Source organism: Coffea eugenioides, chromosome 4 (genome assembly GCF_003713205.1).
Source record: "Coffea eugenioides isolate CCC68of chromosome 4, Ceug_1.0, whole genome shotgun sequence".
In the NCBI taxonomy this organism is placed as follows: domain Eukaryota; kingdom Viridiplantae; phylum Streptophyta; class Magnoliopsida; order Gentianales; family Rubiaceae; genus Coffea; species Coffea eugenioides.
Window position 1 is genome coordinate 10243402 of NC_040038.1, and position 122536 is coordinate 10365937.

At 34.7% G+C, this 122536-nt stretch overlaps 11 protein-coding genes and 2 pseudogenes across 11 annotated transcripts; 4 read left to right on the forward strand and 9 right to left on the reverse strand.

Moving 5' to 3' along the window:
* Nucleotides 1–4727: 4727 nt before the first annotated feature.
* LOC113767684 lies at nucleotides 4728–7887 on the reverse strand. Its single transcript, XM_027311859.1, has 4 exons — nucleotides 7780–7887; nucleotides 7327–7449; nucleotides 5936–6150; nucleotides 4728–5187 (listed from the first exon to the last, which is right to left on the reverse strand). The coding sequence occupies exons 2-4, from the start codon at nucleotides 7414–7416 to the stop codon at nucleotides 4893–4895; spliced, it is 600 nt and encodes a 199-aa protein (XP_027167660.1). The 5' UTR covers nucleotides 7417–7449; nucleotides 7780–7887; the 3' UTR covers nucleotides 4728–4892.
* A 5219-nt stretch (nucleotides 7888–13106) lies between these two features.
* Nucleotides 13107–14628, reverse strand: LOC113768779 (HVA22-like protein e). Its single transcript, XM_027313256.1, has 5 exons — nucleotides 14374–14628; nucleotides 14230–14256; nucleotides 13954–14076; nucleotides 13580–13802; nucleotides 13107–13275 (listed from the first exon to the last, which is right to left on the reverse strand). The coding sequence occupies exons 1-5, from the start codon at nucleotides 14418–14420 to the stop codon at nucleotides 13255–13257; spliced, it is 441 nt and encodes a 146-aa protein (XP_027169057.1). The 5' UTR covers nucleotides 14421–14628; the 3' UTR covers nucleotides 13107–13254.
* A 4678-nt stretch (nucleotides 14629–19306) lies between these two features.
* LOC113768989 (palmitoyl-acyl carrier protein thioesterase, chloroplastic-like) lies at nucleotides 19307–21982 on the forward strand. The gene is made up of 6 exons (XM_027313484.1): nucleotides 19307–19720; nucleotides 20350–20483; nucleotides 20670–20783; nucleotides 20897–21074; nucleotides 21185–21253; nucleotides 21567–21982. The coding sequence occupies exons 1-6, from the start codon at nucleotides 19307–19309 to the stop codon at nucleotides 21834–21836; spliced, it is 1179 nt and encodes a 392-aa protein (XP_027169285.1). The 3' UTR covers nucleotides 21837–21982.
* A 15389-nt stretch (nucleotides 21983–37371) lies between these two features.
* On the forward strand, nucleotides 37372–39817 carry LOC113767547 (heavy metal-associated isoprenylated plant protein 7). Its single transcript, XM_027311678.1, has 5 exons — nucleotides 37372–37474; nucleotides 37634–37874; nucleotides 38000–38208; nucleotides 38403–38490; nucleotides 39038–39817. The coding sequence occupies exons 1-5, from the start codon at nucleotides 37466–37468 to the stop codon at nucleotides 39559–39561; spliced, it is 1071 nt and encodes a 356-aa protein (XP_027167479.1). The 5' UTR covers nucleotides 37372–37465; the 3' UTR covers nucleotides 39562–39817.
* An 11725-nt stretch (nucleotides 39818–51542) lies between these two features.
* On the reverse strand, nucleotides 51543–53845 carry LOC113768990 (UDP-arabinopyranose mutase 1-like). The gene is made up of 4 exons (XM_027313485.1): nucleotides 53516–53845; nucleotides 52869–53119; nucleotides 52465–52633; nucleotides 51543–51908 (listed from the first exon to the last, which is right to left on the reverse strand). Exons 1-4 carry the CDS (start codon nucleotides 53843–53845, stop codon nucleotides 51543–51545), a joined length of 1116 nt encoding a protein of 371 aa, XP_027169286.1.
* Nucleotides 53846–61483: 7638 nt separating this feature from the next.
* Nucleotides 61484–63782, forward strand: LOC113768992 (annotated as a pseudogene).
* A 130-nt stretch (nucleotides 63783–63912) lies between these two features.
* Nucleotides 63913–67875, reverse strand: LOC113768293 (gamma carbonic anhydrase-like 2, mitochondrial). The gene is made up of 2 exons (XM_027312579.1): nucleotides 67456–67875; nucleotides 63913–64474 (listed from the first exon to the last, which is right to left on the reverse strand). The coding sequence occupies exons 1-2, from the start codon at nucleotides 67856–67858 to the stop codon at nucleotides 64098–64100; spliced, it is 780 nt and encodes a 259-aa protein (XP_027168380.1). The 5' UTR covers nucleotides 67859–67875; the 3' UTR covers nucleotides 63913–64097.
* A 1143-nt stretch (nucleotides 67876–69018) lies between these two features.
* On the reverse strand, nucleotides 69019–71401 carry LOC113768993 (annotated as a pseudogene).
* Nucleotides 71402–76296: 4895 nt separating this feature from the next.
* On the forward strand, nucleotides 76297–77255 carry LOC113768734 (zinc finger protein SHOOT GRAVITROPISM 5). Its single transcript, XM_027313195.1, has one exon. It carries the CDS (start codon nucleotides 76395–76397, stop codon nucleotides 76908–76910), a length of 516 nt encoding a protein of 171 aa, XP_027168996.1. The 5' UTR covers nucleotides 76297–76394; the 3' UTR covers nucleotides 76911–77255.
* Nucleotides 77256–81580: 4325 nt separating this feature from the next.
* Nucleotides 81581–84181, reverse strand: LOC113768994. The gene has a single exon (XM_027313486.1). It carries the CDS (start codon nucleotides 84179–84181, stop codon nucleotides 81581–81583), a length of 2601 nt encoding a protein of 866 aa, XP_027169287.1.
* Nucleotides 84182–86932: 2751 nt separating this feature from the next.
* LOC113769465 (protein NUCLEAR FUSION DEFECTIVE 4-like) lies at nucleotides 86933–92508 on the reverse strand. Its single transcript, XM_027313916.1, has 3 exons — nucleotides 91997–92508; nucleotides 87959–88890; nucleotides 86933–87875 (listed from the first exon to the last, which is right to left on the reverse strand). The coding sequence occupies exons 1-3, from the start codon at nucleotides 92333–92335 to the stop codon at nucleotides 87395–87397; spliced, it is 1752 nt and encodes a 583-aa protein (XP_027169717.1). The 5' UTR covers nucleotides 92336–92508; the 3' UTR covers nucleotides 86933–87394.
* A 7565-nt stretch (nucleotides 92509–100073) lies between these two features.
* On the reverse strand, nucleotides 100074–104077 carry LOC113768995 (protein ROOT INITIATION DEFECTIVE 3-like). The gene is made up of 8 exons (XM_027313488.1): nucleotides 103856–104077; nucleotides 103602–103715; nucleotides 103197–103330; nucleotides 101978–102122; nucleotides 101435–101637; nucleotides 101219–101340; nucleotides 100719–100945; nucleotides 100074–100397 (listed from the first exon to the last, which is right to left on the reverse strand). The coding sequence occupies exons 1-8, from the start codon at nucleotides 104075–104077 to the stop codon at nucleotides 100215–100217; spliced, it is 1350 nt and encodes a 449-aa protein (XP_027169289.1). The 3' UTR covers nucleotides 100074–100214.
* Nucleotides 104078–108609: 4532 nt separating this feature from the next.
* Nucleotides 108610–114747, reverse strand: LOC113767784 (4-coumarate--CoA ligase-like 9). Its single transcript, XM_027311976.1, has 6 exons — nucleotides 113614–114747; nucleotides 111337–111526; nucleotides 110229–110374; nucleotides 110055–110122; nucleotides 109292–109394; nucleotides 108610–108940 (listed from the first exon to the last, which is right to left on the reverse strand). The coding sequence occupies exons 1-6, from the start codon at nucleotides 114676–114678 to the stop codon at nucleotides 108815–108817; spliced, it is 1698 nt and encodes a 565-aa protein (XP_027167777.1). The 5' UTR covers nucleotides 114679–114747; the 3' UTR covers nucleotides 108610–108814.
* Nucleotides 114748–122536: the final 7789 nt, after the last annotated feature.

Consider the following 122536-nt stretch of genomic DNA (forward strand, 5'->3'; position numbering starts at 1 on the left):
ACTTCTACTGTAGGAAATACTCTAATTCATAAATACTCTAATCATGTTCACTGCCCCAAAGTCCACTGTAGGAAATTTGAGTTATACAACAGATTCTCAAGTCACCTATGCAAGTAAGTTCTAACTGTTTCTTGCAATAAATAAACCACATACATAAATTTTCGTTTAAAACGAATTTGCTAATGTTATTCTCAATAAACCAAAAATTGACTTATTCTCGATAAAAAAAAATGAAAAAAAATCATAGTTTTGCATAAAATAAGACAAAAAAAGTCCTTTTTGGTCCCTTTACAAGATAAGGCAAAGAAAGTCTTACAACTCTAGCTATTGTATCTGACAATAATTTCACCTTGTTCTACAGCCGTTGTTTAAAAAAATGATACAAGTTTAACACTCGTAAAATCTCAAGTGGATACTACCAGAATAAGATATATTCAAAATCACCTTTTGAATACTCGATTAACAATTGAGTAAGCAAAATTGTGGCTCTCAAAGATAGACTGCTCCTTTCATTTAAATTTTGGAAGAATTATTATGAAGCTGTTAGGTTGGATAGCCAAGAACCACCACATAACGATAGAACAATAGCAGAATATGTGCTATTCTTCCTTCAGGTAATTATTTATGGTATTTTTCATCCTTTTGTAGTGATGAAGTAAATGTTAAGGGTTATTTTGTATGGTCATCCACGGAATAATTCAACTGGAAGTAAATACATTTCAAAATGTTTCATTATTGCATAAGATTGATTATGTCATTTTTTTTATTTGTTTGTTCTTCTATACTAAAGATGAAATAAATGAAAATACAAGTAGGCACATTGATTGCGTATTTGTTTAGCAAGATGTACTTTGTACCATGCGTATTTGTTTAGCAACATATACTGCTATTTATTTATTTATTTTGGGGCTAAATTCCGGCATGTATACCTTGATTCAAACAACTAAAGAATCCCACTTGACTTGGTGGCTCTTGAGAGTTGAGCCCATGAGATTCTGAAATAGTATTGCAAATTATTCATTTCAAAGCAGCCCGAGAAAGCAAATATTGGCATTTTCTCCAACCTTCTTCCATGTAATGATACGTGCATGGATGTTCTTATGGCCTTTTATGTTCTCATTATTGCTCTTTTATGAATGTTCTTACAGATATCGAATCATTTGACTGCTTCTGAAAGTTGACCCTAAAAGACTATACATTATGATTATGTATATATGCCAGGAACGTGCTTACGAAATTATTAGAGACAAAGTCAATGGTAGTTATCAAAAAGCTTATTATCATCAAAAATATTAAAATGTTTAAGAATCAATTGTATTTTGTCCCCCAAACTGAAAATCAAAACCCAGTTTTCTACGAAATTATTTCTCTTTGACATTTCACCGAACATCTTATATGCATTCCCAAATTAATCACATTTAACTTAAACACCTAGTCTCAAGTCCTTTCCTAGATGTTTCATATGGCTATTAAGCATATTTTACCCGTAGACAATCAAAACTACAACCATTTCCTAGATGTTTCAACGGACAATTTCAGCCCCAAAATTGCAATAAATTCTTCAAATTCTCAGCCCTAATTTCACAAGAAAATCTTGACAAACAAAACAAATGAAATATAAATAAATTACAGCAATATAATCAAACGATTTCAAGAGAACATGATGGTCTAACCTCGTAACCGCTATTTTTCATATGCTCTTTGGTTGGCTACGTACCACCGTTGCTAACCTTTTGTTGTGTCTGACAGGGGGGAAACCCTTTCTCCTGAACCTGGGCTATCTATAAAGCATATTTAGCTTTTCCTCCGCGCCTAGGCAGGCCAATTGATTGACCGAAATGAGAATCAATGTAGTAGAAGGCAGAAACAGAGACTGAGGCATGAAACCTACCAGAAGAGTTCAGCCTGAAGATATGATAGAATTGCTTAGCCCGCTTGATCAATTTTCTAAATTTTAGCAAAAGCTAATCCTGTTCCATAAGATGATGATTGTACTCCTTCCTTTTCCAGGAAAAAATTTCTACAATCTTCCGTGAGGTGAGAAGATAATAAAAAGAAGGGAAGCAACTTTAGAGAGATGTGGAAACCCAAACCGTTTTCAGAAACCGATTATTTTCTTACTTTAATATGTAAATTTTTTACTTTTAGTATTAATAAGTTTAAATTAAACAAAAGTAACATTTGTCAAATAATAAGTAAATTAAATTACTAAAAGGGTAAATTTCTATTTTTGACTAAAACTTATCTTTCAGGCATATACTTACTAGTTTTAATTAAAAACTTACTAAAGTTAATATTAATTATTTTAATATAATATTTAAAAAGTCGCTAAAAAATTCGATTTGTCACTAAAGGTAATAGAAACCTGTAATAGTAGGTTTTCCTAACATCGTTACCATAACTATAGGCACTGTAGCACTGTCCTATATATATATATATATATATATATATGTTTGTTATATATAATTGGATAGTTAGGATAAAATTTAGTTTTTGTGAGAATAAAAATGAAAGTTTAAAAAGTGATAAAAGATATTTAATGGACAATAGAGATAAGGGTTAGAAATAATAGTTAATTTAAAAACACACAAAGTTAACACCATGCATGTTAACTACCTGCAGAGACGCAAAGATATTAGCATGTTAACAGATTCAAATTCTACGTATCCGTCTATGTTAGAATTTATTTCGATATCGAATTTTGCTCTGTGTATCATTATTCTACATATATACTGCTACTTCATTGGTTGATTTATGTCTACGAAAAGTCCATGAAAATTTTTAGTGGAAGCAGAAAGGATTCTTCATTCTTGACTGTTGGTTGTCATATAAACTTATACGGAAGTGAACATTCATCAAACTTTTCGTCACCTATTAACTTCACCTCCTAATCTGATATGCATAGAGTAATTAACGAACTACTTCATGATGCATGAATCTGATAGATTCTAGGCCTGTGGCGACAGAATTTTTTTTGGGCTAAATGCAAAAACCCCCCATGAACTATATACCTTATTGCAATTTACCCCATAAACTATTTTTATAGGCATTTTGTCCTCTTTCATGATATAGTTGGACAAATCTACCACTCTTATCTTAAGCATTGTTATTTTTCTTTATTCCCTATCATTTTCTTTTTAGATTCTTCCTCTTTATTTTCTTTAAGCATTGTTTAAATCAATATACTAGATTACTCAAAACTTGTTTATTTCTTAATTTCTCATGTCAAGACTTTATAAAAGAATTCTATGGTATAGAAGACTTTTTTTTCCAAATGTTGAAGTCAATATCATTTAAGAAATTGAACTATTCAAATATATAAGAACAAAATAGAGATATTGATTAATCAATTATTAATAGTATTAATAACAAATAAAAAATGAATTACTATTTTGTTTATTCTTATCTTTTTATTTCACTTCAAATAACAATTGTTAACTTTTCTTTCTTACGTGATATATAATAAGTTACTTTTGTTATAAATAGTTGAGTAATTGTAAACTCTAATTGGTTTATAGTTACTTAAATTGTTGAATTACTGGATTAATGCACTTTACGATATAAGCTACATATATTTTTTTAATAACAAAGAGTTTATGATGAATTATTAAGAATGAATTTAACAAATAAATGAATTAAAAAAGCAGTTCAAAAAATATTAAAAATTTTGATGTAAGTCTTTTAGCGTTGAAGGGAAACATTGGCTAGTTCCATGAGAGAAGTGGGGAAAAAGAAAATAAAAGGAAAAAGAAATGGGAGAAAAGGGAAAAAAAAGAATAAGAGAAAAAAGAAAAAATTTAAGATAATAAAGGTAGCGTTGTCCAAACATGTAATTCAAGGGAGCAAAATGCCTCTTATTATAGTGGAGTGGGTAAATTGCAACTAGGTATATAATTTGTGAGGGTTTTTTTTTTTTACATTTAACCCTTTTTTTTTGGGACCAAGTCTTTGATCTTTCTCCCACCCCAGTTTCCCCAAACAAAGAGAATTGGAAAAAATTATAATTGGACTAAACTCAAAAACTCATGGAACTTGAACCCTCTTGTGACACATCAACTTGAGCTTTTATCTAGCTATTGGTATGACGAAAATCTGGACTAGGATGTTTGATCAATAAGATGTTTCATGTTTGTTCTCCCGACTAATTAGGCCAAAAATGTTACTGGCAAATTCTAAAGATTGGAAGATATATGGTTAATGCACCATGATTTCTATGTACATGTTCCATTAGTTCATCCATTACTTAGTTGGAAATTAAGGTAATTCGGGTAATCTTGCTCGGTACCACCTCAAAACAGGCACCATGAATGAATTCCTCCAAAAAGGTACAGTGCAGATGTCTTCTTTCTGCATGTGCGAATCCAGTGTAAGATGTAAAATTTTAGACATAAAGGGGGAATTTTATAGGTTTTTTGGATTGGGAATGTGGCAAATTCACCTGGTAGTTCAAAATTTTGCAACCAAGTTTAAAATTTTCGCTTGTTTAGGTTCAAAAGTACTAAGTACTTTTTATCAACATTGTTTGAAATTATAAATAAATTTTCATGTTTTGTTATCCTGGTCAACTATGACCCCTACTGACTTCTGTTTGAATCTTTTCCCTGATCCTATATAAGCAAAGACGTTATCGAAAAGTCTCAATAAATTTCAAACAGAAACGTCTGAATAAATATGAAAGTCCTGAACACGGATAGTAAACAAAACAACAGAGCACAAACACAGCAGCAGAAGGGGAAAAAAATGATAGAAGATAACAAATGTTAACAGTCAGCAAATTCATAGAATAAAATTTAATTTTCTCCAACCTTGCATAATGTTTGCACATATCCACATTAACAAATAGAAGAAACAGAAGAATGCTGAAGACAGAGTCTTTGATGACAGAATCAATGCTAAACACTGCCCTTGACCAGGTTATCTGGCTCATAATCATCGCCTTGACTGGTGACGCGCTCACCCTTAACATCTGTCTCATCAAAGTAGTCCTCCCGAGCATTGTCCGCTAGCATCAGGGAGACCAACCAGAAAAGAGCTGAATCAAGAGACAGAAAGGCTCCTCCACCAAGAAGACCAGTCTTGGCAGTGGGACAATCTGTTTGCAGATTGTGATGAACCTTATGGGTCAGGTGCAGTTGTTCTGTGATAGTTGGCCACAACAGCATTGCTAGAGCTAATCCAGTCAAGCCCCTTCATTCAACAATGCCAGTTCAAAAGACAAAAAGAATTACAATTATAAAGTGAAAGGGTAACTGATATGACAAGAAGAGTTGGGGAGAAAAATTAAGCAAATGGGAGATAGAAACCTCTGCCGTTGTTCAAGTGACCGATATCAGCAAGTCCAGTTGTCGATTCAATCTAAGATACTAAATTCATAAGTTTTCTTGTCCAACCTACCATGGCTTCATCAAGTATTTTTATCCCAGCTTTCACCAAGGGCTCTCACATATCAGTCCACAACCACCCCTGACCTGCCGTGGTCTCTCAGAATTTAAACTCTTTGTCAAGTTTTCTACATTTTGAGCCATTATCCTAATAATGTTTTCTTCCCACATCAATCTTCAATTAATTATTCATTGAATAATGTCTCCTGGTGCTTTCCCTCTTTTTTTTTTTTAATAAAAGTACGCTTTTTACTTCCTTGGTCACAGGAACAATGTTAGAATGCAAATTAAACATTTTAAGTCATACATCAGTCACTGGTTTGATAAGCTACTTCATCAGTAAACAACTAATATTGCAGTAATAGTAACAGCATAAAATTTGTATCCACAGCATAAAATCAGCCAGGCAAGAGGCAGAGGAGCATGCGGCACCACTAGTTTAGAAGGGAGAAAAGTGTTGTTGAAGCAAAACTAAGAGAAAACAGCTTAGCAGTCTTTCAACATAAATCTAGAAAGAAATTCCACAGATGATAGAAGCAGAGAGAAATACTTACAAAGCAATATTGAAAAAGACAGAGAAGCCAGTATTCCGGAACAAAGCAGCCTGGGGAACAGACTTGCCTCGGTAAGGATAAAACAAGGACAGGTATCCAGCCACACTAGCAGCGACCAGAAACACAATTGAACAAATGCCAAGGGCTACGGTCGGATCTTTTGGATAATTGCAAATGACAATATCTTTCATCGTCACTGCAGTACCAGATGCTGGCTGCAATTTCCAACATGCCAAAAAAGTATATAATCAGTAAAAGAGATCAGACATTACGATGGAAATAAAAGGTTCAATTAAAAAGTATTAGGAGGATAGACACACAAGTAACAATATCAGTATATATGAATAACAATGTCATTAGTGTGATTTCCATATCATAAAAAAGTAAAGGATAATAAGAAATTCACAACCTTTTACTACTTGCAATCTAATTTGCACATTGTCACATCACACATTGTACAATGGACCACGTGTCAGCAGAAAGTCAGACAGTTAAAGGGATGAATCAGAAGAGCTAATCATGCATGTGCATGTATGTTTCAAAGATGCTCAAGACAACACTGGACATTAACTCATATAATAGCCTAATACCTAATGCTTACTTTTATATCAGTAATTATCTAAACATATTTTCTCAAAATAACTGTTTGATCTTTTCCAATATTTCCCCAGTAACTTACAAATCACTTTCTGACTATTTGATCTTCTAGTCTTTCTTAACCACTCATCTCTCCCCTTTTTACAGCCATCACATTCCTCTCCCAATGCCGCTACTCTTCATGTTTCCACTTCTTTCATTAATTTCTTTCTTCTACCATTGTCCTTCTCTCCCACACACCTCAAAAATTCCACTTACTCTTCAATCAACGTCAATGCCCAACACCTAACTATGTCCCTTGTTAATCCTCAACCGAAATGCTAGTGTCACAAAGACCAAGCATAGACAGAACACTCAAGAATGGCAAAGAATAAATCAAAGTGAAGTTTTTTTTTTTTTTATTCTTCTCTATAGTTGGCAAAACAAATGAAGTTCAGGACATAGAAGGCAGAACTCTTTATCAGTTTTCTAATTCACTGACTAGAAAGTGAGCCACTATAACTCTATAACCAATGAAAGAATCGTTGTCCCAAAGGCCACTTATGGCCATGAAGCAAGTCACCCCACTCAACCGCACCCAATGCCCAGAAAACAGAAAGGATCAAAATTCCAAAAAAAAAAAAAAAAGGGTATACAATCCATTCTCGTTTGCGACAGACACCAATTACTCCAGTAAGACACTATAACCTTAAAACATAGGATCTTTATTACCTTAAAACATAATGCTATGCAAAACAGAATGCCAACAAAGAATCGATTGAAGGGATCAACAACAAGCTTCAATTTTTACAAACCTTCTTGTTTTCAGCAACCACCCCGAATATGAAGGACAACGCTCCCAGTGTTGCTATTATCAGTGACATCTGTTTCATGGTCACTGCCATCTTTTCTCAAATTTTCCAGGTTCCCTTCCCTGCCTGCAATAGTTTCAATACCATAGACAAACATAAACATCGTCAACCGAATTCTGGGGGAAAAAATCACAACCAAAATTCTACAAGAATTCTTCATATTCCAGTTTTCCCTTTAAAACCCAAAATTCTGCAAGAAATTAAACTTTATCTCCAGTTAAAACCCATAAATGGACATTACCCTTTTTCCAAACCAACTACTATTCGCACAAAACAATTAAAGGGAGCAAAAAAGAAAGCCCCGAAAGAAGATACCATGATTAGTTAATTTACAAAATAAAATTCGGGGGTACAAAACTTACAGACACAAAAAAGATTGAGAGAAAAGATGGATACCTTTCTGCTTTCTGGGAGAAATCTTCAAGGACTGGAAAGTGGGGAGTATCGGTTCCGTGAACTGGATACAGAGTTATAGCAAGACTAGGCAATGGTTGACCAAGAATCGGAATCTTAGTGTGATTCTTAATTTCTGTAAAATCCAACGGATATTAGTCGAATACCCAAATCCAACGGTTGGAAGACAAGATCCCTGGTAAAACACTAAGAGTTAATATAAGTGTTTTCTTTTTTTTAACCATATTTTACAGCAGTTACTTTTACAGTGTTGTTAATTTTGTATTCAAAACTGTCCAGGTACAATCATAATTGAGGAATAAAAGAAGTGCACTTGCAAATAAAAATGGCAAGACGAAATTAAGAATCTTGAATGTGTAACAAATTTATCGACCCTGTAGCTGAGAAGTAAGATTAAAAATAAAATACAACAGGAGTACATCAGACGGAAAATTTTCAACTCGCTACCCACAGCATAACATGTACTAGTGTTTAAGGGACGCCCTAACGTGTGTGCAATTAACAAAAATATATATTTATCACAATTATCTCTTTGAAATTTTTTTTTTTTATGGATTTTGTGGATCCAATTCCATTATAATGTAGATAATCATACATGAAACGAAGATGATGGAAGTAGAGAAGAATATGTGGGGATTGGAAGTTAGTATGAGAAGGTTGTAGTTAGTTGATAACTATCTTTTGATTCCAATAACTATATGCAATTGAAACAAATTTGTCCTTATAATTAAGAGTATATTAGAAATTTTAAAGAATGATACTGTACGTTTACATTATACAGTGACACTCTCCCTTTATATATTGTATAGATAAAGATTAATAGATAATAGAGATAAGGATAAATTTGAAAACACACAAAATTAACATCAAATTAACTATCTACACAGGCTTTGTTATTGTAAAGATAATATGGTACTCCTAATCTAAATTTCCAAATTGGTTTGTCTATTCCAAAAAGTAGTTCAAGTGCTTAATTTTTTGAAATGTAAAAGAATTTAATAGGGAAGTATTTAAATCAAGTATGAAATAATAAACATGAGCATGTTCGTAAGGTAATTTTACTACAAACTGAATGCACCTACGAGTGCCTACTGAGCATCCATTTTAAAAGGCTTTCACGAATTAGTTGTGTTTTGCTCTACTTTTCCAGTACTGCTGTTAGCATTCCAGCTACTCCTTCTGAATATGGTGGCGACTTCTGTTTTGCTGAATTTGATCCCAACTTCCAGTTCAATTTCACCATTCTTCCAATACCCTAATCAAGTTGCCATTTTAATGGTTCCTTTTTCCTTTTCTGTCATTACTTTCTTGTCCCATGAATCTTTCGAGGTTCCTCATAATGTCAAATACTCAAAGGAACACCTAAACAGATTTGATAACAGTGGCTTCTACGTATGAAAGAAGTTTCGAACTTGGCAAATCTACGAGGGGAAAAAAAAAAAAAAACCTTATCTTATCCTTCGCTAAGAATTCGCCCCGCTGAGAAGCCTGCTTGGATGGGATGTATCTTGCAACTTGCAGTCCTACCAAATGAGTCAGCGCCAACCATATAGCTCCATTTGGGTTCAAGCATTCAAACCTGTAAATAATCGCGGAGCAGGTCATGGTCTAGTGATTAATGTTTAAGATTTTTGACTTCAAATTTTTCTTTTTTTCGCATGATTTTTTAAATTTCATTTCTTTCCTATTTCTAAAAATACTTGTACCTAAGCAACTTTCCACGGGCCAAGCTGGACTATTTTTTTTTATTAGAAAGGAGATTATAATTTAAAAAGTGGATACTACACTAATCCATCCCCTATAATATAGCAATATTTTCAATTGAAGTGTAACTGGGTCTGACATCCCAATTTGTGGATAATTTGATCTTATGTACCTCACATGATTCTCCACAATGATTAGTAATTGACATGGATGTAAAAGTATGACTGAGATTATCCCTTGTTTACAGGGGATGTTTTAGCTAATTTGTCAAGTGGTATTCCCTACATAGTAGGAAGGTATAAACTATAAACTATAAACTCATTAAGCCACATTCCTGTTTTGACCTTTTATCCCCAAAAAAAAAAAAAAAAAAAAAATTCAACGAATTCTCATGGGTAAAATAAAGGATTTTGTACTTTAAAGCATCGAGGAATTCTTGCTTCTTGATTCATTTGAAAACATCAACCTAGTGGAGGTTTTAGTTTCATTTGTAAGATGGGAGAATTGCGTTCTTGTTTGGGTTTGGTGGCTTGTAATTAGGCTTTTGGTAGATGAAAATCGAGAAGGGGGAGAAAGAGTGTTTAGATTTGGTGGCCATTTTTTTTTAAAACAAAGGGAATGAAGTGTGTCCATTTTTGCCTTAAAAATTATGGGCACGTGACAGGACGTGTGGTTTTTGGCCGAATAAGTGAGTGGAGATGAGATTTAGGACTAATCGGGCAGATAATTTATATGTTAAGGACTAATGTGGCTGATTTTTTAATGTAAGGGGCCAAAATTCTTTTTTTTTTTTTTTTTGAAAATGCGAGGAACCAATTTGACAATTTTCCCAAGTATGTAAATGAAGAAGCCAACTTGTCATCTTCTAGTTGGAGAATAACCCGCCAACAATTGAAACCACCTAATTGCTTGTTTGACAACCAAAAAAATTGATTCAGATGTTTTCTTATCACTTCTAGCATTGGGACAATGAGTTTGTCGCTCAAATCTTTGACAAATTCATTTATGAAAAATCATGTCACGTCTAGATTACTTTGCTTCTTTTTTTTTTTTTTGAACCCTTTCGTCCCTCCTTACACCCTTCTCACTTCTAATTGTCAAGTATAGATTCGAATCAAGAATCCTTCTTCAAATCAAGAAAAATTCTAAAAACCCTCCTCTGACCATTGGGCTGATCCCAATGGTTAGATTACTTCATATATTTATTTCTTTGGATATATCAATTACTAATTTTTTTTAATATTCGGTCACTTCATAAAGTCACGTGAGGTGCATATGACCGAATCAGTCACAAATTAGGTTTTCCGAACCAATTACATCTAATTGAAATTATTGTGATGTCATAGAAGGTGCGTATTGTGATGTCATAGAAGCTGCATTAGTTTTTAGAATTTTGCTCATGACAGTGTATACACTATCACCGTTTGATTCATGACATGTGTGTAAAAGTTGAATTTCAAGTTCAAATTTTGTATAATTATCATTTGTCCAACACTGATAGTATATACACTGTCAGTGTAGGAAAGATTAATTTAAGTTTAAAAATACTTGTGTTAAAAGTATTTCTTTATAAGTTATCGTAACCTCAAACTGGATCATTGCCATGCAACTTAACTGATATAAACATTAATCAGCTGAATGTGAAATTTTTTATTTAACTCATAAATTTTTCCCTTTTCCACTTCTCATCTTATACGATTTAGAGTTTCACTTGAACTAAAAAAAGATGATGGAAGTGTTCGCGAAAAATAGTTGTTTGCATCTGTAATGGGAACAGAGCCATGAGCATATCTTAAGTTTGGAATATCCATTAAAGATGGGGCTTCTCATCAACAAAAGACAACTGTGGCAAGTCTACCCCACTTTTTTTTTTTTTTTGGTTGGGTCGGTCTGTTGTACATTATTCTAGTATCTTAGTCAGTGTGGATATCCTTTTAACTCAAACAAAGATAGATATATATATATATAGGAAATTTGCCAAATTGGTCCCTAACATTTACCAAAAACACTTTTTTAGTCCTTTACATATAAAATCAGCCAAAATGGTCCTTCACATTTAAATTGTGAGCCAATGTGGTCCTATTGCTCGTTTTTGCTCATTTCTCCGACTAAAAATAACACGCCTCTCTCACGTGATCATATTTTTAGGGGCAAAACCGGAAACACATTTCATTATCTGTTAAAAGTAAAAGGTGTGGACAACCACCAAAATACACATTTCACCTTTGGCCCTCAAAGTTTCAAGAAACCCTAAATTGCATCCCACCGCCACGCCCTCAACTGACTCAGCCACCTCCTCCTTCGCTATCCCTTCTCCTCTCTCCACTGTCCGTCCTCCCCTTCCCCCTCCTCATCGCCAGCATTTCTCCAACCTCCGGCGAGTTATCTTCTTCGACGATGATATTGATGCGAGGGACTCGCAAGACGAGGGAAAGGATGAGGAAGAGCACCAGGAGGACGAGAAGGAGCTTCTCGAGCTGGAGCCCCGAATCGGATCTTGCCAGGTCCAGGAAGCTGCCGATGAGTTGTCTGTGGGAGGTGTTGAGGAGGCTCCCGCCTCCAACACTGTTGTCGGTGGCCAGGGTTTGCAAAGGATGGAGGGACACTAGTAAGCGGCTTTGGCGGGCGGCGGAGGAGCTGAGGCTTAGGGTTCCAGCTAAGGCCCAAATTGGATTCGTGGGATCGATGTTGCACAAATGTCCTGGACTTGTTAGACTCTCACTCAGAATGGAAAGGTTAGGACTTTCGGATATAAGTAAACAAGAACCAGATCTATGGATTCATCAAGCACATAACTTATACAGGAGAATTACAAAATAATTTTGGCCACCATTCGGGGATGCAATTCAGGTTTCTTGAAACTTTGAGGGCCAAAGGTGAAATGTGTATTTTGGTGGTTGTCCACACCTTTTACTTTTAACAGGTAATGAAATGTGTTTCCGGTTTTGCCCCTAAAAATATGATCACGTGAGAGAGGCGTGCTATTTTTAGTCGGAGAAATGAGCAAAAACGAGCAATAGGACCACATTGGCTCACAATTTAAATGTGAAGGACCATTTTGGCTGATTTTATATGTAAATGACTAAAAAAGTGTTTTTGGTAAATGTTAGGGACCAATTTGGCAAATTTTTCTATATATATATATATGTGTGTGTGTGTGTATATATCCTTATAAAATCTGCTTAATTCGATTAAAACCATTACATGACCAAGGTTGGCTCACGCGCTTAAAAAAGATTGGGCTTTAGACTGAAGATCATGATGGTTGCTTTTGCATTATCCCACTTTCCACAATAGGGAGATGATGATGTACTAAAAAGATCAAAATTGCAATTCCACTTGTAACTGAGGATAATAGTCTCTTCAGGACAAGAATATCAATAGATCAATTGGTAGGTAAAACAGGGAAATCAATAGCAAACATGTTGGATAAAAAATGCCAATTCTGTACCGGATAGTGTAGCTAATAATAAGTAAAAAAAAAGAGAGTAAAATCCTTTAATAATTATATTGTTGGATAAAAGAGGAGCCCATTCCTTGAAAAAGTCTGTGTACAAGTTATTCATACTAATGGTAATTAAGTTGCCTTTTTCGGGTACAACAAAAGTTACAATGTAGACAGGGTTTTTTATACAGGGAAGAAGAAGATCTTGAAACACAGACAAAAGAAGATAATAAAGAAACCGAAAGTGTTACAGTGGGAAAAAAAAAAGAAAGAAAGAAAACAAGGCCGGCAGGAAATTCTTCTGTCCTTCAATAAGCTTCATGTTCACTCTGTCAAAAGCCCATATAAGTCAATTAGCAACTTTGGATTCAACAAAAGTTTGTTTACTATAGTGCTAAACCAAAATTATCCCCAAAAAAAAAAGACTTTTTTTACATGCTATTTCAAAAATTTGATATGGTCTAGGACCACTAGATCAAAAAAAATTCGAAAAAAAAAGAGGTGAAACTTATAAATCTAAGCCCTTTTTAGTTTTTTTTTTTTTTGGAGGGTACTAGGTGGATCATGCTGCCTAGCTGCATAAATATGCCATTACCAATTTTTTAAAAAAAATGAAGAGTTAAAAATTCTCACCTTTTTAGGAGTAATGAAATCCACAAACTTCTTTTTGCCTTTGCTTTTGCCATTGCTTTTGCCATTTGGAGACTTGTCCTTGTGGACATGGTTGCTAATTGCCCCGTATTTCTTGATCACTCTCTCCCTCACAAGCTTCTCATATATGAAAGCAGCCCCTCTGAACTGAGGTAGCACCAACCATGCTACAATTGCAAGCTTCACGCTGTACCAAATTGGTATCCTAACATAAAATCGTCAAACAATTAAAATAAAGCCCCCCCAAAAAAAACATGCTAATAGTTTTATTTTCTTGTATCCGAAAAAATGATTACCAAAAAAAAAAAAAACAATTCAGTCACAAAAAAATATTTTTTTTTTTGGTGGATACGTACCATTCTAGGATGGGTTGAAGAAGTATCTCAACCAATGTGATAAACGAATATAGGATCCAATATGCAAGCCATTGCTCGTCATCTAGTTTTGAAGGGCTTTCTATTGCCATTACAGAAGCATATCTGACATAATAAATCCACCATAAAATTCCGAGTTAGAAATAAATTAAGAAAATAATAACAATAAAAAAAAAAACCCGTATAGAAATTGGAGACTAGTTAAAGAACTTGAAATAGAATCCACAAAAAAAGTAAGGAACATGAAAGTTCACTTACAGAGGATAGAGCAACATCACTGTTGGCCTGCAAATTTAAAACCAGAAACCAGAAAAAATGAGAAAGACACGCAGATACAGGAAATATAGGCAAGAAGCAGAGGAAAGACGGAAGAGAAGAAGAAAATGGTTAATAAAAATCTACCCAGCTGCTGAATGAACATAGGTAAGGAAGGTCCAGAAACGACCCATATCTGCAACTTCTTCTTCTTCTTCAACAAGGACGCGATTTTAGAACAAGAAAATCAAACGGGCTCTGAATCTGATGAAATTTGCAAAGCGGCAAATGAGAAAACGGTTTTGGTTGGCAGAGGATGAGAAGCAGGGGTCTGAGTATTTAACGTTAGATTTGATTCCTCAAACTGATGTGACTTGAAAGAGAAGTTCTAAGACACGTGGCCGAAATTAAATGCGCAATCGGCATCTGATTCTGCCTTAGTGCTGTGTAATTAAGCTTAGCACCGGCCAGATCAGGGCTGTCATATGAAGGATTATACTTCTTCTTTTTTTTTGGTTGCCTGTCACGGTATCCAGAGCTTTGCCCTGACTAATCCGTTGGTCGACCCGGGTCGCACACCTGGCTGTGGTGGGTGAGTCTCCCAACAAGGGTAGCTGCATACGCCAGGTTTCGAAGGATTATACTTCTTTATTGAGGTAATAGACAATTGGTGGGGCCTTTTATTTCCTTTATGAGCTTGACTATTTCAGTATTTTGGGCAATTTTAATGATTGTGTTCATAAGATCTTAGGTAGGAGGATCAAGGGTGATTTTTCACTTGTTCGACTCGAACTCATAATTTGTGCATTATGGATAAAGTATTTTATCAATTAAGTTGCGCATTCATTTTATTACGTTCATAGTTTACGTTAATGTGAAAAAAAAAATTAATTTTGTACATATCAAAAGATATTTAATGCCTTCAAATCGAGTTTAACTGATAAAAAAAAAGCAGATATTGGACTCTCAAATCTTTTGCCCTTTTCTTTGTAAGAATTGAAATTCGCTCAAATCAAAAAGTTAAGGAAGAAAAGATATTTAATGCTTTCTTTTATTACCCAAAAAAAAAAAAAAACTGAGATTTCATTTCGTTGAATGAGAGAATCTTTACAGAGTAATGCTTGTACAAAGAGGTTGAAGCCTCTTTCATCTGTTCTACATAATCAGGTATTCGTTTCCTACCGCACCAAGTAATGAGTTATGTATGTGTTATTTGATAATTCAATTTAATACTTTAAATTAATGTATTCATATTTTAATATAATTAAATGTGTTTGATAATGAAAAATAGAACATTTGAATTAATTAAGTAATACTAAATTTTTTTAAGCAAAAGCTTGCTCCTAGAAATAAATAATATGTTATTTACTTATTACTTAATGTGATATACACTTAAATGAATCAGATTTAAAGTTACAAAATTTTCTGATAAAGTTACAAAATGAGATTACAGAGGCAAACTAGCAAGCCCTAAACAACACACTAAATTCTCTGATCTGAAGGGAGGACCGCCTCCTCCCCTCGGATGCCAACTTCTTTCAAGAATTTTCCAGGTTTTGTAAACTCATTAGTGACATGAATGATTCTTTATCATACTGTTTATCTTTCACTTATCTGTTTCTTTCTTTCACATCTTGTAATAAGCACTTTTGCTGCCACGCTTTCTGCTTGTCCCCAGGTAGAAGCCACGTGTTCATGATTTTTGATGAATAGGGTCGGTTACACGTGGAATCATGTTGCGAACCCAGATAAACAGATCTTGGGCCGGTGGCTTTATTTTTTTTTTTTAAAATTTCTATTATTTGTTTGCATTTTTTGTTGTACGAGTAGAAGTTTCTTTCATTGCAGTAGTTAATTTTCCCATCAATCACTTTATGCTTTTATTTGTTCTTTCTTTGTTTAGGCGTCTCGAGGCCAATCTAGTTGTAAATCAAGTTGAATAAAAGTTAGAGTATTATTTGAAATAATTACTATATTATTTTTATGATATGATGTATGTGAAATAAAAAAAGTAATTGATAATATAAAAAGATTGATTGAAAAATGTATTTGCAGATGCAAGTAAAATATTATTTGTTTCTGGTTAAATGTGAATTAGACCCTACCTCGATGTAATTGCAAATCAAATTTTTTAATTTTGTTTTAAGTCTAAAGTGGTATGATCTGTCTGATCTACTCACATTTTTAAATTTTGATCAGTTGACTAGCTTCAATGGGGTTTATTAGTTGTCAATTTTAGCGATAGAGAGAGAGCCTGACATGGACAAACAATTCTACTTAGCTTTTGTTGGAGAGTGGAACCATCTCTTCACTTTACTTGGTCATAGATCTAATCCGACCCATTTATTTCTGGTTTTGTTGTCTTCATCAAAATTTTCCAACAAATGCTGAGTGGTGAGTAAGTACAGGCTAAAAATTGAATTAAAAGTTCTTTAGGTTTAGGCTAAACAAATATGAGTCCGAAAACTCCTGAATATTAGTATATTTAATCTCTAGTTCGAAGATATTTACTCAATTTCAAATTTAAACTCAAATTTCGACTCGAGATCGGCTTGACTAAGCATCAAGTACCCTAGTGGCAATCAACATAGCTGCAAACTAGCAACTGAATAAATGCTTAATTTAGAACTTGAGTTTGGCTGAACTTCTAACCGTCCAACCGATCTCAAATGCTAAACTACTCAAATTTCATACTTAAGTTGTGCTTCAATTCTTGAACAACATTTGATCCTAAAACAAACGGAATCTAATTGTTGCTGTTTCTATAATGGTGATATTACCTGAATTTCCGTTAGTTTTCGGATCAAATGTTGTTCAAGAAATGAAGCACAAACTCGAGTACGAGTTCGACTCAACTCAAGCTTGGCTTGCTTTCTCCTTCTCAACAAAATAGGGTAGTCGGAAGACGATGTCTGAATCCTCTATGTTTTGCTTCTTTCATCCTAAAAATTCGCGACATAGGCCTGAGATAATCTTGTGCTTAAGATTTAGGTCCAAGAGAAATTGGACTGACCTTAGGCTAAGACAATGTCAGCCGAAATGGAAAAAACTAGCCCTTTCTTGTTTTGCAAGGTGTAATGCTTCCTTTACTTTTCCCCTCAATAAGGGAGAGGTAAAATTTAAAAAGCGAAGATGTAATACTTGTTTAAATGTATTGTGCATGAAATACAGTTCTTTTTGGATTGTTATTTTTTAAAATTTTTATAAAAAAATATATTGTAGTGATTTGATATATATATTACGTAAAAAAATGAGTGAAAAATATATTTAAGAAAAACATAAAAATTTTTAGTAGAAAATTACAATACAAACACTTTCATCACGAACTTGAGACGAAACTTTATTTTGACATTACTTTATTTTAACATAGACTGAGCCAATTTGCTACAAAATTGCTTTATATATTTGTGATACCTTTTTTTTAATATAAAATTTGTGGTGCTTTTCGAATAGTGGAGAAAAGACCAAAGAAAAAAAAAACTCGAGTACCGCACAGCGTGATATCAGCATTCAGGCCCAGACTAGGCATAAACAATTTGGTATTAATTGATCCGAGCTTGAGTGATGTTGGCCTCTTTCTTTGGGCTGATATTGATCTAAAGAAAGCCTTGCTCCAAAAGCTAAATTAACGAGGAAATGCAGAACGTTGGTCCAAGAATAAAATCTTGAGTATGATCTGGTGTAAAATTCGTACTGTGTAATTTTTTTTTTAAAATCTACATTTATCCAATATGGTTTCTGTGTGCGATTCATTCAGAATTAATAAATGGTCATTTAAGTGCGTTTCATGTTAAGCTTTTGTTTTCTAACAAAAAATAATGCCATCTATAATCATAAAGGTTAATCTGTGAGAATCATGGAAGAAATAATACTTACTGCTATCTCCCAAAAAGCAGGAAAAAAAAAGTAGTAAAACTTAGATCCTATTTGGGTTGGAGATTCTGGAAGTTATATATTGTACCAATGTGTTTTATATGAGGTAAATAGATAACTGGGAGTTGTATCAAGGGAATATTCCAAAAATTTCCTAGAAAGAAATTATGAGTTAACGACTTGTATGATAATTCACCCTATAATCATGCTAGACAACTTTGAAATTTATTGTATTTTTAGATTTATTTACAATTTTTTGAACCTATTGAATATGTTAAATTGCAGTTATGTAATTTCTAGTGCATGTTTAACCTGCCATTAGAGCAGTAATATAGATCAAATCACCGGATGATTTTTATTTTAGTAGTCAATTGTTTTGCTCTTTCTCGAGTAGTAATGGTTTCTTTCGATTCCCTTAATTAGGATAATTCCATACCAGGATTATCGAATGCAAATAAAGAATTATCCTAGTGAAACATCATATCTTCAGGTAAAAAAAAAAAAAAAAATTGAAGCCAACTATTGGTTCAGTTTGAGAGGCTGTTGTAATCCTCTTTTATGTTCTTCATTTGAAGAGAGTATTTACTTTTTCAGTTTTTCAATGAGAAAGTGTTTTTTTTTTCCCAGCTTTTAGGCCATTTCCAAATTTCTTCTGTGACACACACATTTCCTTCTTGTTACACATTTACTCTCAGACACAAACATGAGAAACAATGCCGAGGCTGTCCATGTTTCCAGCACAAAAAACCACACAAGAAATAAACTGAGATGGTAAATATATCCTCTATCCACTTATCTAAAATTCACCAAATCTGGTCGTATAATGCAATTAGAAATAGACTATTCACCACGCAATATTGTAAACTAACTAAACCACACGTCTCATTCTATTTTTGCGTGCAAGTTGATGATGAAGAAGAAGTAGTTACTTTCTTCCCCACCCAACAATAAAAGTAGTTGAGCTACAAAATCCAGACCAATGCTCCATTAATTCAATTTGGTCAATCCCCTTTTAGTTTCAAGAAAGTTTTGATTCTTTCTACAAGTAGATATACCTAACAAATCTTAAAATATGTTGTCATTTCCAAGATACATAATTCGCCAGAAGCTGCATTAGCATTTGATAAACATTCTTTGGATTTTGTTCATTGCAAGTACAATATATTATTTCTCTAAACTTGGAATTAATGACAGCAAATTAGCTATCATGGCCTTGATAAAACATGCTTTTCTGAATTATCCTTGCCTGATCAAGCCAGAGGTGATCAAGAATCATGACAGTGTGGGCATCCCAGTAGCAAAATTCGTGGGCAATTCGAGGTCCGATGGTCGAAATCTTAGGCGCTTTTTGAGGGTGAATGCAACAACAGGCCCTCCAAGAAATGTTCAAACAATTAATGGAAACAAAGTAAATGGGATTTATGTTGATGGGATACCATCTTTTGCACAAGAACAGTGTCCATCGGTGAAAGAAAATAGCAATGAGGAGCCAAATCATGAGTATCTTCTTGGAAGATTCGTTGAAGACAGGTTTGTGTATAGACAGTCGTTTATTATCAGGTCCTACGAAATTGGACCAGAGAAGACTGCGACCATGGAAACCATTATGAATCTTCTTCAGGTTGGTTCTTTATCTTTTCGACGTTTTCTTTAAACAATTTCAAGAAGATCGAATAAAAGATAATCTTCTTTGGTAAATCAAGTTTCTCCGAATCATCTGTACATCACAAATTTTGATGAAAAAAAGAAAGTTTCCTCCATATGTAACAACATATTTGCTGATCCTTCCAAATAGAAGCTTGTTATATATTCTTGTGTTATAACACGTAACTTGCATATCACCACCTCATTTTAGTTCCTAGCTTTCTTTATTTTTCGTTCGACCTTAATCCAATTTGTTTGGCATATATAGGTGCTAATTTCATGTCAAGGTCTTTAAAGGCATTTTCTGAAGTTGATTTTATAATTAATAGACTCGTGAGACACTAGTGCTTGTGAGTTAGAAACTAATCATGGATGGCAAATATGCAGGATTAGAAAACAAAGAAGTATTAGAATTTTCAAGAGGGTATGATCAACAAACTTTAAATTTCAGAGCGGATAATTTGTTTTCAACAATTTGCTATTCGTTAGCCAAGATAAAATGGCAGTGCAAAATGAACGCATTAGTCTCTTCCAAGTTCCAACAACAAATTTGGAGTACTTGAAAAGTTATCTTAATTATATGGCTGTGTTGAAAAATGAATGTAGGAGACAGCTCTGAATCATGTAACAAGCTCTGGTGTGTCTGGAAATGGTTTTGGTGCAACTCGTGAGATGAGCCTCCGGAAACTCATATGGGTGGTCACTCGCATTCATATCCAAGTCGAGAAATATAGCTCCTGGTAATTTTTTCACCATCCATCCACTGAAATCACTTTGCAATATGTGTGTGTGTGTGTGAAACCTTGTAATTAAGTCATTACCTCCCTTAGTGTTTGATTGTCATCTCAATTCCATACTAATCAAAATATTAATTGGGACAAGCAATAAAGTGATAAAACTGATTGAGAAGCCTAATGTTGTTGCAGGGGCGATGTTGTTGAGATTGATACTTGGGTAGCTGCAGCAGGTAAGAATGGAATGCGTCGAGACTGGGTAATTCGAGACTACAACACCCAAAAGATTATAACAAGGGCAACAAGGTGATCAATCTTCAAGATTAATAATTGGTTCACCATTTTTCCAATTATGTACTCTCTTTTTTCTTCTGGCACCTATAAATTGTCTGAATATTCGATTCATATCAATACTGCAGCACATGGGTGATAATGAACAGAGAAACAAGAAGGTTATGTAAAATCCCAGATGAAGTAAGAGAAGAAGTCCAGCCCTTTTACTTGAACAGAGTTTCAATATCCACAGAAGATACCGATAGCGAAAAGATCGAAAAATTGACTGATGAAACAGCAGAAAGAATCCGATCAGGTCTAGCTGTAAGTGTTGTTTAGGTACTCTGAGATGAGGATTGTCTTGCTCTTTTACTGTATCTTACTGCTAAATTTTTGCCATGTTTTAATAAGTTTTCCTAATTTTCATGATCCAGCCTCGATGGAATGACATGGATGCTAACCAGCACGTCAATAATGTCAAATACATAGGATGGATTTTGGAGGTATGGTCAATCCTTAAAATTTCCCCACTTCATGTTCACTCAAGTTGCTCTTCAAATGTAAATATTCTTAAAAACTTTAGCCCCTTCGGATTGCACTTTTTATGGACAAACAATATTGTAATATTTTTCTTTCTTGAAATGTGATTGGAAAAAATTTCCCGCGAAAATTACAATCCAAACAAGGCATTAGCCATTCATTTTCCACTTGGACATAGAATTTTGGAAGAGCTAAACCAGAAAGCTCAAACATGTATATATAACCAACCAAGGTGATCGATTTTTAATGTTTCTTTCTTCCATTTTTTTGCTGCAGAGCGTGCCCATCAATATCTTAGAGGACTATAATCTCACAAGCATGACATTAGAATATAGACGTGAATGCACTCAATCCAATGTTCTCGAGTCCCTAACAAGTATGAAACCAGACGGAAAAGATGACCAAGAAGGCAGCTCAAAATTGGTAGTAAAGAATGATAAGAAAGGTTGGGAATGCACGCATTTGCTTCGCATGGAAGCTGATCAGGCAGAGATAGTCCGAGCAAGATCAGTATGGCAGTACAAACAACATCGCCTTATCATTTGATTTTCAAGCCAAATCCATAGTATGGATCTACAACGATTGCTTTTGCTTTTCTTTATACCGTCTTAGGTTCCTTTTTTGTTTCTTCATTTTTCCCTTTTTGGTAGTGTCTTCCACTATTGGAACCCATACACAGGTCCTTTCTTGAAACGTATGTAAATTGTTGGATACATTATTTGTTTGTACTTTTTGAGAATAATTGAGAGTTCTATGAAAAGGTATGAGGTGCTTTGAAAGTGTTCAAATGTACCAAACATAAGAAATTTACTTGCATTTATTCAATTTCGTGCAACATATCCTTGAACAGGAAAGAAAAACTGATCCATATAATAATACGGAGAATAAATTTGATCTTGACACTAGAGTCTTAAGATTTATAACTAAAAATTTTAGTTTCATTTTTTCTTTTGGTTTACTGATATATTTTTTTTTTAAAAAAATATTAGGTAAGAATAAATTAAGAGGAGCAAAATTTCCACTGCAATATGAAGGGGATTAAACGAATTCGTAATAATCTCCCAAAAAAAAAAAAGTAGATTACAACGCAAGAAAAGGAACCAAAGACCCATATGCTCCAAATTGCATGTCTTCAACTGTTACTCTTAGAACTTGAGTGAAGGGACAGATCGAAACAAGCTGCAAATGGAAGATATCTCATGAAAAAGTCGATAGAATTGTTTTCAGAAGGCAACGCAGTTGTATTTACTGTTTTTGTGCTTCTATCATTCATGGTACATTCAATTTTGGTCAAAAGAATAGAAATTGTTCCTATATACAAAAGTAAATGCAATTACCTGTTTGATGAAGATTATTCTTGCCAAACAAACAAACTTACCGGGGTCATATTATAACTTAGGCAAAATTTAGGAGAGTTAAATGTAATTTATGCAGAGACCATTTTTATCATTTCACTATTTTCCCAAAAATGACTAGTTGGGCACTTGAACTTAGATGTCATTACCTCTCCAGACCAATCTACGGTCCCGTTTGGAAGGTGAGTTTTTTGGGTGTTTGTCTAAAACTTTACTGTAGATTACTGTAGAAGTTGTAAGAAAAATTTTTAGGATGAAAAACTTTTTTTCTTTCTTTCTCTTTTTCTTTTTTCTTTTCTTTCCTCTCTTCTTCTTCTCCCTTCCCCCTCCCCCTGCACCTCTGCCTCTGATGTAGAAGATCCAGCAACCATGTTTCCAATTTTTTTGTCCCTTTTTTGCCCTCTTCTCCCCCTCCCTGTCACCCTCCGATGCCAGAGAATTGCGGCCATGGATTTTTTTTTTTTTTTCCTTTTCTCTCCCCCTCTCCTCTCCCTTTCCCGTCACCCTCCCCTCCCCCTAGTTGCGATCTGGTCGCCCAGCAGCCATCTTGCAATTTTTTTTCCTTTCTTTGCCCCTCTTCTCCCTCTCCTCTCCCCTCCCCCTCGCCCTCCGAGGCTAGAGCTTGCAACCATGGATTTTCTTTTTTTTTAGCTTTTTCTCTCCCCCTCTCCTCCCCTCCCCCTCCTCCCTCCCCCTTTGTGATCTGGTCGCGCAACCAAATCGTAGCTAGCGGGAGGGGGAGGGTGGCGAGGGAGGGAGAGAGGCAGAGGGGAGGGGAGGAGAGGAGGAGAGGGGGTGAGGGAGAGGGAGAGAAAAAAAAAAAAAAAAGGAAGGCCGGCATAGGTGACCAGCTCCAAGAGTGGTGGTGGAGGTGGTGGTTGGCGACAGAGGACGTGGTGGGTTGGGTGAGGGAGGAAAAAGAAGAAAAGTTGAAGGGAAATTTTTTGTGTATTACAAAAGTTGAAGAAAAGTTGAAGGGAAAATTTTTTAAGTGTGTAGGTTAAAAACTTTGATAAGTTTTTTGGAGTTCCTGTAGTAAAAGTTGTTAAAAAACTAGAAGCATACAAATTTATAAAAAACTTGGGGTTTCAAACAGGCCCTACAATTTAGACAAAACTTAGGGGATTGTAAAGAAATTATAGCGACTGAGTGGAGGAAACACCTGTTGGATGCTTGGATTGGCCCATACTTAGCCCAGCATGCATACAAAGTTTTTGAATCCAAAGTGTCCCCCACTTTTGTTGCCAACTTCATGGTCCAAAATTCTGTAATGGACATCCTACTTTCTTCATTTTTTTTTATCGAGCAGTAATAATCTACACTACTTCTACGCTATATATACATACATATATATATATATACACACACACATTGAACTGGACTTGTATGAGATTGGGGTGAGCCTCCAAACCAAACAAGTGCACGAGAGAGATTTAAAAGACTTTTCCTGATCATCGGACTAAAGTCCAATGTTTCTATTTTCTTCTTGATCGTGGTAAACATCTACCACTTCCCCTCAAATCCTTGTAAGGGAATGAAGCTCGTGAGAAATAAAAAAATTCACGGTTATTTAATTAATGTCCTTATCAACCAAAGCCACTTCCCCTCAAATCCTTGCAAGGGAATGAAGCTCGTGAAAAATAAAAAAAAATTCACGGTTATTTAATTAATGTCCTTATCAACCAAACCCTTCTTTATGTTGGATGTTAACTTATGCTATTAAATCGAAGACCAATTTCTTTGTTTTGGAGATTCAACTCAATTGATAAAAACACTAACAACATACTCAAGAGATCCATGTTTTGATTTTTAGGGCCTCCTCTTTCTCTATCCCTGTTGATAAGGTGTAGAATCTCCATAGAATTGAAAAAAAGGTGACCAATTACTTCCAAAATTATCAAAACTTGCCCAACATTTGTTTAGCATGCACTCAAACCTTACCCATTTAATTTACGAATTCTTATGAACAGTTGCCTAAATTACTTAACAAGCAATCACCTTATATGCCTTCCCCAGAGTATGCCCGACGATGACACTAAAAGTCGAATATGAGTATGTCCAGATACAACTTTTGATCCTTTGAACCACCTTTTATTTCTTGATACTAGTGGTTTTTTGGAGGCCTATAATTCACAGGTGCCCACAAAGCATTTCCCACCATACCACATCGTACCTAACTGTTGGTTGCTTTATGGACACCCTAATATCATGCATGTATGTCACGTCCCTCTAAGTCCTCCTTGTGATCGAGTACTTTACATACAATAAACAAAACCTCCTTGGTACAACTATTGTAAAGATGATGAATAGTTAATTAGTTAAATTTTTGTCATCATGCACTGGCCTCGTCGAGATCTTGATGACTTTTTGGTGAATTAGTGCCTCCTAGTGCAACTTTTGATCAATTGGCTCCACTAGCATGTATCATCATCACATGCTTGTCTACGCATATAATTTTACCATGATATGTCTAGCTTTTTTATAACAAAAATTGATGTTTATACCTCCTCCTCTTCTAGGTTATCTTTTCTGTTTTCTACTTTTTTTTTTCTGGGTTAACTCTGAATCTAAAATTGAGAAATTATCCTTCCAAAGAAAGAAAAGGAAAGAAAAAATTAATTTGCCCGTCAATGGAAATTCAAATATGAGTTTTTGACATTTTATGGACTGACTGATCGATGATGAATGCCTAAACTGGATAAGAATATGAGAAAGAAAGCATATTAAAAATCCATAATGGTTTTTGGGGGCTTTGGGCAATTCTGGTGATTTTAATCGAAATTTGGAATCTATCATAAGTCTTATCTTGGAAAAGATTCTCCCACAATATCTACAAGTTTTCAGGTTCCTTAATAAGCTTATGGACTCTAATGACATCTCATTTTATTTGGTGACATTTCAGTCGCGGCTTCAAACTTAAATATTTCATATGGCATATCATTTTGTTCTATACGATGTCATTAGAAAAATGAAGAGGAAACAAATCTTAAAGATTTTCCACATGACTTAGAAGAAATTATTGGTATGACATAGGAGGTTATAGTCATCCAGCTAAAAATGTTAAGTGCTGATAATGGCATGAAAATAAATCCCTTTGAAGTGGCCAAGAAGGGATTTTCAATTTCCAAGAAAAAAAAAATTGACCGTTAAAGAGGAATATCATTTATTCCAAAAGAATTCAATGGGACAAAATTTATTTTCCAGTAGAACCTTTATTTTGTTATTGTAGAAAGGTGTTGTCCGCTCCTCAGAAATTCCCCTTGCTTCAAATTCCTTATGGATGTTTATGCTAATAATATCAATGTAAACATAATACCAAATATTATGAGAAAGAATGGTACAAAATACGTAGATACAAAGGTAGCAAAAGCAGAAGAACTAAAGTCAGTTCTATTTTTGTTTTTCTGTTGAACAAGGTATGGTGTACATAAATGAAATTAGTTGTGTATTTTAGTCTCTGTTGACATTTTGTTGTTCAAGAATGTGATGTGTTCAATGTTTATAGCTGCATCGATCGTTTGACATGATACTGACAAATGTCACTACTTGACTACTACCTAAACTACCATGAGGGATGTGCCGGACCATATGGAGTGAACATGTGCAAGGATTCGATAAATGATTAAAGGTGAATAGAAAACGTGTTTATGAAAAATGTAAAAATTTTTTTAAAAAAATATTAATCCAAATGATTATAGTTAGGGGTTAATCTTCTAGATAGCGAGAATACATAAACTAGCAGAGTTAGATGTACGGCATAAATGTAAGATTTTAGTTTCAAATTTAAATTATGACCAATTGTCATGCATTTAAACAAAAAAGTATATATATTATTAGTGTATAGAAGATTAGCCCTATATTTAATCCATTAAAGAATATATTATTGAAAATAATTTAATTTGTAGTCAAGGGTATAGAAATTTTTTTGAATTTTTGATAAGTTATTAACCAAGAAATAACTCTATAACTGCACACTACAAAAAAAATAAATAAATAAAAATGGTATGCATATTGTAAACTTACCAATCTACTAGAAGAGTACAACTTTAAATCCTTTTTTTTTTGGGATAAGGTTTTGAACCAAGACTTCCTACTCACAATCCCTCTCACCTTACTATTCAACCCAAACCTCCTCCAACTTTAAATCCATGTATATTATCTAAAATTTCCAAATCTGCTAGAAACACCTCTATAACTGCACGCTATAAAAAAAGGTTGGTATGCATATTCTAAAATTTCCAAATCTGCTAAAAGGGTAAATCTTTAAATCCATGTACATTATCTAGCTTTTTGAACTTTATTAGACCTTTTGTTCTTAGACATTATAATGGGGAATAGTATCACAAATTCCCCTTGAGATATCTGAGAATTTGGCAAGAAAGAATTTCGTATTTAACTCATTATATTAACTACTAAAAAAGACTCTTCTAGCATAAAGATTCTTTCGCTTGCAAAACTTGATGTGTCTGATATATCCACTAAATAATTGCTGGTCTTTGTTTCCCAAATATGAGCAAAGACACCCACCACAAATGCAATTCACTACCCTCTTTCACTTCTTTTTCTCCCCCTCTTTTTCTCTTTTCATTTTCTTCAAAAAGTTGTAGGACCTCAAATATGCATCGAGTTCATCTCCCACTGGTGAACAATTGCTAACCTTAACGAATTAAGCCACATAAATACATTGGTTGGTAGCGGTGCTTAAACAGAACCATATGCTTTTAGCCGCGTGTGTGATGATTCCATGTGGTGTTTTCAAGTGATTTTAGAACATTACAATCTTAAAAGTTTGGAACATGTTACCTTGTTATGCAGTTGTAGTTCAAGAGCGAGCATCAAACAAATGTCGAGCCAAGTTTTTGCATGGAATGTTGCATGGGACAAGATATTGGTTAGTGGGTTCCATTGTATCTGTATACCACATGTCATTCCACTGAAGCAGAAATCCAATGGCATGTAGCAGATGTGGCATCTTCACACGAGAGAATTATTGAATTAAGCAAATTTGTTTAGATGTGATTGGCGGTTTATTGGATCAGAATTCTCGAGAATGTAATGGAGGCTGCTGATCATCATGATTAAGGACCAAGAACAAAAGTTAGCCTCCAAAACTCTACAATTTATGAAGCATCGATTAGGCAAACCACATGGAGAGTAAAGGGAATCGATCAAGGGACATTGTTTACAACTTCATCGAGTGAGGTAGAAAGAATAGTGAAATGGTCAAGAGAATCGCTAACTTAAATACATAAGGTTGAAGAGCAGTTCGTACCTGTGCAATATCACATTCAATGGATTTGTCGAAAGAGTGTAAATTGTGAAATAGGTTTATGGTGCAAAATATCAAGATTTTCATACTTCAGGAGTACAATCGACTATTTGTCCTTAAATCAGTTTTATAGAATCCAAGAAAAGTTACAAGCTCAGACTTTATTAATAGAGGTAGCAAACAGTTATGTGCCCAAATGTTGTCGAACAAAATTATCAGCTCAGACGCAAAATCTTAATGAACTGTTTGGTTTTCTTAGCAGTCGCATTCCTAAGAAGTTGACATAATCTTTTTGTCAGGTGACAAAGTTGGCATTTGTAACCTAATCTTTATCTTGTTGAATAATGGTTCACCGTGGACCATAGTTAGATCATTTCGATGAATTTGTCTGACTGTTGCCTCGAGCACTCGTTTATTCGGACACACATATAATTTCGTTAAAAACGTGAAATTTGATCTAAAATTTAAGAACATTCAAAGGTTGGTGTATATGTGATTATCTTGTTTATATGTTGAGTTATGTGCATTAATTAGTGCTATTTCTAAGATATTCATAAAGTGCTTGAGTACATGATGGACTTAAGTTGGCCAATTTATAGCTTGGTTTTTCTTTAGAAATAATAAGATGCCTTATCCTCCAATTATGATGCTTGATTGGATTGAATTTATGCACGAATATCATATCAAAAAGGACATCTTACGTAGTACATCTTTATCTTTTACTGGCTTGATGTAAGAGATTAAAAGATTCCTAGTTGATTCAAAACTATTCCAAAATCGTTTGATGAATCTTTTGCCTTTTAGTAATCCAGTCACATTACATCGCATTTGGCTTCCTCAATTATTCATATATTATAATAGTATAACATGGTCCCAACATTAGATCTTCACTATAATATGATCGAAAGAGATCATGCAATTCTAAAAAGAAAAGAAAAAAGAAGATTGTCTCGTTCTTGATGAAAAGTTTTATTCCTATAGGTGGTAAGCATATTTTTCAATTTTCAAGAAGTGAGAAAGGGCACATCAAATTTTGTGCTCATTTTGTTGCCTTCTAAAGGGCATTATAGTCATTAAATGGTCATTATCTTACATCAAAAGTATTATTTTATAAGAAATAAAAGACAAATCAATCTTTTCCTTCCTTAAAATCAAATTTGCAATCAGTATAAAAAAAATGATAAATTACATTTTATCCTCCCATAGTTTAACGCTTCTCCATATAACTCTTACACAATTTCAAAACGTATACTTTACCCCTCAAGATTTAAATTAAAGTATCAAAGTGATGAAACTTATCTTTTGTAACGAAGGTTACTAAAATGTCACATGTACCGTCAAAATGAAAATTATTTGGTTACTACAAGGTGGTAATGTACAGTTTTTAAAAATCATAGAAGGGCTATCTAAAATATGCTAAATTATAAGAGATTAAACTGTAATCTGTATCACATTTGTATCTATTGGCAACTTCAGTCATTTTAGTTTCTAAACAAAGATAAACTTGATATTTCAATTGAATCTATAAAGAGGATAGTTTTCTTCACCTTGATACTTCATTCTAGACCATGATATGTCAGTATATAACTTTTGAAATTATAGGAGAATTATGTGAAAAGCGCTAAATCATAATAGGATTAAATGTAATTTACCCTATAAAAAAATTTGGCCGCGTGAGAATTAACATGTCAGTTAGAGAGTTAATACAGCGCAATCAGGGTCACACTAAGCAGTGAGATTTAAAGGAAGGATATGGATATGGAAAGGCATACAATAAAATAATTAATCAACTTACGTGAAATGCTTTAGCAAGTCATTTCGCCAAAGCACCCTCTTTTATCTTCACTTATCGCTTACGACCCATCAACGTCTCATCTATGAGACTCGGCGAACCCACATCCACAATAGCTTATTGGTAGGCAATCAACTCTTTCTTGAAACCTTCACCTCCAATCAATTTTTCAGAGGTTTTTTCTTTTGTCAAGTTGATGAAGAAGAGCCTTAATGGGTTTTTATTTTATGTTGAAAGCTCTCTAAGCCTTTTCAATAATGCGGCATCCATGAGTTGAGAGAATAGTGGAGAAATTGTAGATGACAAGATGTTATTTCAAAACATACATGTTTTCTGACGTCCAAGTGCAAAACTACAACATCTTTTGTCCAAAATAAGTTATGGGAAGTACCAATAATTCAGAGAACAATAATGTAGTTGTGGTTCTGAGTTTCTGACTTCTATCTTTCCTTCACAATTATTTTGAAATAAAGGAGTACTATTTCAATCAAAAAGAAATATATTAGTAGCATAAAAGTATGCAATCTTATGCTATTATTTTTGGGTCATAAACGAGGCATAAGGCCACTGTATCGTCATATTCCAACAACAGTTCCAATGAAAACAAAGAAAATAAACAACTTTTTCCTCAAGAATTTAAAATGTACATTCAAGTTTCGCTAAGTATAAATTCAATCAAACTATTTGTCAAGTTGTTTCTTTTAAAGGGTATTAAGCTATTAGCTGTCTCGTAAACAATCTGTACAGACACTAGTAAGATATGGACATAGGAACCCCAGTCGACTGCTATATCCCAATTCTTTTTTTACCTTTCAACTCCCTTCCACGACGGAGTTACCTATTGCGCTTCCTGAATCACTGACTCCACCATATACAGAGGGAACATGAAGCAAAATATCTTGGTAAATAACTTTCATTTCTGCATCTCCATATCTTATACACAGTCACTGCTGCAGTTAATTGCAATGGCGATCAGTTTGTATTGATCCCACAATCATTCTGGATTAAATGTAACGAACTAGTCCAGAAATTACACTCAAATTACAATCCAAAATTAAAGTTTAAGTCGCGTTAGCGATGCATCCATTGTTGTTAAAATTCAAAATATATATATATATATATATATCAAACAATTTCTGTGTAGATGAATTAATACTTATGACATGCTTAAAACTTGGAGGAACCCGACGGTGAGTAACAAAAACAAATTTTTTTGCAACCGATTCTTGGCAATGCCTTGAAAGTTCGATTTCGTAAGTAAATTGAGTTTTTCATTTCAAATATTTACAACTATTTCCTTTTTGGTAATCCTAAAGTTTATAACTATTTCTTTTTGGGTATAGACCGTAAAATTGGGGTGAAAGTTAAGCAGCCTGGCCATACTTGTTCTTGGCGTGAATAGGACCACAGTAGAGAAGGTTAATTGCCCAACTATTTTGTGGCACGGAAACAGAAACACTGGTGAACGGAGGATGAGTAGTTGCTTTCTGCTGAGTTATGCATGGCCCAAGCTTTGATTCCCTCCATTCATGGCAATTTGCTTTTGTCATATGCACAAGCAACGTTAAATTTTGAGCACATTGAGTATAGAATCTTTCTTGTTACCAATGGTTATTGAAATCATTTTTTAGCCACGACTTAGGAAGGATCAACGTCTTGCATTTTTGCGGGCAAAAACACTAGAAACGAGTAATTCAAGTACAACGCACCGTGGTAACCAACTCAGCCAGCTGAGTTGAATTGGCTACTAGGGAGGGACTTTGGATGGAAGTTGAGGAATTAAATTTTTTAACTTGTCTTTTTATTCAAGTTTTTTTAAAAAAAAATTTTGTCAAAGGGTATACAAGACATCCATCTGATCTGGTGGAAGTTAAATTCCTTCTGAGTTCATGTTGATCTTTTTGGGTCCATCTCTTTTCTTTAACATAGAGTAAAAATCGGGATAGAATAAAAATTATCGTATCCGAGAAAGAAGTACAATGAACAGTGGCAACTGCACCAGAAGTGGATCAGTATTTGCCGACCAAAACAAAAAGAAGTACGATGGACTGTGGCAACTGCACGAGAAGTTGATCAATATTTGTCGTGCTACTATTTGAGAATAGACAATGTATGAACGTACAATCAAGAACGTAAGCCAAGAGGAAATATAATCAAGGCGTTTTGAGAATATGAAACAAGATATAACTATGGAAGCAAATACGAACACTTGGAAAAAGCAAATTAGGAAGTCACCAACATGATTAGAAAATACCTATAGAATACCTAGAGTTTAGATCAATTGAAGTGTTTAAAATGGAGTTATTCAAATTACTTTAGAGCGATGGTTTCTAATTCCTGTCATTTTTTGTCATGAGATTCTATTAGCTATATATTCTTTCATAAGCGAAGTTATGAAAATGTCATCTCACCAATGAATACTGAGGATATAGATTAATTTGCGGAGCTAAATACATACCTCATGAAGTCTAAACCCTGTACAGGTCGCTATGTTTATAGACAAGTACAGAAGATATGTTAACTCATTCCTATCACTGAAAAATTATTTTCCGGAATTTGTTCTCGAAAGGGCTCCAAATATTCTGCCATCGACTAAAATTTCCTATAAGATTGTTATTGCACTTGATCTTAGCTTTGCATACCACTATGGTTAAATTTCTTCTATTTCCACTGAAAACCCTCGTTAAATAAGTTCTAGAAAACGAAAATTTATTTGGTAAATGCACTAGAATTGAGGGTGAGATTCACAATTGAGTTCGCATTCAGTCTCTATGATGCGTTTCGTTTATGTAACATCATCATCTCCGCTCGCATCATATCTTCGCTGTTTTAACAACAACGTATGGCTTTTTGCTTTCTATATTCGGATGATGATATCTGCGGAACCACCGATTTCATGCTTTGCAAGTTCAATCTAGACTAGAGACTAGATGCTCATCTCTTGCTTGTTTGTGTCCTTCAATTTACCGTTTTTAGAGTAGACACAAGAAATTCGTATCATCAAATTATGGGTATTGATGTCATACGTGAAGTAGTTAACCTTGATAATCTTAGCTAATCAAGACGAGCACATCTCCAACCACTGCAACTATTGCTTTTGCCATATTGAAACGCAAAAAACTTCAAAATTTTTGGCCTTCCTATCATGCACAAGTATATGGTCTTTCTTCGATAAGTTAATAAGCTCCGAAAATTAATTTTTGGCGTTTTGAACTCTAGAGATAAAGGTCATGTATTCAAATCTCATTTTTCCTCCCCGTTTCTTAAATTTTATAATTCTCTCGCTAATTTTTTTTTATAGAAAAACTTATTATTTTTTTGGATAAAGTTGGGCACAATGCCGAAATAAATCACCTTCGTTATAACGTTCCAAAACTTACACATGATAGGGACAATGGTGGACAATCCCAGAACAGATGAAACTGAAGGTTGAAAATTGAGAATGAAACGGACGTACAATATTAATGATAAGCTTCAAACTCACGAGCCATTGACTAAGATATATTCATGCGAAAGGAAGCAGTTGCGTCTCCATAAATGATACGAAACTGCAGGAAAATTTTAATTCAACTTTCGTCCAATATCATATCAGCCTGGTGGTCCATGCCTCCATGCATCAGCTAGCCTGATTGAAATCCTCCAATTTGAGCTTTAATATGCCAAACATGTCGAGGATAAATGTGTGTATGACGGACCACCTCAGAGTACAAGCAATAATGTTCTTCTAATGGACCACCTCAAAACCTCTTATGCCCTGCATTTACTTCTATAACATGTAGAACGGCCTAACTAATTGATTGCACGTATTAATGTTGTACCACCTCCTCACAGAAATTTCGTAACAAAAATGTAATGGGATTTTTTATTCGAATTTTCTATTTGGATAAATTAAACCGGTTAGTATTATTAAAAAAAATTGTACACTAACAGTGTATACAAACTTATTTTTTCTAAAATCCGATGTATTATAAGTAGCTTTTTCCAAAGGGAGTCGATAATGACTTCCAAAAAAAAAAGAAAAAGAAAGAAAGGCATCATCAAGTTTAAACACAAAATCAGCTTACACTAATCTCTAATTTTTCTCTTGTTTTAGTTGGCGAAATCCCATAAAATCTAATAGCAGGCAACCAACGCTTTCATACAGACATGTGTAATTAACATGCAGCCCTATACGTTTCTTTCTGGTCCATGAATGATGGATTTTTTTCCCTAAAAGGAAATAGAATAATGGATTTTCGATTGAGATTTCCATTAAATTGGAGTATGGAATTTTGGACGTATCATGTTTATGGGCAGATTGAGCTACCATATATAGTTCCCAAGTAGAAGTTGCCAAATGCTTGGCTATGCAGGCATTAGGAGAGCCATAGAACTGCCAATATTTATGACCAAGCAGGAAATGTTTGCAAATTAGGTGAAAAATCTCAGAAAGTTTTCCTTATTTTATTACTAATTATACAAATATTTGTCACATTATTCAGGTGAAATGCAACTTCCTCATAGTTCACGACTTCACGCTTTCCACATTTCTAACAAATCTGAAATGTTGTTTTCGTGCTTTGGTTTATAAACTTCTCACATATTAGGAAAAATGGTTGACAACGGGTGAAATTCCATTATATTGAGGGTCTTCCTTTTTTTTTTTTTTTTTTGGCAGTTTCTAATCTTTTGTCTAAAGCTTTCGTGTTTACATTTTATACTCACTTTTCTAAGAGAAAAAAAAAAAGAAAACAAAATGGAGAATGTTACAATATTATTCTAAAAAATTTTGCTAAATAATCTTCTCTAATGACGCTCATTGATGTTATACATTGAGTTGCACAATTTTTCTCCATCACAAACTGCTTTTGTTTGTGGAGTTTACTAAAACAAACTCAAAACACACATAAATTCAACTACACCTAAAAATAACACAAAAAATTAAATTGAAAAAAAGACTTCCACTTTCCTTATTCCACACACTATCCACCACCACCTACTACCCCTCCTCCCTCGCCCTCATCTCTCTCCTTCCTCCTTTCTCTTCCCATTCCCTTCCCTTTCTCCCTCTTCCCTTATGACCCCTCCCTTCCCTCCAGAGCTTCGGTCACGACCTTTAGTCATGACAGGAGGGAACCTTCTGGTCGCAACCTCTTGCAACTGGATCTCAAATATGGTCGCGATCGGAGGGAGCTCTGAAGGGAGGGGGAGGAGGCCGGCAGGGGGAAGGGAAGAGGAGGAAGGAGGGAGAGAGAGAGAGAGGGGAGAAGGGTGGTAATAGTGGTAGGTGGTGGTGGTGGTTGTATTTTTAATTTTTAAATAACACTCTAATAAAATTTTAAATTTTAAAAGTACCCCAATAAATAATTACAGTGACAAGTTTATATATATATATATAAGATTATAGTGTAATATTTATAAAAAAAAAAAATCCCAAAAAACGCTATTCATACGGAGCCAGCATTTTACCGTGTCATTTTGGAGAAGGATTAGAGACGAGCTGACAGAAAACGTAAAAACCCGCTTTCTTCTATATTGACTAATCCAATCTTCCTCCCATTGAATTAGCATTTGCCTTGAAATATCAGAGAACATATTAGACGATTCTGCCTTGGTCGGCCACTTGATTTGCGTTCTAATTAATACATTCGTCAGATTGAAAACGTAAAATCAAGTTTGGTACTGACTTGTGTTTATATGTTTAAGGGCAGTGAAAGAAGGACAGATGACACTGAAATTTCCAGAGCTTTCGCCTTTAGGTGCAATAGTTTTGCGTGGCAAAATTTTCCAGAAAAATGAGACGAAAGATATAAATGAGAAAAAACAAAAGAGTACCTTTGTTTTTAATTATTTAGCAGGGAAGGAGTGCAATTTAAAGAGTAAGAAAAGTGGAGATTTAAATAAAAAATTTTTAATTCCTCACATCTCAACTTATCTGAGGAGAATTAAAAGAGCAATAAAGTAATAATCTCTTTGTTTGGTTGGACAAATTTTTTGTTTTATAATCATATTACTTATATTTGAAATTTTCAAATATAATTTTTTTAATAAGTGAGAGATTTTGAATTCAAAATCTCCTACTTTTAATTTCTTTTACACTACCATCCAGTCCAGACATGCCCTTCAAATACTGTTTTAAGTTACTTTTCTATAGCATGGACACATTTACCAAAAAAAAAATGGTACAGTCAAATTCTTCCAAAAATATCTCATGAAACAACCATCCAAACTGATAATTCAATTCTTTTCCATTCCTATATACACTGCTCATGATCACAACCTATATGTAAAAAATTTTTAAAAAAAAGTGCTGTTTCTTAATTAGTGGAAGTGAAAGGGGCAGAGTATGAAAGTGTAATGCTCAATTTATCCGAATTATGAAATAGACAAAAAACTAAGACTGACGAACTTAACCCTCTGCATAAATTGTCAAGTGCATGTACGCTTTCTTTTTAGCCTTCACAAATTCTGATAAACTCCAAAACTAAAAACCAAATCTGATGACGTCAATAAAAATTGTTGATACGTATGAGCGGACGGCTGGCAATTGTTGTGAAAGTCCGAATAATGCAGCGTAAAGTAACACCTGAATATCTCCAAAAGAGTGAGTGCACACTGCAGACCCGACCACAGTGCACCGAAGTTCCCAAGTCGCAAGCGTCGTGGCGCGTGCACGTGCCATCTCTCTGATTGCCACGTCAGTTATGATGACGATAATCAGCGCTCTCTAGATCTGATGGCCAAGAATGGCAACGACCTCCCCATGTTCTCCTTTTCCAGTTCAGAAAATCGTGCCTTTTACTTTATTTTTTTTCCATTTTTTCATTTTTTTTCTGAAATTTAAAATTTTAACAAACTACTTATGGAGTCCTGAACTATTTCAAAGGTCAATCGTTTTGCCACTCATCTATTCCGAGTTATAAATTTATTCCTCAATAGTATAGCTGTCAATGTTGATGCACGCACCCAAATTCGCCCATTAATAAATAGATTTAGATATAAATTTTTGCTGAATCTAAATGAGTGACCATATTAAATCCATTTAATCGCGGAGTATTAAGTAGATGGATTTGGTTCACTCATTTAGACTCATTTAAGATTAAATATAGATTCAAACTCAACTACTAAGGAGTGCTGAGTTGGTAAATTTAAATGACTCGCCAATTTAATAATTAAATTCCAAATTTACGAGAAATATTTATTGTTCTTCTCCTTTTATGCGTCATTCCTCCCTTCTTTTTCAAAGAGTCTTGCGAACTCTTCAAATGCTGCGTTAATCAACTTATCATATTAATAAATAAACTATTTTAAAATTATCGTAAAAGTGACATTATTTGAAACTTGTCATGGTCACCATTTTGGTTACTATGAGCAAATTTTGTTGTATTTCCTTTTTTATTTAGGTAAAAATATTTATTCACTAACTTGGTATGCTCTTAATTTTCTTTGTTACAACGAATTACTTTTCTTGCCAAACAAAATGTAAGAGAAAAAAGGCAAGTAAAATTTTAAATTGACCATAAATGATTAATTTTCCATAAAATTTATTATTGAGGGATCAATTTAAGATTTAAAATAGATGTGGGGTCAAAATTGATAATTAAAATAAGTAAAGTACTCCTCAAGTAATTTATCCGCCCAACAAAACCCCTAGAAAATGCTTAAAAAGTTAGTGGAAGAGAGAAGAGTATAGAGTTCGTGAAGTTTGTGTCTCTTGTGAGGTGTGACTCCCCAAGCTTATCATAATCAGCTCATTCCATTCCCCCCACCGGAAAACCCCATGGGAGAGGTATGCGTGTTTCAGCTCTCTTTCCTCTCCATCCAAATTTGATAGAAAGTATTGGAAAAAACCCATCATGATTTTGGATATTTTATGGTTGCCTGTAGGCCATTTCATTTCGTCATTGGAAAAGAGATATGCATGATTTTGGTTCTTTCTTGATTGTAGGAAGAGAAGAAGCCCGAGGAAAAGAAGCCAGAGGAAGCTAAGGTGGTAGAGGGAGACAAGAAGGATGAAGCACCAAAAGGTGATGAAAAGAAAGCTGCCGCCGAGGAATCCAAAGACAAAGACAGCCCGCCAGCTGCTGCTGCCCCTGTTCCTCCGCCGCCGCAAGAAATCATTTTACAAGTCTACATGCATTGTGAAGGATGTGCTCGAAAAGTTCGCAGATGCCTCAAAGGCTTTGATGGTGAAAGATCTTTCGGTTTATTCATATAAATTTTTTAATTCTAATGCTTTGAATTTTTTTAAATTTTTTTTGGTTATAAATTTTTTGGTTTTTATATTTTATAAATGTTTTGTAATGTTTATCAGGAGTGGAAGAAGTTGTGACTGATTGCAAGGCAAGTAAGGTGGTGGTGAAAGGTGATAAGGCAGATCCACTCAAGGTTTTGGAGAGGGTTCAGAGGAAGAGCCACCGCCAAGTGCAGCTTCTTTCTCCGATTCCGAAGCCGCGGCCACTGGAGGAAGCCAAGAAGGTTGAAGAGAAAGAAGTTCCTAAACCTGAAGAGAAAAAAGAAGAGGTTTTATAATTTCTTTCAACATCTTACCCCATTTTTTTGCTTTAAATATTTCACATCAATACTTTCCGCATTTTATCATTTTGATTTTATTTTTGAGGGTAGGTAAACTCATGTTTTTTTTTTCTTGTCAAACGATAACAGAGGTAAACTCATGTTTTTGGTGCTTCACCTTTTCCTTTTTTTTTTTTTTTTAGCTTCCTGTGATTACTGTAGTCTTGAAAGTTCACATGCATTGTGAGGCTTGTGCTCAAAAAATGAAGAGGCGTATACAGAAAATGCAAGGTAATTTTCATTTTCTTTTATATTTAAATTTGCATTTGCATTTTGTAATTTTTTAGATTGCCCTGTATATCTGGTCTTTTTGTTTATGAAAATGCATTTCAATTATGCTTTTCTCTTACACTTTTCAGCTTTATTCAGAAAGTAGACACGTATAATAGTAGGAGTAGACACGTATTATCTAATCATGCTCTTTTCCCTTTTCAGCTGTATTTGCAAAGTAGAGAATAATTTTCATTTCTTTTTGAATCTCCAAATTTAGAAATGTGTGTCAATATTTTTTATGGTATAATATTTTTTTTTAAACAACCTTGAGTGGATTAAAATATTCAAATGCTCCGGATTTTGTTGAATTCCTTAGAATTGAAGTCAATCCGTAGTCTCTCTTACCTTTTCTTTTCTAGTTTGTTGACAGTTTTTTTGGTTCAATGCTCTTAACAACGAGTCGAATCTTGTACTTTCTTGGATTCCATCCGTATCAATAATGAAAAGATCAATTATAATAATGAATTTAATTTAATTTGATCCCATTAAAATTCTCCAATTATAGGAGTTGAAAGTGTACAGCCAGATCTAAACAGCTCCGAAGTGACTGTGAAAGGGGCATTCGAGCCACCTAAGCTGGTTGATCTTATTTACAAGGGGACAGATAAACATGCTGAAATTGTTAAGGTAGAACCTGAGAAAAAGGAGGAAGAGAAACCTAAGGAAGGAAAAGAAGAGGCAAAAGCCGATGGTGGCGGCGAAAAGGGGAGCAAGAAAGGTGAAGATGATGGCAAAAAACCCGAAAAGGAAGACGGTGCACCGCCTCTGGCTGGCGGCAGCGTCGGTGAAGATCAGCCGCCGAAACAAGAAGCTGGACAAGAAGGAGGTGATCCTAAATTGGAAATGAAGAAGAATGATTTCTACTATTATCATCCACAAAACCATCATCAGAATGATTTCTACTATTATCATCCACAGAACAATCAGCAGCTTCATCATCCAGCCTATGTTCAAGAATCTTATGGATATCCAGCGTATCCTCCACAGATGTTCAGTGATGAGAACCCTCATGCATGCTCTGTAATGTAAATGATGAGAAAGACGAGGGTTAAAATTGGGAGGGACGTTGCACATGGGGTTGGAATGTCCATGGCCCCCCTTCATCCTTGACACCTTGATGTGCTCCACATGTGGCCCTGTCTGGGGTCCTTTAGCATAAACCTAATCTGCAGGGAAGCTGTAGAATTTTGTGAGGGCTTTGTACCATCTTGTTTTCTTTATTAGCAGCACTATATATATATATATAAACTCTCTGTTACATACTTGAAATAAATAATTAACATAAGACAATGGTATATAATTAATATATAGTAAATGGTTTAATTCTTGTACTTGAATTTCATATTGTTCTTTCTTAGCTGGTACTATTAATGAAGTGGTTTTGTTAGAATTGTTTTTTGCTTTCTTGATTCTCTTGATGATGGTAGGTGGAAACTGCATTGTCTTCTATTGCACTGTATGGGTAAGTGGGGACTTTCAGTAAGGTATGGGCCATGTGTTAAATAAGTGACTGAGATGCTGCACCTTTCATTGCAATCATCAACACCTCAAATCAGAAGGGTGGGTGGCAAATGGCTATGGCTTTAATTCCTTGAAAGCTACACTATGAATGGTCCTAATGTTGTGCTATGAGATTTTTGTCTCGCACATATGGATTTGGGATCAAAGTTTAGATTGCTTTTCAAAGTGTAAACGAGTCAGAATTCTGGCTTTTAACAGTTTTAAGGTGTTTCAAATGATAATGCATCTTCAACATATTAGCAAATATACGAGCGAAATTCCAATACCTAGGAGAAGGTTCGAGGATCGAACTAGGAAAAAGAAATGTATAAGTGCAGAGAGAGAGAGGGTTCGAGAGTTGAATTAGGAGGAAGAAATGCAAAAAATGCATAATATGGGTTCGAGAATCGAATCAGATATCAGCTTGACCTTCTTTGAATCGAATCAGATATCAGCTTGACCTTCTTTGAATCGAATCAGATATCAGCTTGACCTTCAAAGAATAAAAAAGATCGCATGTGAAATTATCTGAGACTGGTCATATGTTATTGGCTAGTTCCAGTAAGTACTCTGTCTAGTGTCATCCCAAGCTGTCTTTTTTAGATCACTTACTTCAAGCTTTTGGAGAAATTGATAAAAAGCGAAAACCAAGGTTTTCATGGTTCACACAAATGGAGAAGATTTATGACAAATGAAGGTAAACTGGATAAGAAGCGCAACCAGAAGATGTGGTGGCTAAACTAGGTGGTAGGTGAGATTTAACAAACTGTAGCGGCCAAGGTGAAACTTCTTCATCTGGGATATATTCCCTGTTTGACTGTCACATCGATATTGTTGGTGGCTACCTTTTTTATATCCGTGTCAAATTCTTTTGTTCCAACTGAATACTAACGGCTGTAGGGCTGGCTAATGTAGGTAGTGTGGAGGCAGCTAAATTCACCAGTAGCTTAACATTCTCTTGTTGATTTTTTTAATGATGCCATGCAAGGGGATTTTATATCTTGACATATTCAAACGATCAACGATTTTGTGGCACTAAGTTTAATTTTAATTTTAAGGGATAATTTTAAAAACCTCTCCTGAGGTTTCTGACACTTTCAATGACCTCTTCTGAGATTTTAAAAATTATACTAAACTCCCTTATCAGAAATTTGGACCCATTATTTACATAAGATATAGTGAAAGTACTATTTTGCCCTAAAACATTATACTTTAGTACAAATAAATATTTGACAAAAAAAAAGGTTAGGGCACTAAATAAATAAGATTAACTAATTAAACCAAAAAATGATTATTTCATATCAGATTGGCAACCATAATTACAATTAAAAAATGGCATCACTTGCTATCCTAATTAAAATGGCGCTATTTTTGTGATTGATATCACTTGACAATTGTCAGGACAGACAGCCTTATATAGTCTGCATAGATAGATCTTATGAGCCAGAGAAATAGAAAAATTTTCTGATTGACTTATTTTGTCGAATCTTGTGTTTAGACAAAACTAGTCATGCCTTTAATTGTTGATTTGTTGACTAAGAATTGTATGTTTTCTGCACCAATACTCTTACTTTCACTTCGTCAACTAAAATAAAGGATTAATTTTTTTACCCAAATTTAGATGCTTATACTAATAATTTAATAGCATTATGGAGTTAGTTGTGTCTTTTATATATAGTTGCAAATGACAAAAATTATGGCCATTACAATTTGCACTAGCTATGTACAGAGACCATTTTTGCTTCAAGTTATAGTTGCTACATCTTTTCAAATTTTACTTATATCCCTTGACTTTTATTAATTATTTTATTCTTTAGTAATACACCTTGAGGACAATTAGAAAAGGGCATATATGGAAGAAAATTATCATCTCACTCCTCAAAATACTTTTTAATAGTACTTTTTCTGAATTGGACTGATTTGTTACCAAAACTTTAAGTTCAAGGGAGATTAGTGTAATTTTTGAAATCTCAAGGGAGGTCAGTGAAACTATCAAAAATCTCAGGGGAGGTTTTTTAAATTATCCCTAATTTCAATTTCATATGTTATGTTTTCATACTTCTTTGATGCTCTATATGGTTATCTTTGGTGAATTATTTTTTGTTTCTTGCAAATTTAGAAAGGGTGCAATCACAAGGGAAACAGTGAAGTATTATAATCATGCCAGTACGTCCAAAATGAGTACTTGATGTCTTTAGCATTAAATTGGATTCCCCTTTGGCATTTTTTAGTCAGCGGCCGTAATCTGTGTCCTGAGTCGGTCACATGGTAATTTTGGCCCTTTGTACTTTTTTTTTCCCTCAACAGTAGCTATACCTAATTCTTGATTCATATGCCACAACTATTGTAAATCTCCTAACATGGCAGCCACGGCTTCTAGAAAAAAGATTGTTCTATTATTCGATATCAATCAAGATTTTTGAATCTGGAAACAGAGGTTCGAAGTTATGGTTTAGGGATAATTCGAAAATCTTTCTTGAAGTTTTTGACAAATTTACCTAGTTCTCTTGAAGTTTCAAAAATTACGCTTATTTCCCTTTAAGTTACTATTTTGATAACAAAAATTGTTTAATGGGCAAAATTTTAAATGAATAACTCAAAATACCCTCAAAAAATTGTGAAGTTCATTTTACTTTCTCATAAAATTATTAAAAAATTGGAACATATACAACATCATAAACTCGCATTAACGCTCATCTCCACTGTTCTAAACCTTCCATATTTTCACATCCCAAATTTGTACCACTATCTTCGTGACCACCATCACCATTAGTTCCTAAACTCTAAAACCTCAATCTAATCAAAAGAAAAAACAACACTATTAAGTTAAAAAAAATTCACTAACTGCATTAATATAACACCCTATCCCTTAAACGTTGAAGTACTAACACCAACCTCGTCTTCTTAAACCTTCAACTAACATCTTTTTCTATTCATCTCTAGATCCTCCAAGCAATACTAAAATTAATTTGTAACATGTTTAAAATTATGTTTATGACATAATTGATTATTCTATGAATGAACCTTTTTTTTTTGTTTAATGTCTAATTGTGTGAAATGCATTCATATACACAAGATTAGGAGCCGATTATTTAATTGCATGAAAAATATTGATATGTTAAGGTTATTATGGTCATTTATAAGACCAAGAAAGGTAAGTGTAATATTGAAAATCTTAAGAGTACTAGGTGAAATTGTCAGAAACTAGGTTTTCGACATTATAACGAAAGTATTTTAACATTTGTAAGCCCTAGTAGCTACTTGTAGACTTACATATTAAAAACTATCCAAATTCACTTGTTCCAATCTCCACAACGTTCAACCTTTGGCTGTTTCTCCATAAACACAAGAAAGAAAAGTATAGTGATGTTAACTTTTGGTGTTACTTATTAGTGGAAAAAAGTATTAATCTTCTATCTACTGATAGTATATACACTTTCACCGTTGGATGCATGACACATAATCTGAATTTAAATTTGAATTTCAAATTTTACATATGTATCGTACATCCCACCGTGTTAGTATATACACTGTCAGCGTATATAAAATTAACTCTTAAAATATATTTGTAGAGAGTTAGACTGCTTTTTCTTTTATGTATTTTCTGAAGGTTCCAACAATATTGTACTACTTTGTGCCCTAATTTAATAGCATGTCTTTACATCTATGTTATTCCTCTACGCTTTCGTTTTTCCTTTATGTTTTGTCCTTTGCCTTTTTAGATGCTGGTGCTTGGAAGAAGATATATACCAAGTTAAATTGAGACAGAAAGAGTAGGAAGGAGCCTTTTCTTCTATTATAAGTTATTCTTGTGCAGAAAACCTAAAAGTATATAAATACAAAAAGCGAGTTGAGCATCTGCTTGGCTAAAAAATGCCCGTAACATAAAGTTTCCATTCCCGCATATCCTTTAAATCAATGTGTGCAATGAATTCGTTGCTTCGTGACACAATCAGAGTTTTGTCTGATCCAATTACATATGCATTCTTCGTTCGCGTAATTCATCCTATTAATTCCCGGAGAGATTCTACTATTTGGCTAGTTAGGACGAATGAGTAGCCGTGAAGCATGCTCCGGAGTGAGTATTAACGAGTGGTTACACGCTAGAGAGTTGAATTAAGGACTCCCCGGAGCATATGAGAACAACAAGAAAAAGAAAGAAAGAATCAAGTGATGCATCTTCAGTGCATGTCCGGGATGGTCAATGCGTTGTGCATTACCCCTTGCTTTAAGCATAATACCTAACTCTTCGACAAAAAAAGCTTTTGAACAAGTTTGGAATGCCATAAAAGAAGAAAACTCGGATCACTTCTCTATCCCATTGGGGGTATACCGTATATGTGTGACGACTAGACAGGTTTGATCTCGATTGATTATTTTACCTGATTGTAGATTTTGATTATGATTAATCATATTTTGGGATTTTCTCATTTGTTTTTGTACTTAGATTTTAGATTTTTTTTAATCTATAATCAACAAAATAGTAGCTTTTGCTGAATCTGATTATTCTCTATAATCACTTTCTATAATCAGATTTTACAAAATCTAAATCGAACGAGAACAAGGCCGTCATCTTCTTGTTGATCATTAGGGATGTTCTTAGTTTGGTTTTTTTGAGTATTGCCACAAAGTGCGAAGGCTTTCATATGACATGTCATCACGACACAACATGGCAGACAAAGCAAGGGAGGAAGTTACAAAATCAAGTTGGCCTGCTCATATGCCGTTGCTTATTACAAGTATCATTCATTACGTGTCATGGTTGTTCGAGTGTCTTGAAGATCGTAGATGGTTGATTGAAATTACTAGAAAAGAAGTTAAAGAAAAGTACAAGTAAATTCTAAAATTTCACATAAAAAGAATTCCAATTCAAAAAATTTACACCAATTATTGATCTCATTGAAGCTGTTAATGTCTTCCCTTTGAGCTTTATTTAAGTCGATTTGGTTCCGTTTCCGTTGTGGACCAAACATTTCTTTTGAACAACCCTACTTATTATTTACCATGTCGGTGCCTGAAAGTCACAAGTCGGCATCAATGAATGGAGAAGTGCATATTTTAACAAATGTAGTTTTTACGATACCTTTTGGTGATGAAGTAAATTTCACTTTGCTTGCTATTCTTGTGGAGTATTATTATTAATTGTAAGTATCTATTTGGTTGATTTTTTTTTTTTTTGTGTGTGTGGTGGCCTTATACTTTCTTGGTGGTGAATGAAACAGATGATGCATTAGGTGCTTTGTCATAGTCCTTAGACATTGTTTTGGGTCGTGACTGGTGAGGAAATTTTTTTTAATGCATGTTTGACAAGTGATTTTGAAGTATTATTTACGAAACTTTACCTCTCCCATCACACAAATATTTGAGGAATATATTTTGATTTCATCATCCTTCTCCCATCAGTCCATCTTTATTTACCTCTTCTAATTTGAGGTAACTTTTTAAAAATAATTGTTTTGACACTGCTCTGCCATGGAACCCCTTTTATCGGGGAAAAAAAAAGAAGCAAACACACAACCACCTAATATACCACTGTAAGTTCAGCTTTCATATGTAGTTTATTTTCCTTTTCGGTCAGTAAAATTAACTTAATTTATAAATTGGATGAAAGATTGGTTGGACGGTACAGAGGAGGAAAGGGAGTGCAAACGAGAATTCGATTCGAGACATTCGACTTATCCGTTAAATAAAAAAAAATAACTTTGTTTATACATAGAATGGAAACATCTTTTTCATTTTCAAGGAACAATATCTTTTAGGCCCAAATTGAGATTCGAAAACGAAAACAAATTCATGTGACCGGCAGCCAATCGAGGGATGCACATGCGGTCAACAGACCTGGCCCAATTCTGATAGTTCGAGCTTAATATTTGGGTCCCATAGCTTAATCCGTTTTGGACCTATTTGGAAAAGTTTACACTAGAGCACATGGGTTATATTTTAGGTTTAGAAATACTAAACAAGGTAGCAATTAGCACGTGGAGGTTTAACCTTAAGTATATTCTTAGAAGACTAAACAATTGAGTTGAGACACATTCTAGCTAAACTAAACTTTTATTATTATCTCTCTCTCTCTTAACCCTAGAGTTAATTTAGACCCTCCAAGCATTTGAAAGCTACTTAATTTTCTATACCTTTATTCACCTGCTCCCAACTTTAAATTTTATACACATTCATCCACTGTTTATAATCCAAATGTATCAAGTGCTAGCTGTTATATATGCGTTTTTGTTATCAAGTGCTAGGGTTTCCTGACCATAGGCTTCCGGACTATGTGTGGGAGATTATTATAGCCAAAAGTGAATGATCCATTTATCCTTGCACCTGAGGAACTTCAGTCTATTCCTCAATAGATTCATACCTGGTTGAAAGGCAAATATATATTGCCAAATATTCTGTCAGAAAGTGGAGGTGCAAAATAAAGCAGGGTTTTTTGTTAGGAGAGAAGTTACATTAACCATCCATTTATCCTTACCGTGAGGAACTTCAGTCTGCTCCTCCACGGATTCGTGCCCAGTTAAAGGGCAAACCTAAATTGCCAAACAACCTGAAGTATTCTGTCGGGAAGTGGAGGCGCAAAATTGTGCAAATTTGTAAGACGGTTCTAATCTACCCAGCAGATCAGCAACAAAAGACACTAGCTACAGCAGCTAATAAATCTATTGATAGGAAAAATACCACCAGCAGTCATATGTCTCCTTGACTATGAAGATACACCTGAGTCCATCTCCATGACAAATCTAATTTACGCACATTACACAAACCGGATAAGAACAAATTTTGTTAGTTTTCAATGGAAAGTGCTTATCAATTTTTGTTGGGTGTTACCGTTGTAGTGGATGAGACATTGTTGGGTGTTACCAGCCTAGGTATGGCAGGAGGGAGTGGTTTGCTTAGAGATGATGGTTAAGGCAAGTGGAGTTTTGGCTTTGTAATTAATATTGAATTGTCATCCAATCTTTGATGGAATTAAACTAAGCTATTCTATTTATTTATTTCCCAATTCTTTGAGTTTCTTGTTTTGGTGTCTTGTTTATTTAATTTTCATATTAGTTTAGTAAATCTCAAATCACTTCTAAATAAATTTTGGTTTACAATCGTATTTGTTTAGGAAGTTTTACAATTGTATTTGAAGACATTTTTTCAAACTATTAGAGTTTAGGATATTGTCCAAATGGGGTTCATGGAATCGAGAGTAGGTACGGAATCATCAACCAATGCAGTTAAAGAGTTAGAGAGAAATAGACAGTTGAATCACAAGACATTTCACTATCTCAGTATGAAAGTCTAGTTGCATGTATTCAAAAAATTCATAAATGAAAAGATGGCAAGGGAGGCTTAGAAAATTGTGATAAATTCTTGTTATGATCATGGTGGAGAAGAAATTTGTGATGAAAATTAAGAAAAAGAATTTTTGAATGAGACCAAGAGAGAAGAAATTGTATGTGCACTTGAAGATGAAAATTTGTGATTCAAAATGAAATTTCATGAGTGATTGAGAAAGGAAGTGAATTTACTGGTGAAATTGAAATTGTGATTGAAGATCGTGGCGAGGTAAAAAATATTGACTTTATTAGAATTGATATTTGTTTGAAAAAACAAATCAAGTGATGGAGTTAGTTGATAATAATTGTAGAATGAACGGTTTAGTTGAAATTTGTGGTACTACTAAAGTTAATGAATTTGTTAGTGTGAAAAAATTAAAGGAAAAATATGGTGATGTTAAAAATTTTGTTGGTGAAAATTATGATTTTGTGGTGTTGGGAGATTTTCTTGATTATGTAAATGAATTAAATAATGGATTAATCAAGAATGAATGAACATGTTTGAGTTTTTTGACAGAAGTGATTAAGCCATGAAATTATTTGAAAAGTACATGTTTCATCCATTACCACGAGTGAAAAATCTTTTAAGTTAAGAGTTGTGAGTTGTTGTAAGCAAAAGATTATAACCTGATATTGTTCTTGTTGAGTTTTGAATTAATAAAATTATTGAGTAATTTATTTGTGTGTTCATTCTTCTTCTCCTTTTCCCATATATTTTATATGTTTGCAAATTGCTTCTACTGTGCTCTTTTTCTTTTTTTTTTTTTTGGCGCCAACAGTCTAGCTGCTGAACTTTGGGCAATTTAGTAAGGTTTGCATCAGGAGCTATTATTCATTGCAGTATGAAAGTAGGTAATTTGTATGCACATGCCTTGGCAAAGTTAAGCTTAGACATGCAAGAGGGGATTATTCTAAAGTGGGTAATTTGTGCAAATGGCTTAGCAAAGTTAAGTTTAGGCAATCTTCTTCGCTCTCATATTTATGCTTCAAATCTTGAACTTAAAAGTTAGGGGTAAAAGAGGTGTGGAGGGTGGTGGGAGGATAAAAAAAAAATCAAAATAGTGTCAAAGAAAAAGAGGTAAACTTAGGCATGCAAGATGGAATTAGCTTAGCAAAGTCCGTCATATATTGCGACTCATTGTCGGTCTATCCATATCTTCAATGTATTTAGGCCTTAGGCCTCCTTTACAGAAAAAAAAAAGAAAAACACTTAAGAAGCTGGTCCTGCCCCTAATCTATATTTTAGGACCACAGCAACGAAAGCCCAAAACGAAGACGATTTTGATCTCAGCTTCTTCAGCTCTAAATCGAATTCAAAATCCGGGCGATCAGGACGTGGGTGGCTAACTCCCGCTCTTATCGCGTCCATGATTACACTTTCGTATCAAAAACTGAAGTCTAACTCAAACCCCACCATGCATGAAAAGCCACAGACAGCAATCAATTGTTATGGTACCACAAAAGAAAAAGAAAAATCCCATTATCATGGAAAACCCAAAAGGCCCACCTGAAAGATCCCAAAAGGATTCAATTTTCCAAAAATTTGTAGACCTTGAACAAGAATGGTTCACCTATAAACACACAAAACCACGACCCCATTTGCGTAGATGTTCTACAGGAGGCTTTTCTGATTCCTTTATTCCTAAAACTTCTCTTAACAGTGATAAACTCCTTGGAAATTCTCCAAGGAGTTTGATGTCTTCTTTACAAGGAGACAGAAGGAGGTCGTCTCCTATAATATTAGATGATGAGAGGTTTTGGAAGGTGAGAACTAACGATCTTGCGATGCAAGAAATTTTGAAGGAGAGAAGGGCTGCTTTAGTTACTGGAAAGCTTAAAGGAAGAAGGCTTTTTGGAGGGCCAGAAGAAGGTGATCAGGAAATATGCAGTGATTGTTTTGATTTTCTTGAAGAAAGTGAAGTTTGGTCTGTGGAGTCCTATGTTACTTCTGATGATAACAATGATCATGATCATGATGAAGATAAGAAAAACTTTGAGGATTGTGGAAGCCGTGATGAAAAAGATAAAGCCAGTTTTGGATCGTTAGATGGTTCTTGTTTGTGTAATGAGGAAATGGTGGAAGAAGAAAAGATGGAGATGAAGATGAATGAGAAGGCAAGAGTTGGTGGTGGGAAATTGAAGCGTGTAAATGGAGGAAGATGGATGCTGGCTCTGGCTTGGTTTGCAATGGTGACAATGGTTTTCACACTTCGGCTGATCTCAATACGTTGCAATGGGGGAAATCTGCATGAAAAGAAGGTGATTTTGATCCCAACATAAATATGTAGTGTAATCGTCTGTTTCATTGATATGTCGATTTTCAAGTCCAAATAGCATTGAATTTTGTTTTTTATTTGCTACTTATTCATCATCTCTGAAATCTTGTTTTATTATCTCGTTTGGTTTTATCTTGATTTAGTTGATAGTGAAACCTGTTTATGTTTGGTGATTTACAGTTATTCTGTAATGCAGTCGATTAAGAATAATGACTTGACAAGGAGATTACCGATGTTAACATATTGATACAAGAATAAGATAATGGTCAAGTCTTTCTGATAATTCACGAACACATAATTTTCTTTAGGATATCGTGATTTGGTAAATACAAGAAGTCAGATAGATAATCACAATTCTGATCTCGCTGTTTAAAAAGGAATCCTAGACCTAGAATAATGCATGGCAAGGTTATCTGCAAGCAATATCTACTTCTAGCTGAATTTTGAGTGTCACGTTAGGATATATATATATGAAAACTACTTTTATCTCTTTTGTGCAATTTGATCTTTCATACATTAAAAAAATGAGGAGAGAGGAGAGAAATATTTTGCCTTATCAACCTGGACTAAAACATGTCAAGAAAGAGTGGAAAACCACATTGCACTTCTATTCTTTATTTCTTAGGACAAACAAGGACTTGGACTCAAATTGAAAATCAAAGTATTTGATTTTGTTGTTCATAAACAAAAATTAAAGGATTTCATTAAGCAAATGCTGAAATTTATACAGCAAGAATTGCGTGATTAAGGTGGAGAGTTCCACAGTGATTCCAAAAAGCAATTGCAAATCAATGAGGCTCTACGTGAGGGAGGGAAAGATAGCATTTTATAATGTGCTCTTTACCCCAGTTTAGAAACACTTTTGCCCTTTCAAACTTCTCATGTTAGAGTTGGACGTCCTTGGGTAAATTTCTTTGTCTGTCTTTTACAAAGTGTCACCAATTTTACATTTTCTCCACCTTTGCTCTGATATGATTCTTATGTTCTTCATGATACAATTCAACTTTCACGCATAAACGTATACTCTCTCCCAATATTTCTTTTATAAAAAAGCTTTCTTGCAATATGCTTTTGCCTTTTAGAGGAAATAACCCTTTTACCTTTTCATGATTGAAACTTTGCTGCACTAGCGCTCCAGTTACAGCTGGAATTGGGTAATGATTGGGAATGACTTCTTAGACCATAAAGCCAATTTTTCAAAAATTATGATCCGAATTCATTTCATTTTGGGTTTTTTTTCAATATGGTCGTAGTTTCTTCTAGCTCCTGGCCTTGTTTGGATTGCATTTTACTGGATTTATTGTAAAAAAATTATTGTAGCGATTTGATATATGTGAAATAAAAAAATGATTAGAAAATGTGTTCACAAAAAACGTAACAATTTTCTTCCAAACAAGGCCGTATGATCATCCATTTCACTAATCGAACATGTTAGAATCATTAAGGTAAATGGACAAAAATGCAAAAACAAGAATCAAGCAAAACTAGAAATTACTATATAGTCTGATATTTATTTTGAAGTGTTGTTATTTACACTCCTATTATGTTATTTTCACTCTCACTACTTCATTTTTATTTTGATGAGACCATATTACCTTTACCCTAATTTCTTTTCCTTGCCTATGAGCTAACTTCACCAGATTTAATCAAGAAATAAGGGTAAGGATAATATGGTCTCATCAAAATAAAAATGGGATAGTGCCATAGTGGAGTGCAAATAACATAGTTGGAGTGTAAATAACATCACTCTTTATTCTAATACAACTAAAACTTATTTTCATCGATGACAATGGAGGATACAAAGGAATTGACGAAGACAACTAACCTTCAGAATTCAGAAAGTAAATAAACACTCGTAAATGGAACACAACTCGAAAGCAAACAAACACTGGAAATGGAAAAACAACTCCTACTTAGATTTCTTGGGTGGAACTGCATCCTTCTTAGCATTGGCCACAGCTGGAACAGCCTCAGCTGGTGGGTTGAAATCTTCCCAAGCATCAATCCAGGTGATCATAGCATCAGCAAGCCTAAAAATATAGGGGTCAATGTGGTTCAGCTTTTCCTTGATAAGTTTGGCTAGTTCAACATAGCATTTTGCTGCAGTGTCACATTCTTTTGGCAGAGTCAGAGTTTGGAAGAATGGGATGATTTCCTCTTGCCAGAATAGACCTTTGTATTCCTTCCTCAAATTCACAAACGGGTTGCTTGCTTTGCTGTGCCAAAGGTATGGTAGCCCTGTCTTCACTCCAAGATTCAGATGGTCGCAGATCAACTGCAAAATGCATAAACAATTGAGCATCTTCTCAGTAAATTAACGGCATTACAATGATCTAGATGGGCTTATGCAAAGAAAAAAAATCATATATATATCCAATTGCACAATTTTAAAACCAAACGAATCAACAACTTGGGAGAAAGTAATTAATCGCTTTATCATAGTAATATTGTAGCACATATACATATTTAATCAGTCATTTGTCACTAAATTTGAAAAAGCGAACGTTGTTAAATAAATAGCTTTTTTTTGAAAAATATGTAATGCATGCAGCATATACTTTAGGGAGATCGTACCATCTCTTTTGCGTATCATACCCTAAAATTAAATTAAATTGTTGAATGGCAAAGTAAATATTTTTGGCTTTTGGATTATAACAACCATAATCATATTAAATACTATCACATCATTGTCGGAGGATACAATTTAGGGAATAACCACAGATTTTCCTATAGTTTTTTAGCCCTAACCTAGCATTTCATTTTATTTAAGTTCAAGCATTGCCTGGTTTACTACAAGAAGGTGACTAAACAAAATTTCAAAAGACAGGCACCTTGGAACACCAGCCAGCCAACATGTCGTCATATCTGCTAATAGGCTGTCCATCACCCATGAGCCCAAAGTACATAGCAGGGCCGATGAGTTCCCTATCGAATGCAAGGTTCATTGCACACATGGGATAGAATGCCCCTTTTGGGATGGTCATAACAGCGTCAACATACCTGGTCGAGCCAATACTTGTGGAAAGGATTGGTTGTTAGTAAATCTTCAAGACATGTATGATAACAATAACATAAGCACATTGGTGCATGTCTGTCTACCTTGATTCATTTTAGGCTAGGCTGTGACTAATGAAGTAACGAAAAGAGTACTAACCTATTGTTAATCTTCCCTAAGGAACATGAATTTAGGCATGTTAAAATGTTAGTACACAAAGAAGATTATGAACCAATTAACCTGGTATTTCTCTCAAGGGGTTTAACAAGTTGAGTTGGGGCATCATAGTCAGGTATATTGAGCCAGAGCCCGTGAGAGACGGCGGTAGGCACACCTTCCCTTAAGCTAAAGGGATAGCCACGGACAAAGTCAGCACCTTCCCTGTAGGGGTCGTAGAGAGTATTGAAGAAGAAGGGTGTTGAAGGTGTCTTCAGATTCAGTAGGTGTTGTTCCACTGTGTTTATATCTTTCCCATTTGGATCCTTGGCCACCTATATATATATCATTTGGCAATGCAAGGCAAAGATAATGGAAGATATTAGTCAAAAAGTAGAATTAACTAATTTCATTACTGCTGACTTGATGATTGAGTAGGGTGTCACAATCATTTATTCCAAATTCCAAGTTTGGGCATATACCCCAATTGATATAGTAAATTAAAGCAAATGGCGCTCTATGAATGAACATTTTCCTTGTGGTTTCATTTCAAAATTGTGGTTCACAAAAGCAAAACATGAACTTCATAAAGTTACCCCACCCTTCCATTTTCTTCCCTTCTAAAACACCAATCTCTCGTGTACTGATAAATGACTAAGATTTGCTTGCCCTTCAATTTCTTTGAAACTGATGCTATATCACATATCCAGGTTGAAAGAAAGATTACTTACAAAACAATCATCATCAACAGTGTAAATGTACTTCTTCTTGGAGACCAAGAAACCAAAGCACCTGCAGCCCCCATCCTTAAAGGAGATGCAACTGGCTTTTGGACCCAAAATTCTATTGATATCGTTCCGATTGTAGAGGTCATAGTCAAAGCCATCTGGGACTTTAATAACCTTAGTAGGATCACCATCTTGAACTATGATCAAATGGTATGGCTCAAAAAATGGCCTCCACACCTCCAGAAAATCCAAACTCCTAATTGTTGGGATCACAATATCCAACTCATCCTTCAATGGCACTGATGGGAAAGATTTCACTTGCTTGGGGGCCATCCTTTCTCTCTTTCCTAATTTAGTAATAGTTGGGGGAGAGTTGGATGTATGGGGTTATGGGATGCCTTGGAATTTAAAGAATGTCTTCTTCACGTACAGCCACCCTATATAGCCAGCGTAGCTGTCCTACAAAGCCAAATCTCTAATTGCCTAACAAATTTATCTAATTAGTCTGCGGGGAGAAATGTGGTGAATGGATTATGGATGCGTAATATAAATGCTAAGGGTAGAATTAGCTGTTACATGAGTTAATGAAATCTATCTAGGCAACTATTTATCACATATTCTTTTTTAGAAAAACCATAACATCCACATATTCCCTGTTAAAGGTAATAAATGTGATTATTCTTTTACCATATATTTGGAAAATCTCTTGGTATATCTTCCCTTTTCAATTCTAAAATTAATTATGTTCAACTTTCTTGATACGCAAATTTTATAGAGAGGAAGAAACCCATAAATGGCAGAATGGATGAAACACTTTGCAAGAATCCGCATCCCAAAGTTAATTACCAACCTTCCTCAGTCATCCTGACCTTCTACCAACACCAACTGGGCGGCAGCTTGAACCATTAACTACGGTTTTATGTGCTAAATAAACGATTTATAATTGCCAAGTTAAACAAAACAACTATTCTACGTATCGTCATTTATAACTCTTTGAAAGGAACCGCTTTAATGCCACTGCAATGTATACTCATACATTTCATTTTTTCTAATAGGATAATTATCATGAATTAATACTTTCCACTGTCATTAATTTTTTTTTTCACATGAATGGTCTAATTTCATTATAAGCCATTTTTATTTACACTTGAGATAATCTCTTTTCTGAACTTAATCATGAATTCAAACCCACTCGTGCGAAGAATTATTTGTTGCCAGGAAACGTTAATCCTGTAACTATATAGACACGTTCAGTTTTAATTTGCTGATTATTTCTTTTAATTAGGTTTTGAAGTTTCATTTTTCTCTTTCCTTTTGCAATCAGAGTTTACAATTTTTATAATCTTACTGTGGTTTTGTATAATAGGTCATGGACCTTTGATTAATATAGGCCATTTACCTCAAATATACGAACATTCACATTCATTGTTTTTCCTTGCATTTACTAACTTTTCTAAGATATCATTATTCTTTCAAAAATTTAATACTTGTAGACTAATGAATAAGTGTCACAAGACACCTATTAGACAAACTCTTTTATTATTAATTCGATTGAGGTAGCACATTACGCTGAATCCTTTGTGCAAAATTTATTTACCCTGTCAGTGCATAAAACATTTATCTAAGATGAAAATATTTAATATCAAATCATTTTCAAGAAATAGCAAAATTACTAGGTTCGTAGGTTCAAGTAAAAAGGCAAAGAAGAAAAAAACTAAAAGTACATGAATTCAAGAAACATTGCAACAAAAACTTAAAAGAGAATGATGCTGAAATTTTTATTTCAGTATGATAGATAATTCTGAACAACCTCAATTTAAAAGGTTTAGCCCATCACCCTCTTTAATTATCTTATTTTTATATCGAGAATGTAATTTTGTACCTTAGTTTTAATTCTGGCTAAACATGTAGAACATATCCGACGTAATATTTAAGCGTACGCTTGTGCGTCTGCAGCTATCTTTCACTGTGGTAAACTGGTCTTTTTTCGATATTGTAGATATTTTTTCAAAAGAAAAAGATATAAAATACGCTTATAACTAAGTAAAATTAAGTGATGAAAATAAAGAGAAAGATTTCTCAAATTGTATACCTTATTGATTATTTATTCCATAACCTTTTGAAATTCTACTTACCAATTAGTCACCGTGGATACTGGATAGGTATGATTTCACTCTTTTTCATTTTTCAAGTCAGCAACATAATTGACCAATGGGGTCTTTTTTTGTGAGAAAATTTTAGGTTAGTTTATTATACACTTATTTACTCATAATCTAATTGAATGTTTATAAAGATGGATATAGGATCCAATAAAAAGGAATTCATCTTTTTTGTTTTGGGATTGTAAGAAACTGATCCCCTTTGTAGTTTACTCCCAAAAAGTATCCTTATTGTTTTACCCCCAAAAAGTATTCCTAGGTAGTAAAGTGTTTCCAATCGAAAGAGAGAAAAGACATGAATCATTTGACTTGCCTCAAACTTTGGAAGCTTAATTATATGATTATCCACAAGCCATTTCTAGCGGATTAATCGTTTTTAAGTGCCAATGACGCACCACTGTTAAAGGTCCTTTTTTCTAATACAACTATCCCTAGAAACTAGAACTTAGGGGGAAAAAAAACTAAATTTCCCAATAATCTCCATCCCTATCCAGTTATCATCATTTCATAACTGCACAATCCCATTAATTTTAATGGTCCAAACCTTTTTGCCAAAATTGACAGCATTTCATTTGAGCTACTAATGACAAATGGTCCTAGCACTAGAATCGAGGCTCAGGCACTGGCTATTCTTATTGTGTATGCATTTCATTTACAATTTGTTCAATGGAAAGATTTGGAGAGTTTGGTTTTCCATTCAAGTAAAACCCTTCGAGCATAAATGATGGATCGAAAAGAAAAAGGGGAAAGAACTATAAGTCACATATGGTGCAAAAAGGAAATCCAATCTCAAAAAACTTGATTTGACTCGTAATTTATATTCAAGTTTGTTAGATTCATGAGTAAAAAATTATATCTCACATTGATTCGAAAGATGAAAAAAAAACTTAATATATAAGTAAGAGTCAGAGACCTAATAATTTAAGTTTTTGGGTCATAATTGGATTCCTAACTTACATATTGGGCTCTCTTGAGGTGTTTCTCCCTAACAAGTGATACCAGAGCTTGTGGTTATAAGACTGGGTTACTCATAATTAAGTAAATTTTTTTCGAAATTGGATTGGTGAAAATTCTCTTTTTGGTGGTGGATCGAAGTGCTAAGGAGTTTGATTGATATTGGATTGGATGCATTATGTATTTGGCAGGAGGTCTAATAGATATTAGATAAATGTTTGAAATCCAATTTGGATATTAAAGAATAGTGGATACATGATTGGAAGAAAATATGAACTTAGTGATTGGAAGAAAAAGTAACGTTAAGTGTTAAGGTGATCTCGCGTTGAATATTAAAATGGGTTTGAAAATGAGATTATATATTTGGGTAAGTATTAAAGTGGGCTTGAAAAAGAGATTGTAAACTTAGATTTAATGTGAGGGGTTAACTGGATGTTGAAGAGGAATGGATCCATGATTGGAAAAAAAGATAGCCTTAATGATTGAAAGAAAAGATGATTAAGGTGTTAAGATGATCTTGCATTAAAATAGGTTCAAAGAAGAACTTGTAAACTTGGATTTAATGTGAAGAGTTACTCATGAAAAGGGGAGATTTGTTAGATTCATGAATAAAGGGTTATATCTCATATTGGTTTGAGAGATAGAGAAAGAACACTTAATATGTAAGTATGAACTCGAAATCTAATAGTTTAACATTTTGGGTCAGAGTTAGGTTCTTAATTTAAATATTAGATTTTTTGATGAACTCTTTCGATATGTTTCTCCCTAACAAGATATTTGTTAGATCTGGTCCTAAAAAATTGACCAGCGAGAACAATATGGTTCTTGGCAACCCAATAAAAACAATAACAAATCAAATAAATCAAAACTCTAGTCCCAAAAAATTGAACAGCGAAAATAATATCGTTCTTGCTAACCCAATAAAAATAACAACAAATCAAATAAATCAAACAAAGAAATTTAGAATTTTACTTGGTTCGATCGAATTGATCTACGTATACGAATGAAAGGATAGCAGATTTACTATATCAAAAATAGAGTACAAAAGAGAAAGTATAAACCTTAGAAAATAATTTCAAGATCCAAAAGACACCTAAAACTTTTGAAGGAAGGTACCTAAAATTGAAAATACAAAAAGGTTTAAATAACATAAAATACTTAACGGTCCAAAGACCCATAACTTGATCTTTTGGTTTGATACCTAACCCAAATCTCTCTTAGATTGGGGTGTGAATCCCCTAAAACTCTTCTAGACTAGTACATATGATACTTGAATTGGTGCCCTTAATACACATAAAGTCATTTAAACCACTATATTTATAACTATCAGAAGGAGATATTTCTTTGTAAAATTGTCGATGTGGGATACAAAGATAAACTCAATAAATCTCCATCTTATCGTGTATCCAACAATGACAAATAATAGACAAATAGCAAACAATCTCTACTTTCTTCATAAAAGTTCCAACGGATTTCAATGAACTATCAAACTTCCAACAAACCCTAACGAGCCACCAATGAATCAGAATGCAAAAGGCTCAATAGGTCCCAATTGATCAAAACTCACAAAAAGTTCAACAGATCCCAACGGGTTAAAATTCACGAATACAGTAATCTTGCTCCACCTTCTCAAATTCTCAACGAGTTCCAACGGACCAAATACCTTTCTTCAAAATCCAACTGAATTCCAATGAAAATTTTTTCTTTACTCTCTGATAAGAGTTTATTTTACGTATTTTTTAGTGTGTTTTATTAGTTAATTTTGGTTTGATTATTTAGTTTTATAACTAGAATAACTAAGGTTTTGGTAAAAAACTACATTTTATGTTAAAGTGGCTAAACATTGCATTTTATGGATTTTTATGGTAAAAACTTCATATTTTGTAGGTTTAATGATTCAATCATCAAATGAAGTGCATTGAGAATATATTTGGATTATTGATGATGGATTAAAGTTGTGAAAATAAAATATGAAGTGTAAAAGGAAGAAATGCAATTTGAGGACAAAAATCAAGAAAAGTCAGCTTTCACAACTCAGACACATTTTCGTATTTTGACTATATCAGGAGCTACAATGATCGGATCAAGGTGATCTTGGTACCATTTTGAAGCTAAGAGATATAATCTACATTTGGTATGAAGACATCAAAGTCCAATTTCAGCCGTTTTCTTGGTCAAGGTCGAAACACAGAAACTTATCTGGATGGTCGAAAGCTGAGCCCAGAATTGACCAGTCTATGGTATTTTGACCATATCTCAGTCCACGATCTCCAAATTAGATGATTCTTGAAGCATTGGAAACTCTAATTCAAAGGGCTACAACTTTTGTGTTTTGCAACAAAAGCCAGTTCGGCCTTCATCATGGAGAAAAATGCAGTTGAAGTGAGGTCAAAAGTAAAAACGTGTATGGCAGCCGAATTTCTGTAATTTTGCTCAGCCATTTTTCTCCATCTTCACACTACTTTCCAGCTAGAGTTGGAGAGAAAACGTAGCTGCACATGCTTCAGAAGACATAAGGAAGAGATATAGCCAAGGTTCCAAGTCAAAAGCCATTATTTTTGACTCCCTTAACAAATCCAGATTTGGAGAATCAAGTGGAGAGTCATAGCAGAAATTTATGACTGGTAAGGGAAGGACTTTTCATCAGCTTTATATGTAGAGACATTTGAGGTCTATGATAGGGAGGAATCATACGGAAAAAGCTTGGAGTCTGCAAAAATGTAGCTTTTCCATTCTCTTATTGTTAGATTAGTTTAGTTGTATAGAGTAGTAGTTCATTCCTTCTTGTTTATTAGCTAGGCAAAGATGAAGAAGGAGATGAAGAAGGCAAGGAAAGAGCTCATGTGACCAAGGGTTATTTTCCTTTCCAACTCTTTATTCTTTTTGTATTTGATTCAAGTTTAGCTAATATACAAGTTCTGGATTTTAATTTAATATGTGTTTTTAAAGTTTATACCTTGGGTTTGGTTGAACTTCCTATGATTGTTAGTGTTTATTATTTGGCTATTTGATTGCTAGTATTTGAGCAAGTTATTTAGCACTTTGGCTCTTGAAATCATGATTAATCTGGTACCATTAATTCTGATTATCTAAGGTGTTATTTCTGCAATGAAAATTGAGATTTAACATTAGTTCAAGAAGTGCTAAACATAGGAGTACACTCACGAAAGTAGAGGTGCACCTATGTGGTTTTTAGTGATTCATTTCATGTAATTTCACTGAAGAAATGAACTTGTAGCTAATTTCATAACCATGAGAATAGGTATGGATTAGTTATAAGTATAATTGATTCACTGCGAAAGTAGGATTCAAATGCATAAGGAAATTACACCATAATTAGCCTAGATGTAGTATTCAATGATCCAAATATAATACTTGCATGAGTAGTTAGGGATACCACCACCTAAGGAGCTTTTACTTGTTAATTTCTTGTATAAGTGCAGTAGGTTAAATTTCTTATTATTCATTGATAGTCTAAATAATAAAGAAACTTTAGTAATACCGGTAATTGTTCACTCTTCCTTGTGGGATCGACCCGATATATACCCTAAACTACTAGTTGATCTGTATACTTGCAGTGAACGGGTGTAATTCGGTATTTTTTAGCTTGCACGTATGTAAAATACCCGTCACTCTCTATAGCACAAAATCAATATTCCGAAATTGATATTGATAGTTTGTTATTGTTATCAAAAATTCAAAATCTGACCAAAACATGAACCTCTTATACCAATTTGTTAGGTCTGGTCCCAAAAAATTGACCGGTGATAACAATATAGTTCTTAATAACCCAATAAAAACAATAATAAATCAAACAGAGAAACTTAGAATTTTACATGGTTCGGTCGAATTGACCTATGTTCACAGACGAAGGGGTAGCAAATTTATTATACCAGAAACAAAATATAAAAAAAGAGTATAAACCCTAGAAAATAATTTCAAGATTCAAAAGGCACCTAAACTTGAAAATATAAAAGATTCTAAATAATACAAAATATTTAACGACCTAAAGACCCATAATTTGCTCTTTTGGTGAAAACACAAAAGAGACTAAATAACACAAAATACTTAACAGTCCAAAGACCCATAACTTATTCTTTTGGTTTGATGTCTAACGAAAACCTTTTTTAGACTGGGACATGGACCTTTTAAAACTCTTTTAAACTAATGCATACAACGCTTGGGTTGGTACCCTTAGCACATGTAAACTCATTTAAATCCACTATATTTATAACTATCAAGAAAAGATATTACTTTATAAAACTTTCGATGTGAGATACAAAAACAAATTTAACAATGTTGATTCAAACGTGGAACATGTTAAAATCATTTAAAAGTTTATAAAATTTTTATTTTGCTAAAATTAGAGGTATATCCTCTCTATCACGTACTCGTCGGAAATTTTTAATTAATAGGTCAGAATCTATGCCTGACCCCACTATTTTTAAGGTGGTTTTTTGTTAAAACAAAATGAGCTTTCTGGGTTATTAAAATGAATGAAAAAAATCTCTTTCTTATAAATTGGATTTGTCTCGATAATCAATCTATCTGAACCGCTAGTGATTCCTAACAAGTTGTTCATTAAAATTATACCGTCTCAGAGGAAATATCAATATGAAACTGCCTATATACCAAACAAATGGAGGCTTCCCTTACCTCAGCTCAGCACAAGTAGATAAGCAAAATGTCATGGTTTCTAGCCCACGTGTCGAAGGAACTTCATGCAAATTGTGACCTGAATTTGCCAATTCATCATTTGGTCGTATTGATCTTCCACCAGAGATGCAAGACAGCGGTCCTTTTTCTTCTTAAATTTGTTCAAAACCTCTATCAATTACGCAAAGAAAAAAAATCTAATATGGGCTTGTTGAGTATTCCTGGTTTTGATGCCATTGATTTGATTAAGAATATTTGGAGTTCTGGTTTTGATGTCATTACTTTAGTTCTCAGATTCCGTAACACTTTTGTAGCTCGATTTAGTGTAAATGCACCTTTTTCCTTCTTGCCACCATATCTAGTATTCAAGTATCTTGACTACATCAGAAGATCCATTTTCAGCGAAGATTTAGCAGGAAAAGTTGTGCTCATCACTGGGGCATCTTCAGGCATCGGAGAGGCTTGTTACAAGTTACAACCAACCAATTCGATTTAATTCATCCATTAGTTTCACTTTCTCTGTCCCTTTATTTATTTATTTAAATATTTTTCCACTTTCTTTGTCTCATTTCACGAAGTTCTTAAGGTAATAATTGTCAAGGTACTGACCAAAACTTGAGAATTTGTTGTGTAAAAATTGTAGAATGAAAAAACAAACATTGGTTTGTCTTTAAAAGAAATGAAAGAAAGTTTTTTACGTTTATATGTTACGCCTAGCATTATCTGATTATGAAATATTGTTATACCTGTGGTATTGTTCCTTGGGGAATTTACTTGCTTAAAGATAAGATTTATGTAGAATTTCAGATCACAAAGTTGAAATTCTTGAATCCTGATAAGATGTTTTGTGTGTGATGAAGCATGTGGCCTACGAATATGCAAGGAGAGGTGCTTGCTTGGTTCTTGCAGCAAGAAGAGTGAATATATAGCCTTCGAGAAGTTGCCGACTTAGCCAAAATACCTGGTTCCCCGTATGCAATTCCTGTGCCTGCAGATGTTTCCAAAGTCGAAGACTGCAAACGATTGATTCAAACTACCATTGAACATTTTGGGCAATGCAAGTTTATTCAAGTACAACAACACTTGCACAGCTGCACCTCTAATGTTTTCCATGTGTTACACTTTCTTGCGTTTTGTTTTGTACAAAATTTCTTAGGCTTGTCGATGCATTTGACTTCACTCGTGCTTAAATGAGAAGTTCAACTACAATATGAGATGAAATGGGGATATCATATAGTTGAAAAGGATAATTACGCTCACCTTCCTTGAGGTTTACAGTAACTTATAGCATATACTCTGTAGCCTTTCTGGAATTACAACTGACCTTCTAGTTATGTTTTGGATTACGATTGAGAACCGATATCTGGGGTTAGTGCGGTTGGCAAGCAGTGCCAGAGTTATTTTCGATGTTAGAACGATTGTCTTCTTAACCCCAATTGTAGCAAAGCCTGAAAAGCAAAATGAAAAAGATTTGTAGTAACACTTTCGTTATGACATAAAATGGATACAAGTCTAATCAGATTCGTCCAACACCCTAAAACTGCGGCTTCAGGACGGGGAGCGGGATGATAGGGGAGAAAGGGCTTGTTAATTCCCTCATATGAAACTATGAATTGATGCTTAATTGGTCTTTATAGATGCAAATTTCATCTAGTAGTCAACATGAAGTTCTGTTGTATGTTTCTCGATGTACATGTATTTTTTATCCTGAAATTTGAGGAGGTGTATTTATTAACTCAGTGGATCATCTCGTCAACTGTGCTGGCGTCGCGACCCTCGCCTTATTTGAAGACTTGGTTGATGTCGACAATTTTGCCCCGGGAATGGTAATGAAAAAACTAATTCCAGTATCTGTAGTAACAATGTTAGTTATTCATTCATCTGAAGCTAGAACTCTAGAAAATGACCAATCTATTCTGGAGTCAGTCAGTTGATACAAGTATCTATCTCATTGTTTGATTAAGGAAACTTTGGTTAATATGATCTTCCTTCTGTATTTGTAGGACATAAACTTTTGGGGTTCGGTTTAGACAACCTACTATGCAATTCCACATTTGAAGAGAAGCAGGGGAAAGATCATTCAAATTACTTCATCTGCTAGCTGGTTACACGCCCCAAGATTAAGCTTCTATGCTGTACAGTTTTTTTTAAGTCTATTTTTACGATTAATCTTTTATACAATGCAGTCTGTATGTCTTTTGCATGCAACATGGATCTGGGCTGTTTTGTCTTAATAGAACACTAGTTTCTACATGCTAAAAGCTTAAATCCATATTCCTAGAGTTTTGATCAATATTTGCATTTCGAACAATTCTTATTGATAAGAAGTTGATCTAGCCTTGCAACTCGGGCAAGCAAAGCTGCTATCATGAGTTTCTTTGAGACGCTGAGAGTTGAATTTGGATCGGAGAAAGGTATTACAATTGTCACACCAGGTGTGTTTGAGAGTTGCAATTTTATTCTAGTTTCCTGAAAGGACCATTCAATTCCAAGGGCGATCAGTAGCAAACTTATTTCTCTCCTGTTCCAGCAGTTCTGAGACTAATTCATCTGAAACTTATGATTATACCTCATCAAACACGACAGTCAGTTAAAAAAAAGCCCATGAAACTACCCAAAAACCCAAGAAAAGATCCCCAATGATCTCAACCATTTTACATCACTCACAGTACCTGAAAATAACAACACAAAAATGGGGAACTCAAAGGCTTGCACGTCTCTGAAGGTTGCCTTACAGTGTCTAATAGTTTCTTATTTTTCAAGTATAAACGTGCGGTGCAAATCAACACTTAGTAGTACATGGAGAATGAAAGACTTCAAATTGAAATGCCCAATGACTTCTTCATCTTCTCAACTTCCAAATACACTGTTGAATAAGGTAGGAACTCTGAAAAGTGACTTTTGCTAAGATCATTTATTGCAACAGCAAGTTTAGGAATCTCCAGTGTCTCCTCATGTGTCAATTTCCTGACAAACCTTGCAGGATTCCCAGACCAAAGCTCACCGGTTGGTATCCTCCTCCCAGGAGGAACAACAGATCCAGCTTCGAGAATGGAGTGGCTCTCAACCAAAGAACCTTCCATCAAGATGGAATGCTGCCCAATAATGCATTCAGGTTCAATTGTGCAGGATCGCAACAGACTGTATGCACCAACAGTAACAAACCTTTCAATTGATGTCTCTGCTGGCAGTCCTGCAGAAACACAACAGGAAACAAAATCATGTCTCTCTCCTAACAACTGCACTCGAAATCATTGTGCACCATTAATTCAAACAAAGGTGTGTTAAAGGTGCCCAAACCAAAATGGATCACTCTATTCATTATGATTGAGAGTTTCTGTTCCTTTGTCACAGTCAGGAAATGGAGTCATGACACATTGAAATTGCACTACTGGGATTTTTCCTCATAGTTTCTAAGTACCAGTTTCATCATTTTGAAAGATTTCGTCAGAAGATGGGGTTCACTATAGTACTAAATGCAGGCATCTGCTTCATGAGGAATGGAAGGAGCTTGAGGATATATATAAACAAAGAAAGCAGAGAAAAGCCAGATACATGTAATTGATCAATGTTTATATGCCTACATGTAAAGCTGACACCATGTGCAGTTCAAACTAACCACTTGTAAGTTCGTCAATGCCAAAACATAAAAGGGAAATGGCTGTGCTGTAATTCAGTTGCAGTGAAAGTCAATTCATCATCTGTCAAACAGAAACAAGGGTCTCTAAATCTTGTTTAACTTGATGACCTAGATCTCTGATTCTCTACAACACTCGCATAACCACACATAATAGATCACTGAGGAAAATCAGCGGGCTGTTACATAGTATCATGAGCAGGAAGCAGCTAGCAGCTTATTGTGGTAGCATCTATAAGAGGACATCAGGCGAAATAGCAACTGACTAGAAATTAGATTCCATACAATGTGGTTCCGACATCGGTACAACTCCTTCAGCCTCATGAATATAATGCGCACAAAATTAATCCAAATGAATCAATGCAAAGAATATCATTATCCATGCTACTAAAGTAGATAGATAATACAAAAAGATGAGATGTGTCCTAATACAACTTAATTCAAAGAGGAGAAGAAACTGTATCAACTTTATTCTTCTTATGAGTTCTCTCTATGGAAGTTACCAACATAACCAGCAATCTTTTGTCAGACTATAACATGTAAAAGCAGACCTTGTTCTGATGTTTCCTTTAATGCCAACAGCAGCAGTAAGCAAGTTAAAAACAATGAAAGTGTAAAGACGTCAATTAGAAAAGCAGAAATAATATTCCAATGCGTGAGATCTATATGATATTCACTCTTTTTTTATTTACTTGTTAAGACAATACGGAAGTCAATTAACGAACCATTTTTTTCTTGACACTCTAGACAGGTTGTAAGGTTCATCAACACTGTTAATGCCCAATGGCTCACATGTAAATTTACTACAAATAGCAACAAGCATATTTAAGTATATTTAACTTCAAAAATGCCATATCAGAACAATTACAAAATTGAGGTAATTAATGATCAAAGTGGTTTTTGTGATTTTTAGAACAACCTCATTGACAAGAAAAGGATGTGCAGAAGAATAGAGAAAATGAAGAAACATAGGTGGGCATAAGAAAGAATAAGCTGGATAATAATAATGGAGCTAGAGAAAGGTGGTGAAATTTAAAAGAATGCAACGGAACCTAGGTGTAAACTTTCCTGAATAAGAACGTCATATACTGAATTATAGATGCAAAGGCAACTTTGGTTAACAAAAGAAAACATAACTCCAGGAACAAAAAATTTCTATTACATCATAAGAAACAGAAATAGTTATATACCGAAAAACATGAAAGGAAGAAGAAAAACCCAAAAACAAAAAGAGGCCAAGAAAGTAAATAAGTACAAGAGAAACATGCTCAAAAACAGAGAAAATTCCCAGCAGCATGTATCCCATTGTTCTGTAACTCCAGAACTCAGTGAAGGTTTCAGAACAAATCAGTTTCCAACTAGGAGTTCAAAGATCCTAGCTCTATGGTTTTCCTCTTGACGTCAATCTATTCAATCTAACAATTATTATGTCATGTATATTTATTGACTATGTGGGCAACCACCAAATGTTTCACAATTAACGAAATTAACTTTAAGATCAGGCTACATTATCTGCAAGGAATATAGCCTCCTATTAAGAAAAAGAAAGTATCTAATAAGAGGAAGACAATTTCTAGCAGTATCAAATTTCACCATACAATTTTGTCAAAAAACTTCTATCATTGAATATCAAGTCATACGAGGAAGGTTTTTTTGCAACAGGAGAGATGTTTGCACTGAAAGTAGCCCCAAAACATAATGGCATAATGAAAGCGGCTTGCGTAGAAAATCAGTAAAGATTGATTACCACATGCTAACCAAAGAATTTTTTTTTTTTTTGGATGACCAAAGAGGCTAAGAACAAATACATTCATTCACGTTGTCCAAAAGTTGGTCAAGGACATCAAAGGTTTTAAAATTACCAAAATATGGTAAACTGAACTATACAATGGGGAACATATGCAACTACTTGAGGAAAAACAAAATACAGATTGAGAAACCTAAAGATATAGTATTGGATTTCTCTACACTAAAACTGTTGTTATAGACATATAATGTGGTACTATCATATCAAGCAGCCAGGAAGCAGTCCTCAAACCATTACTAAGCAGAAGTTATTCGTCAATTAGGACAAGTATTCAGTCATAATACCTCCTAAGAAGAATAGACAGGTCTTATCATGTACCAAACACATTATCTCAGAAACAACAACTTTGGCATAAAAAACAATTGTCTTGAACAAGCACCAATACACTTTTTGATGATAACTACATAATCTTCCTCCTGAATTACATTGAACCCGCTAATCCTTTTTCACCTTTTCATTCTTTTTCCAGCAAACAGAAAGTAGATAGCCACAACAGTGGTAATACATCAAGCCCGAATCAATAAACTTCACAACATCAACACAACCCAACATTTCTAGCCAATGACTCTTTAAATGCTTTTCAGCAAGAAATAAAAAGGCATCATAGTACTAAAGTCTAAATTTTGTACAACATCCCCTGCTGATTGTACTACATTTAAGTATTACAAATCGGGCATTGAAGTTTGTACATAGGAAAAAAAGATTAACTAATTAGGGAATTTTCACTAACCTGTAGGAGAATTCCAGGCGGCGTGAATAACACACCGCTCTTGCACATTGGAGCAAAACCCTACAGTAATCTTATTAAGATCACCGCGCAAGACCGCGCTACTCCAGACGGAAGCTCCGTCGTAAACAGTGACCTGGCCAGCGAGGACGACATTGGGTGCCACGTAAGCATCGACGGCGATCTTGGGGAGCCACTGACCTAAGGGGATGATTCTTCTCTGGCCTCTGTAGTCCCATTTCACCCGATCCGGGGATTCTACAATTGGGATTGATTTTGTCGCGGGTGATGCTGAGGTAGCTGCTGCCACTGAATCGGTGGAGAAGCTGCGGGGGAGGAGACGGTGGTGGCCGGCGGAGGTGGCGGTGGCCAGGGCTCTTCTTGACAGTCGAGCTAGAGCTGCCATTTTCTCAGGTATTTTGGTTACTGACTAAAGGGGGTGTCAGAAAGGTCTGCCTTTGGAATATGACTGAAGTATTATTTACGTTTTGACCCCTCATAACTTTGAACATTGACATCTAGGTCCCTATATTATTATAAAGTAGATAGATTTTTAATTTTTCTCCTCCTTGGTTGTTCCTTGAAAAAAAAAGTGTGTATATTTTCTAGGTTTAGAATGACATCTACGAAGGGATGGAATTTAGGATTGCAATGAGGGAATAGGAGGCATGAGTCTGTTTTGATTTGTGAATATACGAGCGATCATACAAATTCAATTTTAAATTTTGGTTTCAACTCAACTCTGTTATAATTATTATGAACGATTCGAATTTTATTATAACACAATAACTATTATAATATCTTTTTCCTATCCACAATTGTAGGAATAAATTGCAAATTTTATGACTAGATGAATTGTGAAAAATGGTCAAGTTTCCAAAAAAAAGTTGAATAACTTGGCACTGCATTGGAAAAAATGAGCACTCAATTTTCTTCAAGCAAAGCAGCACAAGAGCTTTGCTCAGTTGTTAAGTATGGTGGATGGAATCCTAGCCTGTTTGGAAAAAGAGCAATTCTTGTGCTTTTGTTCAACTTGTATCTCATCTCATGCATGGTTGATTCTTGTTTATAGCTTCATGAATAGCTAGCAGATTAAAAGTGAATACATTATATCAACCTGTGTTGGTAACTGAGTATTAAGTAAACCTACAAAGTTAAAGAGACTAAAAAATCTATTCCCAAACTGCTAGCCTAAATATTAAAGAGGTACTTTTACTTTTATGAGGCAGAATTGGGAAATTAAAGAACAAAACCATTTTTCTTTTGATGATTTATTTTAGCTTTATACTGTATTTTGATTTCAGATATCAAAAAGGCATTCTTACAAGATTTTCTAACCGGTGAGCAAACCTGTTATACGTATATGACACTTGAGATAATTAATTTCCATAAGTAACACTTCGGATTATGTTGCTGTCACTGTCAGTGTATAGAATATTAATTCAAATTATAAACATAAAATACTGAAGAATGTAATTAAGAATACTAAAATCCACGTTTTTTGGAGGAAAAAAAAAAAGAAACTATATAAAATCCTATCAGATTATCATGCCTATTGCATTCTTCTTAAACTCGAGCATTCTGGACGGAGAATTGAATCTCAGATGGCTTCTTGATATTGTCGTCATCCTCCCAATTTGTACTGCGATAATACCAAGCATAGAGCGCAAGTTGAAAAAGTCCAGAAAGTGTTCCAATGCCATTGGGAATCTGTGAACAAAAAATAAAAATATATTTATTTATTTATTTGATTAATAATTATACAACTTTCATATTTCAATCAAATGTTTTGGAATATGTACAACAACCATTTAGTCTTTACCATAATTTTTTAAAATCACTTTCTTAAACTAGATTACAAGAAAAAAAATTTGCAGCATTACTTACCACAACATTGTAATCTTATTTGAGTGAAGCATAGCATACCCATACAGTACCATTGAGAAGATTAGCAAGCGATAAATAAAATGGCATGTGCCCCTCCTGGCAGTTTGGTTGATCACAGGAAGCCTCCTAAGGTCCTGTTGTCCATTCTCCCCCATCAGGGATCGAGTCCCAATGGTTACCGGTTCGAGATGATGGGGCCTCTCCTCTCGGGTCTCAGGGGATTAGTCGGGTCCGGCATATCCACAGCCCGGATACCCCCTGAGTAGAAAAAAAAAAGATAAATAAAATGGCATGTACTTCACACTCTGTCTTAATCACACTGGACTGCACCCAAAATAAAAAAATAAATAAATAAACAAACCATTTGTATAGAAATAATGACAAATAATTAATTAACTCTGATTCTATTGTAACAAAAAAGTATTAAGTAATACATACCATAACTGTCAATGGCGAAAGATACATGAAGATGTTCAAAAACATGCAAAACTACACCAACAAAGATGGACCTTTGCTTCTCATCATGCCAAACGCCAAGGGTAATGCCAATTACGATGGCACTTACAACTACTTCACCCATGACCATATAGATGATCCTCATCTGATAATATAAGACAAAAATAATTTAAAATGAACGTATCTAAGAATAAAAAGATGAGTAGAATATTTTGTGCTGTTAACCTATCCGGATTCAAGATTAATTTGATTCTAATCTTTTACTTTAGAAGAGTTAGTCCAACATCAACTATGAGGGCTCTTTTAATTGAGAAATCATGGGAGTAAAAGTAATGTACACGGAGATTAAATCATTCGTATCCTTTTCCGCTAATCGGAGCGGACGACAAATGTGACTAACATAGCCTCTATAACAAATCCGATACCATTGATTGATGGTCGAAACCAAGATGCTATGAGATTTGACAAATGGAAGGCCATAAAATACCCACATTGCACAATTCAATAGCGTCATCACATAAGGTTCTGGCTTGAATTCTGCGACTGATTTTGCTTTACATATTTTTACGAATGTTGGGCTGCATATATAACAAACAAAACACATTAGGAGATTTAATCATAATTCTTTCTTTCTTTTTTTATAAACTTTACCTATATTCAATGGCGGAGCCAGAAAAAATTTTCAGTGTGGGCAAAAGCAACACTAAAATTTTTTACCTGCTCTTTTTCTAGTTTTTTAAGCAAAAAAAATATTCATCAACAAATTAAAATGAAAAACCTTTTTTAGCTTTCTAATGGAACTTTGTAACCCATATATCCTTTTAGAATATCAGTTCATGAACCAATTTAGAAAATCACGTAATTTTTTCACTTCCGCAAAACTATGGGAGCACACTTAAAATTATATCAAAATTTTACGGGAATATTATTAGAATTTAAGGGGAGCAGTGGAGGTCTGTGCCCCCACCTTAAATCCGCCAGTGCCTATATTATAAGCATTAATGTGTGATGTATGTGTAGTAGAAGAGATAGGAAAAAAAAAAAAAGACATTACATGGGCGAGACAAATAGGCTGAAAGATATAACGTATCCGGCATGGATTGCAAGACACAATAAGTCATTAAAGGAAGGAAGTATAAATTGAAATTTTAACCCAAAAACAAGACGAAACAGAAAGTAGAAAAATGTATCAAATTTTCAGTTGTTGTTAAGTGTCATAAAAGAAATACACACAAAAAACAGATAATAGACTGGCTTCGACTAACGATGTCTTCCCTTACCCAGAAAGAGTCTAATCTGATGAAAACTTATATTTACTACTGAGAATTAGATACACTTTCTATTTTCTGACTAAAAGAAAATTGAGGACAGTCAAGGGATGTAATATTTATATATATATATATTCAGAAAAGCAACCTCTACGAACCACTGGCCCAATGGCTCAGTGGCCACCAAGGAGGGGCTTAAGTCCCTCTTTGGACTGTAGGTGAAGGTTCAAACCTTACCTGCAGCGTGCATGATAAATAAGAGACAATGAAAATTGATGACAAATTGAGAACTAACCAATTATCCCAACAACGGTCCTTATCGAGTCGATGTTCACCATCTTTGACACCTGAATTAAGTTAAACATGGACAGAGAATTAAGAGTGGAAATTAGATATAGCAAATAATGCGTATAAAAATTTTGCAAATTCAATGGAAAAACAAATAGGTAATCATGAATCTGAAGTAAGATTGGTCGTTTTCGCAAATAAAATCATGCGAGAAAACGAATGCAACTGGATGAACATCCTTGTTAACGATGTTCTTTCTGTCTAATTTCTTTAAAAGAATATATAGCCTGTTTAGTAAGCAAGTTTTTGACCAAGTTTGTCTGCTACAAGTTTTTTAACAACTTGAACTATAGTAATCTCAAAAAATTTCTCAAAGTTTTTAAACTATACATTTCAAAATATCTAAAAATTTATACATTTCAAAAATTTTTCCTACAACTTTTACAATAAACTACAGTAAAGACAAACATCCAAAGAAACTCATTTGCCAAATGGAGCGGTAGTTAGGTAACATGAATCCTATCTCACCTAAATTTATGAAAATTAAAGCGAATTGAAGAGATAAAGCTGCTCGAAAAAAATTCTTAAGGTAGTAAAAGACATTGAAAAAATTCTTGCGAAAGCGGGAAAAGAAAAACACTATGCAGCAAGAGTTTGACAATTTTCAAATTCTCAAGCAAGATCAATCTTTGCATATTCACTATTCATAAAATAAATATAAAGACTAATTGCTATAATTACCTTACAAGGGTGCAAACGTGATGATCTTCAACTGGAAATGTTACAGGGCGATGGCACAAGAAAAAGACTTCAATATCCTGGTTAATTTTATGCTTCGACAATTATAACATGATTTTTCAAATATTTATGATACTTTTTGCTCTTCTTCTTTTAGTTATAATAAAATTAATTTTTCTTTCAAGAAATATACTTTAACAGTAATTACCAATCTTTAGATGTTAGAAAAATATAGATTAGTCATTTAAGCATTATAAATAAAGTTTTAACTAATGCCCATTAACATATCAGGTAAATATTGGGTCCGAGGCATGCCCAGTTATGGATTCGATACAGTTTATTGAAGTCCTTAATGTTATTAGAGATTCAAGGGTTCATTAAGGTATTTTAATTCTAAGCTTACGCCACTCATTTTAAGAAAATTAAAGCAAGCAAAATAAAATTAACTTAAACTTTTTTTTTAACCCTTCCATCCTGCCACCCCCAACTGTGACCCTAGGCATAGTATTTGAATCTTGAATCTGTCAGTAAAAAAACTCTAAAAATCCTTCCCTGACTGGACTGCTGAGCCAATTAATTTAAACTTGAAAATTCATTTCAAAGGGAAAAAAAAACACTTAAAATTGAAAACTTGAGTATTCTTTAAAGGAAATAATGGACACCAATTAACATGCCAAAACTATACCTAAATCAATACCACTGTTTATCGTTTAGGAAAATTCAACCCTAAAGTTATGAGTAAAAGTTTTACCCTTCTGGGCCTTCTCCGAGTTTTACATAATTTCAAGGATCTAAGAGCTCCTCCACAGTTTGGTTCTCCAAAACTTTGGGCTGCAATGCAAACTGGCATTCTGCATTCTACACCTTGGGTTCCTTGAATATTCTTTGACGAAGACCCGTGGCTTCCTCAATGGATTAAAATTTTTCGACAATAATGTGGCTAATCGTGCTCTTTTTCATCACTTTAAACCAAAATTATTCATTTGGAATAAATTAAAACCAAAACAAGGAATTTTTCCAAATATTAATTAACCAAGTGTCGCCGAAAATGTACCTATGTATAAGAAAATTTGAATTTTGTATATGAACTTTTGTAATAAAACCATTTTTTATTTAACTCGTTGTTCGGTAGGGTTTCACAACATTTATTTTCGTAACGCATAATTTTGAACCTATTTTTTTTTTTAATAATGATTAACTACGTGACTAAAACGTGAATAGATGAGATACAATAACATGCCCAATTCTCGTTTCTGTCTCCTGTTTTTTTCTCTATGCCCTATATCTGATAAATCTCACACCCCCTAAGTAATTTGTCATGAAAGAGTTCTTGCAATATTCATTTGATTCGTTTAACACTACTATTTTCTTTACATAAGTTTTATATGTTTAGTTTGATTAAATCAATTCATTCTCTAAGTAGAAGAGTTTAATAATAGTTTAGAGTGGACAATTGTACATATGAGCCCAGCAAAGTGGCACGTGTTAAGAAGATTTTCTGCCCAGAAATCCTCAACGCCCATATGATGCAGATCTGCAAAGTTGGCTAAAGGGGTCCACTATTGAACGATCCAAAGTCGGTATGCACAAATCATGATCATGATTCATGGGTTAGGCTCCGTGCCCCCCACTCCCACGTGCCGATCTGCTTGGAGCGTGGGCTTTATATGCAGAAAAGTTGATGACTTTTTGCAATAGAGGGCCGACAACCTTAGGCCTACCATAAAGCAAGTCCTTTCACAAAAAGCCTCTAATCCCCAAATGCATCCCCTCAAGGCACGTGACTTGGGAGCGTAATTATTTCTCCATTCTCATCTCTTCCATTTATTTTTATTTATTTATTTTTTTTGCTCGTTTGAATCGCTATTTTCTGAAAGGTTTACAAAAAAAAATTTTATAATGTAAAGATTTGATGTATCCAAGATGAACAAGTGATTGAGAAATACGTTCACAGAAAACGTAAAAAATTTTTTTTTTTGGAGAAAAAGGATAATCTAAACGAGACTTATACAACTTTACCAGATGTATTGTGTTGTCACATAGTATATGTATTATAGCGAAAAAAATTTGATATTGTACCCTTAGGTAGTCATTTATCGTGAAAAGGATGATTTCTATAATTGGTCTTCGATAAAGAATAATTTGTTAAAAGGGTAGGCATTTAATAGGTACTTAACACTAGATTGTGCATTATATAAACGCATGGATGTACCAAGTTCTTGCGTGTTCAATCATTGTTATGCATTTGAAGGATAAGACTTAAGAGTATGGGCAATTTCCAAAGATAGGTTTGTACTTATTGTGTGGCTTGAAATCAATTTGAGATTAACTAAACTAAGATCACGTAGAAGCTTTACATCTTTAAAGTCCTCAGAGAGCCGTCATCATTTTAGTTTGTCCAACCATACAAATACTTTGGCTTATGACCAAATGCACCATACGCATGTAGCTAGCTTTTGTATGGAGAAAGGAGATACTAAAGAAAGAAAATTACCCCTCCAATATCCTTGCTTGTCTTAGTTATTTAATGGGCTATATATATATATATATATGTATGTATATTCAAGATTTTATTCAGCCGACTGCTGATCCATATGATTGTAGGTAAAGCAAGTCAAAAGTCATCTTTCACATGGAGTTGTATAACTCTTTTTCTGGTAAACACTGTAAATTAACTTTTCTGGAATCATGATTGATGACACAGTACGTATTTGAGATTTTGCTTTCAACATGGTCTTTCTTTATGATCCCCATTCAAGAACTGGTTAGGGTCTCTGTCGCTGTCTCTAGTTAGGGCAATAAATACTACTGTTTCACATCCTCAAGGACAAGCTTCACGAGCTAAGTAGAGATTTGTTAGTCAAGAGCGTACACAAATTAACTTCATGGGAAAGGAATCTGACAACAAGTAAAGAGACAAAGTAAATCAGATTCAAGTTCAACCTAGCTTATGTGTATTTACAACGGGAGGAATCAAAGATTGACTTTCTCCTTTTTTTTTTTTTCCTAGTTACCATCTATATATAATAGCATGTCATGCATGTTTCTGCTTTGATCTGTATCTTTTCTCAGTGCTCACTGATACAACTGCAATGGAAAAAATTTCGTACCTATTGGACGATGCTATCATGCTAGCTAGGCCACTAATTTTACTTCACAGTTTTCATTCCCAATTTTGACATGTTACAAATTTTTGACAGCCCAAATGCTGACAACAAAAAGAAATGCATGCACCTTGTACATTTACATTGTATACGACTCTTTTTTATCAATATGTTGCATGCCGTGACTCAATTGGCAAGACTTTAACCCTTATTTTGAGATCGAGTGCCTATCTTCGAGTCTCGAGCGTATGCATTTTTGACATGTACTTGTATATAAAGTTTGAACAGATGACCTGTCGACCGTGCACTCATGTTGGAGTCATCTTATATACGCAAGTTATATAAACAATATGGAGGTCTTGTTCTCGATCAATTTTAGAAATTTGATACTACCTTTTTGGTTTCTGAAAAGCTGTTTTGTTATATTTGCAACTGATTTTGAAAATCTAGTTTTTAGTTTTTTGGACCTAAAAACCTAAAAAAATCAGACGTTGTGCTTCTGAATTCTGATTCTGATCCACGTTTTCATGCAAACAAAAATACCCTTTAAATTTTTACCCTGGCCAAAGATTAGATAACTTTTTTTATGGTCTTTATTTTCTTCCTATTCTCATCTCACTTCTAGATTCATCTGTGTGCCCTTCTTTTTTCCTCCAACATTTAATCTTCATAAGAAAAAAAATTATTTAATTAGTACAGAAATTCATTTAGGTAGCATATAAGGGTAATTTGGTCATTTTATTGTCAAAATCAGCTTTTTAGGTTTTCTTGAGAGCAGCTATGCATTTATTAAAATTGATTTTTTTAACCGTAAACAAGAACATATGAGTTATTCTGAAAAATATATTTTTTCAAGAATTAATTTTTAAAAAATTAACTTTTACAATATCAGCATCAGTTGAGAACAAACTCGTAGCCAATATTATCAAACTCTAAGTCATCATCACTTTATGATTTAAATTTTGACATAATACTCATAAAATACGTCAACATGGGTACAAATAAGACCAAAGGTGTATGAACAACAATATGCAGACTGTCCATTTGGCTCCAAAGCCAAAAGCATGGGCACTTTAGGTATCCAACCCATATATCGAAATGCTTAAATAGATAGAGACCTCAGTTCTGCCAATTCATACTCCTCTTCCTCATAAAAGTACAGTGTCACTTCTCTTTGTCCATTGCACCATTATTCTTTGATATGGAAGAAGGCAACCAGAAAGAATTGCAACTTCTTCCAGCTGATTCACAAACGACGCCTTCATCATCAAATGCTTCAGCTTGGCCCTCATCAGAATCCTCCATAAAACTCCGATCAACGACCGATCCCTTCGAGGGACCATCACTAGACCTTCAGTTGTCTATCAGCTTCAGAACTATAAGGACTGGTACTACTGCGAAAGATTACACTAACAATGATAATCTGATGATGAAATCTGATCCATCAGGGCGCGTTGAGGCCTTGAAATGGCAGGCCGCTGAGGAAATTAGGCTGGCTGCCATGGAGAAGGCGTATGCTGAACGTGTGAGGGAGCTTAGCAGGCGAGAAATGGAGCTGGCGCAGACCGAATTCGCCCGTGCTAGGAACATGTGGGAGAGGGCTCGTGATGAGGTTGAGAAGGCTGAAAATTTGAAGGAAAGAGCTACTCGGCAGATGGATTCTACGTGCATGGAGATCACTTGCCAATCTTGCAGGCAAAAATTTCGACCTTCATAAAATCTTTTCCAAATTAAAACCCAAACAAAGAAAAAAAAATTTCCCACTTTGAGTATTAATTAGTACTATTTTTCTAACTTTGTTCAGAGGCTATATAGCGTTACTGAGCTGTGTGACTTGTGATATATAGCGCTAACTCTTGCATCACGGTTTCATCATTGATTAGCATTCTAATAGTACATTTTATTGTGCTAAGACAGTTGAATCAGTAGGAGTGATGAAATGGTGATTCGAATTTGAGTATCTGTATTGTTTGTCATGGATAAGGAGTACCTGAAGTTTTGTTTGACTGAAAAAAAGTTTGTATATGGAGGAAGCAAGAAATAAAGTCTTGTATTAATCTTACTCAGTACTGCAATCTGTATGACAAATTATTGACCAGACAAATTTGGTTTTTCAAGCTCGTTTAATGTGAACATTCTTGGAATGAATCTGGTGTCAGTTTGTCCATGTCCATGTAAATTCTACCTCAAATTAAGTTTGCGGTGGTCCAAACTTCTGAAAGAAATATGAATGTGCAAGTACAACTAAAGTGTATTATTCATGTGATATATATAAATATATATATATCATAAACTAGGTCTATCATAAAAGCTCTCATTTATGGATAATTCTTTAGTCGAGTGTGAGAGATTGAATTGTTGTACGCCCAAAGAAAAATATTCACATAAAAAGAAAGAAGAATAATTAGACCTCGCCCAAGAGCCTACAGATCTTATTATAGGAGACATGCACAGGACAGGAGCTTACAAATGCTGCTTACTGGATGAAAGATGGATATATTCTTTGGTTACTACGACCCTTATGGTGGGATCTTGGTTTGTCTATGGATTCTTGTCCTTTCTACTTCTTTCTTGCTTAGACGTTAATGAAAGATGCTTTAGTTTTTGTCTAACTTGGTAGACACATTTATGGGAACGGAATAAGGCAGCTAAATGACTTGTCAATAATGAACAATCCGGATTACTTTATATGTTTGGCTTCTTTTGGAGATTAATAACCAACAATTCTAAAAGTTGATTATCAGGATTTGGCCCATATTATCCTTGGAAATCTCAAATGTCTCAAATGTATGTACATTTCCCTCCCTCAATTAGTTTCCTTTTCTCTCCCAAGTGTACAACTGAAAGGGTTCTGGGAAGTTTCCCAGCCATAATATGTGCACACATCTTTACATCCTTTAGGCTTCTACCATTAATACATTTCCTTCCAGTTGTTGAGACCCTTTAATCTATGGAAATGTATATAGTACTAGTCTTTGTTGTTGCAACTTTAACCTTCTTGTTAATTGGATAGAAGCATGTGCTCCAGATTGACTACTTAGTACTATTTCCGAGCAAACAAAACCACATTCTTTAACAAGAATGCTGCTTTTTGTAGCTTGTTAATGTCCTAGAACCATAAGTTGGGCTGCCTTACTATTTGTTACTCATTACTTTACAGCTTTGCTTCAGACTTTTGAAATTCTGCCACATATTAATAATAGCAGAGGAAATTATTGCGGGCAATGGTTGGACTGCCAAAGTCAATGTCAATTAGGTGACCATACAGTTAATTAACATGTCCACCCTTTTATTTTTCTTTTTGCATTTTTCATATATTTTTCAGGAATTGAGGACAAGACCAATTCAAGTGTGGTTCTCAGTTTTTCTCTTTGAATTAGGAAGTAAAAGCAAACATATTTGCAAATGTTGGGTTTAAAATCGCTTGCTAGCTAGATAATCTGTAGTGGTGGTCCTATCCTTATTGTACAGTTACAGAAGTTCCAGTTTCCAAACTATATAACTGTCCTTCTAGTTAAAGGGACAACAGATTACTAGTTTGGAGGAAAAAAAAATGAGACTTGTATTCAGTTGCTTCTGTACCATTAAACTTCTAGTTTCCTGAAGGAAAATGTAACAAGTCGAAATTGAAATGTTTCGAGTCAAGTTGAGAACCTGAATGTGAGTAAAAATGGCAAATGCATGAGAACAAGAATCAAGCAAATTCATCAACAAGAAGACAATGTGGCCGCAAATCATTGAATTCAACATCTTAACTTTTGCTGATCCGAATACCAAACACCCACTATCCATGTCTACAGATTCAACACAAAAGGGACATATTTTTGGATAGGATGAGTCTTTATGTAAGCATCTCTGCGAACAGTAACTGCAGCAATCCATTTAAGTTGTCGCCAAAAAATTGAATCTTATGATTGTCAGCAACCTTTATGTGCTGAACGTTTATTTCTTGTCGTTATGGAATAATTCACCAATGAGAAATTCCCTTTTCTTTTTTTTTTTTTTCCTTTTTCATGTCTCAAAACAGCTGACTTTGCAATCATCAAAATGCATCTTTCAATATTGCTTGTTGTTTCTTATTCGTGCTGTTTAGTCATCTCCATATGGGGACGTTCTTTCAGCAGCATATTGCCTGAAAGGCAGAATTCAAGGCTATATCTCCATCTAAATGGTGATTTTCATACCCATATTAAAGCAATATGACCCTACTTTCAAAATAATTATCAGCCCTCTTGATGTAACAAATCCTTAAATGTGTCTTTCTCAACTATTTTGCATATGATGCACCGAAATAGTGAACGTAAAATTCACGTTTTGGTGGGGTTTTGGGGTTGGGGTTGGGGTGTGTGGGAAAGCAATGCAAAATTTAATTTTTGGTCCTCTACGGTAACAATGAATTGGAGTTGAGCCCCTCAAATTCAAAATCATTCAATTTAGCAAACCCTATACAAAACCTGTTCGAATTTGGTCCTTTATTGCATTTCCATTCACTGTTGAAAACCAGAATTGCTAGGTGATATGTGCTTCGGATCAGGTCAAGAAGGAGACACTCTTCTCTCTCTCTCTCTCTCTCTCTGACCCAATTAATTAAGTGATTTTGTCTTGGTACTTAACTTTTCCCCTTGAAATGCAGTGCTCCTTAATTGATTTTAACTAATGGAACAAAAGTAAAGTAAAAATTTTGAACAATTTTTTTCTCGTTTCAAGGGTTAAATTAAACCTTTTCAATTTTAGAGGTTGAAGACCCCTACTTTGGACAGCCAAATTGAAATTAGGATATTAAAAAAAGCCATACCATTTTCATTCTTTGGATATTAGGAAATTAAATAAATGGGGAATTAATGTAGCCATTAAAACTGTGAGTAAGCATTCATAAATAGTTTCACTTAAGTGAAACAGTTGATAAATGGAATGTTGAAGAAAAAGTAATTTCTCAACAATGGCACATTATGCAAAATCTAAAAAAGATAGTAAAATTAATCTTTTGGTGTCTTTATACTTATGAGCATACAAATTATCTGACATTATACCATTTAGTGCATAAATATAAAGTTGAGGAGATCGATGTCGGCCTACTTAATTTTGGAAAACTATAAGAGAGGGTGTTAAATTTTAATAATGAGTCTCAAGGGAATTAATTTAATTTTAAAAGATAATTAATTTATCCTGTTTGCTATAGGAAATCCATAACCAAGTGGAAAGATATATATATATATATGTGTGTGCGTGCGCGTTAACGACAATCATAAACAAACAAGGGGAAAAGATATAAAAAGGAAATACAGACATAGAAAACTATAAAAGGCTATACATGTCTTAGAAACAAAGTTACACAAGTTAATAAAATCTGCACCTTGATCTTTCATATCTGTCTACACAAAGATAGAAATGCACATCAATTCATTTGATATCTATTATATTTATTGATAGATGAATTGTGCAAGTGCAAGGCATCTGTTTAACAGTTCCCCCTCCAGGGTAGTATATTGAAGATGCATTAGGAGAAGATATCTATTTCCTCATGCTTACACTATAGATGCAAACCAAGGAAAGATGGCATTTACGGATAATTAAAGCAAGATGAGTATAAGAATTCTTCTCAAAGAATCGTCCAGACTGCCAACTCCAACATTGAATTCAGAAACAAGAATGGAAAATATAATGAGTAAACCATCAAACAAGACAACATAACAACCATATACTATAACTCAAGCATGAAAAAATGGTAAAAGAGGCCTGAAAAGGGAAAACTGTTGCAAAGATTGATTGGAAGTATATATGCATAAAACAACTGTGACAGATAGCTGCAAATACTGGGTTTAGCATGCAAAAAGAAAACCGTCAGTTCTGGAAGTACGTTAAGCACAACAAAGAGAAGTTCATGTAGCAACAAGATGAGGAAAAAAAAGAGAAAAAGAAAAGGAAAAAGGAATACCCCCCTTGAGTCCTAAATCGACTGGTTTGAACATGAAGTTCCTGTATGATTTCCTTACTGTAGTTACACTGTATCCCGTTCTATATGTTTGATACAACAGTTTCTGAAAAATTAACTAAAACATCCACTGGGAATGCTGACAAAAGTTTCTTGATCTATACATCCACTACAATGTTGGCAATTAAACAAACGGAAAACCAACTTAGTTTCTTCTTCTCTTCAACGGCATCAGCCAACCTGCTTTCCCTTGGCTCTCCTCGAGTACACCAACATTGGTTTTGGTACAACATGTTTGACATCTCCCGGACCCGGTGTTGCATCCACATTTCCTGTTGCAGACACTTCATCAGCTATTTTTCCAAGTTGGCAATTAAACAAACGAAAAACTAGACAAGTTGTTAGTTAGCATCAGCCTACCTAGTTCCTTCCTTGCCTTCAAACGGCGTCTCCTACTACCTGCTTCCCCTGGATCTCCTCGAGTACACCAAAATTGGTTGTGGTTCAACATGTTTGACATCTTCTGTACTCGGTGTTGCATCCACATTTCCTGTTGCAGTCACTTCATCAGCTATTTTTCCAACTTCTCCCTCCTTGGCTTCTTTTAGAACCTGGAGAAGTTCCAAAGGCATAGCTGCTGTATCTAGTTCACGACAATCCTTTGGGGCAGCTTGAGCTTCTTGACCAGTAAGTAGGTACGAAGCTACCTGATGAGAAAACCGGAACATCTCTTCTCTTGGAATTTTGTAGATCTTATTTTTGTCCAAATGCCGGTGAAATACAGACCTGAAACCTGCAGTTTTGACTAATGGAGCAACAGCAACACCTTGCTCCTCATTGTAGTCTTGAAGCACTTCAACCATATCATACTGACGTATGACATCATTTGGAGTGAGCTCGTCCCAATCAGAAGACCAGTTCCTATATAAAGCCCAGACATCTCCCTTTTTTGGAACTATTTGAATAACCCCCTTTGCACCTTTGTTCCAACTAACCCTGTGCGAAAAAGAATTGAGTGCCTTATTCACTCCATATTTGCCAATTCTGAAAACTCCACAAGTTTTTGCAAATCCACGGCCCACCCATTTTTTTGGACCAAATTCGCTGCTGCTTTTGGAATGTAACCAACTAATCTGAACTTCGAAGGGCTCTCTGGACAACACTTTATGAATAAATGCATAAAAACGAGGCATACCATCCTCGTTGTCATAAGAAGCCCAAACCTGGTTCTTGGTAAATGATTTCTCCACCCTGTCTTTGTCAAAATCGTAGAACTCTGGATCAGGGACATCCATTGTCACAATGGCAGCAGCTTCTGTGTTAGAGCCAGTAATTGAAGCAGAAGGCAAGCTTCCCAGTGCATCTGGCTTGGGGGTACTCATGGAGGCAGTTGCATCTGAAGACTTCTGTACAGCAGCCACATTCCACTGCTGTAACTTCTTGCGGATTTCGGTCCTTGCCTTTACCATCAGCATCTCTCGGATTTCTGACTGCGACAGTTCCCTTAAACTCTTCGGCAAGTTGTCAACTTTCTCTGCTCCAGACTTAGCCATTTGATTTCCACGAGAATTTCCACGTCCACTAACTCCCCGGGCCCGAGTCTTTACATCTTTCCCAGCGACTCTTGCTTTATGTTGATCAACGCGTCTCTTCTTTGCTGTCTTATCTACTTTACCAGAACTGGAGACATTATAAGATGGTGAACCAGAATCAGACTTCTTAGAAGGATCTCTTTTCAGGAACTCTTTATGCACTTTACCAGTAGCAGCCTCTTCGCGTCCTCTCTTTAAATTTTCACCCATCCGCTGGAAAGTAAATGTAGGTTGAGCAGCAGCGGTGGTGGCCAGTGTAGACATACTTCTGGAACCACCAAATTTGAAAGATGAATCCTGTGGAACCTTTGCAGGTTGGGCAGCAGCGGTGGCTGGTGTAGACATACTTCTGGAACCACCAAATACGAAAGATGAACCCTCTGACACAGTCGCAGGTTGAGCAGCAGCGGTGGTGGCCGGTGTAGACATACTTCTGGAACCACCAAATTTGAAAGATGAATCCTGTGGAACCTTTGCAGGTTGCGCAGCAGCAGTGGCTGGAGTAGACATATTTCTAGAACCACCAAATACGAAAGATGAACCCTGTGGGACAGTCGCAGGTTGAGCAGCAGCAGTAGCCGGTGTAGACATACTTCCTGAACCACCAAATTTGAAAGATGAACCCTGTGGAACATTTGCCTTATTGTTCAAGCCAACACCTGGAAACCCAAGAGGTTCAGTTTTTGGGATCGGAGGGAAATTTCTTCCAGAATCAGAGGAAGCATTGTTACCAGGATGGCTACCTTGTTCTTGTGGGTACTGGGACCTTGGGGTGGATGTAGGGTTGTTATTCACGGGTAGAGAAGGCATCTCTGCTGCCATAAAGGGCTGAAGACACTTATAACAGACAAGAATACAGTTTCGGTGCTCAGCCAAATACTGATACTTTATAAGACATCTTGTGCATTGAGTCCAAAAGGTAGCTGTAGGAGGTGCAGAATCAGTCTGGGTATTAACTGGAACAGAAGGCTTACTCACGGTTGATGATGTGTTGGTAAAATTTTCATTACCATACTCCTTGACGCCACCTGGTGGATTCTGACCAGCACCCTTTTGATACAATGCCCTTATGTTCTGCTTCTCATCATAAGCAGCTCGCTTAACCTTATCAGAGAGCAAACTCCATGCTTCAGAGAGAATCTTAAATGCGCCATCTGCCCCAACTGCCTTGTTCTTATCAGGGTGGAGAGCCAGTGCCAATTTCCGATACTGTTTCTTGATTGTCTCAGCATCAGCCAGGGGATGCACTCCGAGGATCTTGTACCAGTCCAATTCTCCATTCACCTTTCTCTCAGCAGCAGCATAAATATTGAGTGTTTGTAGAATCTGCGAAAGGCCTTCAAGTCTGGGAAACAGACTCTGAGCCTTGGAAGCAAATCTCTTGGCTCCCAATATGTCATTTTCTGCCAACTTCTGCTCCGCCATTTCTTTCGCCTTAATTGCCTCATCCTTGTTGCTTTCCATATCTACAAGGCCTTTAATTCAAGGAAGTCCAATCTTAGTCTTCCAAGATCAGATGCAACCTATGTTAGTATTTGAAGACCTGGCCACAAAAGAGATGTAGGTAAGTCACTTCAGCAAAATCAGAGTAATAATGACAACCAAGCAGCACTTTTGAGTCCAAAATAAATGGGCAGAAATAACCAGAGCATGAATTTCTCAGCACTCAAATTGCATCATTTAACCAATACATCAAAGAACTTAATGCATCTCAAAAAAAGTGTAATGAATAGCTTCCAAGAAAAGCGCAAAGCACTGAAATCGACAAAACTAGATTGCCAAATCTCAAGCATGAAGCAGTAACAACCTGCAGTGCGTATTACTTTCTTTAGCCTTACAAACTAATTCCTCTTCCTTTCTATCTACATGTTTGTTAGAACTAAATATGCAATCTGACAATCTAAAGAAACAGACATGGCAATACAAGAGAGACTAACTTTCCTTGGTGATTCCAATTTTTTTATACCACCATAATCTAATAATAATGAATGAGAAAGGTAACATCAAAATAATAACATTTCATGTCAGCAACCTTTTAAAAATCCCTATGCTAAATTGGTGCGAAAACCACAGACATCAATGCATCTTTCCTTTCCATTTCCATGCTCATCAAATGTAAATATCATAATCAGCCACTCCAAACATAACAAAATGGCAATACACTACAGTCTGGCTACAAATTTCTTCATGTATTATCACTAACTACTGCCATCAATGAGAAAGGTAACCAATAAAACAATAACACGTTAGACCAGTGAGCTTTTGGAAACCCCTCGGCTGAATTAGATTAAAAATTACATTTAAACAGTCGTTGGCGTGAAAAGAAGAGATATATATTTTAAATCAACCTGCAGAAAGATCTGTTCAGGAATTTGGAAAACAGCAGAGCAAGCAAGTCATTTTACACATGCATATCATATGCCTAAACTAATCATGTAAAAGAACCTTCAATCCCCTTCAAACAATTTGAATCAATCCATATAGGGTTCCTAATGAAAAGAGATTAACATTAAAGTTCAGAACTTCCCTGCATTATGAAAACATTCAGTCATCACATACTTTGGCAGGATCCCAGATAAAAACTAAGTTCCAATTAATAAAACAAACAATCAATCCCTGATAAGAAACAATTACCAACGACGATAGCCAAAACGAAAAAAAAAAAAACATGTGCACACATTGACACACTTATAAACAACGCACACATACAAAGACTATTTACCTGCATTCATATGGACTTAAACAGATAAAATTGAACAAAAACCATTAATCCCACGTAGACAAAAGTTCAGAATCCACAAGCAAAACCAAGTTCACCAAATTCAACTAAAACCCCAGCAATCACCCACACAGACACCCGCAAACACAAAAAATCACCGTAATCAGCAAGCGAATGACAAGCTCTTTAACGTAGCATTTGTTACAGAAAATGAAAAATGATGAGCATGCATAGATATATAGATACAGAAGAATACAGAACAGCAGATAAAAACAATAAAAATTACCAGTTTTGTAATGAGGTGAATTGGCTGGACGCTACTGTGAATTGGCTGCAAAGTTGATTACTTTTGGGTGAACTTGAAACATCTCAGGTGAAAATGATCATCAAAAGAAAGTATACTTGTTGAATTTCATGGTTGAATGAAGAAAGGATGAATGTAAGAAGAAAAAAATCGCTGAAAATGTTGATAAATTGCAATGTACAAAGGAAAAAGGGATGAACTTTTGTTGTATTTAGTGCAGTTTGTTTGCCATGCTGACGAGCCCAAGCTGCCTCTTGTTCTGTTTGGACTTGGAGGCATTCATTGTTAAAACCCCAACTGTGGTTAGTATCTAACCGCGGTTAGTGGGAAGAAGCTGTCTAACAAAGCAAAAACGCAAGTTAGTTTAGATTATCTAGATTTTGCAATAAATGAAATTCAATTCACCTTTTCTCTTTTCGATGATGATTTTCATTTCTCTTCTAAGAAGTTTCTTGAAATGTCCGCCGAGACTTTTTTTTTTTTTTTTTTTTTTGGCATTTTTTCATAGTTAACGATAAGTAGAATGACTATATCTCGTTTCTTTTAAAACAGCTTTGTTATTTATTGAAATTCTTGAAAACTCATTATATGTAGCTTAAGTTCATTGTTACGGAAGTTAATATAATGCGATTAATTAGAAAAATTTAGTGTAGCTGCATTGTTGAATTGATTCCTAACTAAGTCGATTCTTGAAATTGTCAAATTTGGTAGAGAACTTAATTTCAAAGGTGAAGCTCATCCATGAGGTGAATTTTGTTTGATATCTGAATCCATTCACACCTGGATTTAGGTAGCATTTAATACTTACCCCAAATGCAACCTTGGTTATCTTGGGTTATCAGAGAGGACGAAGTCCCATGTGATGCACTAATTCATGAGGATAAGCATAGCATGCCACATAATACACTTCTTCAGATCAAGCTTTGAGAAAAACATTGACACAAATGAAAAGTGATGGTAAATAACCAAGTGAATGTGTGTACCGTGTGCATGTAGCAAAACACTGTGCAACTGCAGTGTCCATGCCTAACACCATGTTGTACTTGTACACCACTCAGAAAGGTCAGAGGCTCATGTGTACAGCCATTCTAGCCCCAGTTCCACCATCATCTAGCACTTATTTACAATAATCTAAAACATTCTCCTGAATCAATCAAACAAGAAAAGAAAGAAAGGGAAAAAAAATGCAGACTAAAGAAGGCAAATGATAACACGTTTCATAACATTATTGTAATACAACGTTTGGTTGCTTTTACATCACTTAAGACATCCTGTTGATCTCTGTAACAATGTATCCAAATTAAACATTGGCAATAATTTATTCATCTTCACTGCAATAAATGACACAACACAAGTTTTACATATGAACAAAACATTCAAGACCTGCAAGAAAACAGTTTGGAAGGCCTCCATGGTTTTAACTTCCATTGAGCATAAAATTTCAACGGGCATGTTCCCAAGTCTTTCCGTCTTTGCAAATCCAGACCATAACGGTTCAGCTTAGAGCAATCAAAAAAGAACCCTTACTGCTGAAGAAAATGCTTGTAAAGAAGTAGGTGCTTGGAAGTATCTCCAACCCTCCAATAAACCAATGCAGGAAATCACCTAACTCATGCAGGCACCAAGACCGTAATCCGTTGAATCTAAAGGCAGATCAAGTCTGAGGGTTTGCATAAAGTTGGGCATAGACCCTCTTCGTTCGATGAACAACAATCAGACTCAGGACGACAGCAATTGCACAGAGTCCTGACATGATTCCACAAGTGATTGAGTAGCATATGGTGCCATAGCAAGTGAGTGACTCAGCTTCCTCAGCACGTCCTATGGGATCCAGCATCTGATGTTGTTTCTTGGCCTCATAGTCATATATTCCACTGGCAATAACACCAGAAAAGATTAAAGAGCCAGCTGGGCTTGCCAATGTCAGGAAATTATACAAGGAACCGAAGCTTTTCAATCCAAACAATTCAGACACTGCAGCTGGCACGATTGCCCAGTGTGCCCCATATCCAAGTCCAATAAGCACCGAGACTACATAAATTGCCCCAGGCCAACCCATAGCATAGAAGAAAAGTGCAATTGCCATAACGACCTGAACCACAGCCATTGCCACTGGTCTTGGGTATGCATAGTGTCTAAGAAAGTACTGAACATTAGAAGCAGACATAGAGCTATAAAAGGTGAGTACAATGCATTTTAAGCAAATAAAATCTTCTACCTTATAATGTTCTCAGAGAAGTATCCTCCAGCAATACGACCAAGGAAATTAAAAATGCTAATCATTGAGACAAAGATGTGAGTATTGCTGTAACCAAGGGATTGGCACATCTGACCAAGGTTATCAATCACTGTCAACCCAGAACCAGAAGCTAGTACCAATGAGATAAAAATAAGCCAGAAATCTGCCTTCACAAGTGCCTGCAACAAAGTAAAATCCTCTCCTCTACGAGGACCTTTTCTCCGCTTAACCCTTACAGCTCCTTCTGCAGCTGCTTGAAACAGTTTAGCTTGCAAATGAGCAATTCTTTTATGCCTCTCTGATGCTGGAAGTGAATCAACATCCGAGGCCTTCTCATCTTCCACCTCACTGAAAATTACCTCATTCTCATCCTGTCCCATTTTACCAGCTTCCTGTTTCTGGGGATCAAGAAGAAGGCTCTCTTCTGTTGTGGGTCTTGGTTGCGAGAAGAAAACCAACATAATGGGGATTGCAATAGGAAGTAAAATGAGAACAATTAAAATAACAGTTAATATTATGATCAATGTCTGGTTCAGACTGACCAAATCTTCAAGTACCAATACTGTCAAGAGATAAGCAGCTAGAACAAGGCAAATACTATAAGTAAACAAGAAGCTTGAATTATCACTTTGTCTAAATTGCTTGTGACCTCCAACTGGTCGAACAATGAACATGAGAGCACTTATAATGACAGTCGGACCAACAGCAACCATAAAGATTAGTGATGCTTGATTGGGAAAGTTCATCATGGCATATATTTGAGTAAGAATTGCACCACTTAAGCCAGCAAATCCCTTTAGTATGCCAACGACTGGACCACGGCTTTTGGGGAAGTTCTGAACACAAGAAACAAGAGCTCCTGTATTGAAGTACGTCTCACCATTTGTTCCGACAAATATCAAAATGCATAGCTGCAAACAAATAACCAAAGTCAAGGATAAAATATTGAAAAGAAAACAACCAAAAGACTACAAACAGTTGCTTCATGCAAAGATCAAAGTGATCAACCAGGTTCCTAAAGTGGTTGAAGAAAAAAAGTGCAAGAATGAATACCACTAGTCATTTTTTTCCCCAGGTTGCAGAAGCAAGATGCATTAAACAGTCCCGTATACTCAAAAGCACAAGACCTTGTTGACTATGCTACCAATTCACACCTAAATGACTACATTATCATGAAACTCCAGAAGACATCCCAGAGGCAGCATATAGGATTGATACCTAAAGAGTTCGGGACCTTTACGGTAAACTTTGTAGACATTAGTCTGCTAATGTGTCCACCGAGGTCAAGGATCAAGTACTCAATTTGCCCATTTGATATATTGAACTTTTACTGGTACTTCAGCATATTGTTCCTTCCTTAAGTCATAAGACTGTTTTTGGCAAATAATTTGACCATCTTAAACTTCTCATAATTTCAATTAAAGCCTTCTTTGTGCCAAAATAGTATTTAATCTGAACTTAAGCATTTTCAACATAGTATATTCATAGAAACAGTAAAGGATAGAGTAATGCTGGGAATCAGAAGCTAGAGAAATTAGAACACCTCAAAGTTCTTCTGGTAGAGTAGCTGTCTAGCCAAGTAGATATATTGGAGTCTCATCATGACTGATGCAACAGCAAAGAAAACTTTTTACTTCATCAAGAATTATGAAAAGACTAGCTCATGTAAGCATAGCTAACAAGACAGCAAATCATACCTAGGCATCTTCTATACACTAAACATGTTCATCTTTATTTATATAATTTGAAGTCATCATTTCCACCAAATCTTGCCAATGGCATAGCTACAGAGGTCAATTATGTCGAAGGTTCAATTCACTCAAAAAATTTTCCTTGTTCTTCTATTTCTTTCTCTTCCTCTTTCTTTCCTTCTTTTCATCTTTCCCTGTGAAATGTCTTAAACCATTGCGAAAGTAAGAAAAATATACAAGAAAGATGGTTTCACTGTGGTATTACAGAAAGTGGGTGTTCAAATTTGAAAAATGCGTTCTAAGTCTAGAGTAAAGTTTGTCAAACATGAGCTCAGCTGGTTTTAAAATAAAAAAATGAAAATCTTTTCATGTGATCTCATTTTGTGAATTTGATCATGCAACTTACTATTTTCTTTCAAGATGAGATTGCATATCCAAAAAAATTGGGAAAACCAGACATTTGACAAATTTGAGCTCCTACACAAAACCTTAATACAAGACTGCCTGCAGCATTAGGTAAAATCTTTGCTGAGAATTTAAACATTTTATCAAAGGCACCAAGGAGGTGCAACCGATTTACAGAAGAAAACCTATCTCTTGAGAGACCTATGTGCTCAGCCAATAAAAGTCAACGGATGACAGGAAATCTATTAAATGTAAATTCCTGAATCTGTTCAATGAAACATTTTTCATGTGTTCTATGTTCTTCTAACTCCCATTAGCAGCCCCATCTTTTCTTTCTGTTCAAAATGACCAGAAGATGCATAGTTGCAAAAACTAGTCAACTGTAAAGTAAATCAGAAATTACACGTGCTCCGAAGCTGTAAAGAAAATGCATCTTTACCAGATAAGCATTTTATGATCAGCAGACAGAATTTGACACGTGAAGCTCCAAGAAGATTATTTTGCAGGTATAAAATGTAAACCCCTCAAACCATCAGGTAGCAAAAAGTTTCTGATGATCTACAGTAAACGGAAGAGCAAGGTATGGAGAGAGTGGATAACAGCTCATGCAGAAAAGAAAATACTTCATCTCACTTTTGTAGTTTTTAATACAACAACGATAATCTAGATAACAATGTTGATAACAAGATTAGTCAGAGAATATAGATGGGATTTTGATCTGGAACCATGGACCATGTAAGGAAGTAAACAGTTCCATTGTAGAAGTGCAATGAATCTTCTCTGGAACTATACCATGAAATTCGCAGTTAAAACGTTCTTGGAAAGCAGCAACTATTGTAATGCAAAAAACTAGAAAAGAACAAGAATATAATTATGATTTCACTGAGAAGTGAATGAAGCGATCAGCCCTTGGCACAACCAAAATATATCCAAATTTTAGAGTAATACTTGAACAGTCACTTGATGGCCAGGAAAAGTAAGCTACATAATTGCCTTGTCAAATTGGTAGAAGCTAAGGGAAACTGAAGCAGCAGAGATAAGTTACACACTTGGCTAATTGAAACAAGAAAATGAATACCAGGGAAATGCCCTAAATTGGTGACATGAGAAGCAACAGTTCTTATTTTTTAATGACTCAGCATTTTTCTCTTCATGTACTTCTCACTCTGGTTTATATTTCTTCTGAAAGTGACATGAGAAGTAACAGTTATTATCGCTCAATGACTATGCATGCATTTGCTTCATCTACATCTTACGATGATATTGTTGGTTTAGACTTCATATGTAAGAATTACTATGATGGTTTGAATTTCTATCGAATTTGACACTCAGAAGCTATCCTGCAAAAGCTTGCAGAGATAAAGAGAAGGAAGGGAATGGTTACTGCTTTTGTTGCATGGATTTCATAAACGCATGTATACTTGAATTGCTAGACATGGCAACAACCAGACAAGCCCTAGATTGTAAAACAACAATCAAGACTAAAACTTCAAGCCAAATTATGATGGCTGGAGGAGATATTTTTGCTGCTACTACATTCAAGACTAAGGCTTGAAGTCACAGAGCTATATCGGTTGCTACAGAGAAATTTTTTGAATACTATCTTTAGTTTGTTAAATTACAAGTAAACTTTGTTGGTAAAGAACCACTAAAATGGATCTATGAGTTCCATCAAGTTTTGGTACTACATAAATGGAAATAGACAGAAAACAACCGTAATTTATCCTACAAAGCTTGACATATCAACTGCTAAGTAGATTCATATATTAACATCTGACCAAAGGCAACCAAATTCTTCAATCCATAAATAGACAAAAAAAAAAAACTGACATCACAAGTAATAAACAAAAAACCCAAAAAGGAAAGGGCATAAAAATACTAATAAAAATTAAAAGGGAACATAATAAAAAGTTGACTTTACCACCCAAAGAGGCAGAGCAGGCAAAGCACCTACGACAATGAGTCCAACCAGACCATACCCAATAAAGTTCTGCACAACCCCGATCAGTAAAACCGACCAAATTGGCAAAATTTCACACAAACTCCCAGCAATGAAACCAATAGCATCTCCTAAATCTTTGGCCACACCCAGCATAGACACTTGCCTTTGATTATAACCCATGGTGCTTTTTATCACTGGAGATATGCTTCCAAAAAGATACCCAATTCCTGCACAAGATTGAACCCACATTGAGGCTACAAAAACTACCCATTTGTTGTTGAAAAAGGATTTCAGTTTCTCAGGAATTTGAATAACCATGCTGCTGTTCCTGATGATCAAACTATGCAACTAAAAGCATGAAAAGGATTTTAAAAAAAAAAGTTGGTTTTTTGTTTTTTTCTCTGTATTTGCAGGAAAATGAAGAGTTGCCTGTGGTCTTGGCTAGCCTGTGTTCTTGGCTAGTACTTCAGTCCAAGATGGCCTTTAAGGTTTCTGTGGCGTGGCTGATTGGGGTTTACTAGTGATGACGTTTAGTGAATGAAAAAGTACGATAGTAGCGACTTGGATTTCCCATTTTAATTTGACCAAATTCCTTTATTTATCCTTTTTTTTTTGGCTTTATACAGGAAAAAAAAAAAGGAAGAAATACCTTTGTGAATTCAAATGTGCATCCTCTATAGTCTATACACACGTGTATAATGTTCCTAAGATTTCATTTTTAGTTCTGTTACTTTAAAGAAAATGGCACGACAAGAAAGAAGTAATCACGCCAACTTTTGGAGAAATAATTGGACAGCAATTTTCCAAAGTTTCGTGAACATTTTTTTCAATAATTTTTTTATCTCACGTATATCAAATCGTTATAATAATTTTTTTTACAAAAAATCTGAAAAAATACAATCCAAACAAGATGTTTCGAAAGAATGAGAGTTAAAAGGGAGTCAAACCTCATCTTATAATTTTATTATGTGCTGTCGGGATATAACTGATTTAATGGGGATTGCGTGGATTCTTAAACTTACCTTGTTTGGATTGCTTGTTTCCGTCGGAAAATATTGTCGTTTTCCGTGATCACATTTCTCTATCACCTTTTTCCCTCACATATATCAAATCGCTACAGTAAATTTTTCCATAAAAAATGACGGAAAATGCAATCCAAACACAACCTTGTGGTGACTACGACAATTTCGGTTATCTCTGGTTTTGAAAGGAAATAAAGCTGTCAATTTGCTTGGTTTAGATATTTCAATCTTGTTTTAGAGAAAAAGCCCTGAATTTGAGAGTTATTTTATCCAATCCGCAGAGGTTGAGTAAAAGATGGGGTGACTACGACAAATAGCAGGATTTCCCTCCTTGCAACAAATTATTAGATGAACAAATTTCACTATTCGAATGCCAAATAAGAAAAACAGCCATCTCACATAGCATTATTCAGTCAGATGTTAGAGGGCTGAGTAGATTTTACCTTCTGGGATAAGAAAACAAAAACAGCTTTATTGATGAATACCAAGTAAAAACACGTGACTTCTACACATGCTACAACCAACAAGTTTCACAGAGTGAATTAGAGTACGATGGTCTGGTCGAAAGATGAACCAATTACTCAATGCTTGAATCAAATTTTAATTTGATAAAATTTCGTTTGAACTTCTGGCTTACCACCTAATCGAGCAAAGTTTGAACAGCACTTTGTATCCGTTAAACTTTTAAGTTCAACTCTAACTTGGCTCAATTTGTTTAAAATTGAAATTCATAGATAAAAACACTCAAACTACTCGAGTTCAATTCAAGTTCGACTTGATAAAATTTCATTAGAATCCGGTTTGATAGCAAATCAAATTTAACTACAATTTTAATTTTGTTAAAATAATCAAACAAGCCTAAATATTAAGATGTTCGACTTGACTAGATTTGTTTACATCATTAAACAAGAGTACGAGCAATTACCTTTTTAATGAACTCCAACCAAGCAAGAAGAAGCTAAAGAATCTTAGTAACCCTCTCAAATCGTCACATGGATCCAAGATTGCATATTAACGTTTGAGATGATATACCTTCAAACTTTGGAGTGCTTTGGAGTCATAATTATAGTATTTTAATTTCAGCAAAGGGGTCTCAACGATTGATGGAGCCCAACATTCGATAACATGCAATCTTAACATTAGATAATATGAACATTAGCTAATATGCAATCTTAACTTTTAATTTCAACATTAGATAATATGAACATTCTTAACCAATTCATAAAGTAATTAGGGATATTTTAAAAACCTCCCATGAGGTTTCTAACAATTTCATTAGCCTCCCCTGAAGTTTGTAAAATTATACAAACCTCCCCTAAGGTTAAGATTTTGATAACAAAACTAGTCCAATTAGAAAAAGGAACATTAAAAATACTTTAACGAGAGAGATGAAACCTTTATTCCATAAATAACCCTTATACATGTATATAAGTTTTATTAATAAAAGAATAAAAATAATTAATACATACATTTCATTACTCAAAAAATTCACATTTAATAAATTAGACAATACAAATAAGCAACAAAACTATACTAATGGTCACAAGATTCAACAAAATAGACTAGTTATCTCTTTTGATATGATATTTGCTATGATTCTTATGATTTTAAACAGAAAAAATTTTCGAATTTTGCTTTTCTTTTCCCTCCATTCTCCTTTACTAATATCTAACGATTAAGTAATTAAAGCACTAATAAACTATTAGTAACTAATTAATGAAAATAACAGTTGAAAATTTCTTTAATGATGAACGACGATTGTATTAACAAAATAATATCAATTGATATACCTAACGGAGAAATGAGAGAAAAAAAAAAGCAAATTTTGAAAATTAATCCATTCAAAATCACAAGAATCACAACAAACATCATGCTAAAAGAGATGACTAGTTTGTTTTGTTGAATCTTGTGATCATTAGTGTAATTTTATTGCTTATTTATGTGGCCTAATTTATTAAGTGTAAATTTTTTGAGTGATGAAATGTGTGTATTAATTATTTCTAACTTTTAATTATTTTTATTCTTTTACTAATACAACTTATGTACATGCATAAGGGGTATTTATGGAATCAAAATTTCATCTCTCTCATTAAAGTACCATTTTAATGTTACTTTTTCTAATTGGACTAATTTTGTTATCATAGCCTTAATCTCAGGGGAGGTTTGTGTAATTTTGTAAACTTTAGAGGAGGCTAGTGAAATTATCGAAAATCTCAGGGAAGGTTTCTGAAATTATCCCAAGTAATTATTGTGGCTCCAAAAACCATTTTATATTATGCCCCATGAAATATGAAAGGAGCCAACATAAAGTAAAAAATAGAGAACAAGAAAGAAACGTTTGAGAAAAAAAAAAGATTAATTTGACTAATCAGTAGACATCTACGAGATTATCAACTCATGCTTCACGAGGACCCATGGGTGCAAAAAACTTCTTGTTTGGACAGCCATTTTTTTCAGAAAAATTTTTGCGTTTTTTGTGAACATATTTTTTAATTATCTTTTTACCTTATATATATTAAATCGCTACAGTACGTCTTTCTGAAAAAAACTTCTAAAAATAGCAATTCAAACTGACTGTGCTTATATATTACCATTAGTAAACACCTAGTAGATCCATTATATGCTTAGCAATTTGTCACGTACAAATAAAAAGATAAGCTGAAATAAACAACTTCTACTGACGGTAATTAAATCCTTTTGCTCAGGCTAAGTCATTACATATGTCATTGTAAAGATTTTTCTTTACACTAATATTTAGTTTGGATGCATAATATATAACATTCATTCAAGTTTGAAATACTCTTTTTTTTACAAGTATCTTAATCTTTTCTTTTCTTTTTTTTATTTATAATGTTACAATCTGTATTCAAATTTATAATTACTATGGTATTATAAGAGTCCAGCTGACGAAGCGCCCGCAGAGCACCTGTTAAAAGCTAGGGTGCAATTTAGGTATAACAATGATGCATGTCTTCGGATGTTCATTAAAAAAAAAAAAATCTTTAATTATCATCTATACTTTGTGAAGTAATTTGCTCCATCTTGTTTGGTCCTTTTTTTTTTTCAGACGAGTAGGAAGTTGGTTTGAACTCACGGTGTCCTAGTGAGAATACCTCCCGCTCTACCACCTAACCAAACCCTTTCCCATTAGTATCTCAACCTACCAGCCCCAGACAACTTGTACACCAACCAAAAAAGCAAACACGTGTTAATAATTTCGGGCCACAATCCTCCAATTTTAATAATGGGAAAACAGGTTATTGAAACTGAAGAAATGAAGAGGACCGATCGAACGTAGATGTTTGTTCCTACAATAGAAGAAAAAAAAAAAAGTAAGAAAGAAAGAAGTAGAAAAACATTTTATCCTCCCAGGAGTCCTGAAAAAATCTCAACTGTTCAGATCTCATTCACATTGTTTAATCTTGATTAGACAGAAATTAGTAAATAAAAATGGTTAACTTGAAAAGCTTCAAATCTCATTTACTATGATATGGCGTTTAATTGAAGTACTTAACTTTGAAAAACATTTCTTGGTCACTCTCAATGGAAAATCAAAGTTTTTCATCCTGAACAATCAACAATTTTTTGTTCTAAATATGAGCAGTAAAATTGACCATTTCCCCAATCAATGAAGAAAATTCAAGTGGTTGATGCGGATTTGTGAACAGACGGTACAATGGAGCCGCCATCCACCAATTGATTGAGATTTCTTTGAGGGTCAGTAGTACATCTCATCAATATATTGACACTCAGATTTAGATAAACAGTCTTTTATTAATCAATCACCATTTTACTATAAACAAAAACCTAATTACCGTTGATTCTTGAAAAAAGAAAAAAGAATACAAACAAATCACCATTGCAGAACTCAAGGATATGTTTTTCTTTATATATAAAGACAGGACAATTTCGTTCCGATATCTGTATTAATGACCGAAAGTGCATCAAACATGACACGGATACATACAAATATGAAAGTCACACTACATAATAGATCGAAAAAATGCAGAACTCAAGGATATCTAATTTAACCTTTATAGGTGGATTATAGCAAAAAAGTGGAAATTATAAACCGGTTGCAAATAATTCAAATATCATGTTTTTCAAAAAAGTTGCTTCCAAAAAACTTCTTCAATCATATTTCCTTACATCTATGTTTATCTAATAAAATAAAATAAAAAAGCTACACTTTCACTCTTTCAAAACTCTTCTTTTTTGGATTAATTGGAGATTCTAAGTCATACGTAGGGGAAAAGAGAAAATGGAGATTTTGTGAGCCGAACTAAAGATGCTTCCACTACTAATTCATATTCCTACCGGTTGAACTAAATAGATATTTGAAGAACTCTTCATAAGCACAAAATCCACACGAAATTTAAACTTTCCAAACAAAGAAAATGAGTAGCCATTTATGTCACACTCAAAGTTTGTCTTGACATTTCTATGTAATTTCAGATTTATTAAACCGGTCATCAACTCATACATTACATTTAAATAATTAATCCTTATTATCATTTCAAAAGTCTTCCACAAAATTCCAGTAATATAAAATTCCATAACATTTAACTTGGTCCCCCATTTCCTTTATCATTACTATTTTTTAAAAAATTCTTTGTTCTAAGGGCAGAAGACAAAAAAAAAAAAAAAAGGTCTTGCGTAAAAAATTTTCGCTCGAAAATGTGCAATTCAAGGGTTTCTAGTAGAGGTGGCAATATGGATAAATGGTTCATAATTGGTTTTGACTTAATGGATGGTGGATGAAATTTATCCAATCCATTTAGATCCATTTAATAAATGGATCTAAATGGATGGATCTAAATGGATTATATAAAAACCAATTATCCATTTATAATCCATTTATATATTTTGGTTACTTTTTTTTTTTTTGTATTACCAAGTAACTATACCCATTCCTGATCCTACCAAGTAAGAATTTCATGAAAATACTAAAGTATTTCCATGTAACTGTCATCTTATATGATCCAAGACAGAGGACAATCAAATGAACAATATTGCTGGTTGAACGATGTACATTAGTATTTCCATGTAACTGTCATCTTATATGATCCAAGACAGAGGACAATCAAATGAACAATATTGCTGGTTGAACGATGTAATGTACAAGACTTATGCAGCAAGAGCCATTGTCCTTGAAGATTTCCATGCAAGCTCTAGCTTGAACAGCATCCAATCTCTTCCAAGAAGATCCCTCATCTTTGATATTGATCGTCTCTCCTTTAGGAGGAACAGATGAAGGAGCACCTTCATCAATGGCCTCGACTGCCTTCCTACACGAGTAAAGCACCAACAGCTCCTCTGTAGTAAGCACTGGTAATGGCATGGTACCTGCAGCGGGCAAAGGAAGCATATGAATGCAGAAGTTAAATGCTTTACAATTTATTTATGCAATTCCAACTACTTGTCATAATTCAGAAATGCATTACAGCTCAAGTACTTGATTTCAGCTGTAGTGCATATGAGCTAAATACTCCTTTAACTTGGGCATAAAAAAAAGTTCACAAAAATTAGATTTAAACACAAAAGTTTGCAAGAAATAAGAACAAACAGAAAAAGTGATTAGAGGATGCTATAAAGAAATGCTAATATGATTAAAATTTCTTGGTAGAGATATGGTCTTAACAAAAGTGCAGAGAAAGTATGCATGCTAAAAAATTACACACAACATGGCCTAGGAAGCATATGATGCTGCCACTGAGAAGTTTGTAGTGCTATAGATCATAACCTTCCCAAAACACAGCTCCTCTTTTAGTCCAGCAAGGGCAGTGAATACTAGTCCCTAAGGAGTGAAAGAAGACACGAACAAAGGGCCCATCAAGAAGCTGCAAAACTAGAAACCATACCAAATAAGCAACAGCTAGGAGTCTACAATCCCATCCAATCATCCATGAAGGCACTCTAATAAAATACTTAATTGCTTCATAAATCAGTAACCATATTACCTTTGAGCAATCCAATAAGTCACATGACTAGATTTCCTCTTCGTAAACCTCCCTATTGGAGCCAAGAAGTTTTGTAACTAATGGAGCAAAATACTAGAAACTTTCTAGTATTTTAAACTCGATTCCACCCTAGTCCAAAAAAAAAAAAAAAAAAAAACTTGATTCTACCCGCTTGTGACATATTCCTCTCATTTACAACGTTGGACCACAACACCGCCATGGTACAAAAAAGTCAATCATATGTTGCCGTGACAGCCTACCTATAACTGCTGTCGGTCGCATAAGTCTTTAAAATGGATATCGTATTTGGACAGGAGATTATTTAGAATAATTATTATAATATTTTTTATAACGTGATATATGTGAAATAGAAAGATAATTAAAATGATAAAAAATATATTTGCAATGCAAGTAAAAATTTTTTTTGACAAAAAATTACTATCCAAACAAATTCTTTGGAGTTTGTATGGATTTCTCTGCATGGGAAGAGAACTCGTGCCGTGGATGGCTGAAGATCGACTTAGAGCGGTCCAACTGGATCTCAACCATTCATTTGATATTTAATAAAATTTCAAATGAACGGTTAAGAATTGGCCGGATCACTCGAACTTGATCTTTAGTTGTTCATCACACATCCCCTAATTTATGGAAGAAATGTCAAAAAAAAAAAAAAAGACTGTTCCATCATCCATGGATGCCCGATGTATATCTACTCTCATAGTCTCATTCAATTCGTGGGGCATTTGACGTAGAAAGGATCGGGAGTCGGTGAATCTTCTTGTGCTCACTACAAATTTCTGAAGGGGGCGTTGTATTGTTAGCAAGATTTGACCAAACTCGCATTAAATGCAATTATATAGAGACACCTCAGTATCCCTCCATTAGATAAAAACTACCCACGAAAATTCAAGAAGTCTTGAAACAGAAATCCACCTTGTATAAATGAAATTTTACCTGTTGAAAAAATGAAAGTTCAAGATTCAATAATGAAATTATTCACAAGAGAAACTATCCCTTGATTCAAACAAGAAGTATCTTTTCTCATCACGCAAAAGCTACAGAGAGCCAACTCCAAAACGTAATGTCAGGCTTTGCTTTTATAGTAAAGCATTAGTTCTCACCTAAATGGACAGCCAATCCAAATCATGGAAATTAGACAATACACGTGAGAACTATCAGTTGACACCTCAAAATTGATCATCTTCAACCTAACTTTTACTTTTCCATCTTCAGTCTTGAATCATGAGGCTGCAGTAATCGATCATGCAGCAAATCCAAATAAGCAGATTGAAGACATTGGTTCATCTCCATTGTGTGCTTTGTCATCTTTATAGCCCACATCTGATTCTCTCTATTTGTTTCTATTTTCATTTGTAGAGCATCAAGCGTCCTCCCTCTCTGCGCAGTTACGACAGACACAAAAAATCTTCATTTACCTTCACTAGCTTTTTTACCATGCAAAATTACAAATCCTTCCTCCAACTTTGGCCAAACTAAAAACTGCAAGATATCCCTTGATGTTAATAAAAAGAATTTCGACACAGATTCACGCTAGGGACAAGCTTTAGTGGGGTTGCTGCAGCTCTGTGTGTGTTTGTGTTTTTTAAAAAACACTTTAAATTCTAAAACCAGACAACCAAATGGACTTATTACTTCTTTACCATTAATTTGAGAAACAATATAGAATTCTCTAAGATGTTTGAAGAGATGGAGAGAGACCTCTAAATCAAGTATGTGCTTCTCAAGCAAATTCGTGCTTCTGCAGCCTAACATGGCATCGGCTTCTTCTTGGGCAGTGCTTGAAGGCAGAAGTTTAACTGTTTCCTTGGCAAAGTTGGTAGGCTGAGAATTCTTGTCAAGCACACAAACACGGAATTGAGAGGTTCTCTGGTTGTTCTTAGGTATTAAAGATGACTTACTGATTGCCACCAAATTAGATATTGGCCCTGAAAACATATTCATATGTAAAACAATACCTGAGGGAAAAAAAATTGAGTTGTACAGAAATGAAGGATCACGAGCATCATAAAAGATACAAAAGGGGAAGGTGAATACATATTTGTTGCAATTTTCTCTAGCTAATTTTTTGCAGAAACAGAATAAGTGAGGCAAACGTGAGTTCCAAATCTTGAAAGCTTTTAATTAAGTTCATAATTAATTTGTTGCAATTTCAGTTTTCCAACTATAGATGAAAGCAATTTGGAAATTGGTGCAATGACCTTTAAAGTGGTTGAATCTTCTAATAATGGTATAATTGACGGTGTCCCAGAGGCAAACAGTACAGTCATCAGAAGCAGAAACCAGACCCGCTTTGCAAGATGTCAATGCAGTTATTGATTTTCTGCAGAAAATGCGAACACTAAGGCTTACGAGAGTAACTAAAAAAAAGAGTTATATAAAGGATTACAAGGGAACAAAAATAACTGCATGCTTACTGGTGTCCATTTAGCACAATTTGTTCACCACATGGATTGGAAAAAGGATCATTTAGAAGTCCAGCATCAAATTTGTTCAAGAAAATTGCCCCATTTTCACTTCCACAGAACAAAATTTCTTCAAGAAGATCAAGAACAATTGCAGTTATTGGCAATGGAAAAGCTTTCGTTTTTATAAGATTCCCTGACAACATATTCCACACCTAAAATGCAACAGGAAAACTGCCCCTTAGCAGGAATTGATACTTTCTAAAATATGTACCATAGAAGATAAACTAGCTATCAATGATGGTGCTAGCTCAATTCATCTTTGTACACTCAAGAATGTAACTCATCAAATTGAAGGTGTACATAAATGCGTATAAATAGTTTTTTTTATGCTTTTTTTTTGGTCATATATAAAATTCATGACCATATGGTAAAGAAAATAATTGCATTCAAACACATCATAATCAAGAGTGACAATTCACTTGTGCAAAAGAGAGATGTCAAACAACAAATACAAAAAAAAAAAAAAAAAAAAAAAAAGTATAGTATAGTAACCTTGCAGGTTCCATCGACGGAGCTTGAGATAAAATTAGAACTGGAGTTGGTGGATGCAGGCAATAGGCCAGTTATAGCTCCCGTGTGGTCTTTGGACATACTCACGATTGAGGTTAAGCAATCACAATTGCCCTCAGCCAGCAAACTGCAAAAGTAGTTGGTAAATATAATCAAAAGGAGCAAATTATTTGGGTAGTTACTTAACTTTTCGAATAATCAAATTTTAACCACTCAACTATTAATAATATGTTTTTACCTACTGAACTATCAAAATTATACATTTTGGACCATTCCGTCTGATTCAACCGTTAACTCTGTCAGATATAACTATTAATAGTATGTCATGTAAATCATATGGACCCTTAGATCTAACAGAGTTAACAGCAGAATCAGATGGAATGGCCCAAAATTTACATATTTGATAATTCAGTGGATAAAAACATATTACTAATAGTTAAGTGGTCAAATCTTGATTATTCAAAAAGTCTAGTGACTACCCAGATAATCTGCTCTAATCAAAAGTTATGACAGAATTTCAATTAATTCGTCTAATGACATTAACATCCTAGGGCCTAAGATAACGATTCAAGGCCAAAACATTCTAGAATTAACTTGCACTTCTATATACACTTGCAACTGTGCACAAAAGTAACAATCAAGTGAAGATAGGAGGGTTTCAGGCGTACAATATTTGAACACAAGATATAAACTTGTGGGCACTGCATCTAGACGCTAGTCTTACTCTTTTGTACAAGTTCAACTAATGCATATAACAGAAGATTTATTCCATGACTATTTTGTTTGGATAGCCCTCATCCAGCAAACTGCAAAAGTAGTTAGTACATACAATCAAAAGTTAAGACAGAATTTCAATTAACTCGTCTAATGACACTAACATTTAAGACCTAGGATAAAGATTCGAGGCCAAATCATTGTAACGTTAAATTAAAGTTGTGGAACAGTTCTATGTCACTTGCAACTGTGTACAAAAGTAGCATCCAGTTGCACGTAGGAGGGTTTAAGGTGTACAATGTTAGAACACAAGATTTAAACTTGTGGGCTGCATCTACACACTAGCCTTTGTACAATAGTACAAGTTCAACTAATGCATATAAAAATTATTCCAGGACTATGTAGTGCAGCCCTGAAAGCCTCAAACAATATTATATGTATTTTGGAAAACTTTAAAAACTTCTAACGAGAGGGTATACAGGCTTACCCAATCATGGACCAAACAGCAATACTTCCATCCGCTGAACCAGAGATAAGAAAGGAATCATCGCTAGAAAGAACCATACAGCATATTGAGGTGTGATGTGCTGACCAGTTCTTCAGTAGCCTCCCAGAAGTAACCTACATAATCACCATAAATTCAGGGGTACTTTAGGATCTTAGTGCTTCAACAGGATTTGAAATAAACAACACGAACAATAGTCAATGTTTCTCTAAGGGGAAAAAAGGAGAAGTAACAAATTTCTTTTGTAGTTAAAATAAATAAATAAATAAATTTGGGTCATATGGATCTTTGCAGAAATGTCGGTAACTTTGCTGCAGAATAATGTGATATTGTGAAAGGAAAGGGTCGGGGAAATGAGGCACTATAAAAAAAGAGTATCTGGTCGACCTCCCAAACGTATATATTTCCAGAAGTAGCTCCACAAGCCAGATATGTTCCATCCCTTGTGCACGATAGGGGTCCAGTGGATTCCAGTAGATAGCTCCTTAAAGTGGCTTGATGCTGATTCAAGAGGGACAAATGAAAAACATTCGTGTCAATATCAACAACTAAATACCAAGAAGAAGGGGAAAAAAAAAGGGCATTACACGAATTAAGAATTTAAATAACTTGAATAAGAAAATAAATTTACGAAATAGTACCTTACTTAAGGGCCAACTGAAAATGACCCCACCACTAACCGAGCCAGTTCTTTGAACCTGAGAAGCCACAAGATATTGGTTTCTCAAAGAAATGAGGCCATGAGGAGGTGAAGAACAAGTTGGTATGTGGAGAAGACGATCACCATTTTCTAGGTCCCAAATTGTTATTCCTATGCTAATGTTCTTATCACTGCACACTGCCAATGCCTCCTTGCAATCCATGTTGTCTCTCTTTATCACTCGGCAATCACATAGACTTCTCATAGGGTTTATACAGATAAACTAGATTTGCTTTTTGGTACACTTAGTGCTCACCTCTTATTGGTTCTTGGAACTATAGAAATCTTACTTTTCACCACTTAAGAATTTACCCATAAACCATATTACCATACTTAACTACGGAGATATTGTTTGTCGTTTCTCAATTTGAAGTCATGAATATCTCGTGAAGACATTAGAATGTCCAAAATTGTTAGCTCATATGATGATCTCAGTCTTAATTTTTTAGTAGTACATTTGTTTGACATGCAGGCATTCTTAAGCTGCCAGAAGAGCAACTGTATGTGCTAAAAAAGTTGTAACGGAAGCTTTTCATTTATGTGTAACTGGACGGATTCGTCCAGCTATGCTTTTGGATTATTCAATATTTGAAAAACCAGTTTTTCATATATAATGTTACAGTAATATACAAATAAAACAACTTTAAAATATCACATCCATACAATACATAAAAAAAAACAACTCCAAATATACTAAAAAAAAGTTACACCAACCACCAAAAACACGCCGCCCCTTCCCCCTCTCTCCTCCCCCTCCTTCTTTCTTCTCCGCCTCCTCCTTCTTCCTCATCCTCCCCTCCCCTCCCCACATCTCTTCTGCTGCCCTCCTCCCCCTCTCTGGTCACTGGCCATGGCGACCAGTTTTTGGTCGAGACTCACAACCAAATTTGGTTGTAGGCGGCGACCGTTTTCTGGTTGTGACCCGCGACCAAAGAGGGAAGGGGCGAAGAGGGGGGTGGCGGGAGAGTGTGGAGAGGAGGGAGGAGGCGAGGGGAGGGGTGGAATAGTCGTGGGTGGTTGTAAGATTTCAAAAATTTTTAAAAATATCTCATTAAAATTTTAATTTTTAAAAATACTCTAAAATATATTTTCAAAAACACCATTAAAAACATATATAACAAAAGTTTTTCACCTACATTGTTATAATAAAATATTTTAAAAACACCCTAAAAAATAGCTAATCCAAATAGACCAATGCTAGTGGCTAGAACAAGTTAACTCAATTGGTAAAAACAAGCTACCTTCCAAACGAAAAGTGATGTATTCGAATTCTGCAGTGGAGACCTGTGTTGGCAGGCAGATCCGTAAAAATCTTATACGCGGAAGCACCTTGATTCGTGGTGATGATAAGAATCGAACCCACCCAAATCTTTTTCTTACCAACAAAAAGTGATAATGCGAGTGAGCTCGACCAATTGTTGTCATCAAATGAATTTAATTGATTAAATCCTATGAAAATGGAGATGATTTGCAAACACTTTTATTCACGCTTCCCTGAATCTACCAACTTGTTATACGAGCTTTACGTACCATAATGAGTCAGAATTTTTATGTTTCTTTTTTTAATCAGGTTAATATGCGTAGAGGTGAAAAAAAGAAAAAGAGGTAATGTTCCCTTTATGGAGAACCAATTAAGATGCAAGGTATCAACTTTTAATTCTTCAAAAAAGGAAAAGAATAAAATCGATAATAAGGATAATAACCTTTACGTAAGCTACGGTTGGTTCTCATCTATTCTAATAGTAGTTGGTAAAGTTTCATGTATCTAAAGGAATCTTCATTTTGGATACCATATGCCTAATACTTTATTAAACATGGCCCAATAGATTCTGATATACAGAATATTCTGGATGTTGGGTTGTTATTGTCATAAAAATAAGGGACAAGTTCACAAACCTCCCCTGAGGTTTATAATAATTTCACTCGACTCCCGTTAAGTTTTACAAATTACACTAACCTCCCTTATCACAATAAAATAACTATAATAAATAATTCACGGTATAATGAAATGAGATTAAAAAGAAAAAGAAAAAGAAATCTAACCTCTTCGCTTATCCTATTTACAAGTTACAATTAACAACGATTCTTTCTCATTTATTGTTACTTCGTTCTCATCATCAACCCCTTCATTTTATAACTCGCTCTCAAATTATTACCAACCATTGTCTATAATTGCAACCAATCACACCACAAGCGATCCCTCAAATCTATCATATATTCCTATTCCTCCTTTCTTCTCTTTAGAATTGCCAAATCACAAGTTTAGTTGAGAAATTAGATTTGATGGTTGAAGTAAAATTCAATTTCGTGGTCAAACTAAAAGGTGATGAAGAGACGCACAATAATAATGGAACAAAAAAAAGGAAGAGGAATTGAAATTGATAAATTTGCTAATTTATCTATCATCCATTCAAAAAACTTTTTAAAATGTTAATAAGTACATTTATATTTGTTTTATACTTAACAATTGTTGGTTATGGTTTCGTTATGGAGATGGAGTTTCTTCTATGTATTTAAGACATTAACATATTTGGAGATTTGATGGTAGGTTAGATTATTTTGTTTCGAGAAGATGTGGGCATTGGGTTTAAAGTTTGGGGTGTGATTAGTTGTAAATAAAATTTTAATTTTTTTGGCAAAATAAATTTCTTGAAGAGTCATAAGGATGCATTCCTTCCTTTAAACTTGATTAATCTCATCCATGCCTATGATAATGGATTTGCTTGGGTTTAGAATTTAGAATTAAACTATTTGCTAGGCTAGTTTGTCAATATAGTGGGTTTGGTTGAAATATAGAAGAAAATAATTGGCAAAGTAATATTTATATTTTTTGTTCAAAAAGGGTAGTTTAAGATTTTTGAGAGAAAAAAAAAAGCCTTTTGGACCTATAAACAGTAAAAGCAAGGGAGGTAAGCGTAATTTAATAAACTTGAGGGGAAGACCGGGAAGTCTCTGCAATTGTCAGAAACTTCAGGGGAGGTTTCTGAAATTATCCCTAAAAATAAAATTAAGAAACAAGAGATAAAACTATGGGAAAATGACCTGTTTCATCCCTCACATTTCACAAAAATATTCTTTTCGTCCCTCACTTTTAAAATGAAGCAATTTCATCCCTGACATTTAAAAATTAAAGCTATTACATCCCTGAACCTAATTTTCAATTTGAATCAAACCATCCAATAACCCCGTAATAAATTTCGGAGATAGAATTGATAGGTCACTCGGTCAATTTCATCATATTCACATGACATTTATCAAACCAAAAAAATAAACATTATAACATAAAGGCCATTATTTGTCTTGGAATAGTCGGATTTTTCTTTTGGGTAAATCTTTTCATGCATCGTTAGTATATTCGCTTGCGAGTCTAGATGTGTATCATAAATACAAAATTTGGTGTTTAAATTTAAATTGAAATGATATGGTAAGTACATAAAACCATCAGTGTATACAATGACAATGTAGGAATTCAAGTTGAGTTATATTCAAGTTGAGTTAACCAAGTGATCTACCAAGTATACCTTCAAAATTTGTAATCGGGTTGATAGGTGGTTTGATTCAGATTGAAAATTGGATTCAAGGATGTAATAGCTTTAATTTTTAAATGTCAGGGACGAAATTGCTTCATTTTAAAAGTAAGGGACGAAAAGAATATTTTTGTGAAATGTGAGGGATGAAATAGGTCATTTTCCCTAAAACTATTATAAATTAGTGAATTTAATGTATAAAAGATTTAAAAAAAAATACCATGCGTATTGGATCGGATATCTACGAATGACAAAAAAATGATATCCGTTCGGATATCTGAATCCGACCTGCATAACTCCTTGATCTGGATGTGACCCAATCAGTATATGATTCGTCGGATTTGGGGCAGGGACGGTCATCAGTATGACCGTCCCTACACGGTTAAGGGCCAAGATTTGCCCTCAAAATTTTGTGCGGCTGAGATTACACCATGTAACTCGATTTCCGCGTCAAATGTGGGGCCCACCACTATCTGTTCTGAAAATACATCCTGTGAAAAATAAGTTACATCGTATTTAACCAATGTTACGCGCAGTGCAAAATGAGGACAACCTTCACAAACGGTTGCACCTGCAACCGTGGTGCAACCGTTTGTGCCCCGTATCCTGATTCGCCGGATCAGATATCTGCTAATTCGGATCGAATCCAGATCAGATCATTGGATTTTTTGGATCACCCGGTCAAATTGCACACCCCTAATTCATGAGAGCATTTTAAACCTACATGCGAAAGAATTTAATTTTTTATTTTCCTTCTTTATTGTTCTTAGCAATTTTTTTTTTTTTGTTGCAATAAGAGTAACAAATTTAGTAAATGAACTGAGGGACTATAACCATCCTAGCAGTAAGAACTTGACAAGGGTTGTTCCAAACTATTCACAACTCCTTTTGCTTTTCTGGCATTTTAAATAAGGAATATAGGAATGTTAAAAAAGTTATAATTTTGAAAATTACATACAACTCTTAATTACTAATTTTTCCACTTATATCGTTATTCTATCTTCTTATTTCTTTATTTTAAGAATTTCTCCCCTTGATTTACAGATGCTTTTTGCTAATCTATAAAACTCAAAGAAATACAAATTAAGGATTGACAGAGTTTTAGGATGCCCATAACTTTCCAGTACATGCTACTAGAATCCTTTAAATTAAAGTGGTTAAAATGGGGTTAGGGGTCTAAACTTCAAAACTTTTATTAGAAATGAGGATTGAGGACGAATAATGCTGGTACAATGACACATATTCAAGCAGCAAAACGAACCTACAATCTGAACGCTGATAGTTTCTTAAAGGCGCTGATCCGCCGCATGTCTCCTCCACTCAAATACTTATAACCATTCACGCTTCCAGAATTTAAGGACGGGAGCCTTTCATCATAATTTAGATGAAGCAGCAGAAATTGCATGATTAACCAGTTCCCTTCTCAGGATTTTTCCTGCTGGAGATTTTGGAATCGAGCTGATAAATGCAACTCTTCGTATTTTCTTGTATGGTGCAACCTTTGATGAGAGAAAAACAAGAAAATGAAAGGCACAGAAGTTAAGAGCTTGCATTCAGTGAAAAGTAGGATCACTATATTACCAGAAGTGACAGCCATTTTCCTCTTTGAATTAGAGCTCATATCCTCTAATCTTAGACAGTCTATTTACTAGTTAAGTGGTAATCAATAAGTTGATCTTTTAGATTCTATAGAAGCCGAAGTACGACGAACGGAAGGAAGAACATACTCTCAGCTGAACCGTAAAAATATCACAGGCCATATTTGGATGCAGAGTGAATGTCAAAAGCATATATGTTTCAGAAGGAAATTGTAAAGCTTTTGTATCTTCTATTTCTAAAAGTGAAAGTACCTGTTTTGCAACAATATCCATAATTTGAGTCTCAGTAACATGGCTTCCAGGTTTCCTAACAATGAAGGCCATAGGAATCTGACCTGCTTCTTCATCAGGATACCTGCAATCGGATGATATTAGGCATCAGAATTACGAGTTCATATATACACCAATTGCTCAACAAAAACTCAGAAGGTTTTTTTTTTTTGCCATGTAATGTTATGATTGATTATGTATAATGGCGTCAGAATTAAGAACACCAGTAGCTGAATTATAACTCAAGACAAAAGATTTTGTTTAACCATCTAAATATTTGAATTAATAATGCACAAGGAGCCAATCCTGTGTATGCACTATAATTGTCTTTCGCTATTAAACCATGTCATAGATGAAACAAACGATTCAAAGGTTTCAATCAGAAGGCCAGAAGCCAAGATTCTTCATGCTTGAAGATTGTTTTTTGCAGAACGAAGGAAATAACCTGAAAAAACCGGATAGAGCCTCACCTCTAGATAATCTACTATTTCATATCAACGGAAGTAGGAAATTTAAATTCAGTTCTGTTTGAATAGATGGAGAGTAGAAGTAATTCCCCATTTTCTTGGTGACAAACTGTACTTTTACGTTATTATAAGTTCGGCATTTGATTTCAATTCATGCAACTGCAAGCTAATGCTAATAAATCTCCGTCAGTTCTTAATTTGTAGTATAAAGTAGATTAACTGTTCAACTAACATCTGAACTACAGCACGAGCTAGAAATTAAGCTATGAGATACATACGGGATCACTGCTGCATCAGCTACTTCAGGAATTGATTGAAGCAAATGTTCCAATTCAGCTGGTGGGACCTGCAATTTTTCAAATCCTCATCAGCTAGTGAAATTTGAAAGCTGTGTATGGCACCTGCACCTAAAATCTTTCACAAAAGAATAAAGTGAGGGTTGAGCTATGCACCTGATATGCTTTATACTTGATGAGTTCCTTTAGCCTGTCAACAATGTAGAGGAAACCATCAGAGTCAAAATAACAGAGATCACCAGTCTTCAGCCAGCCCTCTGAGTCCCAGGTTTCAGCTGTCGCTTGACTATCTCCGACATAACCTGCAAATAACCCCACATTCTCCATCTCAAAATCACAGTCACAAAAGAATGGCAAAGTTATATGATCAACTTCTCAAGGAAATGCATGCACATGATACATAAAACTCAGGAGCCTTTGGTTTCTGCCATTGAGGCCATCTTTTTTCTGCTGTATTACTGATTGAAAAGATAAGAAAATAATTTCACCACAAACAACGTGGATCCTGTGTAGCAGCATACTCACGGCAAACACAAATACAACCACCAAACAAAAGTAGGCAACAATTAATACCATAAAATAAGTTAGAATGCACCATTAGCCCCTAAGAATTTGAAGTTAGGTACAAGCACTTGTTACTAAAGAATTATACATGCAACACACATATATGTATGATCCAGAGCCAAACATTTCCAACTCCTTTGTTGACTTAATGATATATAAACAAATTCAAAATATGGACAGAACTACATGAAGTTACAGGTTCACATAGACAAAATAAGGTTTTAAAAGATGAAACTATTAGTAGATGTAGCTTAGGCATATGAACCAGCTATGCTTGAGAAAATGCATTTGGAGACCAGGAGACTTAAAGGAGAGTGTAATATCATCTGTAGATTTACCATCAATCAAGGAATCACAAATTAGAACAATCTTGAATTATCACATATATAAGTCCCCTTCTATATCACCGCATCAGTATCTTCCCAAAAACAGTACCAGCAAATCAGCTACAGGGCAAACAAAATTGTGGGCAAGATCTTTCTTAAGACAAAGTCAAAAAAAGTTCTTTCTTAAGACATAATATATTGTGGTATACATTAAAAGCATCATTTTTTTTTTTTAAATAAACTGCATCCACATTTTGCAGCAAAGACTAGGAATGCAGCCTTTAATTGCTCAAAGGATGTCATCTGGAAGTAAATCTGTTGATATGTATCCCAGCACAAACGTAAGTTGCAAAATTGAGTCCATGCATGTTCACCTTTCATGATAATAGGCCCTCGTAGCCATAGTTCACCTCGCTGACCAGGAGGTAAAGCCTCTTTAGTATCAGGATCCACTATCTTGGCTTCTGTGTGCTCAGCAAGGCGACCAGTGGATCCATGTTTCTTTATCTCCTCAGTTCCTATCATCCGTGTAGCCGCTCCCCCAGTCTCAGTCATACCATACCCCTATAAACAACATCAACCAAACAAGATATTATTCAGAAATTTGCTTCATGATAAAATATACTGCTATTTTGGAACAAAAAGACATATGGAGACACACACACACACAGACTAAATAAACCCCTGAAGTTTTTCTTGTTGGATGAAGATCAGCTAATATGGTCCAAATTCAATGAACTGCAGACAAAGTGGTCCCAAGGATATGGTCTTGATAGAAAAAAATTCGATCAATGTAATAAAGGAGATTTTAAAAGGCACTCCATCCATTTTAGTCATGCTGTGCAGAAACAAATTTTAGAAGCAAAAACAACTAAGGAATCAAGTGTACATGATGGGATGCAAATAAAATGCTTAGACAGGATTCTAAATTCTGTATATGGATGTAAAATCAGCAAGGCACTGTAATTCATGCAAGGCATAGAAATTTTTTATCTGACATTTTTCAAATCAATTCTCAAGATTCAACAAATCAAGTCAATTGACAATATAAGGGATAAAGTGTTCTGCTCCCCAGAATAGATTATGAAGCCAATCAACCAACCATTCATACTAGTCCTTATTCACAAAGTATAAGTTAAAAATTCTCAGAAGTTTGTCCTGCTCCATGTTTATGTTTGTATTAGAAGATGAACAAATAGCTCCTAGTAAATATTTGGACCAAGTAGACATGGCAGTAAAAGGATATAGATTCAAGAAAAAGAATCTAAATAATAGCATGGTACAAAACGTTCTACAGAAAACTGCATGGCTGATTTGATAATCTATTGGCAAAACCACTACGTATGAGACAAATGATGAGATTCAATACTCCATAAATCCCCTTATATCCCATTTGTTAAATCTAGTGTTTGAAGTTCTAAGTAAAAATTTTTTTTTTGGGGGGAGGGGTGGTTGTTAGTAGTTGCACGACAAATTTTATAAAACAGTCCTTACAGTTCACTTTGATACATTGAGGTTCTCATTTTCTTGTCTTGTCAAAATTCCTATACTAACTATGGCAAATTGTTTTTTTAAGTGTCGAAAATGGTATATTTCCACACTCCTGAATAGTATCAAAAGCCAATGGATATCCAAAAAGGCAGGAGTTGTATTCTCCTAGGGCAAGATCGGTACATCCTAAAGGTGAGTGTTTATGAATGGTGATTGATTTTCTGGATTCGGCATAAAAATGGGACTCACTAACTATATCTTTCTTGAAAATGTTAACCGTGACTACAATAAACAAAATTATTTTTTTTAATTAATTTTGAAGGCAAAAATTACTTGTGCATGGGTGCCAACTCAATGATTATACACGAAGATGTCTAATTAATTAGCTTAAACTTTTCTTAACCTTCATTAATTTTTGACTATGTTTAAATGCAGATTTTACTTTTAGTTGGTAAATTTGAGCACGTTGTTGAGAAAAGGACTAGGTACTACCTCCTAGGCATATAGTACAGGTTTCGCATTGGTCATTAGCTAACACAAGTTGGACAGTTGACTCAATTAATAAGTTTAGATCACTTGTTTAATAAAAGGGTTGTGGGTTTGAATCACATTGTGTAATGATCTTTTCAAACAATTTATGGTCTCGAAAGTATGGCCTGACTCCTGATGGCGAACGGAGTCGAACTCAACTCACCTAGAGTTTAATTTACTAAAACAACGGGGTGTTGAGTCGAATTATCCAAACTTCAATTTAAAAAGAAAAAGTAGTACCATTACTTGGAATCCAGCCATATTAATCAACCAAACAGTCCACGACAAATCACCTTTATTTCGCATTTAGCAGCACTACTTTGACGACAACGTAATGAGTACTATGATATTATCCCGTCGCATTCACCGGTCGGCCACCAAGCTTGCGGGGGTCAGATTGAAAAATTTTAAATCTTCTGATGTTTTTAATGTTTATTTAAGAGCGTACTTAATACTAATCCAAATACTAACAAATTGCTAGTTTTGAACTCGAACTTGGACTCTTGTTCGACGGCACATGCAAGCCGAGTTAGAACTCATTGGTCAGTTGGTCGGACCGGGCCAAACTGGCCGGTGCAATCATATTCTAGAAAGAAATTCAACTCAAAGAAAAGAATAAATAAACGTGCCTGGGAAATCTCCACGTTGGGGAACCGGGCTGTGAAGCTCTCAGAGACCTCCTTTCCCAGTGGCGCACCACCGCATCCAAGTAGGCGTAGGGAGCTAAGATCGTACTTATTCACTATATCCGACTTAGCAAACGCCACCACCAGCGGCGGCGCCACCGGCATGTAAGTCACCTTATACCTTTCGATGGCTTCCAGCATATTCTCGAAATCAAACTTCCCCAGCAGCACCAGAGTCTCCCCCAAGGCCGCAGCCCTTATCAGCATAAAGAACCCGAAAACATGGAACAGCGGCAAACTGAACAGCGACACCGGATGAGGCGGATTTTCATCTTCACCGTCAGCTTTGTGCTTATTGTGATACAAACCTGCTATCACGGCTATTAAGGTGCGGTGGGACAGTTCCACACCTTTAACTCGTCCGGTTGTTCCGGACGAGTAAAGTATAGCGGCCGAGTCATTTTGGTGGATGACTCGGCCGCTATACTTACTTACCGCTTCGATCTTCTCGGTGGAGGTGTGGTTCGAGAGCACGGATTGGAACTGCGGCTTGTCTACGAAGATCATACTGGACTTCAAGGCTTTCGGGAACTTCTGGTAAAGCGATGAAATGGTGAAAACGACAGCTGGTTTACTGAGTTGGAGTAAGTGAGTCAACTCGGAGGGCGAGGAGAGAGGGTTGGCGGGGGAGACGGTGAGGCCAAGGGAGAGGAGGGAGAAGTAGAGTACTGGGACGTGGAGGGAGGGAGGGCAGAGGATGAAGGCGACGTCGTTTTGGGAGAGGGAAGGGTATTGGGTTAGGAGGAAAGTAGAGAGAGAGTGCACTTGGCTGAAAAATTGGGAGTAGGACAGTTGGCAGCCGGTGGAGCAGTCGATGAGGAATGGGGTGGAAGGAGAGGTGGTGGAGGTGGGGGAGGAAGTGGTGGCACGGAGGAGGGAGATGGCGTATTCAGTGATGGAAATTGGCTGAGAAAGTGGTGGTAATGGAGCTGGTGGTCGAAGGTTGTGGTAAATTCTTGTTACTGAGCAGAACCCACTTTTGGGGTCTATCTTTCGTGCATCCGCCATTAGTGTGTGTGTTTAGTGCGTGTTCTTGGTGAGGAGGAAGAGCTGAGATGTGTTCTAAGTTCTCACTTCTCAGATATTAATATAGTGTGTGTGTATATATGTATATATATTTATATTTCTCTCGTGAAGTGGGAAATGTGGGTGTTTATGCCATGGTAGAGATGTAGACGTGGGATGAAGTTGACTTGTACTAGTGCTAGTAAATTCATCAATAGCAGGCAGGAGGATACACAGGCCCTCCGTCCAGTGATATAAATATTAATTACCATTAAGAAAAGCCTCTTTTTTCTTCTGTCGGATATCATATATTTAGACTTTAGAGTAATCAGCTCGGGAAGGAGGATTAGCAATTAAGATCAGTGAATCTTGCATGGATGGTGTTTTGGTGGTTTCTTTTTCTTTTTTTTTTATAGGATAACAATAATACTGTAATACGTTGTTCAATAGTTTCAGTTTTGTTGGACATGGGACAGTAGAGTTATAGATGGTGCTTTTATGTCCCTTTTTTTGGATTTTTTTTATTTTGCAATATTTGATGTACATTTATGCAACTTCTTAAAAAAAAAAGGCACTTTTGATGAAGAAAAAAATAAAAATTACGTATATAACGAGATAATGTAAGCATACACTAAAAACTGTCACAATGTGTGACACCTATCCACGATAATACATAATACAACCATACATGTCCAATTCTGGTTTTTTTTTATTTTTGGATTCCGGGGTATTTATAAATTAGAGGTCAAATGTTAATTTTTAAGAAAATTGTTGGTTAATTGGAAAAACAACTAAAAGCATAAAATATTAACAAATGTAACTGCATGCGGTCAATAATTGTAATCCCCAGTTTGTAAAGCTTGCCTGTATTATTTGAGTTTTCTACAGATACTTGGCGGCGTGTGGACGAGCCAAGCTGCTTGCGAGCTCGAATATCAATAGTAACTACTCGAGTACTCAACGAATTCAATCAAATATTTATATTATTTTTTAATTATAAAATGACTATTATAGGTTTGTATTTTAATGAATTTACATGAAATAAAGTTTAGTAAAAAAAAGTGATAGATGGCAAAATGATAATATGAAAAATCTAAAATGTAAAAAATTAAAATTAAAAACAATAAAATCAAAACCTGAGCTCAGTCTCAAGTAGCTCGAATTTAATAAAATTTGCAATTTACTAAAAATCAAACAAGTCGAGTTCAAACTTATCTCCATTATGTCGAGTCGAATTCGAACTCAAATATATATACCCCTTCGAACTTGAGCTCGAACTCGAGTTGTACTGATAATGATTGAGTTCGAAATCAAGCAGGGTGCTATTCAAGCTCAATTCGGCTCGATAGTACCCTTAGATACTTGTACCAAAAATGCATATTTAAATGGCATTTCTCTCCAATTTGCACGGAAGCGACTTTGCAACAAGAGCCTACCGAAAAGAAAGAAAAAATAATATAAAAAACTGTGCATGAAGAGTACTAAGTTTACAAATTTATGTTGGTCAAATTTGATTCCTACCTAGATTTTCAACTAGTTTTTAACCGAAATTTACCATGTGTCTTACATGTGATTATTTTTTAGAGGCAAAGTTATCAAATCACATTTTATATAATTCGATTCATAATCTCTCACATTTAACAAAATAAATTTTTTTATTTCTCACATTTTGTAAAATAATTTTTTTCAAGTCACATTTCACAAATTACACTATTCTACAAAATGTCTGGGTCCATTGGCTGCCACGCCACGCCATTATTGAAATGTCAATGGACCATTGAAACACTTGGAATTGTACTCCAATTGAAATGTCAATGATGTGTACGGCTCACAAGTTCCATTTTGCACAAGTTTGGGTGTAAAGGTACTGAAATCCACGTTGCTTGTTTCCGTTGAAAAATATTATCATTTTTTGTAATCATATTTTCCTATTCACCTTTTTTTCTCGTAAATAAGCTACAATAATTTTTTCATGAAAAATAATCAATCCAAACACAACCTAAATAAGCTATAATCAAAGCGTAATTAAATCAAAGTACGGCACAAAAAATTTTGAAATGACCAATTTACTTTCAAGGTAATTTATGAAACTGTAACTCGTGAGGCCCATATTTATCAATGGTTTCTTAAAAGAACTGCCCCGTCAAAACTCAAGAAAAGGAATTCCCGCAAGGAAATAGACAAATGGTAAAGGGTATTGACAGGAGCTGGTTTTTTTTTTTTTTTTCCGAAAACGATAGAAGTTTTTATTAGTTAACACTTTACAGTATTTGTGCAACGGCTCAATTAGTGTTACAAAAGTGTATCCCAACACTTAAGGAGTGACAATGGTTCTCTCCTCATCTCGTAATATGCCTACTTTCGGGATTTATTATGTAAAAGGAATACATTTGGTATTAAGGTAGATGGAAAGACTATCACGCGTTAGATCCATACGTTCAGGATTTATTATGTAAAAGGAATACATTTGAAACACTTTTAATTAGTAATGCTCGAGGGATTTTGCGTTGGAGACAAGCGATAATAGTTATGGTATTGACAACATATATATAATTTGACAAAATTAAATTGATCAGATTTTTAAAGTGTGGGAAATTAATAAACCAAAATGATCCATGTTTTGTAGTTTCATTGCTTTTTTTTTCTTTTTATTTGGGCTAGGTTCATTGTAGTTTTTGAGTTTTGGTTTAGTATAGACGTGACTCTTAGCAATTTTTTGGTCCTTTTGGACGCCCCTTTTGCCCTTTCAGTGCCTATGCCGGGCTTTAGCATATCTCTGTTTTAAGTTTTTCAAAAAAAAAAAAAAAAGTTTCTATATTGTGTGTAGCCGATGTATTAATTGAGGCATAAGATAGGAAAAGCCATTGAACTAAAACTAACCTAGTGATTACCAAACTAGTATTAGGATTCACTTTTTTTTCAATTACTATAATGGCCAACTTGAAAAGAAAAAAATATAGTTGAGTGACCAAAACTATACTATTTGAAAAGTTTAGTAGCTGCTAATATCTTTTTTGCACTTTTAAGGCCATGCTGGATTGTTTGTTTCCGTCGGAAAAAAAATAAGATAAGAAAAAGAAGGGAAAGTTTTCCCTCACATATATCAAATCGCTACAGTAATTTTTCCATGAAAAATGACGGAAAATGCAATCCAAACACAACTTAGTTTCTATACTGTACGTGGCCGATGTATTTATTGAAAAAATAAGATAAGAAAAAGAAGGGAAAGATAAATTGGAAAGAGATTTTAGGAAATGAAGCTAAACCAAGTTGGACCATCATAATCATATTTAAAACAAACATCTTCAAAAATGATTATTCTCACAAGTAACCACGTTTGAAGATATGTAAAAGGTGAATAACAAGAGATTACATCTAGTAGTGCATATGTATAGAATTCACACTTGTAATAGTAAAAATAGTACTATTGGGCTTAACAAGTCAATGAAAAGCTTCAATGATTTATGGGAACAGTCTTGAAAAATAAATTCATTGGTTTAGAGGAGCCATTGTTTGAAAAGTAAAGCAAGCCTTGATGGTGCATAGTTCTTTTTCTTTTGCTTCTTTTTTTTTTTAATTAAAAAAGAAATTTTATTATTAAGATGGCTGAAAATCGTGTAGCAGCAAATGATTGAGAAAAGTCTAAAGGGATTCAATATAGTGAGATTATTTTCAACGATTCGAGTGTTTTTTGTAGTAAGTATTACGAAATTTCTTAATGTAAGTGAAATTTTTTTTGTTAACTGTGAGTCTTGTAAACAATAAACAAATTAATCATATAGTTAGAGTATTTTGTGAGAGAATCCATAGAGCTTTCTAGTCCAGAGCTGCTTAATTACTTGAGATATCAGTCAAATTACTACTTTAGTATTCGTTTTTAAACGTGTTTTTGGTGTGAATGGTTATGGTTTTCTTTCAATTCATGATTACGTGCGAGTGGATATTAGAATACTGAAAAAGTTTTGGGTTCTATACTGTAGCCGGTGGCCGGTGGCAGTGAGGAATGGACTGGAGGAGGCGGCGGCGGCCAACGTGGTGGCAGGAGGAATTTCATTCACCCGATTGAGGCAGACTAGTCAAACGGACCGTGTACGGAATCGACAAGTTGACCAATTGGCCTGAGTTTAGAAACATGTAGCTATCACAAATGACCATTGATGGAATTCCATTGCAGTTGCCATCAAGGAAAAATATCTCTCTATTTTTTTATGGTAAAAAAAAGGAAGAAAAATAACGAGTTAGTATATTCTTGGAAATTGTTTTGGTCGGGTTGAAAAAAGAACATATTATATCTTGTGCATCGGGTGGGGGGGGGGGGGGTAAATTTACTAGTAGTTTAGATTTCAACTCCTATTGACTGTTAAGAATTTTAATCATAGAGTTAAGATCAACATATTATATTTGAAGATTTCAGGACTTTGTTTTTTATAATAATTATGGGTGCAATTATGACGATGAATTGGTTTGCCAAAAGTCCTTTCTACATCCTTTGATTTTTTCTTTTTGGTACTTTCAAAATATCAGGCCCGTTCGAATTGCGAATATTTAGAATTTTTATATTAAAAAGACATATAATAATAATATAATATATATGAGATAAAAAGATAATTAAAAATATGTTAATTTTTTTTTGTGAAAGCTCAGAATCCAAATAAGCCCTTAATACACTACATGCATCCTTTAATATATATATATATATACACACACTACATGCACAGTGACTAGTAATCATAATTGCAGTAGAATAATGTCATGCCCACATGCATTTCAGAGCTGTGAATGGCACCTGCAAATAGAAATGTTTCACAGGGAAGAACTGGATTGAGGGGTGTGTTGTGCACCTGATACGCTTTATATTTGATGAGTTCCTTTAGCCTGTCAACAATGTAGAGGAAACCATCAAGAGTCAAAATAACAGAGATCTCCTGTCTTTAGCCAGCCCTCTGAATCCAAGGTCTCAGCTGTGGCTTGATGATCTCCAACACAACCTGCAAATAACCCTATTATTCTCCGTTTCACAATCAAAGCAACAAGACAACGCTAAGGTTCACATTTATCATGTTCTAATTCTCGATGAAAATCCATGCGACATTCCCTTGAATTTTTGCCACCTGAAACTTACTCTGTCTTCCTACAGTAATGATTCAGAAGATAGAAAACAACGTCATGAGAGACAACAGCAATCATTCAAAGGAACGTATATATGGCAAAGGACAACAACAGCATCGAAAGAAGGTAATTTTACCATAAAAGAAGTTAGGATGCACCATTCAAGGGGCAAATAAACGCTGATGAAATCCACAAACACAAATCTATCCAAGGATCCATAAAAACATGAGATCAACAAATGATGTGTTATAACATCATTTTCTACATGAAATTGCCTATCATCCTGAGTTTGCAGCATTAGGTTGAAAACGCAGCCTTTGATTACTTCAAGGATGTTATCATTTAGCATAATTTTGTTAAAATATATCCCACTACGAACTTGAGTGGCAAAATTGGCGCCCTGAATGTTCACCTTTCATGACCGCAGGCCCCCGTAGCCATATTTCACCTGGCTGATCAGGAGGCAAAGCCGCTTTGCTATGAGGATCTACTATCTTGGCTTCTCTATTCTGATCCAAGCGACCAGCAGGTCCACATTTGTTTGACTCCTCAGGCCCTAACATCCGTGTAATTGTTCCCCCTGTCTCGGTCATTCCATATCCCTATGACCAATTTAAACTGGATAAAATATCATTCAGAATTCACTTAATCGTAACATGCATACTGCTAAAAACCACAAAAACTTGATCAAACAAAAATAACTGAAGCTCAAAGGGATGAAGACATGTTTTACAGTGTAAAGTAGGGTTACAAATGAATCACGCCGCTCACGAACCGAATCAATTAAAACTCAACTCGAGCTTGATCAACAACTCAAGCTTGAGTAGACCAAATCAAGCTATCGACCTCAAACCAAGCATGGAGAAAATCAGTTCATTAGCTCGTAAGTCGACTCGAATTTTATATATATATATATATAGTGAAATTACATATATATTTTTAATATTTTATTATTTATTAAGAAAATTGATTATTTTATCCATTTTTTAATTTTTTTAAGTTCGAGCAAGCTCGAGGTTGAGATCGAGCTCGAACTCGAGTTTTATATTGAAAGTTAATCAAGCTCAAACTTGAGTTTGACTTTGAAGTTGGTAAATTGAGTCAGAGAGTCGACTCGATTAGGATAAAGTTTGACTCGACTCGGTTTGTTTGCAGGTATTAACCTACAACCAAAAATAACATGGTACTCCAAGAACCTGGTAAACTATTGTATTTTGTCAGATCATGACATACTGACTACGGTGATCTAGGAATGTGATCCTAATCGAAGTGGAAAAGCAGATATCATCAGAAGGTTTTTAACGATCAAAGTGGTTAAGTGGATAGTAGATACCAGGGAGGAATTCCATATTTTCTAGTTATGCTGCAGAAACAAGACATCAGAAGCGAAAAAACAACAAAGATCTAGTGCATATGATGGAATGTGATTAGAATCCTTGCTCAGGGTGGTAGAATCTGTATACGGACATGAAAATCATCGAGGCATGGAATATATATGTGTGTATCTGTATATATACATGGATTACAGTCCTCGATGTATGTATATATCGAGGACTGTAATCCATGGATATATGTATATATATACAAGAATACATACATACAGATAAATATATATATAGACACACACATATGTATATATATATGTAATACATACATATATGTGTGTGTGTTTACATATACATATATACATGTATACATATATGTATGTATATATATGCATATATTTATGTGTGTGTTTACATATACATATATACATGTATATATGTACATGTATATATACATAAAACTAATTATTGGATTGTGATTTGTCAGCGTCCACCAACACCATGGCCTTCCAATTAGTCAACTATAAATTGTGCTTACACTGTTGCTAAACCATTCGATCAAGATTGCCAAATTTTTTGTATGACGAACTAGGAATGTAAAGAACATGAAATTTGTCAAATAAATGGAATATAAAACAAAAATAAAGAAAAGTAGAAAATAGGCGTGAATCCGCTTTCTTTTTATCTATTTAGGCTTCAATGCCTAGCTATGGTCGAGATGTAAATTAATTTTCTTGTGATTATTAGCAAACTACTTCTTTGCCCAGAGCACAAATGGTCATGAATAATGATGTAAACTCATTATTATTTTTTTTAAAGATGATGTCTCAGTTTAACCAACCAAATCCCTGATATTCTTCAAAAATCGGGTCGAGTTTAGTCCAGCTCAGCTGCTCAATTTCATAATTGAGCCAAATTTAAATATTTGGATACTCTATTCACTAGCTTGTTGAATATTAATTATTGGAGTTTTCTTTTATATTTTCTAACTATTTTATATTTGTTTTGTTGGTATAATTATTAAAATTAACTAGTATTAAAAAAGATATTGCCGTAGTGCCTACCACCAAACGTGGTCCAGCAATAAAAGTTCAATCCAAAAAAAAAAGGAACAAAAACCAGACCAGACGGGATCCTCTGTCCATTTTTCCTATCCCATGCAAAATTACGTAGTTTCATTTACTAATACTGCTGATGTGGCACATAACATTGAATGTATATTTTGGAGGTGTTTGGTAAATGGGTTTCAAATTCAATTTTAACATGGATGGCCTACTTTCTGAATCAACATAACTGCATGTAACTGCAACTCTGACAAACTCAAGGATCTCGTTCTCAAATGCTTACCTAATCTCATCTAAATCATGTGGTGTGAAATTCCAAAGTAGAAGACTATGGATACAATTAGGATATTATTGAATTTGAAA

Bases quoted from the DNA above. Each gene is read 5' to 3' on its own strand.
- LOC113767684 (XM_027311859.1), bottom strand. From the start codon at position 7,416: ATGGCAGTGACCATGAAACAGATGTCACTGATAATAGCAACACTGGGA. The intron at 6,151-7,326 runs GTTTGTAAAAAT...TGGAAATTGCAG, and splicing joins TGGTTGCTGAAAACAAGAAG to CCAGCATCTGGTACTGCAGT. The intron at 5,188-5,935 runs GTAAGTATTTCT...TGTTGAATGAAG, and splicing joins GTCTTTTTCAATATTGCTTT to GGGCTTGACTGGATTAGCTC.
- LOC113768779 (XM_027313256.1), bottom strand. From the start codon at position 14,420: ATGGGTCGTTTCTGGACCTTCCTTACCTATGTTCATTCAGCAGCTGG. The intron at 14,077-14,229 runs GTAAGTGAACTT...TTATTATGTCAG, and splicing joins GTGATGTTGCTCTATCCTCT to ATATGCTTCTGTAATGGCAA. The intron at 13,803-13,953 runs GTACGTATCCAC...ATTTTATGTTAG, and splicing joins CTTCAACCCATCCTAGAATG to GATACCAATTTGGTACAGCG.
- LOC113768989 (XM_027313484.1), top strand. From the start codon at position 19,307: ATGGCCTTGATAAAACATGCTTTTCTGAATTATCCTTGCCTGATCAAG. The intron at 20,484-20,669 runs GTAATTTTTTCA...ATGTTGTTGCAG, and splicing joins GTCGAGAAATATAGCTCCTG to GGGCGATGTTGTTGAGATTG. The intron at 21,075-21,184 runs GTAAGTGTTGTT...TTCATGATCCAG, and splicing joins GAATCCGATCAGGTCTAGCT to CCTCGATGGAATGACATGGA.
- LOC113767547 (XM_027311678.1), top strand. The intron at 38,209-38,402 runs GTTTTATAATTT...TTTTTTTTTTAG, and splicing joins CTGAAGAGAAAAAAGAAGAG to CTTCCTGTGATTACTGTAGT. The intron at 38,491-39,037 runs GTAATTTTCATT...CTCCAATTATAG, and splicing joins GCGTATACAGAAAATGCAAG to GAGTTGAAAGTGTACAGCCA.
- LOC113768990 (XM_027313485.1), bottom strand. From the start codon at position 53,845: ATGGCCCCCAAGCAAGTGAAATCTTTCCCATCAGTGCCATTGAAGGAT. The intron at 52,634-52,868 runs GTTAATTGGTTC...TGGCTCGACCAG, and splicing joins CCCCTTGAGAGAAATACCAG to GTATGTTGACGCTGTTATGA. The intron at 51,909-52,464 runs GTGCCTGTCTTT...TGCATTTTGCAG, and splicing joins TGGCTGGCTGGTGTTCCAAG to TTGATCTGCGACCATCTGAA.
- LOC113768293 (XM_027312579.1), bottom strand. From the start codon at position 67,858: ATGGCAGCTCTAGCTCGACTGTCAAGAAGAGCCCTGGCCACCGCCACC. The intron at 64,475-67,455 runs GTTAGTGAAAAT...GTGTTTCTGCAG, and splicing joins CGCCTGGAATTCTCCTACAG to GACTGCCAGCAGAGACATCA.
- LOC113768734 (XM_027313195.1), top strand. From the start codon at position 76,395: ATGGAAGAAGGCAACCAGAAAGAATTGCAACTTCTTCCAGCTGATTCA.
- LOC113768994 (XM_027313486.1), bottom strand. From the start codon at position 84,181: ATGGAAAGCAACAAGGATGAGGCAATTAAGGCGAAAGAAATGGCGGAG.
- LOC113769465 (XM_027313916.1), bottom strand. From the start codon at position 92,335: ATGGTTATTCAAATTCCTGAGAAACTGAAATCCTTTTTCAACAACAAA. The intron at 88,891-91,996 runs GTAAAGTCAACT...ATTTGTTTGCAG, and splicing joins CTGCTCTGCCTCTTTGGGTG to CTATGCATTTTGATATTTGT. The intron at 87,876-87,958 runs GTAGAAGATTTT...GTACTTTCTTAG, and splicing joins TTCTCTGAGAACATTATAAG to ACACTATGCATACCCAAGAC.
- LOC113768995 (XM_027313488.1), bottom strand. From the start codon at position 104,077: ATGGATTGCAAGGAGGCATTGGCAGTGTGCAGTGATAAGAACATTAGC. The intron at 101,638-101,977 runs GTTACTATACTA...GTTGCATTTTAG, and splicing joins CCGTCGATGGAACCTGCAAG to GTGTGGAATATGTTGTCAGG. The intron at 100,946-101,218 runs GTCATTGCACCA...ATATGTTTTCAG, and splicing joins AAGATTCAACCACTTTAAAG to GGCCAATATCTAATTTGGTG.
- LOC113767784 (XM_027311976.1), bottom strand. From the start codon at position 114,678: ATGGCGGATGCACGAAAGATAGACCCCAAAAGTGGGTTCTGCTCAGTA. The intron at 110,375-111,336 runs GTGAACATGCAT...GGTTATTTGCAG, and splicing joins AGGGCCTATTATCATGAAAG to GTTATGTCGGAGATAGTCAA. The intron at 108,941-109,291 runs GTACTTTCACTT...CTCTCATCAAAG, and splicing joins TGGATATTGTTGCAAAACAG to GTTGCACCATACAAGAAAAT.